We start from the raw sequence: 144179 nt of genomic DNA on the forward strand, positions 1-144179 counted from the left end.
CTAATGCGTACTTCCAGATAATTTATGGAATTAACTGCTTCCAGTTGCTGACCTGCTATTTTGTAGCTAAATGATAAGGGAACTATCTTTCTATTATTCACAGCACATTACACTTGTTTACATTGAGATTCCATTGCCATTCCCTGCACCATGCGTCAATTCGCTGCAGATCCTCCTGCATTTCAATACAATTTTCCATTGTTACAACCTCTCGATACACCACAGCATCATCTGCAAAAAGCCTCAGTGAACTTCAGATGTCATCCACAAGGTCATTTATGTATATTGTGAATAGCAACGGTCCTATGACACTCCCCTGCGGCACACCTGAAATCACTCTTTCTTCGAAAGACTTCTCTCCATTGAGAATGACATGCTGCGTTCTGTTGTCTAGGAACTCTTCAATCCAATCACACAATTGGTATGATAGTACATATGCTCTTACTTTGTTCATTAAACGACTGTGGGGAACTGTATCGAACGCCTTGCGGAAGTCAAGAAACGCGCCATCTACCTGTGAACACGTATCTATGGCCCTCTGAGTCTCGTGGACGAATAGCGCGAGCTGGGTTTCACACGACCGTCTTTTTCGAAACCCATGCTGATTCCTACAGAGTAGATTTCTAGTCTCCAGAAAAGTCATTATATTCGAACATAATACGTGTTCCAAAATTCTACAACTGATCGACGTTAGAGATATAGGTCTATAGTTCTGCACATCTGTTCGACGTCCCTTCTTGAAAACGGGGATGACCTGTGCCCCTTTCCAATCCTTTGGAACGCTACGCTCTTCTAGAGACCTACGGTACACCGCTGCAAGAAGGGGGGCAAGTTCCTTCGCGTACTCTGTGTAAAATCGAACTGGTATCCCATCAGGTCCAGCGACCTTTCCTCTTTTGAGCGATTTTAATTGTTTCTCTACTCCTCTGTCGTCTATTTCGATATCTACCATTTTGTCATCTGTGCGACAATCTAGAGAAGGAACTACAGTGCAGTCTTCCTCAGTGAAACAGCTTTGGAAAAAGACATTTAGTATTTCGGCCTTTAGTCTGTCATACTCTGTTTCAGTACCATTTTGGTCACAGAGTGTCTGGACATTTTGTTTTGATCCACCTACCGCTTTGACATAAGACCAAAATTTTGTTAGGATTTTCTGCCAAGTCAGTACTTAGAACTTTACTTTCGAATTCATTGAACGCCTCTCGCATAGCCCTCCTCACACTACATTTCGCTTCGCGTAATTTTTGTTTGTCTACAAGGCTTTGGCTATGTTTATGTTTACTGTGAAGTTCCCTTTGCTTCCGCAGCAGTTTCCTAACTCGGTTGTTGTACCACGGTGGCTCTTTTCCATCTCTTACGATCTTGTTTGGCACATACTCATCTAACGCATATTGTACGATGGTTTTGAACTTTGCCCACTGATCCTCAACACTGTCTGTACTTGAGACAAAACTTTTGCGTTGAGCCGTCAGGTATTCTGCAATCTACTTTTTGTCACTTTTTCTAAACAGAAAAATCTTCCTACCTTTTTTAATATTTCTATTTACGACTGAAATCATCGATGCAGTAACCGCTTTATGATCGTTGATTCCCTGTTCTGCCTTAACTGTTTCAAATAGTTCGGGTCTGTTTGTCACCAGAAGGTCTAATATGTTATCGCCACGAGTCGGGTCTCTGTTTAACGGCTCAAGGTAGTTTTCAGATAAAGCGCTTAAAAAAATTTCGCTGGATTCTTTGTCCCTGCCATCCGTTATGAACGTTTGAGTCTTCCAGTCTATATCCGGCAAATTAAAATATCCACCCAGAACTATAACATGGTGGGGAAATCTACTCGAAATATTTTCCAAATTATCCTTCAGGTGCTCAGCCACAACAGCTGCTGAGGCAGGGGCCTATAGAGACATCCAATTACCATGTTTCAGCCTGCTTTAACCGTGACCTTCACCCAAATTATTTCACATTTCGGATCTCCGTCAATTTCCTTCGATACTATTGCACTTCTTATCGCTATAAACACGGCTCCCCCTTCACTGTCCAGCCTGTCTCTGCGGTATACATTCCAATCTGATTTCAGGATTTCATTACTGTTTACGTCTGGTTTCAGCCAACTTTCTGTCCCTAGTACTATATGGGCGTTGTGACCGTTTATTAGTCGTTTTCAATGTTTCTCTCTGTAAAACAACATAGCGCTGTAATGGTGGATCCTGTCATCGTCATACAGTTTGCTTACTATAATGACTGTTCATAGCAGCTTACCCAAGTTCCTATTTACTTATCCATTATTAGACCCACTCCTGCATTACTCCTGTTTCATTTTGTTTTTATAACACTGACCAGAGGCCCTGTTCTTTCTGCCACCACACTTCACTAATTCTCACTGTATCTAACTTCAAAATGTCCATTTCCGTTTTTAAATTCCCTAACCTACCTATTCCACTGAAATATCTAATATTCCACACTCCAACTCATAGAATGCTAGTTAAGTTTCTTCTGTTGACAACATCCTCCTGAGTGGTTCCCGCCTGGAGATCCACACGTGGATCTATTTTTCTTCGGACGTATTTTACCTGTATGTGAGTCGACGTAAACTTACTCCTGTCGGTTGCACTGGGCTGAGCGCAGCTGTTCCACGCGCCTGCCTCAGCCGATAACACGACACGTGACTCGATACTGTACACGTTTCTGTGTCAACGCCCCATTGTTGTCACAACTCTATAGATAGCCACTGTTTTCAGTTGAAAGCTGGCAACAACGCTGTTAGCTGCCAGGGAACTTATTATGCCGTTCGACGATAAGAGGTTTCCGTCGCCATTAAGCCATACAATGGCATGCCCTGGGGAAAGATAACAACCGTGGTTTCCCTTACTTTCAAGATTCTTAAGCCAAGTGTTAGCAGTAATTAACATGCGCTCTGCGCAAGGTTTTACCAAGTGGTTTCACGTTCCATTTCTTTCATCAACTGCGACGTTGTCTAATGTAATCAGGCCAAATCAGCCAATCTGCAACTACTGAAAAGGCCGCTGCTCCTCTCCAGAAACCATAGGTAAGTCTGACTTCTCCCCAGATATGCCTTCGTTGTGGTTGCATCACGGAACGGCTGTCTGTATTGATTAAGGCCATCACATCTCGGCAAGTCCCGTGGTTCATAGGGGGGGGGGGGGGCAGGATATTACTAAGTGTCTATCCGTTTGGAAATGTTTCTTAGAATTTAGTGATCATATAAAAACTTACCTACAAGACACGAGTATGCGGAATTGTGTTTCGCAGATGGATGATTTCCACTTGATTGTAGAAGCGAGAGTTTTGTGAAGCTACATAAATGAACAGAACAGTGAGATTTAAGATAATCAACTACAGGCCGATCCACTCACTACAATTTCTCTGCGCTGATATCTGTGCAAATATCACCGCATAATTACATATCTCGAGTGACCCCACGACGCTGTTGCCGTCTATTGCCGACCCGCTGTTGCGTTACTCTTGGGGGGGGGGGGGGGGGGCGAAAAGAAAAACAATTGCGATTATTTTTTTTTAAATGTCGAAAAAGTTAATACTTTGGTGGGCCACTTGGCAACAGAATCAGGGATTGATTACACTATTATAATAACATACGTTGAGCATTAAACACCTGAATAAGACCAGCATATTGATATATTTGAGATCGTTCGGAAGAAACATTATCATTTCTATGCATTTTTATAGTCGCGATGTAGTCATACCCGGAACAAAACTAAGGGACAAGAAGATTTACAGGCTTTAACAGAAATGCAACACTGCACAATTAAAAAAGAGTTGACTCAGAAATAATAGAAAAACGATAATGTTCCTTCTGCCTCATGCTGCGTTCGGCCCATCAGCGTGATCGTAATTTCTGGTGATGAACTAACACAAAATAATTTTCGTTCAAGTAAATAAGGAGATGGAAATCATAAAGGTCAATTTACTAAAATAAGCACACTTATCTTTAACACACGTTTTTCAAAGCTACGTACCTTTTCATTATTAAATTACAATAGATGACCATTCAGGTTAAATACTTTATACCTAACAGTCAAAATGTCCTCTTGATGCTGTCTGTTCGTAATCAATTACAAGATTGGAAAAATAACAATTAGCATATTCACTCAATATTTTTCACATAAATTATAAAATACCGTTGCGGAACGCAGCAAGTCCGCGTCTGCCTTTCATGGAATACAAACGGTAAAAGGTGAGGTGCCCAATGCCTCATTTGTCTTGAAACAACAGAATTCTTTTTTACATCATTCATCGATACATGTACATAGAGATTTACAGACACCGCGCAAGAACGGCAAAGATAAAGAATAATAAGTTCTGTCGCTCGCTGCTATGCGATGGTTCATTTCTTTTACTTTACAGCTGTTCGATAACTTTATGCCATCAGGCGTTTACTATTGAGCGTATATTAATGTTTGTGAGGCGAAAATTACTAATATTACACCGCCATGTGTCAGTCACACGAGAGAACTTTCAGCGTCAAGCGGCAACGCTCTCGCAAATTCTTTTATACTAGCAAACAATTTAGCACACCGATTCAAGGCATTGGTGCAGTATCCAGGTAAGTGACGTTTACATAATTTAGAGTAAAACTCACCAGAAATTGGAAAACTTTATTAACCAGCCCTGTCTTTTTCCAACCATTATGAGGCCAGCAACACACTGTAACAACTTATTACGTAACCAAACAAAGATTGATTATGATGTTTATTGAATTAAAGTAGATTCATCTCGCTCTTGCTACAAACAGCTTTGTATTTTGAATGTGATGAAAAAAAAGAAAGAGAATACCCTAATAAGATTCATACGTATGGAATGTTAGTAAGAAGTTCGTTGTGCTTCTCCTTCAAATGAACTATATGTAGCAGTTCTCCACAGACCACCTCATTATAAAATTCCACGTCTGAGGTTGGCATATACTTGCTGGAAAGCTTCATGATATCTTTATATTTCTCAGACTTAACTGGCAGAGTCACCCTTATAAAGTTTTTCCTCAGGAAAAATCTGTGTGATTTAAACTTTCTCAGTGACGAAATAAAGATAGTCAAGCTCTGACAGTGGTTCACTACAGCAAACGACATGCTTACGTGCAGTGGCGTACTCAAAGAATACGTGATTTGAAAACAGTGAATTTCTCATTACAAACACTGTTGATGTTAGACCGAAAGAATTTTTTTTCTGGAATAAGAAATTGATAAATAGATATTCCGTAACATCAACCACCTTCTTAGATGTATTTTACAGGTTCAGAGTATGACTACAATGATAAACCAAGCCCTGGACATGTCTGGTTCTCTCCCGAATACTCAACGTCCACAACTCCATAACCTATATTATTCTGAACTGGTCCCAAGGATAGGTCTCATTCTTGCACCACACGACAGAGCTATTTTCGAACGGTGCAATGGTAATAAAACCTCATTTTCGGCCAAAAGTGGACGTACCGGTATCTGGTTATTGCAAAAACGGCTACTGTTCATACTGAAGGAAGTTTCTTCAGCGGTGAGTGTTCACAACTGCAAACGCATTTTCAGAGGCTCAAAGAACCGCCTAAATGATGAGGCAGTTGTCGCACACAACTTTATTTCGAAAGTTATATAGCGATCCTGAAGACTGGAGATGGGTTGGGTTGGGTTGATTTTGGGGGGAGGAGACCAAACTGCGGGATCATCGGTCTCATAGGATTAGGAAAGGATGGAGGAAGGAGGTCGGCCGTGCCTTTTTAAAGGAACCATCCCGGCATTTGCTTGAGGCGATTTAGGGAAATCACGGAAAACCTAAATTAGGATGGCTGGACGCGGGATTGAACCGTCGTCCTCCCGAATACGAGGGAGACTGGAGAATTAATTTTAGAATCGAAATATAAGCACACAATTATTTACTTGAGTTCGTAAACTATTCGCTCGATAGGACGAAAAAAATGTATGAGGAAAACTAACTCACCTCAAGAGAGGATGACAGTGGTGTCACGATTTCTAGGGGCAGGAAGAAATTGTAAAGATTTGGAGTTTTCGATTGAATTATCCAAGCAAGCACTGAGAAAAATTACACCGAACACATGCAAAGCTATATACGCTGTTCTGACGAAGTATTTCGTGAGGGCAAGTAAATCAAATTGAATAGTTAACGGTAAACAGTCTGCATCGAATTTATTTTTTTATTACCGATTATCTGTCTGCCGGTGGATCAACTAATCTCGTTTCCTCTAGCAAAGAATCAGAAGCAACTGCCTTCTTATTCCGATCTCGGTATTTCATATTATTTAATTTTTCGTACAAACATTTGTGAGACCTATACATTTCAATTAATCATGCAGTGAGCTCTATAGGACACTGATGCACATCGTCCGTTTTAGAATTCGGTGTGCACGTAAAGGCCAGAAACACTAAACTGAGCAAACAGATGATTCGGTCATCTTTCGTGAATCATTTTTGGAACGATCTCTTGTTCACAGGCAGATTTGTCTGCGTGGATGCGATCTGCATTCACAGAAGAGAGGAACTTTGCTCAGACTTAAGACTCTAGTTTCAAGGTTTGTGTCCGTCTAATATTCGCTTAGCTTTGTGGTATACAACTCTATGACGAGTGCGCGCAGACATGCTGTGCCTAGACAAATCGTAGCGTGTGAAAAAGCCTTCGCCTTCGAGTGTACGTTCATGCGCAAAAGTTTTAGGATGAAGCTGTCCACAGCTGACAAGGTCATCCTTCTCACTGTTCCGATGTTGGCAGCACTGAAGGCGGTAGGTTGGTGGGGGAAGACGTTTAAGTTTTAACTACTTTGAAGCGTTGGTGCAGTACCACTATCGAAGTAGCAACTGCATCTGCCGGGCGGATGGATAAATACATAAGACGCGTTGCTGTGGTCACTGGTGCTAGTGCGGGAATAGGAGCAGCCATAACACAGACGCTGCTTCGTCATGGCCTGACTGTTGTAGGACTCGCTAGGAGGGTGGACAGGGTCAAGGTAAGCCACTTGCGTTTAGAGTAGGCAGTTAACTCTCTTCCTGTTTTTCTGCGTTTTTTCGGCTGCTAGACCTCTCTCTCTCTCTCTGTGTGAGTGTCTGCGTGTGTGTGTGTAACTACGACACAATATTTGTTTGCGGTACTTCTATTATTAATTCGGGATAACGTCAAAATTTTTACGTTCATTAAGTAATAGCACAGGAAAATTCGATGGCACTGTTTCCGTACTTAGCAAATTCATAACGAGAACATGCTTCAATCGGATGTTTTGTGGGTCTTCTCAGAATCTTTCATCATTCGTCCACGCAATGCCACCATGACGGAGATCCTAAGGGATGTGGATCAAGAACAATGAAACGCTACCCATACAAATATCTGTTTGATTCTTTTTTCAAAAAGAAAGCTTGAGAATTGTACGAGCAGCTTGATGCTTGATGGAATTTAGATTATGCGTGCTTGTGCAAGCGTTAAATCGTGTGCATGATTGAGCGTGTGCACCAACAGTAGGGAAGTTTGTGCAAGCATGTGTCCGTACTTGGACTTAATTTATCAGTGGTCCTGTTAAGTTACATTCTGTAGAAAGGTTGTACTGTACCTTTGGACAAATCGAAGAATGCAACATCACATGGATGGAAAGAGAAGGAAAAACAATTTCTGTAGGGTCTCTCTTGCGAATAGTTAATAAGGGAATATAATATTTTGATTTCTTTATCCACTCTTTACTACATGTATCACTAACCTCTTTTGTTTTCGTAACGCAAGCAAACCGGCTGCCACAGCGAGTGCATCGGTGTGTGAGCTCGACAATTTCTGGTAAACCGTTTCTCTCGTACAGGCACTTGTGAGTGAGGTGGAGGGACGAGGAATTTGTGTATGCGTGCGGAATGCATGCGTTAAGCTACCGTAAAGTGTTTCGGCCACAGCCACCATCAGAGTCTGTAAGATTAGGAATATAACAAATGAGAAGTAGTATTTCTACAAGTATTGCGGTAATGCTTAGGTAGGATAAAACGAAATTATTTAAATTCTCGATATTCTACCGGTATATGTAAGTCAGTTCTCATAATTAAGAACTTAAAATAACGACGAGATGGACAGTTATGTTCACTAGTTATAATGACTGCGGACTCCCATAATGATTTTGTCATTTATAGACAAAATAATTCTCTGTGACAGATCCAGCCACTGCAGACGACTTCTACGAAGTACACTACCAACACATTATGATAATCATTTATGGAATACCGAAAAAATAGATTTTGTCAGATTGCAAACACTTTGCTACAACAGTGATCACCACCTCACTCCACGCAATTTTTCTCCCATCAACTGTGCCAGGTGGCAAAGTCTTAAGACACAGGATTCTCATTCGAGAGAGCTGTTCAAATCACTGTTCGGCCATTCAGATTTAGGTTTTCCGCTGTTTTTCAAAAATCGGTTAAGATGAATTCTGGGACGGTTCCTTTCAAAGGGCAAGACCCTTTCCTTCCCCTAGAGTTTGTGTTCCGTCTCTCATGATCTCGTCGTCAATAGGATGTTACACCCTTATCTCCTTTCCTTCACTGTAAGTATACTGGGTGAAAGAAAGCCCTGTTAGCTGTGTTGTCAGCTGTCTCTATGTTGGAAAAGTTGAAACCTAGCTAACATGGATATTATTCTTAACCTATACTTACAGCCCTGTCTCCAGATATTTCGATAAATGTATGATGTGCTCAGTGGGGTATCAAATACCTCTTTAGAGAGGGGGGGATCAAGCAAACCCATTTACTGATTTCGTCTTTCAGCAAAACCGTTAAGAATACGTGCATACCGATAGTAAGGGAATGTGTGTTAGGTACCCAGAGCTATGTTGTTTTACAGAGAGAAACATTGAAAACGATTTCGTTGCTTTAATTTTTAAAAAGACATCACTTATCTTTGAAGACACTGGTCTTACTTTGTTTTGAGGCCATTTACGAAAAGGACTTCATATTTACTGTAGACTGCAAAAGCAACTGGCTAGAGAGAAACCCTTTGTTACTAGTACTGTTTTACAAACACTATGCTTCACATGTTAGTGAAAAAAATAAAAACGTAATTTGTTTGAAAAAGAAGAAGGCATTTATTTTGTTTTTATTTAGACTAAAAAATTTTAAATACAAATTCCAAATGTAGTTTTCCTTTCGACAGTCTGAGCTGCAAGTTCTTTCATAACATCCATAAGATTAATTTTTGCAGCTCTGTCTTGATGAACATGGAGGAGGAGTAGATGGGTGAGTCTCGACTGAGTCATTGTTGATCTGATGCAAGGCGCTGAATGACCTCTCAGAGTATGTTGACGATATTGGAACACTGAAAATCAGAATGATGAGGCGAATAACTTCCTGAAAGAGTGCTTTAACCCTACCAGGTTCAGCAATAAGTTTTCTTCCAATAGAGGATACATTACGTGGTTGTATATCAGTCGTAATGGTTCACAGCATTTCGAGCTGTTCATAAGCCTGTCCAGGTTAAAGTCTGTTGTATGTACTCCAAGCAATTCTTCCAAACGTCATGTAGATGGAGTATATGTTTGGGAGGACATAATAAGTATCTCTTCAAGATGGGATAGTCGCTTTAGATCCTCTTGGCTGAACCTTCGATGAGTCTCATTCAGAAGGAGATCAAGAATTTCAAACAAATCTTTCCTAAATTTTCATTCTTAAGACAATTCTTTGGGAACAGACGGTGTTTCTGTGCGTTGCAATTTCTCTGGTATTTTTCTTGGCTGTGAGATATTTGGGTCTTTCATATTTAGTTTTTTAGAATAATTTTTGGATTTCGCTAACATCATATCAAATGCTTCTGTAGTCCTAAGATTTGCAAGAGCAACTTTCAGAACCTCTACAGAATGTTTCACTCCAGCTGCATTAAAATTTGGATTATGAAGGGATCTGGCCAGTTCCTCACACAGTCCAAACACTTCAGTTGCTAGTGTCATATAAAAAAATAGTTTCAAACTTTTCGAGTCGCTTCGCAGAGCCCCGCAGGACTGACCTTTCGTCTCTAACTGAGCTCGGTACATTCAACATTTCGGTCACCGTTTTCTGGACCCGCTCATAGTTTTCCCTGAAACGTATCAAATATTTTACTCTTACAGCCCATCGGTTAGGACACATTGGAATCATTTTGGGTTTGGATTCGCCTCATAGTAGCACATCATCTGCATACACGTTTCTCCTTTTTGCGGATTCTAGAATTATATTTGACACGTCATTCACAGTTACCGGTATATCGCACAATGGATCAGTTTCTTGAAACTTCCTGTAGTGCCAGATACAAACAATGATTGCGCAGTGGATGTAACAACTCTTTGGCTGGTCTTGAAGAAGGATTTCCTTAACACCTTTTTTCCGCCCAGACATTTTAGCTGCACCACCGAAATAGTGGGTGGCTAGAAACTCAATTTCTTGTGTCAGTCTTCGAAGCATGTCTGTAATGGTAGTTGCCAGCGTTTGCGCCTTTGAGTCCGACGGATTATATAAACTCCGAAAAAGTTCTTTTATTCGAGCGTCTCAGGGTCAACACAATGCACACAGAGTGAACTGCTCCTGGCCAGCCAAGTGCGCTGTTGAATCTGCCATAATTCCGTGAAATGGGGAATTTTTTATTTGCTGCACAGTTTCTCGTTGGATCCTGTGAGCCATTTCCAGTACTTCGTTTCGTATCGTTGGCGCCGACCAAGTGTCACGATATTTCTGCCGTATCTTTAGTTCTGGCACATCATTCTTCCTCTCACCGAGAAGTGTCATGAGGTTCCCCGAAACCGTTTCATGACCTCTCAGTGCGTTTCCTGTTCGAGCCAGGTACCTAGTGAACTGATAATTACTAGTAATGCGGTTCTAGCTTTCTCCTGATCGGTCAGCAGATGTCACGTGTCTTGGGCAACCACAGGTGCGCTATTTTCACGTTGCTGAATAATTGCAAGAAACTCTCGACGAAAGAGACTCTTCTCGTGTATCTTGAACTTTTCTGTAGTTTTTTACCAGTTACAGAAACCTTTTTTTTTTTAAAGAAAATCCGTCTCTTTTTGTTGTCTTCTATTGTTAATTAAGTGGATGAACTGAATGAAGTTATAGCAGAAAACACTGCCACTCTTTTCTTCGTAATGTAGCCACGCATAAGCCACAAACCATTCCGATTTACAAGATCTTCCATTACTTCGTGAAAAAGTATGCTTCTCTGCTTCTCCGGTGGGTGAAATTTTGCTTTAAAAACAGGTGTACTTGAAGTAGAGCCCATTATATTTTCATGTGAGACTGGGGTGTTGCATGCTTTAACAGTCCTATGCCACAACTTTTATGTCCATCGCCTCTAACTAAAATCGGTAAGGTTGAAAACGTGAAACGTGACGTATCTCCCACATATCACATTAACATAAAAATAGCTTTCAACAAGCAAAGTGCTGGATGTTAATGGTGAGCACAAAGTATAATAGCACTAGCATAGGAAGAGACACTCATAGCTACCATAAAATATTTAGCAGTATCAGTGCTTGTGCCTCCTTGTAAGTATTTTAGACTAGTATTTCTACCATGAAATGAGAGAAATGAGGTGGACTGGCATGGGAGAATATGCTTCGGATGGCCATATGGTGTATTATTCTGGGCACGATAACAACAGAAGTAATGGAGTAGCCTTCATAGTTAGTGACAAAGTGAAAAAAGCTGTAATGGGATGCAAATATAAAAATGATAGAATGATGTCCATCAGACTTCAAGGTCAGCCCTTCAACATCACAGTGATTCAAGTTTATGCACCAACAACCGATGCTGAAAAGGAAATTATTGAGCAGTTCTATGGAGATTTACAAGAATTACTACTGTCAACACCAAAAAAGGATATCGTCTTCATGGTTGGAGATTGGAATACAAAAGTGGGAAATGAAGTTGTAGAAGGTATAACAGGGAAATATGGTCTTGGTACAACAAATGAAGCTGGACAGAGACTCCTAGAATTCTGCCAAAAAAATTCATTGATAATTACTAATACACTGTTTCAACTACCAAAACGACGCCTATATACCTGAACTTCGCCAGATGGCCAACACCGTAACCAAATTGATTACATACTTTGTAATCAGAGGTGGAAGAGCGCGGTTCAGTCAGCTACAACAAGACCTGGGGCTGACTGCGGATCAGATCATGAGCTCCTGATTGCAAAATTTCGGCTGAAACTTCAGAATGTAGCAAAAAGTATCCCAACTTGCAGATACGACCTTAACTCTATACCCTCCGACTATGCTGTAGAGGTACAAAATAGATTTAATGTATTACAGCTGGAGGACAAAAGCTCGCAAGAGATGTGGACAGAAGTAGCTAATACTGTCAAGGAGGCCGCAGAGAAACACATTCCCAAGAAAAGGAACAGTAAGAAGGCTAGATGGCTATCAGTTGAGGCACTGCAAGTTGCAAAAGAACGAAGGAAAGCAAAAATCAAGGGAGATAGATCAGCGATGTTTGAATTAAATAAAGATTTTCAGAAATTAGCTAGAAGAGATAAAAATATATTCTTTAATGAACAGTGCAAGGAAGTTGAAGATAGTAATGGAATGGGGAAGACAAGAGATCTCTATAAGAAAATTAGAGAAATTAAAGGAAAATTCCAGGCAAAAATTGGAATGATAAAAGATAGAAATGGGAAAGATCTGAGTGAAGCTGAGGATGTTAAGAAAACATGGGCAGGATATGTAGAAGACCCATACAAGAAAGATCTGGATCATGACAGGGCTCTCACTGCTGATGTTAATGTTAATTTAGAACTAGAGCCAGATATTTTGGAGAGCGAAATCCAATGGGCCCTTGAAAATATGGCTGATAACAAAACTAGTGGACATGATGAAATACCAGCAGAATTGTTTAAAATCACTGGAAAGGATGCAGTGAAAGTGCTGCACTCAATATGTCAAAAATATGGATCACGCAGCAGTGGCCAGAAGACTGGAAAAGATCAGTATTCATCCCCATTCCAAAGAAGAAAAGTTCTAAAGAATGCTCAGATTACCGAACAATCGCACTTATTTCACATGCTAGCAAAGTTATGTTGAAAATCTTACAAAATAGACTTCGCCAATATCTAGATCGAGAGCTACCAGAAGAACAAGCTGGATTTAGGAAAGAAAGAGGAACTAGAGATCAAATTGCTAACATTCGGTGGATTATGGAAAAAGCGAGAGAATTCCAGAAAGATGTGTACCTCTGCTTTATTGACTACGCCAAAGCCCTTGACTGCGTCGATCACAACAAATTATGGAACGTACTGAAAAACATAGGTGTACCAGATCACCTCATTCATCTGATACGGAGTTTATACCTTGACCAAGAAGCCACGGTGAGAACTATGTATGGAACAAAGAAATGGATAAAGATTCAAAAAGGGGTCCGGGAAGGCTGCATACTGTCACCGTACTTATTCAATCTGTATGCAGAACATGTTATGAGGAATGCGAGGCTAGATGAAGGAGAAACAGGAATTAAAATAGCTGGAATAAATGTAAACAACCTCAGGTACGCGGATGATACGATCCTGTTGGCAGAAAGTGAAGAAGAATTGAGAACACTCTTACTGAAGGTGAAAGACGAAAGTGAAAAGGTCAGTCTTATGCTGAATGTGAAGAAAACGAAAATTATGGCAACTACACCTACCAATTCGTGGCATATAGCAGGAGAAACCATGGAGGTAGTGACCACATTCAGTTATCTCGGTTCCCAGATCTCTGCTGACGGCGACTGCAGCCATGAAATCCGGAGACGCCTGTTGCTCGGTAGACAGGCGATGTCAAACCTTGACAAGGTTGTAAGGTCCAGAGACATAACACTAGCGACAAAGATCCGTATTGTGAGGGCTATGGTCTTTCCAGTTGCGATGTATGGATGTGAGACCTGGACCATTAGAAAGGCTGAACGGCGAAGAATTGACTCCTTCGAATTGTGGTGTTGGAGGAAACTTCTTAGAGTTCCATGGACTGCAAAGAGAACCAACAGATCAATATTGGAGCAAATTAAACCAGATTTCTCCCTGGAAGGTCTAATATTAAAACAAAAGCTGACCTACTTTGCACACACAATGCGAAGGCATGCCTCGCTGGAAAAAACATTAATGCTGGGGAAGATTGAAAGAACTAGAAGAAGAGGACGTCAGAGGATGAGATGGATCGATAGCATCACAGAAGCAATGTGTTCCAACCTGTAAGGTCTTCGGAAGAAAGTGCAAGACAGGAAAAAGTGGCGTGATTTGGTTCATGGGGTCACGAAGAGTCGGAACCGACTAAACGAATAGAGAGAGAGAGAGATTTCTACCATCAGACTGAGACTGGCCACTGTCATGGGCAACGCTAATACGAACTATCTGAGATTTTTTAGTGCTGCTACCACCTCCAAAAAAATCCTTGATATATTTTTGTGACATTGTGCAGTATCACACCTAAAATTGCAAAATAGTAATAATCGTATGTAAATATCAGTCATGACCCATTGATCGATGTACACATAAAAAGGGAATGAGAAGTTGGATACTGAAATTTAAAAATGACGCTGTAACTCACTAACTGTATGTGTCGTAAGTAAAAGGAATGACTGTAAACATTATTGAGTGGTACTCAAGCGTCAACTTTAGGTTACATCTCGGGATGTAATTAACATTTTACAATGCAACAAACGGCACTGATTACGTACTTGTTTATATGTTCAGATGTGCTAACAAAAGTAACGGGGTTCCATTTAAAAAAACCTAGGTTTGTGTTAAAAACATACTTCCGTGCATTTTTGTATGGTTTGTATTAAACAATTACACTAGCCCCTCTCCTCACGTTCGGTCTGTGGAATCGGTTCGTCAGTATTTCATGTGGTTTACGAAATATATCCAGCGGTAACGTTAGGTGACTCACCCTGTATAGTAATGTTTCGGAACATACGTCTGACTTTTCTGATCCAGCAACAGTAGTGGACTTTCTGTTGCTATGGAGTAAAAGGATGATCTGAGAACACTGTCTTGATGCCTAATTCCAGGCCATACTGCAATGGGTTATGGAGAGATTTTCTTGCAACATTGCATCTAGCTCAAACGCATTCATCCAAATACTAGTTTTATTGCCATGTACAAGAATTACTCAGTCTTAGTTCTCGATACGATGTTATATGTACGTAGTTTGCGCCTTTCTGCACGAGTTTGACTTATATTGTTACATACTGATTATCGACATCTTTGTTGATTGAACCTCTTCTTGCCTTGTTGTAGTGGTAGCGAATGCTTATTAACCGACCGTTGTTAATTATTTCGCCTTTTCCTGGTTGAATCGTTGGGGTTGACCGGTTTGCCATTGACACGGATAGCCAAGCGAATTGTGAGTATTCCATTGTAGAGCCAAGCACTGTTTTCTTGCTTTTGCACTGAGATTTGATGCCCCCGTTAACTTAAAAGCATTTCCACTGTATCGAAAATAACTGACATCATCTTGCAAATACTTTCGGGTGCGCCGTAGCTCCCCCTTCCCATAAAAGTCTCGCTGAGAACTGAGGGAATATAATTACATTTACCATTCGGGCATTGTTGGCCGGTGTTGCCATTTTCGTTAGGACAGCACGTGGGTTGTGCTGCGTGACCGCTAGACTAAACTGATCAAAAAAAAAAAAAAAGTTTTGCTCCACCTGCGAACGTATGTGGACTTAGATTCTAGGGGAACCGAACAGTAAGTAATGAGGGTGGTGCCAATACTTGTTTTGAACAGCAGGGCCTATATAATAATATACGCAGGTCCAGGGGATAACTGTTAACAACGTAAAGGGACAGTAAAACCAATTTTTCACAGTCAAGATTTCTGCCTTAGGTCTGGCGCTCCCTCAGAGTCGGCCCACTGCCCACTCCGTAGTTCGCCTTTACGACATAGCCGGCACTGAGGCCCCGTTCAACCTCAACTACTGTTCGAAAGTGCTATGCAGAATTTACGCACACAGAGGCTGGCCCCCATTAGGAGTCATAGACTGAAAAATGGGACGAAGGGAGAGGGCAGAATGTAGTTAAGTGTTAGATGCTTCAATCAAAACCAAAAATCGCTGCCAACAAAAATACTGATCCCATATCTCCTAACGGCAGCATGGTTTATTCGCTGGCTCTGCCTGTTGATCAAATAAAACTCCAAGTGAATTTGCGGATGAGGGGGGTGGGGGGGGGCAGAAACCGTATCTCGCCCTCCCCCCTCCCCAGAGTTTGAATTGGGCGGCGGCGACCATCTCCGGTTGATACGCTGTTGTATGTGCCATTTTACTAGGTTTTTTGAATAACTAGGGCTTTGAAATTTTCTACGTGTCTGCTGCCAACCTGTCACAATTTGTGCAATATCCCAAAACCTAGAGAGGAGCACACAGTTTGCAAGTAGGTTATTTTTGCTTGTAGTGTTGTGGCTGTGAGTTACAGGTGATTTATACATGTTTATTGCTAACAACAAATGCCACATGGAATAAATGGCGTGCAATAGAGCAAGGTAAAGGTCTTCAAGGAATCATATCTAAAGCGATTGATTGTCAACTTTTATATAATATGATTATGTAAAATTCGTTTATGACATCTGCATTTCCAAACACGAATTTTGTATAGGTCAGCAGGCTACTCGATGAATGTATGCGAAGTCTGCTATCAACACTCCTCTCAGCAGTTTGATTTGACTGACTTAATTTGATAATATAAACACGAGCAGAATAAACAAGTATGTTTCATGAGGATAGGGCTGTGTGTGTGTGTGTGTGTGTGTGTGTGTGTGTGTGTGTGTGTGTGTGTTCCCAATCAGGAATATCTGGCGTTCATTTATTATGTCAGCACTAAGCTACCAAATAGCAGCTCATTTGAGAATCTGACTTCAGTAATCATTCTCACTTATCCTATTTTATAAATTTCAGAAATTCTAATAATCTATTATGTACTGGTAGAAATGCGCAAGCCTTCAGCATTTAATTCAATAAACTTTTTTTTTACCTGAGCAGTTAGGTTAGGTTAGATTGCAGGTCTCTCACAGGCCCTGGGCTTGAACCATGGTCTCACCAGGGGATTCGCGTGGAAAAACTGAAATTGAGCGCCTCGGCCTCATCAGTAGCTTTTATTTGCAAAAATTAATCTAGTTTCTGAAGTCCGTGTACATAACAGGACATGTTGTTGTCAGGGCACCCATTGCTGTGGCGTGCCAATTGATCCAACAAGTGACGTGGCAGGTACATGGCAGTGATTTGGCATGCATCTGACTTGATGTGAGTAAAAATGATCTGGCAGGTGTAATGCGGCATCAAGTCTTCTTCAGACGATGAAGGTGTTGCGGTTTTGGTCAACTTAATGTCAGTCAACAAAGCTGAGGGTTGGATGATTCAGTCAGTAGAGCATTACCCATGAGAAGTAATGTTCCAGGCTCCACTTCCGGTCTGGCACACAGTTTTAATGTCAAGATTGCACACTTCTCTGAAGTGTGACTGATTGTCTGGATTCGAACCTCAAGGCTTTCACTAATCCATTTCTCTGCAATATTATTTTTCCATGAGCATTACTCTGGTAAGCATGTGGGAGAGCTTCTGTGAAGTTAGGAAAGAAGAGAAGTATTGGTAGGAGTAAAGCTGCCAAGACGGGCTGAGGTTTGTTCACAGATTACTGTACGCACCTTAATGTTCCCCTTTGGTATGTTGTTGTTGTTGTGGTCTTCAGTCCTGAGACTGGTTTGATGCAGCTCTCCATGCTACTCTATCCTGTGCAAGCTTTTTCATCTCCCAGTACCTACTGCAACCTACATCCTTCTGAATCTGCTTAGTGTATTCATCTCTTGGTCTCCCTCTACGATTTTTACCCTCCACGCTGCCCTCCAATACTAAATTGGTGATCCCTTGATGCCTCAGAACATGTCCTACCAACCGATCCCTTCATCTGGTCAAGTTGTGCTACAAACTTCTCTTCTCCCCAATCCTATTCAATACTTCCTCATTAGTTATGTGATCTACCCATCTAATCTTCAGCATTCTTCTGTAGCACCACATTTCGAAAGCTTCTATTCTCTTCTTGTCCAAACTATTTATCGTCCATGTTTCACTTCCATACATGGCTACACTCCATACAAATACTTTCAGAAATGACTTCCTCACACTTAAAACTATACTCGATGTTAACAAATTTCTCTTCTTCAGAAACGCTTTCCTTGCCATTGCCAGTCTACATTTTATATCCTTTCTACTTCGACCATCATCAGTTATTTTGCTCCCCAAATAGCAAAACTCCTTTACTACTTTGAGTGTCTCATTTCCTAATCTAATTCCCTCAGCATCACTCGACTTAATTAGACTACATTCCATTATCCTTGTTTTGCTTTTGTTGATGTTCATCTTATATCCTCCTTTCAAGACACTGTCCATTCCATTCAACTGCTCTTCCAAGTCCTTTGCTGTCTCTGACAGAATTACAATGTCATCGGCGAACCTCAAAGTTTTTATTTCTTCTCCATGAATTTTTATACCTACTCCGAATTTTTCTTTTGTTTCCTTTACTGCGTGCTCAATATACAGATTGAACAACATCGGGGAGAGGCTACAACCCTGTCTTACTCCCTTCCCAACCACTGCTTCCCTTTCATGTCCCTCGACTCTTATAACTGCCATCTGGTTTCTGTACAAATTGTAAATAGCCTTTCGCTCCCTGTATTTTACCCCTGCCACCTTTAGAATTTGAAAGAGAGTATTCCAGTCAACATTGTCAAAAGCTTTCTCTAAGTCTACAAATGCTAGAAACGTAGGTTTGCCTTTCCTTAATATTTCTTCAAAGATAAGTCGTAAGGTCAGTATTGCCTCACGTGTTCCAGTGTTTCTACGGAATCCAAACTGATCTTCCCCGAGGTTGGCTTCTACTAGTTTTTCCATTCGTCTGTAAAGAATTCGTGTTAGTATTTTGCAGCTGTGACTTATTAAACTGATAGTTCGGTAATTTTCACATCTGTCAACACCAGTGCGCGCAAAATGCCGTGGCCTCTGCTTTCGTTAGTATCTAAAAAGAATTCCGCCGAAAATGCAGCGATTTATTTTCGCCTGTCTTATTAACCATTTGTAACTTTCAGAGAAGTGTCGTGAGTGGCGAATTTTGAGTAAGACTTACACATTTGTCTGGTTGCAATGTCAAAATTTGCTTGTTCTGCCAAAACACAACGGTGTTTACACTGTCTCTCTTCACTAACATGTTGTGCAGACATATTTGCGAGAAAATTCTGAAACAGTGCGTTATTAAGTTTATTACGTGAGGAACTGAGAAAAAGTAAATTCAGTAGCTTATGAAAAAGTACACCCTCAATACAGAAAACCTATAATGTCTTCGCATATGTTGTTCCAAAACCCACAGCATTTCTCGTTTCACTGGCTATCGATGGCCCTTAGCCGGCCGCTGTGGGAGAGCGGTTTTAGGCGCTTCAGTCCGGAACTGCGCTGCTGCTACGGTCGCAGGTTCGAATCCTGCCTCGGGCATGGATGTGTGTGATGTCCTTAGTTTAGTTAGGTTTAAGTAGTTCTAAGTCTAGGGGACTGATGACCTCAGATGTTAAGTCCCACAGTGCTTCGAGACATTTGAACCTTTTTTTGATGGCCATTAAAAATGACATTCTTTCACCGAAAAAGTCAGTAGCTACTGGAATAATGAAGCTTTACATAATGACGATATGGTAAAATACCCTCCTATTTGCGTGCTATCATTTGCCAAAATATCTTTTCGGTATCTGAAACTGTTTATGAAATATGAGGAATGTTACGGATATTTCGCTCTGGCCTTATCGCTGGCGCGGCGCGATCGCAAGTGAGTGTGCTACATCAGATCAGTTTTCTCGAGTTTGTTGACAGATAGATACCTCTACCCATGTCTAAAGAAAAATTCAGTGCGTTACCTCTATTTCATACACAACAGTATATCATGTAATATGCACCAAACTCAAAATCATAGCGACCTCTATTTTTCATTGCACACTTTTCCGAATTTAGCGTAGTGTCTTACTTCCACGCAAATGTCACACTAATATTGACCATTAACGAAATGATAGTCGCACCATTATGAACCTGACATATACAGCTATAAGTAAAGCAAAAATGAAATTCTTTTACTGAATAGTTACTGTGAAATCGTTTGAGAAAGACTGCAAGGTGCGCGCTGCACGTCTCGATTCTTCCATCACTGACCGGCCGAAAGCTGGAAAGCACTGGCCTCCCCTTCGTAACAAACGAATGAACTCGCCCTGCGAACTGGACGAAAACTGGTCACTGCGCATCGGTCCCGGTATCCTGCATGCGCTATTCCCTAGGTGAGGCTGAGGCTGACATGGTCAGTAGAGCATTATACTGAATATGCAATTGTGTCCCTGTGGAGAGCTTGTGCCCTGCACAATAGACCATCGAGTGAGGTGGCACAGTGGTTAGCACACAGGACTCGCATTCGTGAGAACGATGGTTCAAACCCGTGTCCAGCCATCCTGACTGAGGTTTTCCGTGATTTCCCGAAATCATTTCAGGCAAATACCGACGTGGTTCCTTTGAAAATACACGGCAGATTTCAGTCCCCATCCTTCCCAAATCCGAGCTTGTGCTCCATCTCTGATGACCTCAATGTCGATGGGACATTGCATTAATCTCTTTCTCCACCTCCTCCTCCTTCTCCACCACCAAAATAGACTGTTAGGTGATAGTGTTATAGCCATGTAATTTTTAGATGTATTTGGCAAAGATTTCGATACTGCAATTTTGTTTGAGCAGTAATGTTGTCATCCATCACCAATCTTAATTTTTAAATGAAGATTATGGTGTAACACCAAACTGTAGCTGAACCTTAGGTTTAGATGTGGTTGCAACATCATGACATGGTTACTTGAGGGCGTGAAGCCAACAAAGTAATGTGTCATGACAGTTTTTAATTTCATTGTACATTTCGTAACTGCTGTTTTCCTACTACCATCTCCACATAACTGGTCTTGATGAGTCATTCAGTACCGACCAGCTGCTGCGGCTTTGTCTGCCAGTGGTGTGATACAGATGCGGTATGGACGGGCCTTTGGTCAGCACACCAATCTCTCTGATGTTGTCAGTTTTTAGACCTCAGAGCTGCTAGTCTCAAATAGCTCCTCAGTTTTCGTGGTAAGATGGAGATCACACTGTTCCAGCCCTCACACCACTGCTTTGCTTGGTCATGTTGTGAGATGTACATGGTAGGAAGTAACATTTTGTCAGATTTCACATGGAACATACACTCTAGAAATTCAAGCATTAAACCTCTCTGTGGTACACATTGCCTCACTTGCAGTGTCTGCCACTGGACTGTGTTGAGCATCTCAGAAACATGATGGTACTTGGATCTTCTTTCTGAATCTCATATTAATCCTACTTCATAAGAATTCCAGACCCATGAACAATGCTCAAGAACTGGACAAACGAGTCTTGTAAGCAACTTCTTTCATGGATGAATTAAATGGCCTTAAGGGTCTTAAAGTGAATATTACCATGGCACCTGCTTTTCCTGCTATTCGTTTTATGTGGCCATTCTGACTTAGGTCACTCTGGGGGGGGGGGGGGGGGGGTTGTTTTGGGGTAGGAGACCAGACAGTGAGGTCATCGGTCTCACCGGATTAGGAAAGGAAGTCGGCCGTGGCCTTTCGAAGGAACCATCCCGGCATTTGCCTGGAGCGATTTAGGGAAATCATGGATGGCCGGACACGGGATTGAACCGTCGTCCTCCCGAATGTGAGTCCAGTGTGCTAGCCACTGTGCCACCTCGCGCGGTAGGTCACTCTGGATGATTACTCATAGGTACTGTATGTTTATGATGATTGCCAATAGTGTCATAGAAAAATAATGGATCTCTTCACCTATTTATGTGCAGTATGTTACATTTATGTCAAAGGGCCATCTACCAGTATCCTGCACGAATTGTTGATACTCTACAGGTCTTTGTACACCTCACTATTATCTTCTGGCGTTGCAACCTTCCTGCAGATAACAGAATCCATGAGTAGTCTCATGAGGCCTTCAATGTTATCCACTGCCTCATTAATATGAATTTAAATCTGTTGAACCTGATCCATTGAGACTGATGAATTGAGTTCTTTGTGCCAGGAAGTCCCAAATCCAGTCAAAAAAATCTGTTCCAGTAACCTCTTATTTTGTTCACTAAACAGCATTACAGAAATGTGTAACTATGCTATAAACAGGATCAGATGCATTCACTTTGTGAAAGGTTTGGAATTTAGCACAGAACATTTGTGCAAATTCTGGTGGTTAGGAACTGAAATCAATCTCTCCTTTTGTTGCCAGCCAAATACTAGCGATCAAAATTTCTTCCTACTAGTATTCAAATCACATACATAAGAATGTAGCTTTCCATATGGAGAGCTGCATCAAACCAGTCTCTGGACTGAAGACCACAACAACATAAAAATGTAGTGCCACTGCACAGAGATGCATTTGTGATTTCAGCTTTGGAAGTAGGCCCAAACACCAGTAAAATAACAATAATAATAATAATAATAATAATACAGTTTATTTTAGTGTTCTCAAATCCCATGGAGTGCTGTTGGCATTATCAGAAGCAGCCATGAAGGTCTTGTCAGCTCCGCATACTTTAACAGTTGTCTTAACTTTTAAAATTTATGGGGTAGTTTTTCCTTAAGTGACAGTTTAATTTGATGGGGAGAAATAAACAATGAGGTAAGTAACTTAAGTGTTTGGTTGATGTATACAGCATGTCATAGTCTCCATCGCTATAATAATCACTCTTATGCTCCGCAGTGATAATTAAGTTCTCAAATAACATATCTGCGGCAAGGTACTAATTACTGGAGAACAGAAATTAACACAAAACCCATGTTTGAAGCTATTTTTGTGCAGTAATGCCCTACAACCTGTAAGGCAATATTGACTATTCCGTCAATAATTAAAGCAAAAGTAGTGAAGTATACAATGAACAAGGTAAAGAATAAATACACACATAAAAAGTGTTTTTGGATCACCTTGGTTCCGAGAGTTTCGGAACCTGTACAGAAAATTGGAACATAAACATCATTTACACCCTTTTTATTGCTCATGAAAAGCGAAAATTGCATGTTGCTCCATCATACAGCGAGACCTTCAGAGGTGGTGGTCCAGATTGCTGTACACAATGGTACCTTTAATACCCAGCAGCACATCCTCTTGCATTGATACATGTCTGTATTTGTCGTGGCATACTACCCACAAGTTCATCAAGGCCCTGTTGGTCCAGAGTGTTCCACTCCTCAACGGCGATTCAGCATAGATCCCTCAGAGTGGTTGGTGGGTTAAGTCATCCATAAACAGCCCTTTCCAATCTATACCAGGCATCATAGTACGATTACCAGAAGATATACCAGGCATGTTCGATAGGGTTCATGTTTGGAGAACATGCAGGCCACTCTAGTGAAGCAATGTCATTATTCTGAAGTATATCATTCACAAGATGTGCTAGATGGGGGCGTGAATTGTCTTCCATGAACATGAATGTCTCACCAATATGCTGCTGTTATGGTTGCACTATCGGTCTGAAGATGGCATTCATGTATCATACAGCCATTACGGCGCATTCCATGAACACCAGCGGTGTACGTTGGCGCCACATAATGCCACTCCAAAACAACGGGGAACTTCCACCTTGCTGCACTCACTGGACAGAGTGTCTAAGGCGTTCAGCCTGACCGGGTTGCTTCCAAACACGTCTCTTATGATTGCTTGGTTGAAGCTGTATGTGACACTCATCAGTGAAGAGAACATGATGCCAATCCTGAGCGGTCCATTCGGATTGTTGTTGGGCCCATCTGTATTGCGCTGCATGGTGTTGTGGTTTCAAAGATGGACCTCACCGTGGATGTCGGGAGTGAAGTTGCTCATCATGCAACCTATTGCGCACAGTTTAAGTCGTAACACGACGTCCTGTGGCTGCACGCAAAGCATTATTCAACATGGTGGCATTGCTGTCAGGGTTCCTCCGAGCCATAATCCATAGCTAGTGGTCATCCACTACAGTAGTAGCCCTTGGGCGGCCTGAACGAGGCATGTCATTGACAGTTCCTGTTTCTCTGTAACTCCTCCATGTCCGACTAACATCGTTTTGGTTCACTCCTAAACGCCTGGACACTCCCCATGCTGAGAGCCCTTCCTCGCACAAAGTAACAATGTGGACATGATTGAGCCTCGGTATTGATCGTTAGGCATGGTTGAACTACAGACAACACGAGCAGTGTACCTCCTTCCTGGTGGAATGACTGGAACTGATCGGCTGTCGGACCCTCCGTCTAATAGGCACTGCTCATGCATGGTTGTTTACATCTTTGGGTGGGTTTAGTGACATCTCTGAACAGTCGAAGGGACTGTGTCTGTGATACAATATGCACAGCCAATGTCTGTCTTCAGAAGTTCTAGGAACTGGTTTGAGGCAAAAATTTTTTTGATATGTGTAGATTGCTACCCACTGTAAAGATGGCATGTTGAGTTGCAGACAGGTACAATGAAAGAACACTTTGCCAAAAGACTTGTGTGCATATGATGGAAATATCTTTAAAACAAAACTCAAATTATTCCTGCCAAAGAAATGTTTGTACTTTCTGTCTGAATTATAAGCTGAAAACACATGATCTTATAGTTTGTATTAGAAGTTAGAAATATTTTAATTGTGTACCTACTTCTGTGACATTACATTCCCTTAGTGTACTTGTATTATAGTCTTGCTAATTTATATCAACTATTTGTCTTGTCTGTATTTTAAGAACATCTTCATAATTATGTAAACAACACCGATGTTTGCAATAGTCATCGTTCTTGTTGACTCTATGGAAAAAAATAAAATAAATAAATAAATAAATTAGGATTTGGCTAAAACCTTAATCAGCAAAGGAAACACATACACATCCATAACTCAACATGTCATCTTTACAGTCAGTAGCAATCTATCTTTTCCTTACATTGTTGATATTCCAGCATGAAGTCTCCATTGTTTGCAGTATACAAGCAGATAGTGAAGTATAAAATCTGACAATTTTGACATGTGGCACTATTAAGGAGACAACTGTTGCATGAAGGGTCCCTGGGCTTAGTGACAGGTACTGTTATGGAAGCTGCACAATATTTCAGTGAGGCAGGTGTTATTTACCTTTATGGATGGTGTTGGGAGTCTGGCAGTCACTGCAACTCCTAACTGTCTGACCTGGAGATTACAAGCACCTGTCCATTGAAACATTGCGCAATTTCTGAGGCAGCTTCTGATACTACACATGAGGACCTTCTAAAAAGTTTACCATGTTGGCTAAGCCCAAATAGTAGGAGGCAACTACTTCCAACACTACATAACCCCTACAGTGTCTATGTCATCATGAGGTCAGCAAAACATGAATTTTCACGCTAAAAGTATTAGGCCTATGAGAAAGTGAGCTTTTGGGCCTTATCTTTTGGGCCTTAATGTCTTTCAAAATGTTAATGAATATCAGAACACAGTAGAAAAATAGATTTTCTGCAGGAACATAAATATAAACCTCTACGGCATGCCCGAGTGTGCAAGCCCTACTGTGTTAAAAATTTATAAGAAAAGTATGCAGATGATTAAATCATTCCATATTAACAGATGTCTACATGTGAGGAAAAAATGCAGATTCTGACAAAGGCACATTAAGAGTCTTGTTTGCTCTCCAGCTGTATGACTAGATTAGATTCCAGGACTGCCTTTTTGAAACATTTGCAAAAATGTATCAATGGACCTAATATTTCAAGGCCACAATGTACTTCATATGTGGGAATGGGCTGAATCCCAGGGCTGACAAATCTGTTGAAGACTGTAGATGTTAAAATTAAGACTTTACATGCTATTCCCAGGGTGAGTTCAAGCCTAAGGAACACACGCTGCCACTTGGGGCAGAGGTGCCACAACTACATGATTTCTGTATGGGACATATCACAATTAGCAGTGGCCACTAGGGGCATCAAGGGAACCCAAGTGCAAGAACTGTACACTGTGCATATCACAATTAGTAGCAAAAACTGACATGGGTCAAAGTTTAAGAGGGAAAAGTGGGGCACCAAATATGCTGCTCAGGTGGAAAAAGGTTCTTGAACCGGATGGTGAAAGAACACTGGGGAGCCAAAGCATTACGACCACTGTCCAGTTCAAGACTGAATGACACCTGTGTGAGCATGTCACACAGTAAGGAAAGTATAGAAATGGAGCAGAGAAAAATGGTGAGTCAGGTTAGTGGCTGATATGGGCCACAAATCGGAATATACACTGACATGATACTGGCAAAGGACAGATGGTTATTGCCTGGCACTTGGGAACAAGTGTGTCAGAAATGGCAAGATGAAAACCTTGCCCACCCTGTAAAGCAGATTAGGTGGCCATCTGTGGTAGATCTGGTGACAGATTACATCAATTGTACAGGTGTTAGTGTTAGAACACACCATTCAGTGCACATTGTCCCACACAGGGCTCAGCAACAGAAACTTGTTTGTTCCCACACTGATCCAACATCATCATTAATCATAGTTGCAGAGGCATGCTGTCTGATATTGTGCCATTGATCAATGGGAATGTGTTGCCTGGTCAGATGACTCATGTTGATGGTAATTTCTGTCATCCAAGCATACTGTTGCTGAGAATGGGCACTGTGCCATAGATGTGGGCTGCTGTGGGGGTGGTATCATGCTTTGGGAGAGCGTTAACCTTGACTTCCATGGGATCTGGGATAGTAAGCAAAGGCATCAAAACAGCTGTGGACTTGTGAACATTATTGTGGATCACGTGTATCCCTTCATGCTTGATCTCATCCCTGATGGTGATAATCTCTTCCAGCAGGATAATTGTTAGTGTCAGAAGGCAAGAATCTTGTGTAAATTGGTTTAGGAAGCATAACAGTGAACTCATGTTGATGTCTTGGCAACCACATTTACTTGACCTGAAGCCAATGGAATGCATCTCAGATGCCTACAAACCACATCCACATAATTTACAGGGAGTTCATTACCTCTGTATTGACATCTGATGCCACTTACCTCCAGAAGCCTTCCAAGGACTTGCTGAATCAACATAATTCAGAATCCATGCTGTATTGCCTTTCAAACATGTTATTAAACAATTGGTCATGAGGTATTGGCTCATCAGTGTTACTGGTTGTAGTGTCTTGACATAGGATTTTTGCAATCCTAACATGTCATGTACTTCATAATTTCAGGCAGTCTGTACAGAGGTATTTGTCAGTTCCATTTTACCAATTGTTTAATCACTGATGAGAATAATTAATGTTGTATCCCAGCAAGCTCTAGACGTAATCTTGAGCCTTCATTTCTTTTTTGTACAGGGCCACTGGGTTCCAGCTAGAGCTTATAACGTACATTCATTTTTTTGTGATGTGGGGAAGCACATACCATTCATTGTTCGCTGAATGAGCAGCATTCTTTTTGAAATAGTCAGAGCATATCTGAGAAATTAGTTTCTAAAATTACTTTTACTTGGTATTCAAAAAATGCACTCTCCTCCCTCCCCCCTCACATATTGATTCAGAATGACTGATTCTTCATGTAAAATGTATGCAAATGGTCTTGTGATAGGGCAGTGGCAATGGTATAAGGTAGTTTTGTGTGCAGTGTTTGCCCATAAAATATCTGTGGCATATCCTCAATATATTCATTTTAAGTTGCAGTTTATAGCTTATTTATGTGCATCAAAAGAGAAATATTAACTCAGATAAGTTCAAGTATTCAGTTTCTTAGTTGCTGAAACTGAAGACAATTTAACTAAAGTTGCTTCATTGTCTACAAACAGTCCCAGACATATTTCATGATAAATAAGAAAGGCCTAATAAACAGAACTATACAATAACTTAATGTTATTGTTCAAGGTATGACAAGTAAGAATTAATACACACACAATCCCTATTCAAAGTTAAAGAAATTATCTTTTCACTAAATTTCTATTCCCAGTGTGAGTGGATACAGCTGTATTTTGGACCATTGTGATGCAATTTGGTAAATTTCCACAATGTTTATACATCTCCAAAAATTTGGATGATCTTCTAAATATATACAGATTTTATTGACATTGAGTATCAAAAGATGCAGTTCTTTCTGTTCTACAATAAAATATCTGACAGTATACTTGCATTGTAAATGTGAAGCTTGTAGACTTTATGACTGGCCAAGCATCTGATTTTTATTTTTTATTTATTTATTGCTTTTAGGCACTGGAATTGAAGGATGCTCCAGGCAAGCTGCATGCTGTACAATGCGATGTGAGGAATGAAGAGCAAATTGTCAATGCATTCAAATGGATAAATGAAAATGTTGGAGGTGTTGATGTTCTGATTAATAATGCTGGTGTAGCAGGTCATTCAGACATTACTGGTAATACTGTTCATCAGTGCATAAACTTACATCTACATCTAACAATATTTGATCTACAGGTTTTAAGCATTTTTAAATTTTAATTTTGTTGATGTGGGGAGAATGTGTATAAAGATATTGATCTTGGCTGTAATAACCATGAATGTCTTAAATGTTAGCTAGCTTTATATTAAGATAGTAATTATGAAACACATAGTTCAGTATACTTTTACTAGCCATATCTTAGGTAAGCTATCTTCACTTCTGGTTTGTGACATCTGTTTTAATGTATTGGAGGTAACGCAGATATTTGTGAAAGAAACTGTTGCCTTGCTTGGTAATGACAAATGCAACCTTTCGCTCTTTAGTTGTTCTTTGAAGGCATAGACTTTTTTTACTGTCTGGCACTAATTGTGTTACATACACAAGTGAACCAGTAAGGACTATTTCATCCATTAATTCATTTATCCATCATGTTCCATAGATCTTATAAGCAAGAATATTCAAGGTTGTGGTCCAAGTTAAGTTATACATTAAAATAAGACAAACACTTGGTAGAAGCTAACCTGTATATTATATTAATAATAAACTCTCACTATACTGCTTAAAGCTATTCACACTTACGCCTGTCAGGAGCTCACCAATCTTTAGTGAGTTGCTATTCACACTTACGCCTGTCAGGAGCTCACCAATCTTTAGTGAGTTTGTGCTTGGCTAAGATGGGCTCCCAGCCTTTGCAGTGTCTCTTCCCTGTCCATGCTGCATGTCTATTCTCCTGCTATTGTTTTTGCACTCCATGTCTTGGGTTTCTTTGGGAATGCATTCTGAAAATTGGATAGTATGGCATTGGAACAGTCCCTTGTCTGCATTTTTCTCCTTATTCATTCTTCATCTCCTCCCCTTCCTCTGCTTTGGCATTTGAGGTCTCTTTATTTTTCTTCTTCCTCCCTGTGCCCTCCTGAAGGTTGGCTCATGTGTTTCATTTGTAGCAGGTGACTGGGTAACGTATAATTTCCAGCCCCTGGCCAACAGCTAGGGTTCGCACATATCTACTGGTACAGGCCAGGCTCAGGAAGGAGTGGTTGCATGTTACCTTCCCAATTGCTGATTGGCCACTCTGTCCGGAGTTCGGGAGGTGTGGATAATCACCCAAGGTGGGTGAAGGGGATTTTTTTCAGAATGAGCCAATCACCATTTCAGTCTATGTCTACTAAATGTAAACAGAATTAGGCTAAGGGTTCAAAGACTCTCTCAGCTGCATATCTGTTTCTTGTAGTATCAAGTACTAAAGGAGGTCAGTCCTTTGGTATGGTTAATCTGTTTATTATTCAGAAAGTTGTTGATGCAATTACAGGCCCTGTGAAATCCTGCTTTCAGTTACAAAATGGGACTTTGCTTCTGGAGACCAATTGTGATTTTGAAGCCTAACAACTGCTTACAGCTTTGCTCCTCCACAGCTATTCTGTTTATGTCAAGGTTCATCATACACTGAATTCTTCATATGGTGTTATTTACACTCAGCTGCTTGACAGTCTGACTGAGGGAGAAATCGAAAATTATCTCTCTGATCAGGGTGTCACTGCGGCCTGTTTAGTAGTGAAAAAGGTTGATCCAAACATAGTGCCTGCACACACTCTTTTTCTCATATTTGATAAAGTATTTCTTCCATTGAAGTTTAAAGGAGGCTAGAAGTCATCACAGTTTGACTATACATTGAAAACCCAATGCACTACTACCAATGTCAACGTTGTAACCACACTCACATGTCATGTCAAAACATGGCCAAATGTGTTACTTGTGGCAGAGATGCTCACAAGGGAAACTGCCTGCCTCCCCCTCCCTACTGTATCAATTGTAATGGTGACCATACTGCCTCATCCTATGAGTATCCCATGCATCTTGATGAGTGGACCATCCAGGAGATCTGGGTGAAGGGAAAAGTACCCTACCCCCTGTCACTCACAAGTTGTTTCATAGTCAAATGCCCTGTTTTTTACCATCTGACACTTACAGTTCCATTCTTGCTAAGCCTCGCTCCATGAAGGATATGGTCAGGCAGACTTGTGACCTCTGATTCAGTACTGCAGTTGTGAATTTGTCCAGTATCATGGTAGCATCCCTGTCTCCTCCTACAACTGCACAACAAGCTACCAAATCTTTGCCCCCCCCCCCCCCCCCCCAACCATGACATCACCTTCTACACAACCAGCAGGCTGAAAGGAATGAAAGGAATACCCCCATGAAGACTTTTTACATCCCTCCAGCCAATAAATGTTAAATCTTCTTTTGCCAACCTTAAAGTCTCTAAGAAATTGAACAAAGGCAAATGGTCTTCTCCTTCCTGACACAGAGGTCCTCCTCAACAGTGTCACCACATAATACCCTCATCTAGCTGAACTCTATTTCACTTGTGTGCACTGCCTGCCATTTTTCTGCCCTGGAATCCACAGGCCAACCCAGGGAGAATAATGATATCTCTGTAGATTTAGTCAAACAGGATCCTCCAGCCTTTGCAACCTGTAGCAGTGAGACTTTGAAGGCTGGCACTTAGCAGCCTCTGAGGTGACTGTCCTTAAATTGTTTTTTCCTCCCCATTCCAAATTATAACTCTTCTCCAATGGAATGTTCATGGAATTAGAGCCAACAAGGAGGAATTACGACTGCTCTTGGAATTGCAGTGTTTTCTTTGTTTTCTGCCTTCAAGAAATAAAAATTGTGTCCTCGTGACCGCATTGACCTCTCACGGATTTCCTTCCAGCCTGCTTTGACTTCCCTGCCCCCCCCCCCCCCCCTCATAGAGGACAGCATTCCATATCATGGGAAAGTCATGGGAAAGTCAGGTCTTGTTCATCTGGGATGATGTCCATAGCCAAATCATCTCATTGAATCCACAGCTGAAAGCTGTTGAGTCCACATTTTTCTTCCTTGTTTCACTTTTTCTCTTTGTAGCAGCCACCTCCCTCTGTCATTTGTTGTCACTACGAGTTACTTATTCTGGCTTATTGGTCAGATTCCACACCCCTTTCTGCTACTTGGAGACTTTAACACCCACCATCCCATTTGGGTCTCCTCCAGAACCTGTTAGAGAGGTTCCGTCAATCAATTCAACCTCATCTGTCTTAACACTGGGGCACCCATGTTCCTTTCAGACCTTACCCACACCTACTTCCATTCCCTCTCATTCTGCCCTGTTTAGCTTGCTCATCATCTTAAGTTGTCTGTTCTCTCTGACACATACTCGAGCAACCGTTTCCCATGTGCTATCAGTTTGCTAGCTCCTAACCTACCTGCATGTAAACTCAATTGGCAGATTTCTAAGACTAACTGGAGGCTTTCTCTTCCTTGGTGACCTTTGACAAACAATGTTTCCCCAGTTGTAATGACCAGGTAGAGTACCTTACCACTGCAGAATGTTCCATACCTCACACTTTTTATTTATCAGGGGACTGGGACATGGAGCAATAAGAACTGGACTGAGGCACACTACAACAAGATTCATGCACAGAGATGTACTCTCCCCATTTTTAACCACGATCCTGTCGTGATGAACTGTGTTCATTATAAACAGTTGCATGTGCAGGTTGTCACATTCTTCGGATAGCAAAAAAGCTTGGTGGATTTCAATTACTAGTTCTTTGAACAGGTTCACTCCCTCTTCCATCTTTTGGGGCAACCTCCGTCACCTTCTGGGATGAGGGTCCGTGGAATGATATCTGGCCTGACTATAACAGATGATGTCACTGTGGAGATTATTGCTATCTCCAACACCTTGGGCAACTATTTTGTGGAGATTTTGAGCTCCACCCACTATCACCCCACCTTCCTCCCTCGAAAATGAGTAGAGGAGGCTCAAGTGACATCCTTCTCTCAGAATCATGTGCCACCTTTACTTTGGGGGAGCTTGGCCATGCTCTCACTTCATCTCAGTCTTCCACCCCGGGCCAGACAATGCTCACATTAAGATGTTGCAGCACCTTTCTCTTCATATGTACAATTCTTCTTCATATGTACAATTGCATTTGGGGAGCTGGCACATTTCTCAGATGTTGGCATGAAGTCACTGTCATACCTATACCTAAGTCCTCCCTTCATGCTACTGCTTGGTTTCTCTCACGAGCTGTGTTTGTAAGATGATGGAACATATGATCCATGGCCAGCTGGTATGGTGGCTAGAGCCTTGCACTCTACTAGCCACTGCACAGTATGGATTTCAAGCACAACGTTTGGCAGTTGACCATCTCATCAGTTTGTCAACTCATATTATGAATGATTTTCTTCAGAAATACTGCACTATGGCTGTGATTGTTGATTAGGAGAAAGCCCATGACACTGCTGGAGGACTGGTACCCTCTGTACTATACACATATGGAGATTCTGAGGCTACCTGTCACATTTCATTCAGGAATTTTAAAAGACAAGAGTTTTCAAGGTACGTGTGGGTTCAGCGTTGTTGGACATGTTTATACAGTAGAACAGACATGCTTAAAGGCTCCATCCTGAGTGTCGTACCATTTGCTTAAGACATTAACCATATTACAGACTGTTTCCTGCCAGTCATCTCCAGCTCCCTTTTTATTGACAACTTTGTGACCTATTGCAGTACCCCATGGACTTGTTTCCTTGAACAGCATTTTCAGTGATGTCTCAATCAACTTTACTTGTGGAGAATCAACAATACCTTTCTCTTTTGCACTGACAAAACTGTTTGTATGAATTTCTGGAGGAGCAATAGGATTCTTCCATCATCTTTACATCTTGGGATTGTTGCTCTTCTGTTCACTGAAACTACAAAATTCCTGGGGCTCACAATTAATAGGAAACTATCTTGGTCATCCTACGTGTCTTACTAGGCCACATGCTGTACCTGGTCCCTCAGTGTCCTATGTGTCGTAAGCGATACTTCACGGAGAATGGATGGGACCATCCTCCTCCATTTGTACTGATACTTCGTCTGTTTGAAATTAGACTACCAGTGTTTTGTTTATTCCTGTGCATGTCTGTCCATCTTGTGCCACCGTAACACAATCCACCATTGTGGAATAAATTTGGTGACTGGCACCTTCTACAGTAGCAGAGTTGAGAATCTCTGTGCAGATGATGTTGAACTACCACTATCCCCAGTGGATATGCATGCCATTTGTCTGCCATGACCGAACACCCATCTTATGCCATCTTTTTCAATGACTCCCTTTACTGCCAGTATGGGGTGCACTCTTCTTTTCTGTTTCCTCCCAGAGTTTGCTTTCAGCTACTGCTCCTGCAGCTAAACTTCACGCTACCTACCACATTCCCAATGGGTTCCACCTTGGCTTCATGTGAAGGCCTGTCTTCATTTTGAACTTCACTCGCTTTCAAAGGTCACTACTCCAAATCTGTAAATTTCTTGACCTTCACAAACATCTTAATGATAACACCTTTGTGTTGCATATTGGGCACAGTCGTTTTAGTCATGACCATTTGTTCTGTGGTGATCCCTCACTACTTTGTGCTCATTGTCATCAACCTCTGGTAGGTTGCCATGTCCTGAGCCAATACCCTTTTTGTAATGGTTGTGTTCCATTGTGTGTTTGCCATCTGAGCTGTCGGCCATTTTAGCGAATGACACATGGGCTTTCAACTGCATTTTACTTTTTATACATTGTAACAATACAGGAAAGGACATTGGTTCAGGAACTCTGCTGTCTCTGGCATATTTCATGGACCTTTCTCAAAGGGAAGTTCTTGTTTTTAACTCTCTTTTATTCCATTGATTGGGCCAAACATATAGTCGCTTTTAACTTACCTTACCTCTTGATGTTCTAAGGTTGTTTTCACACCCTAAAACAAAACAAAAACACTAACGCCATTTAAATTTCATCAAGTAAATTAGTACAATAGCTGACAGTTTGAAAAAAAGATGCTGCTTCCTCAGTTTTACTAAATAGTTGCTTTTTATCTGCTGTTAGTAGCTTAGTACTTACTTTATTAGATTTACCGGGGCTTTTCAAAAAAGTACTATTTTTGACATTTCTGTAAATACTGAGTCCCCTATATAGTACCTTATTACTTGTCAAATGGCTTTATAACAAACTTTGCTACTTGTCCTGTGGCTAGTGGAACCTTTTGGTCCATGAATCTAGTTAGTCAGATAATTTTAGAAAGAGTAGCTAATGAGGTACTTCTTTTTAATTTTGTAAGGGATTCTCAGTTCCTTACTTTGTTAGACAGAAACTTATTAAACAGTTGACCACCAGGGTAGATAACTCCATTCTGAACCCTGGACTAAGAGACACTCTACAGGAAAATTGTTTGTGTTTTGTATTGTGACTGTGTCTATCATAGTTCAGTTGAAACACATTTTTATCCGGAGCCAAAGCCATTAAGGACTACATGTATTGGGAAGTGAATGTAGCAATTCAAAGATTCTTAAAAAGGCATGTGCAAGATCTATGGTTGTCTACTTTGCACTTAGGTGCACTGCCCCAGAAGATAATTACATGAAACAAGGAGTGAAAATACAAAAACTAAGCCAACAAAAAAATGGTTCAAATGGCTCTGAGCACTATGGGACTTAACATCTGTGGTCATCAGTCCCCTAGAACTTAGAACTACTTAAACCTAATTAACCTAAGGACATCACACACATCCATGCCCGAGGCAGGATTTGAACCTACGACCGTAGCAATCGCGCAGTTCCGGACTGAGTGCCTCGAACCGCTAGACCACCGCGGCCGGCACTAAGCCAACACTCCAGTCTTTAGGTCAACACAGTGAGGGGCGTTTTTAAGGGAATAAACATGCAAAACTGAGCTTCTTGATTAGTTTGTCTATGTAATGACTCAATTTTCTGTTCTTATTCAACAGGCCTCCAAGGAATTTGACACATTGTGTGTCATTTGGCATACGATCATTAATGTCTGCTTCTTTTGCTAAAAGGTCATTACTTTATATGAACTGTCACCAGGGTTGAGTTTGGAACCTTCATTAGTATGCTTGTGTTGTTATAAAATATTACAGTTTTTGAACTGCCCTTTAAATCACTGGAATGTCATATATTTAGGTTAGAATTAGTGAGCCCAGCACCAAGTCCTGAGGCACTCCTCATGTTATGTTCCTCCCTTCTGAGAGGTTATTTTCTTGCCCAAAATAGTCTGTTAATGAAATCCTCTGCTTTCTGTTACGGAGGTATGATACCATCCATGCCATTGGGATACTATTAATGCCATAAGACTTCAGTTTTCTGAGTAGAATTTTGTGATCCACACAAAGGCTTTGGCAAGGTCACAGAATAACCAACAGGATAATTTTTCCTGTTTTCTGCGAGTACTTTTGAGAGATCTTGAATTGCTTTCTGTGTAGGGAGTCCTTTAAGAAAAGCAAACTGAGAGCCAGTTAACACATTCTGCTCAGTTAAATAAGTTGGTATCCTATCATATCCCACTTTGTTAAACCCTTCTGTAAAGACTGGAAGGAATCTGTAGTGAGTGGTGATTTGCCAGTCTTGTTGATGAGTATCACTATGGAATATTGAAGTGTTTCAAGAAATGTGCATGAAGTCACTGACTGAATACAAAGATAGCCTGAGGGTAATCCTATGAAATAGGCACAAGATATTAATATCCTGCTAGAAATGCTGCCATAGTCAGCAAAATTACTACCTTTTAGTGACCTAATGACTTCTGTAATCTCATTATAAATTGTAATTTGCAACTAGTGCATGTCAGTGACGCAAGCAGTGCCTGCACATGTAAATCTAAATCATATGCATTTGGTTCCTTATTTCAGGGTGCAGTTTTCTTAGCCACTATGAGGAATGAATAATTGAATTGGGTTTCCAGTGATTTAAATGTTTATTTCTGCCAGAGCTATTTTCTGGCAGCTCAATTTCATTTGGATGACTAAGTTTCTTTTTTTCCCTTGTTTATTAATGATCCAAATACTTTGTGCTTTATTCTTGAAGCTGAGGGTACTTTATTTTTTGGGTGTAGTACATGAGTTTTGCTTTTTTTTTAATGAATGGAAGATATGACAATAGTGGTGGCAACAGAGATACAAATCTTGACTTGCTTGTTCTCTGAATTAAGTGGAGCTTCCTCTTCCTAGCACAAGATACTTCAATCCCAGGAGTTACCCAATTCTCGTTGCTTGTGTTCAACTTTGTCCTAATTCATTTTAGTAGAAAGCAAGACTCAGTGCTATGGAATATAAGAAAGAGTTAAGTTTTCCATCAAAACTGTTTCCTTTGTAAATTTCACCAAACATTCTTCCTTTAATTTCTTTGTAAAGTGTGACAGTCATTATTTATGATTCTGCAATACAGTGCTTTCCTATAGTCTGTACCTAACTGTTCAGTAATTGTCAACATTTGACCATCATGGCCAGATAAACCATTGGCTGTTGGTGTTACAGTGAAATCATTAAGAGTTGTTAGGTCTAAAAGCAAACTGTCAATTTCCTTCAAGCCTTGTATGGAATTTTACTGTGGAAACTAATCCAAAGCTGGGCATCAACAACTCTAAGTGCTCTCACCCTGTACTATCTGACAGAAAACCAGCATTAAATTATCCACAATGATTCTCCAGTTGAATCTTACTAAAACAGTTTCTAGTTACTTTATGAAGATTCAAATACTTCAGCTAGTGGTATATAAACATTCAGTACTAAAAGCTTGTGTGTTTGCTGGTTCACTATTTTGACAGAGCATTCAGAAAGCTGGTAAACACATGTTCATTAACCAGAAGGGCCAGGCACTTAACTCTGCCGTTTGCATATATACGAGAGTTGCTCAGAAAGTAATGCACTGCATTTTTTTCTTCAACAATTCTTTACTGAACATAATGAGAATTGGACAAGAATAGGGTTTCATCTACACACCCTATTTTTCCATGTAATCTCCATCCTCTTCTACAGTCTTCCTCCACCGCGAAACAAGAGCATGTATGTCCTGTTGGTACCAGTCGTTACCCTGGTGGCGAGCCAGTGCTTCACTGTGTGAACTTCCTTTGCTGACTGACAGATGCAGCACCAGCTGCTGAGTTGTTATGCATCTGGTTGGTTGGTTGGTTTTGGGGAAGGAGACCAGACAGCGTGGTCATCGGTCTCATCGGATTAGGAAAGGATGGGGAAGGAAGTCGGCCGTGTCCTTTCAGAGGAACCATCCCGGCATGTGCCTGGAGCGATTTAGGGAAATCACGGAAAACCTAAATCAGGATGGCCGGACGTGGGATTGAACCATCGTCCTCCCGAATGCGAGTCCAGTGTCTAACCACTGTGCCACCTCGCTCGGTGTAATGCATCTGTCCTCATGAATGACAACATCCGCTCGCTGCAACATATCAGGTGTGTGGATGGTCTCCCCGACCACTGCAAATTGTGGAACACTGCCAAATTGCCTTCTGATGACCTCACCCTCTGTGCCCAGCAACTGACTGTACTTCTGTTGACAGCAGATGCTCCATAAAATTTTCACAAGTGTTGGAATATTCCCCTCAGTTTCCTTCTCTGCAGTGAGAAATTCAATGACAGCACATTGCTTGTAACATACATCACCTACAGACGCCATTTTGATACTGTCCGGCAGCTACGCTATCTGTTGGAAGTGACAGAAACTTGGTGCACTCACTCAGGAGACTTCAAATAATACATAAATAACCTTTGGCCTTCTTAAAACTATACTTCCTACACTCGCCTGCATTTTATGCACTCTGCTATCAGCTTGCTATGCAGCATTTGTGAGGGGAAAAAAAATCTTGAGTTATGCCCATTCCACTACAATACAGTATGGCTACATGTGGAGCTAAGAAAGGAATTTTTTTGGTTACTTATAACTGTAACTTTGCCATTTTCATATTATCGCACTAACAAAAGTAGATAAATAAGGGTGTTGTCAGAGGAGAGCCGAACTTGTCTATATTTAATGCTAAATGTTTACATATTTAATCCATGATGAGAGCAGAGTTTCTGTGAATTTCCATTCCTGTTTTCTTTTCTGAATGGCTTTAGACCATACAGTTTCATCTCCCTTGAAACTGAGTTGTGGGTGGCAAGGGAGTAGTGTACAACTTGGTACCATGCATCTACACAACCAATAGAACTTTGCAAGTAATTGTAAAGTATACAATGTGACATTGTGGAATGGAGGTAAAGTAAATGTCAGGTTCTGGTTATGTTGCTAATGGCTGACAATGATGTTACCAGTAGTTTAATTTAAATCTTACAGTAATTTTGTGGTATGGTTCTTGAAACAGTTTTTGTAATGAAATTGTACTCCCAAGCATTTAACAAGGTAAAAATTTCTTCATGATTTATTTATGTAGTGAGTGGCAGCATCGTAAAAATTCTGATCTGAATACATAGAATACATAGTGTTTGAGCTCTAAAGGCAATTAATTAGCTGAAATCCATTTACTGTCAGTGTCAGCTTTCGTTGACAGGCTGAGGTTCATTGAAGAAATCTCAAGGAAACTTAATTCTACCCTGAAAGAAATGGCTTGCAAACAAATTTTGGGCTGATGTTTGAGTGTTGCATATACAGGCAGGACTCAGGCAATATAGGGTTAGATGGATGGATAATTATTTGCCCACAAATGTGGCTGTTGCCAAAGTGACATTTTTACATCCAATAATTGCATTATATACTTAGTATTATACAATAACTTACTATAAAGCTGAATTTACCCTTATCCTATTAACCATAATCTTTTGTGTCTAGTCACTGTTAGACCTCACCCACGTATGCTTGGTTAATACCTCCATGTATACCTCTTTCAGTTTTTTAATCATTTCAGTGACAAGACTTATCCAGTTCATGTACAAGGCTGCCCTCCATTTCACTACATATGATTTCAAACATATGTTTGCTAGTGATCCCATATCCCTGAAACATACTCCTACTGGGGTCTTACAAGAGACAGACTGACTTTCTGCTTTGTACCCTTGCTTGCAGCCTTCATAACTCTCATTTAACATGTGCTGATATTTACCTACATGCCTTGTTTACTGCCTCACCTATATATAGTCCCCAGTATAGTTTTGCAGCACTCAGTATACCCCCCTAGGTATCGACATTGTCGTACTATGATGTTGTCGGCTCCTAGCTTGTACTTGTGTTTTACAGCACTTCTGCTATTTGAGAATGTGGCCAGTAGTCTCTCTCTGCATGTGCTAACATTCCATTTCTCTAGATCCAGTTTCTAATGATGTCTAAGTCCTTCTCATTCTTCTAAGTTGCTTACTTCCTTGTACACTGTCATCATCTTAATCCCAATTTCACCCACTCCCAGTGTCATTGACATAAATCAGAAACAGCAATGGCTCTAATTTACTGCCTTGTGGTACTCCTCTATTACTGTTATCTTCTGTTTCTGTGTTGTACATGTGCTGTCATCCAAACACTACTATTTCATGAAGACCCAGCCCTTACAGTTTTGTTAGCCGTACCATATGCTTCTGAGGGGTGGCTATTGGCAAATAACTGGTATGCTTTCAGAAAAATGAGGTACAACCAAATCTGGTAAAATATTCCTATATAATCTCAAAAATTTCCATCAAAAGGCAGCTTGGACTCTACTAGTTCAACAGTAAATATAAGCTTATTGTAGCCAAATAGCCATACAAATTCAAAGTACAATGATAATAATAAACAAAATTAGAAATCTTATATATTGTGATTTGCACTGTCACTTATTGACTGTGTCCTTTTGGTACAGAGTCCTATATGGTAATGTTTGCATATTTGATGACACGGTTTACACTCACATATTGTGTTTGGTTCACGATATGATGTGTTGTTGCAAATAATGTGGTGGAAACCATGGACTGCCATTTTGGTGATCACGTGTCTCATTTTTAAGTTTTCCTTTGTCCATGTTCAATCATGGTGCCCATGCTATAAAATGTCTTCCCTTTTTTCCTTCAATGTTTTGAGTAGATTTTCCAAAGCACTGCTATTGGTTAGCATCAGGTTTGTCTATAGATCTTCAGTAAGGAAGGGCTCCCACACCAGCAGGTATAAAAGTATGGATTGTGTTGTTTTGGACACTCCTATTGCTTTCTTTATATGAGCACATTCACTGTTTGTAGTGTCGTTAGGTTTTTCACTGTAAAATGTGCTCCAATAATTTCTATGCCATATGTCATTATTGGGAAGATTTTGACTCTGGATAATACCACTGCTGTCTCTAGGCTAAGGAATCTGATGTATTGTATTTCATGGATTGCCATTATTGCTTGCACTGCTTTCTCTGTTAAATGTTTTGTGAAACATTTAGCAGTTGTTCGTATGGTGGCCCCTAGGTACTTGAAGTCTGGTACAAGCTTCAGTTTCCTCTTCCATATGAAGATCTCAGCTGATGCAGGTACTCTTCCTCCATTTCTTAGTACAATCATTTCTGTTTCCACATTTATTTTGAAGCCATGTTCAACACACCAATCTTCCATATCGTGTATCACTTCTTATAACTTTGCAATGTCCTTTGTGGCTATTACAATATCGTCTGCATATGCATGTGAGATTACACCCTCCCTATGGGGGTATTCTTACAATTTCTTTTGCTGCAAGGCTAAATAATGGAGGACTCAGTGGGTCTCTCTGTAGTACTCTGTTTAATTGGAGTATCGGCTCTGACAGGGAGAGTTTATCGTGACCCTTATTTCATCCCATCACATTATTGCGTTTATGATTCATGTCTATATATTGTTTTCTCCTAGTATTTCCTCTAGTTTTTTTGGTCATTAATTTTCTGTTTTTAAATTCAAAGGCTCTTGTGATGTCTATAAATACCACATAAAACATTTCTGTCTTCAAGGGCTTCCCACACACTCTTTAGCAGGAGTTATATTGTAGTAAGAGTTGATCTTCCCTTCTTGAGTCCTATTTGGCATTTGGGGAGGTGTTCATAGATTGTTTTCTTTATTCTCTCTGTTATTATTTTTGTGAACACTTTGAAAGGTAAGTTTTGTAGGTCTATGCCTCTGTACTTGCTAAGGTCCTTGGGGCCTCCTTTCCCTTTATGTAGCACTCTTACAACTGACTATCTCCACTATTCTGGAATGGAGACTGTTTCTATGTTTTAATTGTAGAATTTTTTCCACATTAGTGTTAGTATTTGGGCAGTGTCTTTAAATATTCGCTATAAAGTCTGTCAGGGCCTGCAGCTGTTTTGTTCTTGGTGCTGTTAATGGCATCTTTGATCTCTTCTGTGGCCAATGGGACCCATTCCATGGCTGTCGGTGGCATTGTGTCCTCTTTGCCCTCTGGTCTCCCTCTTAGTCCTTTCTTGATCATTATGTTGTTGAAGTGCATCTCCCATATTTTCATATCGATGCAATGTGTTTCAGTTCGTTTTCTGGGCGTAGCGCAATATATGGGTCTTTTGAGGCTCCTCCACTAGTTTCTTTCCTTCTTTTGACCAGAATGTTCTCTTCTCTTCTTTCAGATTTTTCTTATAAATATTTTGTTTTTTGGCTGAGGAGTATAGGGCTCTCTGCACAGTGTTTAATTTGAGGTAGACTTTCTAGTATGTCTTTTCTTAGACTGTAACACTCCATGTTGAACCATTTTTTTGCTCTTTTTTATGTACCTGGTATTGGCAGCTTGTCTTAGTTCTCCTATCACTTCTGTTGCTTCCTCTAGCTGCAAATTATCTGTTGGCATTTTGATTTGTTTTATATCGTCTGATTTTGCTTTCACTTTCCCGACCTCTATTGTTCTCAAAAGTGCTTCTTCCTCTGTTTCTTGTGCTGTTTGCCATGCTCCTTAGATGTTTATTTCCAGAGGGATATGTTTCTGAAGTGGTGTGTGGTCTGCAGTCCAGAGAGGTGATATATTACCCCTAGTTGGTCCCTTTATGAAGTCTATTGTGCTTTTGACATTGTGGAAAGTATATGTAGGTATGTTGGGATTGTTTAATAGGATAAAGTCTTCTTCCTGCAACTTTTCCACTATTAGTTTTGCTTTGTTGTTTTGTATATTCATTCTGCAGTTTAACTCTCCAGCAATATTTAGTGGTTTATTATGTTTACTCTGAGTTATCAGCTGGCCTATTTCATCTATTATATTAATGGATGATATTATTGTAATGTGTTTCGTTTCTGTCAGGAGTGTATGTTCCTTTTTGATAGTTGCAGTTATTGGCATTAATTCCATTTTTATGAGGACACTTACTCATCCACTGGGTCTGCCTCTGTTGCCTTGTTTTGTATGGATATGAGTGCAGTAAAATTCTGGGTGTTGCCAGGTTTTGATTAAAAATGTTTGTTAGGACAGCTATGCCATATCCATACAGAAAGTCTCTTGGAGCTGTGTTCAGTGCTATTTTTAGACCTTCTATATTCCACAGCAGGCTCTTCAAGGTTCCTATTGCTCCTATCTCTTTACGTTTTTTTTTTTTTTTTTGGGTGGTGTTCTTGTGTCTTATAGAAGAGACACCCTTCCGTTTTCTCAGGGAGGGGGGGATGGGGAAAACAAGTGTCTGACAGTGATTCCTGCTGGTCATACTTCAGCTATATTCGCCAACCCTAAGTTGTGAAAGGGGATGCTTACTGTAAAGGACTGTGTTATTGTTGTTTGCCAGTTCTTCACATTTCACATTCTCTTTGATCCCTTTCTTATTAAGGAATTGCTTTATTGAGTCTGGTGTTGTCTCATGTTTGAGCTGTCCTACATAGAGCCAGGCTGTCTTATCTGCAGCTTGTAGATTTGCATCTCTTGATCCAGCACTATTCAGTGTCTCATGTTGCTCAGTTGGTCATCTCTTTCTTCTATGGCTAACTTCAGTCCAGTGTTCTTCATTTACATTTGTTCCCATTTCTTAGTATTGTCATGTCTCATGTTGTAGGTGTTTCATCTTCTTTCATGTGAAACACATTTTCTGTTTCCCTCTTCGTGGTGTTGGGTAGTAAATCTGCTCAGCAGAAAAGTGGAAATTTCAAATACTCTGCATGCCACATGGAATTTTATGCAAGCAGCACACAGAGACTTAGACAAATCTGAGAGGTATTAATTCATACATCACTGCATCCAGTTATAAAAGTTCACTCGTAAGTCACTTCCGTAAACAGCTACAAAACATAAGTGTTGCCCTCTCAACAATGGTATTTAACAAAAGCTGCCATCTGAGGCATGTGTTCATAACTTTTGTGATGATAGCTTTGTGCATACTAGCTTGGGCTAAACATGTAGTCACCTTGACATTGACTGACTGAACCAACTGCTGGCATCAGCTGATTGTGCTTCACAAATGATTTGAATATTGTTCATATGTGAAGACACCCAAGAAAGTGCTCAACTTTTTTGCAGCAGTTCTTTTGCTTGAGACAAAGAAAAGCCTTTTGTGTCATACAAAACTTTAAGTAACCCTCACGGTGGGGAATCTTTATTCTAAAATTTTTCTTTAGTAGAAGAAATTTATTTTGAGTACTATGAAGTTGATTTGAATTCTATACCTTCGTAGACATAAAAGGTAAAGATTTTCAAAAGGAACTGTTGTAGACCTCTGAAAGTGCCAATTCAAAATTCTAGCTACCATAAATGATTATAATTATGAACATGAAAATTGACAAAGCACTGTATGATGTAATAAATACAATGCTATTATTTCCAACCTATTAGATAATCCAAAAGAGCTAATAATCTGCACTGTTTTACTGGTTTTGTATCACTTTAATGACAGGGAAAATATTGAATATCATTAAATAAATTTGTCAGCATGCTGTTTCCTTGTTAAATACTCATGTATTAAAATTTTAGGTTTGTAGTTCTTGTATTTTGGTGGACATCAGAATTCTGGAAAAACTATTTCGTTGTAGGCAAACTAAAAATCTTATAGGTTTCAAACTCAAGATCCTTTACTTTTCTATATATCTGATCATTTACACTACTTTTTGATATATGTTGAGAAATGGTAATTTTAATGACAAGGCATTGTGCAGTATCTAACTGCCACTCCTGCTACATTCACATGCAGACTTCAGCAACTGGGAGAAGGAAGATGTATCTGTTCTTTTTCAGCATACACAATAAATCATCATATTGCTGGCACATTGAAAGTACACTTGTTTCCTCACAATTCACCCTATCAAAAGCTCAAGAGAAATGTGTTGCTGTGCAGTCAAGTTCTCATCTTCTGTCAATCGCTTCAGATGTATCCAGTTGAAAAACCATTTAGATGTGACTTGCAAGGAAACCCTGCTCTGAACCCAAGCTGGCCCCTACACTACCATCCTACTTCATGTAAAAATGTCTTTCATATATATAATAGAGGGAAACATTCCATTTGGGGAAAATATATAAAAAACAAAGATGCTGTGACTTACCAACCGAGAAAGCGTTGGTAGATACACACAATAAAAACACACACACACACACAGATTTCAAGCTTTCGCAACCCAAGGTTGCTTCATCAGGAAAGAGGGAAGGAGAGGGAAAGACAAAAGGATATGGGTTTTAAGGGAGAGGGTAAGGAGTCATTCCAATTCCGGGACTGGAAAGACTTACCTTAGGGGGAAAACCACCTGCCCTACACTCCTACCCTTGTAACCACCCCCGGTGTAAAACCTGTCCCATGAACCCTCCCACCACCACCTACTCCAGTCCTGTAACCCGGAAGTTGTACACGATCAAAGGCAGAGCCACATGTGAAAGCACTCACGTGATTTACCAACTGACATGACTACACTGTGAAGCCTTCTATGTGGGAATGACCAGCAACAAACTGTCTATTCGCATGAACAGACACAGGAAGACAGTGTTTGTTGGTAATGAGGATCACCCTGTGGCTAAACATGCCTTGGTGCACGGCCAGCACATCTTGGCACAGTGTTACACTGTCCGGGTTATCTGGATACTTCCCACTGACACCGACCTATCAGAACTCCAGAGATGGGAACTTGCCCTTCAATATATCCTCTCTTCCCATTACCCACCAAGCCTCAACCTCCGCTAATTTCAAGTTGCCGCCCCTTGTACATCACCAGTCATTCAACAACATAACAACATCTTTGCCTCTGTACTTCTGCCTCAACTGACATCTCTGCCCAACCTCTTTGAATTTACACATGTCTGTCTGTGTGTGTGTGTGGGGGGGGGGGGGGGGTGCTCACTCTCGTGTATACCTGTCCCTTTTCCCCCTAAGGTAAGTCTTTCTGCTTCCAGGACTCTCCCTTAAAACCCACATCCTTTCGTCTTTCCCTCTCCTTCACTCTTTCCTGATGAAGCAACCTTGGGTGGTGAAAGCTTGAAATCTATGTGTGTGTTTGTGTGTTTTTTATTGTCTGTCTTCCAGCGCTTTCTCGGTTGGTAAGTCACAGCATTTTGTTTTTTTATATGTTTTTCATATATGTATGAATGATCCCTTCAGATATTTTACTTAAAATACATGTAAAACTAAATGGTCAGCAGTTTTTGCTATTGCCTCTTAATCCTTCTCCCTTGCGCACAGATATTACTGCTGCTGCTGTCCATTCATGTGGGGGCATACAATTACTTATACAGAAGTTTAAAAGGAATCCTTATTAAATCTCAAGGCTCCCACCATGATTTTTAGAATTTTTACTTATTCTGTCTACCCTTTCAAATTTCATCACTCATATTGTTTTCACAGCAATATAAATGTCTCTGATGTTAAAGATGAACCTTTTGACAACTTCCCTCTTTTGTGACCTTCACATCCCTGCCCCCTGCCCTCCACCCCAACCGTAACCATTATTCTACTGTACTGTATGTTTGCTTTCTTTGCATCCCTTGATATTACTGTCATCTGCTTGAATGTTTGGAACTGTCCTTCGTGTTCCTTTATGGTATTGTGTATACCCAAACATACTCCTCCATTTCTCGTGATAACCCTTCCTCTTTACAATCAGTTATTCCAGGAAGAATCTTTTTCTTTTTGCTTCTCTCTTAACATTATTTAACTCAATCATTTGGGTTTCAACCCATTGTATTAGAGGTTCCAAACCCACCGATACACAGTAATCCACATTTGTGACCTATCCTCTTGGTCCTTTCATGCCTAACCAGTACGCTCTTAATGTGATAATTCACTGGAACTACAGTGGATATTACTATCTCCTACCAGGACTGCAATAACTGATGTCATCATGTTATGTGATCTTTGTACCTTTCCAAGAAATATATTTTACTGATAATTACTCTCCAAGCATGTGTGGTTATTATGCATACTGTTGGAATTCTACTGGCCCTGAGAGAGTATCAGTGGGGCTCTGTATGTTGGATGGCTCTGTATATTGGGTCACACAGGTTTCATCAGTGAGTGGATTTCCCTCACTACCATTTGAGAAACAATAGCAGTGTGAGTGCAAATGTCCCCCAGCCACCTTAGTCTGAGTCCTCTCCCCCCCCCCCCCCCCCCCCCTCCAATGTGTCCTGTGTAGGGATATCAATGCACACCACCGACCTATTGGGGATGGGGGGGGGGGGAGGGGGACAGTACATCACCAGGAAGGGGGCATACTGATTAAAGTACTGCTTACTATCTCGGTCTGTCTCACTTTCCTGTGGTGGTGTCACTTCATCACCTCATAACAATCCAGTTGCCATATTAGGCTCTCCAAAGTGCCAACTAGCACTGGTATACCTCTGCTGTCATCTCTGTTGTTAAATTGCATCTGTGAAATCGCTGGAGATGTCTCTATGACACAATCATCTGCAGTGCTTGAACTGCTATTGTTCTCCCTGTGGGGCTTCTACACTGTTGGGTGCACCATGGAGGACCAAAGACATTCAACAGCTATTCAGATCTGTTGAAGGGTGTTACAACATCCCAAGTGAAATCCTTCAAAGACTGCACTCAACACTTTGAAGCTGCTCTGTGCAAAGGCTCGTTACTTAATAAAACATAAAACACAGAAGAGAGGGTGCTATGAGTCTACATTCTCTCCTTGGGAACATGTGCCTCTTTTGCCCAGGTGTGGGCCAAGCCCTGCAGTCTACTGGGAAAATCTCTTTTGCAGTGATTTTTCTACAGATGCATTGACTTTTGGTGAACATCTCATGACTCACTATCTGACAATGTGTGTGTCGTCTCTTCACATGGCTACCTTCTGAATGAACAAAAGAATAGCTGAAGACATCCCTCTATCTTTAATCTCTATTAACCCTGAATTGTATTGGTCTCTTGATACTTTGTCTGCATTATAAATTTGGTCTTTCATTGTGAAAGGTAATTTGAATTTCATGTTGACATGATTAAAAATGAATTTCCAAATTTCTGAATACTGAAGCTCTTAATAAAATCTCTTCTCCCACTTATATAACCTCACCAGCGGAATATATACATATTACAGGCTTCAGAAACACAAAAAATTACTACCACAGTGGAATGTTTGTTCCTCAGCCCATAATCTCTTAGTAACCTGTGACACTCTTTAATAACCTGCAAAAAATTCATGAGTCAGGACCTTGTTTCATTACAAGAGCACATAAATACTAAAAGATAAGTTTATATTTTAGTGAAACAAAAATTTAAAGTTATCTCTAAAGTAAGGTAAGTCATCTTTTACAATACTGTTTATTTTCAGAGGCACCAACAGAGGAATGGAGGAAAATTCTAGAAATTAATGTTCTTGGACTTAGCATCTGCACAAGAGAGGCTGTACAAGGCATGTTACAGAGAGGAGTTAATGATGGTTTTATTATCCATATTAGCAGGTAAATAGGTGTCCTTTTATGGCCCCAAACATATTTATAAATGAAATTTCATGATGCAATAGCAATACATGCGCACAAGATAATATATTATGGCCATAAATCTACCCTGTAAAAACTTTAGTCATTAATGTCAGATCTACATGATTCCTTACTATTATATTTGTGTTTATTGTACTCCATAAGCTTAGTTCCTGAGTAAATTTGGCCTTAAAAACAATGGTGTGATGAGAACTTACAAAAATTGCAGGACAAATGGCTGGTATACAATGACATATTAATGGCAGAGGGTGATAAAGAAGCTGTATCACTTGTGACAGGATGAGGATTTTTTTTTTTAATTGGGCGTGTGGGATTATAGTGGCTTAAGTTACTGTAATCATTGTTCTTGCTTCAGAACTGTAAACAAAATGTAATAATGAAGCCACTGTTATGTCATTCAGTTAGACATAGTGATGTATGCAGGATACAGTAGGAGAGCAAGCAATAAATTTGATCTTGCACCAGAAATTCATGTCCCCTATGTTTGTAAAACTTCAGTTGAAGCAAAGTACATACATTGACAATTTTTATTTTGGCTGGAGCCACAGTCCTGGTAAGTTTATTGAATAATGCTGCCACCATTTGACTGTAATAATTTTTATTTTATTTTTATACAATCCAGATTTTAGCCTTAGGCCATTTTCAAGTACAAAATCTGGAATAAACAATAGAAGCATAAATCACAAAAGCAAGAAATAGGCAAACATGAAAAATAGTGTACAAATACCATGATTCTTTGCCTTATTTATATGTCAAAAGACTTCAGATGGGTATGAGATAAAAGCCCTTGTCAAGAAAGTATATCTGGACATATAGGCCAAGCCTGCCATTAGTAAAAGTGAGAACATGTCTAAAATCCCTAAATATGTGACAGTCTTTTGTTTCTGGACCCTGTAGCACAGCTATTATGTGAACTGATGACCAATAAACAGGTATGTGCTGCAATATTGTATCTGAACAACAAGTGACATGGACACAATTGATATGATCTTCCAAATATCATCTGAGGCACATCGCACTCTGCACAAGCAATGTGTGGTGTGTTAGGAAACAAGGTAGATGAACTACTTCTTTTGCGTGATAATTCCATTATTTTTGCATACATTGATAAATACATGTTTGCAGTACATGACATGGAATTCCGCTGTCACAGTTCACGTGTAAACATCATGAAGTGTTGTGTAGGAATTGGGGGGGGGGGGGGGGGGGGGAGGAGGGAGGGGGGAGGGAAGCAATATAATCAGTGCTACTAAGAATAACTGCCTTCCAGTATTTGTATTAGCATTGGTCATATTGGCCCTTCCCCTTCTCCCCCCCCCCCCCCCCCCCTTCCTCTTTCGTGTCATTCAATTACACTTATTATTTTCCTCAACCACTTCACAGTGGCTTATTTCCCAACATGTTCAAGAGTTGCAGATGTAGATGTGGTGAACGTAATTCTCATGATTACTTAAATGTGTTATCAAAAATATAATTACACTCACCAGTAGTTGTACAGACATCAGATGACCCCATATATTTCTAGTGGTTACTCAAAGCTGCTTGGAAAATGTAAATGTGTTTCCAAATATTTGGTGAATGTTTCATTACCCCCTCCAGTCCCCCTCCCACCCCTCCCCACATCATCTGCTTCCTGAAACTAACCACCTCCTTTTCTCACTATACAGCTTCTGCCATCCCCTTCCGTTTTTTACTGCTTCGTTTTGTTTCTGTAAATTTCTATTAATCCTCATCCTCCCCACCCCTGCAAATTCACACTTTTTAAAAATATTCTTTAAACTTTAAAAAAATTTAAAATTATTGTACACAATTAAGCTCTGTTTTTGTAGACATCATGTAACAGCCATCGGAATTAATCCGTAATTGTTCCATTACACAGCATATTTCATATGTTACCAGTTTAAAGTATATCCTTTTGTTTCAGCCAATGAACTGTTTATATATTGTTTTTAGAATAGCAACTACTGTTTTACACTAATCTTTCTTTATTTTTGTTTTTATATGTGAATAAATATAAGCATCACAAATGCAGATGTAGTAGTTTTATACAAAATGTTAAATTACTTTCTGTTATTCTTAATAGCATTGGTTATCTTTGTGCCCGCCCCCACCCCAAAATATTCTTTTATGTCTGAAGCTTGCATCAGTGGCTTTTACCTAATATCTTTTACATCTTATGTGTTTTATTGCCTGATATCAAACAATGGAAAATCCAGGATAGAATGTAACAATACCAGAGAAGGAAAGTTGCTACTCACCTTATAGTGGAGATGCTGAGTCATGATAGGCACAACAAAAAGATTCACACAATTAAAGCGTTTGGCCATTAAGGCCTTAGTGTGTGCATGTGTTTGTGTGTCTTCTGCTGACACACACTAACATAAACACAACTTGCACACACATATGCAGTCTCAGAGCACTGAAACCACACTGCAAACAGCAGCACCAGTGCATGATGGGAGTGGCAACAGGGTGGAGGTAAGGAGGAGGCTGGGGCCGGGAAGGGGAAGGATAGTATGGTGGGAGTGGCCGATAGTGAAGTGTTGCAGCTTAGACAGAGGGCAGTAGAGAAAGTGTGGAGGGGGAGGGGGTAATGGAAAAGAGAGAAATAAAAAGAAAGAAATTAAGACTGGGTGTGGCGGTGAAATGACAGCTGTGTAGTGCTGGAATGGGAACAGGGAGGGGGTTGGATGGGTGAGGACAGTGACTAACGAAGGTTGAGACCAGGATGATTATGGGAACGTAGGATGTATTGGAGGGAAAATTCCCATCTGCACAATTCAGAAAAGCTGGTGTTGGTGGGAATGATCCATATGGTACAGGCTGTGAAGCAGTCATTGAGATGAGGGATATCATGTTTGGCAGTGTGTTCAGCAACAGGGTGGCCCACTTGTTTTTTGGCCACAGTTTGTCAGTGGCCATTCATGTGGACAGACAGCTTGTTGGTTGTCATGCCTACATAGAATGCAGCACAGTGGTTGCAGCTTAGCTTGTAAATCACATGAACGGTTTGACAGGTAGCCCTGCCTTTGATGGGATAGATGATGTTAGTGACCGGACTGGAGTAGGGGGTGGTAGGAGGATGTATGGGACAGGTCTTGCATCTAGGTTTATTACAGTAGTATGAGCCATGAGGTAAGGGATTGGGAGCAGGGGTTGTGTAAGGATGGATGAGTATATTGTGTAGGTTTGGTTGACAGCAGAATACCACGGTAGGAGGGGTGGGAAGGATAGTGGGCAGGGCATTTCTCATTTCAGGGCATGGCGAGGGGTATTTGAAACCCTGGTGGAGAATGTAATTCAGTTGCTCCAGTCCTGGATGGTACTGAATTATAGGGGAATGCTCCTCTGTGGCTGGAATGTGGGAAATTGGGAGGTGGTGGGAGACTGGAAAGATAAGGCATGGGAGATTTGTTTTTGTACAAGGATGGGAGGATAATTAGGTCGGGTATATTTTGAGAGGGACTGCTCATCACTGTGGATGCGACGACCATGAGTGGCTAGGCTGTATGGAAGGGACTTCTTGGTATGGATTGGGTGGCAGCTGTCGAAATGGAGGTATTGCTGGTGGTTAGTAGGTTTGATATAGATGGAGGTACTGATGTAGCCATCTCTGAGGTGAAGGTCAACACCTAGGAAGGTGGCTTGTTGGGTTGAGTAGGCCGAGGTGAAGCAAATGGGGGAGAAGTTGTTGAGTTTTTGGAGGAATGTGAATAAGGTGTCCTCACCTTCAATTCAGATAGCAAAGAAGTCCTCAATGAATCTGAACCAGGTGAGGGTTTTAGGATTCTGGGTTTTTAGGAAGGCTTCCTCTAGATGGCCCATGAATAGGTCAGCACAGGATGGTGCCATGCAGGTGCCCATAGCCTTACCGCAGGTTTGTTTGTAGGTAATGCCTTCAAAGGAGAAGTAATTGTGGGTGGGGATATAGTTGGTCATGGAGACTAGAAAGAAGGTTGTTGGTCTGGAATCCATAGGGTGCCTGGAAAGGTAGTGTTCGATAGTAGTAAGGTCATGGGCATTAGGAATGTTAGTGTACAGGGAGGTGGAATTAATAGTGATGAGCAGGGCACCATGTGGTAAAGGGACAGAAACTGTGGAGAGTTGGTCGAGGAAATGGTTGGTATCTTTTATATAGGAGGGTAAGTTCCAGGAAATAGGTTGAAGTTGTTGGTCTAAGAGAGCAGAGATTCTCTGTGTGTGAATCTTTTTGTTGTGCATATCACAACTCAGCATCTCTGTTATATGGTGAGTAGCAACTTTCCTTCTCTGATATTGTTGTTACCTGATATGTTAAATAGTTGCAGATGTAGACATGGGTGCATATACTTCTAATGGTTACTTAAATGTATATGTCTTCAAAGTGTGACTATGTTCTCCAGTCCTTTTACAAACTCTTGATTATCCCATGTATTTATAGCAGTTATGTAAAAGTGTCTGGAATACATGTAAATGTGTTTCAAATATTTATAAATATTTGATAATTGATTACCCCTGCACCCTCCCTCTCCCCAATTACCAAACTACTCAAACTATCCACTTCTTTCCCACCTACACCTTTCTCATTCAAATCCTCCCCTCCACCATCCACCAATCACAAGTCTTTAAGTAATTCACTTCCTCTCCTAAACACCTATTCAAAAATGTATCACAGTGTACCATTCATTGAAACACAACATTATTAATTACATAACACAACATTGACGTTGACACTCACAGCGCTTAGTGCAGGTACTCGGGGTAATGGAACACATCCAGGTGCCGACATTGAGAGGACAAATGTAAACATAAGTAGAATGCACACCCGTCATTCCATCAACCATCGTCAATTGAATAGTTGTGCGAGTAGAATGTACACCAACGAAGAGAAGGTAGAAATACTACTCATCTATAGGGAATGTAAGTTAGCAGAACAGTAATTTCAATTCCGTTTCCTTATGTACGGGTACATTTAGAAGAGTAGTTTAGTCCTTTTAAATACTGTTGTGTAGAGTAGGCATACAGTAAAGGCTGTCCGTCCTACAAACTGCATCGACATAATGTTTCTTTTATTGTTGTTGTTGTTGTTGAAGGTTAGCAAAATGCTACACAGGCAGTGGAACTGTACAGAGAGCAATATCCTGACAAGAACCCACCTTCCCAATGGATGTTTTCTCATCTTGTTGCGATGATTCAGGAAATGGAAAATTTCAACCCACGACAATGTAATCGTCATAGCACTCGCACAGACGAAGCTGCCGAAGTTACTGTTCTCTCTTCTGTTGCTATGAATCCACGTGTGAGCACATGACAGCTTAAACACAAGATTTGCATTTCTAAAACCAGTGCACATCGTATTCTTACATGTCATTGGTTCCATCCTTACCATGTACACCTACGTCAAGAGTTGCAAGGGAATGATTTCCAGAATCGTGTACAGTTCTGTCAGTGAGCACAGCAGCAAATCCTCGCCAATCCAAACTTCTTCTCCAATGTTCAATTTAATGATGAATGTTCCTTATCAAAAAAAGGACAGGTAAATACAAGGAACATGCATTATTGCTCCAGCGACAACCCACAATGGCTTAGACAGGTGGAACATCAGCATCAATGGAGAGTTAACATGTGGTGTGGGATGCTTGGTACTAAAATTATTGGCCCTTATTTCATCAATGGTAGTCTATATGGCAAAGTGTATGCCAACTTCCTTGGATGAATTCTTCCTCCTTTTCTGGATGAAGTGCCACCACGAATGAGAATGCTTATATGGTATCAACACGATGGATGTCCAGCACATAATACCTTGCATGCATGATGTGTACTGAACTAAAGGTATCCTGCCAGATGGATTGATCAAGGAGGAACAGTTACTTGGCCTGCTAGGTCTCCTGATTTAAATCCTCTGGACTTTTTTCTTTGGGGACGCATTAAAGACGTTGTCTATTGCGATATTCCAACAACTCCAGAGGACATGCAGGATCATATTGTGCTTGCTTGTAATTCTCTTCAGCAGGCAACAATGGAAACAGTAAATAATTCTTTCATTCAACAAGTGCACCAGTGTATTGGTGTCCAGGGTCACCACTTTCAGCATCTTTGAATGTTCTTCTCCTGGGCAATGGAACAGGAGAGTAAAAGTCAATTTTGGTAATGTTTTTACTTGGTTTTCATTTGTTTTCTGACAACTCCAGCAAGTGGAAGAGTTTGTAATACTGGGCTCAAAGTCAATGTTGTGTTATGTAATTAATAATGTTGTGTTTCAGTGAATGGTACACTTTGATACATTTTTGAATAGGTCTTTAGGAGAGGAAATGAATTACCGAATAAAAAATGCAGGGTGCTATTTAAAAAAGTCATACCGCTGTTCATATCTTTGTAAAATACAAAGCTACAGCGAAGGCAATCGTGCTGATTGATGTCCCCGTGATGGCTAAAGAAGAACTGATTGAAACATTTTGTAATTTGCAACTGGACAAATAGTTATTTAGGGTGGTCAAGCTAAATGAGACACCCTGTATATATATGCTCTGAAATTATAGATACAACCTCCACAAAAATTATCTAGTATTATTCTGTCCTACAGCTAGTCTCATATGTCACCATTAAAAAAAAATTGACCTACTGATTTAACCACTGAACTTCTAGGTATTGTTTTTGGAATAACTGGAGAGATATTGTTTTACACTTCAGAAAATACTTTGTTGTACATTTTTCTTCCGGAATTGTAACATTTTCTTAATGGGCATGTGAACTGTGGTGGATGTGTTAAGCACATTCTCAAGCAGTTTTAAATGCATGTTATAGAAAGGGTTACACATATTTTATTAATACTTCATTAAGTTCCATAACATGGTCTTTACAGAAGTTTTATTTGTATTTGTCAGAAAGTATGGATCTGAGTCCAGTAACCTTATGAATTTTGCCAACCCACCCTCTTTTGGGCACCCACTTCTTCAAACTACCCCTCCTCTCAATTTCCCCCCCTTGCCACCCACACCACACTGCCCCTATTGACTTTGAATAATGTCTCATATTCTGTTGGCTCCTCAGCTGCATCCATGTTCCTTCCCACTCCCCACCATTTTATCACCCTTGCATTGTGGTTTCCTTGGCTAATTGTGCTGGTGTGAGGGAATTTGGGGAGCATTTGCATACTGCTGTTGCAGTTTGTAACAATACATATTACTACTCACCTACATAGCCTGCCCTATTTTACATAAAGAACTTATTACAAAGAGTCGTGCTTCGGTAGCTCAGCTGGTAGAGCACTTGCCCATGAAAGGCAAAGGTCCCGAGTTCGAGTCTTGGTCGGGCACACAGTTTTAATCTGCCAGGAAGTTTCAAAAAATTCTATGTTGTTAAAAATACAAGGGCAGTTCAATAAGTAATGCAACACATTTTTTTCTGAAACAGGGGTTGTTTTATTCAGCATTGAAATACACCAGGTTATTCCCCAATCTTTTAGCTACACAACACTATTTTTCAACGTAATCTCCATTCAATGCTACGGCCTTATGCAACCTTGAAATGAGGGCCTGTATGCCTGCACGGTACCATTGGACTGGTCGATGTCGGAGCCAATGTCGTACTGCATCAATAACTTCTTCATCATACGCGTAGTGCCTCCCACGGATTGCATCCTTCATTGGGCCAAACATATGGAAATCCGACGGTGCGAGATCGGGGCTGTAGGGTGCATGAGGAAGAACAGTCCACTGAAGTTTTGTGAGCTCCTCTCGGGTGCGAAGACTTGTGTGAGGTCTTGCGTTGTCATGAAGAAGGAGAAGTTCGTTCAGATTTTTGTGCCTACGAACCCACTGAAGTTGTTTCTTCAATTTCTGAAGAGTAGCACAATACACTTCAGAGTTGATCGTTTGACCATGGGGAAGGATATTGAACAGAATAACCCCTTCAGTGTCCCAGAAGACTGTAACCATGACTTTACCGGCTGAGGGTATGGCTTTAAACTTTTTCTCGGTAGGGGAGTGGGTGTGGCGCCACTCCATTGATTGCCGTTTTGTTTCAGGTTCGAAGTGATGAACCCATGTTTCATCGCCTGTAACAATCTTTGACAAGAAATTGTCACCCTCAGCCACATGACGAGCAAGCAATTCCGCACAGATGGTTCTCCTTTGCTCTTTATGGTGTTCGGTTAGACAACGAGGGACCCAGCGGGAACAAACCTTTGGATATCCCAACTGGTGAATAATTGTGACAGCACTACCAACAGAGATGTCAAGTTGAGCACTGAGTTGTTTGATGGTGATCCGTCGATCATCTCGAACGAGTGTGTTCGCACGCTCTGCCATTGCAGGAGTCACAGCTGTGCACGGCCAGCCCACACGCGGGAGATCAGACAGTCTTGCTTGACCTTGCGGCGATGATGACACATGCTTTGCCCAATGACTCACCGTGCTTTTGTTCACTGCCAGATCACCGTAGACATTCTGCAAGCGCCTATGAATATCTGAGATGCCCTGGTTTTCCGCCAAAAGAAACTCGATCACTGCCCGTTGTTTACAACGCACATCCGTTACAGATGCCATTTTAACAGCTCCGTACAGCGCTGCCACCTGTCGGAAGTCAATGAAACTATACGAGACGAAGCGGGAATGTTTGAAAATATTCCACAAGAAATTTCCGGTTTTTTCAACCAAAATTGGCCGAGAAAAAAAATGTGTTGCATTACTTATTGAACTGCCCTCGTATATTATAATAAGACACTTCACAATGTTTACATGTGAATTTTAATAGTGGATCTTGTGGCATTTATTATGTTCTCTAGTGCTGGTGTGTTTCACCATACTTGACACAAGGTGTAGTGCCACCTTCACTTTAGCTAGTTGAATGTTAGGTATGTTAGTAATGGTTACCTGTAATAATAGTTATGAGCTGGACCTGCTAGTCAGTTCCAACTTGACTTCTTGCTGTGCTCAGTAACTTTTTTCTGAAGTGCGAGTGCAACAACAATTGCAGTTCACAAGCATATAACAAAAGCTTCTAGTCTGGACTTTCTCCCAAATTCACCCAGTCTCTTTCGTGTCTTTACTATTATTGACATTATTGGAAAGGTCTGCTTGTGTATTCTGTGGTGGCCCTTCCACAGCTCCTTCAGCTCATGGCAGCATGGAATAGTGCACTCCTTCAGCAAAAGCAAATGCTTGCCCACTGCTCTGACTGGACGCCCAGGTTTCACCTTATCTCACTTGACTCTCTACAAAGAGGCACATCTTGTCAGTGTACCATTTTTCCAACATCAATCAAAGCTATTATAGTATTTTCTTTCTATGTTTTGTTCATGTGGCTATCCTTCATAGTTTGAAAAACATAATGGTGTGCCGTGGCCTTTCCCATGGAAACGTTATGGGTCATCACACACTCACCAATTGCAAATAGAGGATATTGCATTAACAATCCTTATACTTCTTTACATCAGTCAATCATACATTTGTCTTAGATACTATACTACTACGAATTCACTATTGAACTTTTCTCTAATCCTTAATAATACTCTGCATTTGTTTTAAGTATCTCCTTAACATTCTCAAATTTATTTAAGTTGAAAATTCATCATACCCACTTTTTTCTTTTTAATTACAATCTGTTGGTCAAAGGGAACTCTGGATTCCAAAACCAATAAGATTCAAAATGGTATTTATACTTCTCATATAAGAATACTATGTTTCGATAAATGTCGCATTGTACCTCGAATAAGGCAGATTTAGAAATGTTCCAGAACTGAAACCTTACTTTTTAGGACCAAACCTCAGAACACAGTACAGTCGACACAGTGAATCTCAAAAAAAGGTGTCATAACTCCCTTACTACTGTTACATCATACTTTCTTCAGTCTGAGGGAAAACTCATTTCAAATCAAACATTTGCCCACCACTAAGCATTCTCCACTGTACAGTACTTTCAGGGATTGTTACTCTTTCCCCCTTGTATACAAACTTGATGGGACATACACCCTTCAGCTCCTTTTCCCATCACACTGAAAAATATGGTTTGGGCATCTATCTGTTCTTTTCCACCCTAAGGTATTGCTTTTCAACATTTTTGTCACATCTCCAGGTGCCTTCCTACCAGACCTTTTGAATTCCAGCTCTCTTCACTGTACACTTTGTTTGTGTCTTCCTTTTGACTATCAATGTCTCCTAAACTTCACTATGGCACATTCTCTTACCATCTCCCCACTTGAAACTGTTCAAATTCTTGAAAATTCCCTTCTTCTGCTATCATTCACTATAACGGTCGACATATGCAGCATTTGTCATGCTCCCTGGTGCTGCTATGCTTCACTGTACTTGACACCAGATGTAATGCTGCTTACTCTTAGCTGGTTGAATGTACAATATGTTAACACTGGATTAATGGTTTCCAATAATAGTGGTGGTGGTGGTGATTTGCTGGCCAGCTAATCACATTCAGCTTGACTTCTTGTCAAGTTCTATAGCTCCTTTTCCAAAGTGCTTCAATGATTACAGTTCACAATCACGTAACAATAACTTTCTGCCAAAATCAACTGGTATCTTTCATGTTTTTACTGTTATTGACATTCTTGAAGAGGTCTGCTTGTATATTTTATGGTGGCCCCTCCAGAGCAACTTCAGCTAGATGTAGCATAAAATAGTGCACTCCAGAAGCAACTGTACATGCCCGCTCACTGTTCAGGCTGCACATCCAGGTAGTGCCTTATCTCGACTCTGTACAAGAAGACACGTCTGATCATTGTACTATTTTTATAATGCCTTCATGCAGCAGTCCTTCATGCTTTTAAGAGTGTAACGATGTGCCATGGCCTTTCCCATGGAAATGTTATGGGACACCATAACCTCCGTGTCACAAAATGTAAATTATGTTATGTACCAATGTAAGCAAAATGAACAGTTCAGCTACCTTGTCCCCTAACACACCACAGATTGCATTATGCGGACTGTGATATGTCCCAGGTGATCTTTGGAAGAATTTTTTGTGGGTCCATGTCAGGTGTTGCAATATTATGAAAAGGAAAGTTGACACTCACCTTATAATGGAGCTGCTGAGTCACAACAAAAGACAGTCCTAAATAAAGCTTTCGGCCCTTAAGGCCTTCATCAAAAATCGACCACACACACACACACACACACACACACACACACACACACACACACACACAGCTACTTTTGATGGAGGCCTTATGGGCTGAAAGCTTTATTTGGAACAGTCTTTTTGTTGTGCCTATCTGCACCTCAGAATCTCCATTATATGGAGAGCAGCAACTTTCCTTTTCATAATATTGTTACATTTCACCCTGGATTTTCCATGTCAGCTGTTATTCAGACACAATAGTGTGGCGACTGCTTGTTTATTGGTTAGCAGTTTCATATAAGACCTGTGCTGTACAGTCTAGAAATGAAAGTCTGTAATATATTTAGGTCCTTTACAGATGTTCTCACTGGTCTCGATGACTAGATATGCTTTTTCTACAAGGACTTGTATTTCATACCAGTCTGATGTCTTTTGACATGTAAATAAGTTCATGTTTGTGCTGTTTCTTGCTTTAGTGATTTATGCTTCTATTGTTTATTCCAGCTTTTGTATTAGAAAATGGCCTAAGGCTGAAATCTAGAGCGTATAACAATAAAATAAAAATTACTGCAGTCATATGGTAGCAGCATTATTTAAAAACAATTATCAGAAAGAATATGGTTAAATATACAATCCTGTGACTTCCTAGTCTGCAAGAATGAGCAAAAATTGCTGTTCACTGGATTTTGTTAAAAAATTGCTTCAATTTGATACCAAGTAAAGTCTACGCAGACTGTGAAAATTTTATTGAAATTTGGACCCTTCATTAAATTGATTAAATTGAATGTGAAATAATTAATACATGACTGCCATGATTTTTAAATACATTACTAGTTTCTTAAGTTGCTGTGATTCCTGTTTCTTTTTTTCAGTATTTCTGGCATTTATCCCCCAAGAGCCTCAAATTTTAGCATGTATGGTGCAAGCAAACATGCAGTTCAGGTACTGACAGAGGGCTTATTAAAGGATTTAGCTGAAAGAAACTCTGGAATCAGAGTTACGGTACAGTATTCAGTTCCAAACTTTCTTTTATAGTTAAATGGTCAACCATTATAGAAAAACATTGAGTATTAAATTTTGGACACTGAAAAATCACACACAGAATAAAACATAAAATTTAAATGTTAAAATTTTGCCTTGCATAGTACACAAAACATAACTGCAACAAAGTTCTGTGCTCATCATTTTCACAGCAGCTGTATATAAATTACCGTAGTTCAAAAGAAAAATGCCATTTGCATGCTACACATTTAGTTATAAAAATGTTAGTGAATTGTTTTAAATTTATACCGGTAACCTATTTGTGCAAGTTGCCAAGTATATTAAAAGTTGTGATAAGGCGAAAAATTTAGAAACTGAAAAATTGTGTAGAGCAACATATAGAAGCACGTGCCTCTGAGCTTAAACTAAATAATGATAATTTTATAATTGTAACTGTGTCTAGATCCCAATTGTGAAATTTTCAACTATTTCTCAATTACTTGGATTCCTCGCTGTTGTGCTCTCTGTCAGGCAGAGGGTAGCAAATTATTATTTGTGGTCTTTTCAGTGTAGATTTCCTGAAAGCTTCTGTTGGCGTCAATGATCTTGAAGTATTGCTCTATTCATTCAATATGATATTTCCCCCCAGGGGGTCCACAACTCTTTTGTGAATACATGCGTAGCGAGCACAGGATGCCGAGCTAATGTGGCCCTCCTTCCTTTCCGTGCTGCATAGCTTCCTTTTCCACATCCTTCCCCATCCCCCATCTTCGCCCCCCCTCCCTCCGCCTCTTTCCTTCCCTTTCTCCCCCTCTGGGAGTATGTTTTGTGACTACGTCCGGAGACGGACGCTTGAAAATGTAACACATTCTTCGCTTTCTCTGCTGGCAAGTCTTTGTCCTTCCTTTGTCCTTCTCTTTTCCTTTCCTCTTCTCTTTACCCTTTTCTCCGCTGCGGTGTTTGAGACCTCTGAAGGCCGACCCATGCACTCCCATGCATAGCCGGTGACGGGGTAACGCGTAATTCCCCGCCCCGGGTAGACAGGTAGGACACGTACGTACCCCCTGGTAATGGCCAGGCCAAGGGAGGGGTGATTACCTGAGCTGATACCTTCCAAAAGTGCTGATTGGTTTCTCGGGAGGTGTGACCTGAGGTGTGAACAATCACCTAAGGTGAGAGTGCCCTCAGAGAGGGCCCCCACAAGGAAGGAGTGCACCATCGGAGACGCTGGTAATCATGGGGGATACTTCCGCAATGGTTTCCTCATCATCTACTATGTCTGCTCACAAGCATAAGTTCAATGAGTCTCAGCCACAGACAGTTCTTCCATCGTTTCCACAGTTCCTTGTTGTTTCTCAGTCTGACAAAGGTCACGACTTCTCCATGGTGAACCCTTTCATTATTCAGAAAGGTGTCGCCACAATTGCAGGTCCTGTAAAGTCTTGTTCCAGAATATGAAATGGCACCTTGTTGTTAGAAACAGTCAGTGCCTTCCAGGCACAAAAATTCGTGCGTACTTCACTGCTACACACCTTCCCTGTCTGGGTGGAAGCGCACCGCAATTTAAGTTCATCACGTGGGGTAATTTATACACGTTCCCTCAACAGATTGTCTGACTAGGAAATTGAAAACTACTTGTTTGACCAGGGTGTCACGGCTGTTCGAATCATGAAAAGGGTTGACATGAACGTCGTTCCAGCCCACACTGTCTTCTTGACATTTGACAGAGCTCAACTCCCATTGAACATAAAAGCAGCTAGTAGATAATTTCTGTTCACCCTTATGTCGCAAATCCTACGGGTTGCTATTGGTGTCAGCGGTTCAATCATACCAGCCAGTCCTGTTCCAATCCGGCCAAATGCGTTACATGTGGCAAGGATGCCCATGAGGGTGCTTGTCCACCTCCATCCCCTCGTTGCATTAACTGTATGGGTGACCACGCTGCTTCCTCTAGAGATTGCCCCATTTTTAAAGATGAACGGCTCATTCAGGAAATCAGAGTGAAGGAAAAGGTCTCGACCTTTGCTCGAAAGTTATACGTCAGTCGAAAGCCCACTGTGCCTCACATAGGTAAATACAGCACTGTCCTTGCCTCTCCTCGGCCAACAAAGGAGGCAGCCACTCAGACTTGTGATCTCACCTTTAGTGCCACAGTCATCAGATCGGCCAGTGCAAAGATCGCCCGTTCAACCTACCCACTCTCACCTGCTCACTCTATGGCTCACCCTTCATCGGGTTCTGCTAAATCTTGAGCCCCAAAATCTGACACCCGGACTTCCAAAAAAGAGCCTACTCGTGAAGATTTTTTACGTACCCCAACTTCACAACCATCGGTTCCTCCTTCACCTCAACATTCTGTTTCCAAAAAGGCTAATAAGAAATCCAGTTCCTCTCCTTTTCTGCCACGGCGTGTCTCATGTACAGCACCGCCAGGTGGTAACCGCCCTCAGCCATCTTCTGTGTTGCTGAGGCGCACTGCTGGCAGCCGATCAACTGGCTGATTGCTGGTGGCAGGAGCTGCTCCCGAACAACCTATGGATCAGGATCTTCTGCCTTCGACTGAATGCCATTCCACAATGTCGGTCGCAAGCTCTGGGTAGTCATTGAGTTGAGGGCAACCTTGTTGAGATCCTCTCATTTTCTGTCCACCCTATGTCCATTATCCATTGGAATATCTGTGGCATTCAAGCCAATCAGGATGAATTGTCGATCCTCTTATGATCCTACGTGCCGGTCATCTTCTGTCTTCAGGAAACAAAGCTGCATCCCCATGATCGCTTTGTTTTCCCCCCCATTTTCAGTCAGTCCGATTTGATCTCCCCTCTGTTGAAGGCACTCCAGCACATGGAGGACTCGTGATTCTTCTCCATGATACTCTCCATTATCACCCGATCCCCTTAAACACTTCCTTCAAAGCTGTCGCTGTCCGTCTTTCCCTTTCTGGATACGCCTTCTCTCTTTGCACTGTCTACATTCCATCGTCCACACCAATGGCACGAGCTGATCTCCTTCATCTTCTTGGTCAGCTTCGGCCCCCCCTATTTGCCGGTTGGGGACATCAATGCCCACCACCAACTTTGAGGATCTGCGCATCCTTGTCCGAGCAGCTCACTATTGATAGACGACTTCCACCAAGCGGATCTTGTTTGCCTCAACACTGGGGATCCTACGTTTTTGTCTGCCTCCACAACAAATTTCTCTCTTTTGGACCTTTCGGTCAGTACTTTTCCGCTAGCTTGGCACTTTGAATGGTTTGCTCTTGCTGATATATACTCGAGTGTCCTTTGAATGGAGCCACAACTGCCATATATGTGCCCAAGATGCTGGAAGTTTGCCTAAGTCGATTGGACACTTTTTTCGTCTCTAGCGACATTCGATGACCGTCACTTTCCTAGTGTTGACGATGAGGTCACTCATATTACAGAAGTTATTCTTACAGCTGCAGAATGTTCAATACCTTGCACCTCCGAATTGCCCCGGTGCCCCCCAGTTACTTGGTGGAACGAGGCATGCTGCGATGCAATACGTGAGCAGCAATGTGCTCTTCGCGTTTTACGACACCATCATACTTTGGCCAACTGTATCCGCTATAAGCAGTTCCATGCGTGATGCCGTCATGTCATCCGCGATAGCAAGAAGGCAAGCTGGGACTTCTTTACTAGCTCATTTAACACCTTCACTCCCTCCTCAGAAGTTTGGAGTTGGATTCGGCGGTTATGTGGAGCGCCTAGTTTCTCCCCGATCTCTGTGCTCACCATCGCGCATGATACATTAGTGGACCCCATCGTGATTTCTAACTCATTGGGTCAACACTTTGCTGAGATTTCGAGCTCTCAAATTACCCGCCAACGTTTCTCCCGAAGAAACGTGCAGCGGAAGTGCAACCTCTTGCCATCTCCTCTCAAAATCGCGAAAGCTACAATACTGTTTTCTCCATGTGGGAACTCCAACATGCACTCTCTTCTTCTCGCTCTTCTGCCCCAGGACCGGATGGTATACATATACAAATGTTACTGCATTTATCATACCATAGTCTGCGTTACCTCCTTCGCCTTTATAATCGAATTTGGACCAACAGTACTTTTCCCACTCGATGGTGGGAAGCTGTCATTGTTCCTGTTCCAAAACCTGGAAAGGACAAACATCTCCCCTCTAGCTATTACCCCGTTTCTCTCACCAGTAGTGTATGTAAGGTTTTGGAGCATATGGTGAACTGCCGTTTAGCCTGGTGGCTGGAGTCCCGCAGTCTTTTAACACCTGCCCAGTGCGGTTTCCGAAAGCATCTTTCTGCAGTTGACCATCTTGTTACTCTCTCCACTTATGTCATGAACAATTTTCTCCCTAAACGCTAAACAGTAGCGATATTTTTCGATCTGGAGAGAGCATACGGTACCTGTTGGAGGACAGTCATCTTCTGCACACTGTTCTTTTGGGGGTTTCGAGGTCGGCTGCCCCTTTTTTTTCGTGAATTTATGGAGGAGTGCACATTTAAAGTGTGGGTGAACAACACTACTCTCTCCCGTACCTTCTCCCAAGAAAACGGGGTACCCCAGGGCTCCATGCTAAGTGTTGTACTGTTTACCATTGCCATAAATCCCATTATGGATTGTCTCCTTCCTGATGTCTTGGGCTCCCTCTTTGTGGACGATTTTGCGATCTACTACAGCTCTCAATGGACCAGCCTTCTTGAACGATGTCTTCAAGGATGTCTCTATCGCCTCCACTCTTGGAGCATCGAAACCGGCTTCCGCTTTTCTCCCGGTAAGACCATTTGTGTTAATTTTTGGCGTCGTACGGAGTTTTTTCCACCTTCCGTACATCTAAGCCCTGTCAACCTTCTGTTCACAGACGTTGCTAAATTCTTGGGTCTTATGTTTGACAGAAAGCTGTGCTGGTCCTACCACATTTCTTATCTTCTGGCTCGCTGTCTGCGATCCCTCAACATCCTCCATGTCCTGAATGGCACCTCCTGAGATGTGGACTGAGTAGTCCTTCTCCATCTCTATCATGCCTTAGTGCACTCGAAATTGGACTATGGAAGCATAGTTTACTCCTCTGTTCGGCCGTCTATTCTTTGGCGTCTCGACTCTATCCACCACTGTGGATTATGTTTAGTGTCTGGAGCTTTTTACACCAGCCCTCTGGAAAGCCTTTATGCTGAGACTGCTGAACCTCCGCTGTCCAATTGGTGATCTGTCCTGAGTCATTATGCTAGCCATCTGTCTTCCATGCCTGCAAATCCGGCCCATGACATTTTTTTCGACGCCTCCTTGGATTTAGGGTATGATGGTCGCCCTTCCTCCCTACTACCACCAGGAGTCCACTTCTGTCAACTGCTCTATTCTCTTTCCTTCCACTTTCCTAAAACTTTCTTGACAACTTGGGGTACAGCACCACCTTGGCTCCAGCCCTGGACCTGCCTGCTCCATAACCTTTCTCAGTTTCCCAAGGATGGTACCCCTTCTCTTGTTTATCGTTGGGCATTTGCTGCTCTCTGCGCACAAATGAAGGCCACCACATTTATTTACACTGATGGCTCAACAACATCATTTGGTGTTGGGAGTGCCTATATTGTTGGCGACACCCCAAATCGATTTCGGCTTCCTGACCAGTGTTCCGTTTATACTGCGGAGCTTTACGCTGTTCTCCAGGCTGTCCAATACATCCGTCGCCATCAGTGGATACAGTATGTTATCTGCTCAGACTCTCTCAGCTCTCTCCTCAGTCTTCAAGCTCTCTACCCTGTCCACCCTCTGGTCCACCGGATTCAGGACTGCCTCCACTTGCTCCACTTGGGGGGTGTCTCTGTGGTGTTCCTCTGGATCCCAGGAATGTTGGTATCTGTGGAAATGAGGTGGCCGATATAGCAGCCAAGGCTGCAGTCTCCCTTCTTCGGCCAGCTATTCGCATGATTCCCATCACCGATCTACAGAGCGTTTTATGTCATCATGTTGCTCTTCTATGGCATGCACATTGGTCGACACTTCCCAATAATAAATTGCGGGACGTGAAAGCTCTTCCCTGCTTGGACCTCTTCCTCCCGAACTCGTCGTCGGGAGGAGGTAATTTTAACTAGACTCCGGATAGGGCACTGTCTTTTTAGCCATGGACATCTTTTAAGCAGCGATCCTCCCCCACTCTGTTCCCACTGTTCTCAACTGTGGACGGTGAGACACCTTTTGCTTGAGTGCCCCTATTTTACTATATTACGCGCCCGTCTACAGCTGTCACCTGATATATCTTCCATTTTAGCAGATGACACACGATCAGCTGATCACGTTCTTGAGTTCATTAGTGCCAGTGAGATGATTTCAGTAATCTGAAGCTCTTTTTGGGGGCAAACAACCGTCCTTCTATAGTGTTTTTTTGGGTTTTCTTTCTGTTTTTGGTTTCCCCACTTTTTGAGTTGTGCTCCCATTGCTGCTGGTTTCCAGTTTCGTTTTTTTAGCTTTTCCTAAGTCACAGACTGGGCGCTAATGACCATAGCAGTTTTGTGCCCTAAAACCATAACAAACAAAAATTGATATTTGTTAATGATTTTCCTACTCAGACAGTACAGGAGAGCAGCATACTGATAGATAATTGACCTTGGTCTGAGAAAATATTTAGTCAAATAAACATTCATCCACTTATGAAAGGTCATTCTGATCATGATGCACAGCAAGTTACAGTACATGACATAGCTCCATACAGTAATGCAAAACAGTTCTACCGAATGGTATGTTCAGTTAACGATTTAATGATTGCATATTTTAGGAAAAGCTTGCAGCAGTTATTTATTTATTTATTTTGATCAAACATTAACTTATCACAAAAAAAGTTATTTTTGTTCCAGTCCTGTGGATAAGTCAGAGCCTTACTAACTAGAGTTACATATTATTGTCTGGCTTTATTATCTACACAACTTTTTCTAAATTTAGTTTGGAGAACAATGTTCTATATAGGGACTATGCATAAAAACAATTTACTGTTGTAGTATGTAGATTAAGGAGAGATGAGATGAGATGTGTACCAGGAACCTGATGCTAATTTAAAATATGACTTATTTCATCATACGTTTGTGAGTATTCCAGTAACTGGTAAAGGGAAAAGGGCATAACAGCAAGAAAGAGTAATGACCCAGAAATAGTCAAATATTATGAAAACTACTGTACTGTATTAAAGAATGTTACTAAAAATTTAGAAGCACGAATATTATGTCTGAGATTAGAAGCTCTGATTATAAAATTAAACCAACTTGAAATATTTTTTAAACAGGGCAACCAAGAACACACGAAGATTTTATGACAATCAGCTGAATGAAAAGTTTATTAACAAAAAGTCAGAGCTTGAAAATATTTTAAATAATCATTTTTTAAATGTTGTGGAGAAAATAGGATCAAGATGTAAAAGGCAAAGCTATGTATTGAAGAGGGAATATCTATGCAATTTGATAAAATTGAAGTTCTTCATCTCCTTCTGAAGTTGAGAAAATAATAAACTCACTCAAATGTAAAGGCTCATGTGGAACTGATGGAATCTCCAACTAAGTACTAAAAGCTTGTTTCCAAGAGATAAGTAGGATTCTCAGACACATATGTAACACCTCACTGGAACAGGGCATTTTTCCCAATAGAATGAAGTGTGCCATTGATAAACCATTGCATAAAAAGGAGTATAGGTCTGATGCCAACAACTGCTGCCCAGTCTCACTTCTGACAGCTTTCTCCAAAATTCTTGGGCGCTGATAACCTTATTGTTGTGCGCCCTAAAACTCTAATCATCATCATCATCATCCAAAATTCTTGAAAATGTAATGTATTCAAAAGTAGCTTCACATATTTGCTAAAAGAAAGTACTAACAAAATGCTGGTTGGTTTTCAGAATGGCTTTTCCTGCTGTTTTAGTAGAGTGTAGAAATGTAAGTGGACTTGGAACAAAAGATCTACATATCAGTCTGGTAATCACAATGACTGTATGTGGCACATAGTGATGTTGTCACTTGGCACGGCAAAGTGGAATTATGGAATGAAGTCAGGCCTCTATTGGTCTGAGTGGTGAGCTGGGCCCATAAGACAGCTTCATAAAACAATCTGTACATAGTTGTCAACCTTTTGCTTTCAGAGGCCCCATCATAGGCAGGCCATGGTTTTCAACAGGGTCTATCCTATTCATTAGTGAAAAGCAACTCTAATGTATTGCAATCCCGTAGATTAGTCTGGGTAATCAAATGAACATTAAGTGTTCATTTGATGACCTAACCTTCTATCAGAGGCAAATTTAGCAAACAGTGTGTGTGTGTGTGTGTGTGTGTGTGTGTGTGTGTGTGTGTGTGTGTGTGTGTGAATGTGTGTGTATGTGTGTGTGTGTCTGACCCCCACCCAATCACACCCCCCACATTTTCTTACCCCTCATCCTCACATAATCCTCAAATAACTTGTCAGAGATTAGCTGGGATTATATTTATTTCAGTGATATTAAAGATCTTTATTAAAATGTAATGCTTGTAGAGTAATGTTTATCTGCTCAGTGTTTCAAAGTCAGTCCATGAGTGTGACTGAATGGGTGATGTGGATGCTAGTTTTCCTGTCATCTGTTAAGCAATTTTCAATAACAGTTTTACTGAATACTTCTCATTCGTTGCAGTCAATATGCCCTGGGTTAGTAAAAACTGAGATCATGGATAACATGAAGCATGTAGATAAAGAAAAGGTCTACTCACAGCTACCACATCTGCAACCAGAACATGTTGCTAATGCTGTTGTGTTTGTTTTATCACAGCCGCCAATTGTCGAGGTGGGTTCTCTCATGTACATACATATTTATTTATTATTTCTCACCTTTTCTTTTTTTTTAATTTAAAAATCTATAGAGAAATGCATAGTTCACAGTAATCTTACTAAAATTCCTTACTTCCCAGGTTCCTCTACTTGTAATAAAGCCTGTTGGACAGAGGAGTATTACTGAAGTGAAGTAAACAGTTGATCAAAGCCTCTTCAGAGACAGTGAAATGACAAATATCATCTTATTTGATGTTTTATTTCTATACTAATCACCTGTGCTAATACAATGCTTAATTTTGTTGAAGTTCTGGAATATTATCATTACACTCCATTCACATGAAAAAACTGAACTCTACGGTCATCAGATTTGATACTGAAAGGCAGTGGTTGTCTACTAGATGCTGTTTACAAATTTGCTCTAAAAATAAAAACAAAAATGATAAATATTACACATTGAATTACATATTTTTGCGTGTGTAAACCAGTGACGTGTTTTCAGGGGTAATATACGCTACAGCATGTAGAAAGTAATGAAAGGATATTACTTTGGACTATTGGAAGGCTGGTAATACACACTAAAAGATGACATTGCTGAACCTAAGTGCTGCATGAAATGAATGCAATTGTCCTTGCAGAAGTTTCACCATGGCACTAATTTATAGGAGACTTAAAATAACAATCAATCTTCAAGGAACAATTCAATACATGCTCTGCAAATGAGATATGGTGACAGTGATTAGCTGAGACTCGTACATGCATGGATCAACAGTGCAATTAAAAATGGGGTGTTGTTATGGAAGTTTCTATCAATCTAAGTAATAGTTGTTTGGAACAAACACAATAGGTAAAGTGGATTGCACATTGAAGGTTTAAAAATGGTAATTATGTAGTGGAGGTAACTTCACAAATTAAAATGTATAATATGGAATTTTACAAAATATTTGGCTGCTAAATAAATCCACAAGTGATAAGTAAATTTACACCTTAATCCACACTTAGTAAAAAAAAGTATTGTGGGGTAACAATGGACTTTTTAATGGCCTAAATTGGTGCATTATAACTAAAATGACAAACATATATACATTTTATTCCTTCCTTTTAATTTAGATTTTATAGAGATAAACAGTGAGAGTCATGTTTATTTCATGAACAGTTACACACATCAAAACACTGTTTTCAGCAAATGTTAGAACGCTGAGGGAAATGTGTGTTTTTGTTTGGTTTGTGTTTTTAGCACTGTTATCAACTGAGATATTAAAGTAAGTACATTTTTTTTTAAAAATGGAACCATACATTTTTATAACAGCATTTGATAGCTGTTGAAGACAAATACATTTACACAGCATTTGTTGATGTTGAAACCTGCCAGAAAAAAGAACAACCACCAGGAAATGTCCTAAAATTGGAGAGCATGGTAATTGGAATTGGCGTTAGTGATGCAAACACCATCAAGCGGAACTCTCATGCTATGCTGTGTCAGAATGTCAAAACATTTGCCTACTTACTTGTCTGGACTGGAGGCCACTCATTTCTGCTTCAACATTCATCGTGTGCTGACATGTACACCAATGAAGAAAAGTTTGGTATGCTACTTTTATTTGATGAATGTTAAAGGAATGCCATGCAAACAGTACAGCAGTATGGTACTATCTATTTGGATCTCCAGTGTCCAACTTGTCAGGCAATGACACACATTAAGATGCTAGTGTGGACAGGCTGCTTGAACATCAAAAGAGGACAAGAACAAAGACTGCAACTGCCAAAGAGCACAAAGAAGCTGTTCTAGCTATGGCACTGATGAATCCACATAGTGGTATAATTGACCAACAAATGTGGAATTAGACATACTAGTGTCATTTTCATCCTTCAGTGACAGAATTTCCTTCCCTATCATCTGCCACTACATCAGGCACTCAACGACTGTGATTTTGAATATTGTACAGAATTTTGTTGGTTTGCACTTCAGCAGCTGAGAGATGAACCTACATTTTTGAAACATGTGTTCTTTACCGATGAAGCAATGTTTAGTATCACCACTAATGTAAAATTGCATAATGTGCACTACTGGGCAGCCAAAAATCCACATTGGCCTCATCAGCTGCATCAGAAATGGCCTTGGAGCATAAAGGTATGGTGTGACATAATAGAAAATTACATTGTGCGACCTTATGTCATCTCAGGAGTTCGAAATGGACATTTGTACACACATTTTTGATAAACATTCTGCTGGTTCTTATAGAAGAGATACCACTGGATATTAGACAGTGTATGTGGTTAAAACATGATAGTTTTCCAGCTTATTCGCTGTATGTTGCAACACAAATACTGAATGAGAAATTTCCTGGATGTTGAACAGGACAATATTTTGTTGTTAAAATACCTGTGAGGCCCCACAATTTGACTGCTCTCGATTTCTCTCATGGGGAAGCACTGAAAGATGCAGTCTATGATGAAGCCCTAATTACTCCAGATGATACGTCATTCAATCACTATTGCATGCTCTACCATACTATCCACTGTAATTACATCTGTTCATAATTGTTTTGAACGGTGATTGCAAATGTGCCTTTCAGTCCATGGTCAACAGTTTGAACACATGCCTAAAGGACAAAATGATTTTTTTGGAAGAAGAAATTTATTGTTACCAAATCATTGTTAGTAAATTGTTCATTTTACTTACATATGTACAAAACTGCAGTGTCAAATAATTCGACAGTGTATATTGCACATAGCTGGTAACACTGTCATTATGTGCTTACATTCAGCATGAAATCATGTTTTGTTAAACAGTTATTTATTTTGCAGAATACAGGTGGTCACCAAATTATTTTTAATAACATATTTACTTCAATGAATGTATACCATATGATATAATATAGAGCAGTGTAGGTATAGACAATTATTTGACAGCATTTATTTTACTGTTAAGAAGCACACAGCAACATACAGGAAAATAAAGTCATATCTTCCTTCTAACAGTTAGATATTTAATACAGTAGTTGCTTTTTGCAGCATATAAGACATCTTTATTTTTGAAGAATGAACAGTTGATTTCTCTGTTTCAGATCGTGTAAATCTGGGAGGATACTCAAATGTGAAACAGTTTTCCTAAGCCCTTTGTGATATGCTAGAGTCTAGCCTATCTCATATTTCCACATATAGTATTCATTAGTGAACCTGCATCTACGTCATAAGTAGGTTCAAGGGGAAATAAAGCTTTTGTTCTCATAATGTAGACCTACTTTAGAGTATCCAAGTATGCAGCTTGGTCAAAGATGCCTACTTGGCAGTGTTCACACTGCAAATGTCATTTCTGGCCATCATGCTTTCACATTCTAGAACATTTCTGAAATTTTTTCACGACAGGCTTCAACATCAACATTAACAAATGCTGTATCACTGTAATTGTCTTCTCAAGAGATATTGAACACAGTTATAAAAGTATATGGTTCTATTAAGAAAACCGTACTTACCTCAATATCTCAGTTGATACCATTGCTGAAAACATTAACCAAACAAAAACGTATGTGCCCCTTGATGTTCTAACATTTGTCGAAAAGTGTGTGTGTGTGTGTGTGTGTGTGTGTGTGAGTGAGTGAGAGAGAGAGAGAGAGAGAGAGAGAGAGAGAGAGAGAGAGAGATAAAAGGAAAGTTTCGTGGGAACAGTATCGGCCTACCAAACTGACCTGCTTTGTAGGGCAGCCTACATGTCAGGTGTCAGAAGCGGTTTTTGACTTCTTGGTTTGATGGGTGCCCCGCATTATGGGCCCCTGAGGGAATAGTGTCGGCCTGCTGTACTGAACAGTATTGCAGGCACTATATGTGCCAATGAGCATGGATAAGGACAGGTTGAGATGGATAGAGGAGGGATGGACACAGGGGGAGGAGGAAATGGACAGACAGGGTGGAGGAGGAAGGAGAGATGGATGAGGTAGGTGGAAGATGAAGAGGAGTGGCGAACAGTTGGAAGACAAAGAGGGGTTGGAGACTTAGGGGGAGAAGCATATGCTCACAGGTGGAGTATGAAAGAAATGGGCAAAGATATGGGGAGCAGGAGACGAAGGGAGAGAGAGGATGGGGAGGAGGAGATATAAGTGGGTGGATGGGGTGGATGCTGAGAGGAAGGAGGAGGTGTGCTCAGTGTGAGCTGAGTGCATACACCGGTGAATCCACAGGAAAAAGCTCATTCGTCTAATATATTATATATCTCAGGATGTAACAGTCACTGTTACTGCTAATTTTGAGTTGCTGAACAATTGTGAGGCTTGCAAACCAGACAGAACAAACAAAAAGTAAGTAAATATTAAATAAATCTGAAACTCCCTTGATACCTATTGTTTAGGCCTCCCCCTTCTGCAACCTCTAACATTTCTTAAGTTGATGCCTTCCATTCAATTTTTCTTCAGTAGACACTAAAATAGGAAATTTTTTTTTCTTCAAAGCCTATAATCAGTGTATAATATGTTTGTAATGTTTATAAACAAAAGAACTAATAATGATAATGAATTGGTTAATATTACACATTGCTCAGTTTTATCCCACCTTCAATGTAGCTTTCATCTGTACATGGATATGCTTTTTAGGGAAGCTGAAGTGTTAATATATCAAATGAATGAAAATGTCGTAACACATGATGGTATAAAGTTAAACATCATAATGTCATTATTGCCTGAATCATAGCTTATTTTTGCAGTATAAAATTCCATTTGAGTGTAATGCAAAACCATTCTTAGCACATTCCTTAGCACTTAGTGCCAGGGAAATAACCAAACTATGACAACAGTCGGCCACTGAAGCAATTTTGTGCTCACCAAAATAGCCAATTGTTGCACAAGACTTACTTCCACTCTTAATTAACTTTCAGAATTTTATAAGATGCTATCTGCATTCAGAAACACCTAAAACTGAAAATATGTATCTACTGAAAATGTACATTTAAAATTACCTGTGCACAGAGCTTTAATCCTGTTCTCTGCAGTAATTCTTTCAAAAACCATGTTTCTTCAGAATCTGATAATTTCTCTTTGGATATTTTCTTCACTCCTTTGTATTTCAGTAATGAGATAAACATAGCTCCTGACTTTTGTTCCCATAGAATGACTTTTGGTAATTTCTTCACCTGTGTTGCAGTGATTCTTAGGATATTCACAGCTCCTAACCATACCCCCCCCCCCCCTTTCTTTCACTTTTTCTCATTCTATTTCTTTACGAAGCTGTGGTCATCATAGATTTTGCTTAACCTACTGGTTGAAGAATATGGGAATGTTAGAAGCATATAATCAATCCTGGGTTTTAAAATGTTGCCTGTTGTTACTTATCATTGTATCATATATGTAAGGACAGGAAAATTCCATTCACTCACTATGACAAGTTATTTGCAAAGTGCTAAAACAGTGGTTTTTTGACTTTGCATGTCTCCCATGTTCTTCTGTAAGAATGAAATGAAACTCAGGACAGCAGTGAACTGAATTTATTTTATGCTCTTAACCATGTGACAATCATTGGTTTTAATGATACATCATTGAATGTATTACATTTGTTTGGTACCTGAATTAGAGATTGCTAACAATATTATATGAGAGAAAACAAGCTTAGCTACAGTATTTCTGCAACCTAATCTATTGTTTGAAAATAACTCAATATTTTACCTTAATTTTATCCATTGTTTTTCAGTGTTTCGTCCGCGACTGTTTTACTTTCGTAAAATGAAGAACAAACTGCCTTCAGTCACAAGTTGCGTTTATTTACTGCACTATGCATTTCGAGCCTTGGAGGCTCATCTTCAGGTACCTTTTAGTGATTTACATTAGGTTTTTTAGTTGTTTGCAGTTAAAATATTTTATTTAGAATCAAACATGGTTAGTCAAATGCTGCAAATAGACTACACAGACTCTCAGATTATGATCAAATGAGAAGAGTGAAGTCAACAAGTGATGAAACTTAAGCAGAATAGAAAACACCATTAAATATTTTCCATGACATGTGGCATCAGAGAAAGGCAATGTCAGCCAAGCATATTTCTTAGTGAGAATATTTTGATGGCAATGGTAGTGTTATGATGTATTGGTGTTTCTCTGACCGATTCATTCATGTTTTTAGCCACACTATTATAAATGATTGGTGAATTTACTTTTCCAACATAATAAGAATACTGAAGAAGAATGAAAGAAATAAAAGTGAGAATAAAGTGTGAAAACAAGCTACCAGAAGAGAATGACAAAACTGGAAAAACAGTTCTGTAAAAAGACTCAATAATTGGAAAAAGTTTTGTTTTATGAAGCACAAAGTGTGCTTATGTCTTCTTGGAATCATCTTTTAAGTTAAAAATTTAGTCACTTACCTTTATTGTAATATGTGGTCCATCTGTCTCTACTGGTGTTATTTTCTTTTTCTTTGACATCCTGTTCTTGTTTAATTACTGAAAATAGGTTCATGTTAATAGCAATAAATGGTATCTGGGAACTTGAGTAATGTTGTGTCTAGACAAGACAGCCTAGACACAATGAGAGGAAGCTGAAAGGCATGCGCTAAGCTAAAGCAGGATGGTGTGAGGTCTGAAACAGGATACGTAATGAATGCTATAAAGAAAAGTACGTAGCTTCTGGAATACTTAACTTTAATCCATCCTTTTGGTACATCTGGAGATTGTGGCGATACAAGTGAGACTCTTTAGATACATGCAATGTTACTAATGGCGCCTTGCTAGGTCATAGCCATTGACTCAGCTGAAGGCTATTCTAACTATCTGCTCTACAAATGAGCGAGGCTGAGTCAGTGTGCATCGCTAGCTACGTCGTCCGTACAACTGGGGCGAGTGCTAGTCAGTCTCTCGAGACCTGCCTTGTGGTGGCGCTCGGTCTGCGATCCCTGACAGTGGCGACATGGGTCCGACATGTACTGATGGACCGCGGCTGATTTAAAGCTACCACCTAGCAAGAGTGGTGTCTGGCGGTGACACCACATTCCTCCCCCGCAATTCGGCGAACGGTCGTGTTATAAGGCTTTCGACCGCTGTGGGGAGGACCCCATGTTGATGTATGCGATGAAGTGGGGAGCCTAACAACAGGCGAGGCTGTGCCACCCGCACCCAACCATTCGGTCCGAGGGGAGCTAGGAAACGCCTGAAAACCTAGTCCAGGGTGCACGTCAACATGCAGTGTATGCGCCCGTAAAGAGACAGGAGGGGCTGAAGGGTCGACCTCCATTGCGTCGGGGTACCCGACGCGCTAAGACGCCATGTGGTCCAGAGCGGGCAAGAGTTCCATGGCGGAGGACGGCTGGTCACGGGAAACGATCGGCGGCGCGTGACCCAGGGAGGCGCGTGGCGGCTGCAGCGAAGCGTCCACTGCGGGCGGCGCCGGCGGGAGGACAGGTGGCGGCGGCAGAGGCGGCGGCGGCGCGTCGCCATGGGGCAAAATGGAAGGCATCGTCGGTAACACCTGGGGATGAGGCGAGCCAGTAGATGGGTCCCCAGGGCACTGACCGGACGGCACCGTCGCTGAAAGCAGACGGGGAGCGGCAGAACCCGTGCGACAACAGAGGCGCAGCTGATTGAGATGCCGATGCACCTCACCAGAGGCCCCCAAAACCAAATACATAGCGCGGCCGAGGCAGCGAAGAATGCGCCCTGCGAGCCAATGCCGTGAACCTCGATAGTTGCGATAGAATACAACGTCACCTTGAGCAAAAGCAGAAGTCTGCCGCTGCACAGGAACCTGATGCGGCGGATGCAGCAAAGACATCAAGGTTCGATGAGGACGACCGTGGAGCAACTCAGCCAGCGAGCGACCATCTCGGGGCTGAGAGTGATACGATGACAAAAAGAGCAACAACGTGTCCTCCCGAGAATGCGACTCTTTCAACTTCAACATCTGTGACTTGAAAGTCCGGACCAATTGTTCAGCGGCACCGTTCGACTGAGGCGAAAACGGCGCGGATGTCAGATGTTGAATACCATTGGCCTTGCAGAAAGACTGAAATTCTGCAGACATGAATTGTGGGCCATTGTCGGAAACAATAGTCTGCGGAAGACCTTCAATGCAAAAAATAGCAGACAACGCTTGGATGGTGGCAGTTGACGTCGTGGAAGACATCCGGACAACAAAAGGAAAATTACTGAACGCATCTACCAGAACCAACCATCGAGCATTCCAGAATGGACCAGCAAAATCAATGTGCAAGCGTTGCCAAGGGGAAGTGGCTTTTGGCCATTCAAAGACTTTCCGCGGCTGTGTGGATTGTTGTTCGGCACACGCCATGCAAGAAGAACACATATTCGTAATCGCAGCATCGATTCCGAACCAAGTACAGTGCTGACGAGCAAGTTGTTTCGTTCGTACTATACCCAAATGTCCTTGGTGAAGAAGCCGCAAAACAGAGGACTGTAATGAACATGGGACCACGACTCTGGACTGATCAGAACACAACAACAAAACACCACGTCGAACAAAAAGTCTCTCCTTGTGAGCAAAAAATCAGCGAACCAACGGATCATCGATCCGAGACTTTGACAAAGGCCATTGCGTAGCAACAAAACGCAAAACGGTAGCAAGGACTGGGTCAGCAGCTGTGGCTGTAGCTACACGACGAAAATCAATTGGAAATGATTCGACCACTTCATCGGTTTCCGAATCAATGAACATGCAAGCAAGTTCGGAAGAATCGAATGCTCTATCCTCAGCAACAGGCAAACGGGACAACGCATCGGTGTTTCCGTGCTTAGCAGTGGACCAATACAAGATATCGCAGCGGTACTGCGAGAGGAAAATAGACCAGCGAATGAATTTCTGCGCTGTACGCGGAGGTACAGGCTTGTTCGATGAAAATGCGACGTCAAAGGTTTGTGGTCTGTGATGATGGTAAAGTGACGACCATACAAGAAATCATGGAACTTAGTAACACCAAACACGAGAGCCAAAGCTTCTTTCTCTATCTGTGAATAATTTCTTTGCGCAGACGAGAGCAATTTGGACGCAAAGGCAATAGGGCGATCATGCGACCCAACTTTGTGCGCAAGCACAGCACTGATCCCGAAATCCGATGCATCTACCATCAACAAAAGGGGTTTCTGGGGATCAAATGGCGTAAGGCAAGTATTTGAGAGCAATGCCGATTTCAACTGGCGAAAGGCGCATTCACATTCCGTCGTCCAGATGAACGGAACACCCTTACGGCGTAAGCTATGAAGCGGAGCTGAAATGGAAGAGGCATTGCACAGAAAGCGATGATAATAGTTAATTTTACCCAACACACTCTGTAGCTGCTTCAAATTCTGCGGCGAAGGCAAGTCTTGTATGGAATGGAGGTGCTCTGGACTCGGATGTATGCCTTGGGCATTGATTACATGTCCCAGGTATGGTAAGTCACGAGCAAAAAACACACATTTGTCCTTCCGCAAGCAAAGACCATTTTGTCGCAATACTTGAAATAATGTTCATAGGTGTGCTGAATGCTCGTCTGCCGTCTTTCCAGAGATCACAATATCGTCCAGATAGTTCGCAGCAGTAGGGACCGATGCACAAACAGTTTGTAAATATTGCTGAAACAATGCAGGGGCGGATGCACACCCGAATGGCAGTCTTTTGAATCGGTACAAACCAAGATGTGTGTTAACCACCAAGACACGCTGGGATTCGGCGTCCACTGGGATTTGCAAGTACGCATCTGCTAGGTCCAACTTCGAAAAGTATTTACCTGGGCACAGTTTATCAAAAAGATCTTCCGGGCGGGGTAAGGGATAAGTTGCAATCACGAGTTGTGGATTCACTGTTGCCTTGAAGTCCACACAAAGTCTCAGTTTTCCGGAAGGTTTTGGCGAAATTACTAAGGGTGAGGCCCAGAGAGAAGCTTGCACACGTTCAATTACACCTTGTGATTCTAAATTGTGTAATGTTCTTGTGACCTCATCACACAATGCGTGAGGAACATTGCGCGCTCTGAAAAATTTCGGTTGCGCGTTGACTTTCAGTTCCAAATGTGCTTCATAGTTCTGAGCGCAACCTAAGCCCGGTGCAAAAATGTCGGCAAATTCTTCACACAGACGAGAAACACTGTCTGAAGGAACAGTCTGATTCACTGATAGGACCTGATTTACTATAGACATGTTAAACAATTGAAATAAATCTAAACCAAACAAGTTCACTGCAGAAGAAGTACGAAGAACGTAAAATGACACAAGTTTTGTTTGTCCCTTGTATGTTGCAAGAAGAGTGCACTGTCCTAACACAGGGATATTCTGACCTGAAAACTAATTAACTGAACATTTGCGGCACGCAACGGAGGTTTGCCCAGTTGTTTGTACGTGTCGTGATTGAGCAATGAAACTGCAGCTCCGGTATCGAGCTGGAATGGTATGACCTTGCCATTAAAGTCCAAATCTACAAAAAGTTTATTGTCCTGCTGACGACAAGGGCGACTGTCACGTGCAATTTGAACTGAGACAGGTACAGCATCACTTGCTGATTGACGTGATTTCCGGCGACGTCAACGCACACTTTGTGCGGGACGAACACAGTCACTGTTAGAGACAGTGGCACTGGACGAAATGGAATTAACTACATGAATGTCCATGGGTGAAGGTCCACGAGCCTGAGTGTCCTTGGTTCGATTCCAGCGTGAAGCAAAGGGCCTGGAATGGTTGTGAGTGTCTGACCTGAGCTTTTTCTGGCAAACACTTTGAACATGTCCTTTCTTATTACAGTAAAAACAAATAGCTTGGCGTGACGGGCAATTTTCACGCGAATGTCTAGTAGCACCCGCGGGCATGATTTCACTGCATTTGTGTGCTGGCACGGCACACCTGGGTTAGAGCGTGGCGGCAGCTGCGCGGACGTGTGCGAGGGCAGTTTACCGGGCCGTGCAGCGCGCCCGGCGGGCCGGTTAATGTTACACACGGCTGGCGAAGTTGCAAATGATTCCTGAACAAAGTCAAGTGTGTCTTGTCTATCTAATATGTCTATCACTTGCTGAAGGGAGGGATTAACTAGTTTCAAAATCTGTTCCCGTATGCGAACATCAGAAACGTTCTGTGCTATTGCATCACGTACCATAGTATCTGAATAAGGGAGTCCACATTCACACTCAAAAGCACAATCCCTTGTAAGGCCTTGCAATGTTGCAACCCACTCCCTATTAGTTTGACCAGCCGTATGTTTTGTACAAAAGAAAGTATACCTTTTTGCAACAACATTAACTGTTTCCTTGAAATAGGCGTCTAAAGCAGACAAAATTTCTTCGTAGGACAGAGTTGCTACGTTGCGTCGCGGAAATAATTTCACTATCACACGGTACGTTTGCACCCCTACACACACCAATAAATGAGGCTGCCGCTCGTTACCTTGAATTCTGTAGGCGGCGAGATGAAATCCAAACTGGCGTGACCACTCCGTCCATGTTTCCACGTCTGCTTGAAAATTACGGAATGGTGGTGCAACTGCATGTTGTGGCTGCAGTAGCGGTGAAGCGGCAGTGGCTGCATCGTTTTGCAGTGCACGTTGACCCTGGACGAGCTGTCCAAGGGCATCCAATAACGCCTGCGTCTGCTGATTCTGCAAGCGATAAAATTCGGACAGTACATCTGGCGAAGCCATGACACAAGTAAATGGAAGCAAGTAGAAAGAACAAGACCCTTTTTGGACTCGTCGCCAAAAATGTTGTGTCTAGACAAGACAGCCTAGACACAATGAGAGGAAGCCGAAAGGCACGCGCTAAGCTAAAGCAGGATGGCGTGAGGTCCGAAACAGGATACGTAATGAATGCTATAAAGAAAAGTACGTAGCTTCTGGAATACTTAACTTTAATCCATCCTTTTGGTACATCTGGAGATTGTGGTGATACAAGTGAGACTCTTTAGATACATGCAATGTTACTAATGGTGCCTTGCTAGGTCGTAGCCATTGACTCAGCTGAAGGCTATTCTAACTATCTGCTCTGCAAATGAGCGAGGCTTCGTCAGTGTGCATCGCTAGCTACGTTGTCCGTACAACTGGGGCGAGTGCTAGTCAGTCTCTCGAGACCTGCCTTGTGGTGGTGCTCGGTCTGCGATCCCTGACAGTGGTGACACGGGTCCGACATGTACTAATGGACCGCGGCCGATTTAAAGCTACCACCTAGCAAGAGTGGTGTCTGGCGGTGAAACCACAAGTAACACTTCAATTCTTTCTGATATCCTCAAAATATTTTATCTTTTTCCTCTGCTCTTCCAAATTAAAAGTGACTGAACCCTCTGTGTGACACACTGCATTGATACCTGAAGTGCTGATGTCTTAATCCTCTCATGTGTCCACATCATACCATATGTTACTTTCTTCATAAAATGTTGTTTCTGTTATTATTACTGCTCACAAGTCATTTTGTGCCTGAGTTTGTAAGGTGTAATGCCGTCTGTCCTACATAAAGATAGTTTATGTAATTCTATAATTAGATGATGATATACGTCTGATACTTTGATTTTAATTGGCAGGTCTATACAAAGTGCATCTCCCACTTATCCCTTTCTAAAGTTAGAAGTATTCTGAAACTCACACATTAAGCTGTCTGCACAGTAACTGACGGTAGCTGACACACAATTATTTAATTATTTCTTTTGCTGACTGTTTCCAGCTAACTCATATAGTTAGTTTTAGATAGAATGTAATGGCTACTAAGCTCAGAATTATTGCTGAAAATGAACAAATGTAAAAAAAGAGGAAAAAAGAAAACTAAATGCAGTGTGGAAAGTTGTCACTCCAGGAACTATTTTGTGGTCTGAACATGACCATATGTAGTGGCTGAAACAGTTGCTTTGTCATGGTAACAGTGCTACAGGTACCTGGTGCATTAAAAATCGCCAGGCATTATGATGAGGTACTCTGCTCTTTAATTTAACCATGCTAAATTTCATAGAACTATAACTAATTCCACTGCCATATTATAGGACAGGGAGCTAGTGACTAGAGGGAAATTATGGATAGCACGCCCATCCCTCCCACTCCACCTTTTGTGCATGATTTTCCCAACTCAGTCATTAGAAATCTGAGTCCTCTGCACTGAAGGATGACAGAATTGGCAAACAATGCTGTCCAGCACTTCCATGAACAAAGCATTACAGGGTGCTCACTTGAAAACAATATGAAGATAAATCAGCAGGTAGCATAATGCAATAAAGATTGTATTCCCAGAAACAGTTTGATATGGCTGCAAAATGTACATAAAGAAAATTCTCCATTTTTTAGACTCTCCATATTAAAGTATTGTCATGTGTATAACATATATTATAGCAAAATACACTATGCTAATCTGTCAGATTATAATGCTATTTAATTTCCGATTATGTGAACATATAAACATTTCTTAACTTTCCTTGTCCAGTTTTAATGATGGTCGAAAGCAGGAAACAAAGGATCATTTGCTCTCCACAGGTACTATCGGAAGACATACCAGTACAAAAAGACCAAGTTTGTCTAATTCCTCCTTAAAAGATATGATATATATCTCTTCAACATTCACCATAATCATTAATCTTCTTACTATCACAAAAATCATCAAAATCTCCTTTTCCTACTATTCAACAGTGATTGTACTCCCAATTACATTCAAATACTTTTCAGTTAAGACAGTGTTCACATCTTGCTTACCTGGTTCCTTAATCAGCTTTTCAGTTACTAAATCATCATACAAATCAGTTAACTGCTCATCTTCTAACAAGAGCCAAGTTTTGACCCAACATAAAATTCTACTAAGTTAACTACTTCTTCACTAACATATGTGTATTCATTCATCTTACCTGCATCCTTCAGTTTGACTGATAGATATCATTCTTCCCCAACAGGCAGGCTAGTACACATCTATAAAATAATTACCTCACATGAATATTTGTGCTCTGCATTGTTGCTATCGTTGATCCATTTATTATACAATTCATTGGTCACTACTTTGTCTACCAAGAATGGAAGCAAGCTAGTTTTTTAGTTCCTGAACAGTTGCCTTGTTGTGTCCATACCAGCTTCTATTTCAGTTGTCAAAGTCTCTATTCCAATTACTGTAGTCTCCCCTTGGATGAAAATTACTGCACATACTACTACTACTATGATGATATAATGATTATGTTGGTGTTTTGTTCTTCTGTGAGTGAAAATTGCTACTGTTGTAATCATTATACCCCCCCCCCCCCCACCCCCTTTTTGACACTTAGTATTTCCCCAGTTTTGATCACTTTCCCTTTGTACATAACTGTGATTGTTGTTGTGGTGTCCTCGCATCTTGACATAATTCTATCTAGTTTGTCTGCACATTTTAAAAATTTATCTACAGTTTCATTTGGCCCATACACTAAGCCCAATTGTATTTGAGCTGGTAACCTCCTTTTAGAAGCATCTGTATCTTGTCAAACAGTTTGTTTAAGAGTGTAACTTTTTAATTTCATTGTTGCAAAATTGTTTCATGCTGCTGTGTCCTTGTAATGTGGTACTTCAAAAATTCACTTTTTATTCTGGCCTGCTCAGTTTCTGGGCAAAACTCATTTAAGATTTTTTTCAGATGTGTCCACAGAAAAATTTTTATTAGCCCATGACAATGCTTAATCTTTTCAATTTTTTTAACAAATTTTATTTTCATGCCATCACTCGTATTAGCTACAAAATTGTGTTCACATGTTGTAAAAAGTCAACTGGATACAAACAACCCTCACCTGAAAAGTTTTTTTGCTGGGAAGTTGCACCACATAGTGCTAATGTTATTAGCAAGGTTCTAATTACTGCATCATTATTAAGGTCATCAAATTTCTTAGTAAATAAAAAATAGTACTTTCTTAGTTTGACACATTACTTCTACTGACCATTTCATTTGCATCTACTTTGTAATTGACAACTTTTACCTACTCTTAAAAATTGCTTTCTAATCTGCCAGTTCTGTATTAACATTTGTTCCAGTATCAGAAATCTTTAAATTTTAATTCTTGTCAACAGTTTGAATTTCTGTCTGAATATTTTTGAAAGGAATTTTGTTCTGTTTTTTATCATTGCTGATTTCATATTTGAGCTGGTTTGATTTCACTATGATTAGTTTCTACCTTTCATATTCTTGATTCTACTGCAAAGACTTTAATTATTAATAAATTTACAATCGTATACACTACACCATGAAATATGTTTTTACTTCTTCTTCCAAATTTTTTAGATGTCATGTCATAGCTTTTTAATTCACTTCATTTTTAGTCTGGATTCATCAATTGACTGTTTGATAACATTATTTGATTGTTGTCGTAATTGACTCAGTGCAAAAATATTTCTTTAAATTTCTGAATATCCCAGTTCTGCTGGCTCAAATTATTCATTTTTCTTTTTCTTTCAATTGAATATTGTGAAGTCGAAAATACCATAAAAATGTAAGGCAAAAGCTAAATTCTATAGGAGCACTCTCCACTCAGAAAAGTGGAGGAGGAACACACTATGCTTAAGCAAATTAATAGATGATGCCTTCCTTACATGTCATTTTATGATGACATGTAGACATCAAAAATTTTTCTGCTGTTGTATTTGTGTTTCAATATCAAAATTTTTCCTTTTTCATTGTCACACAATTAGTATTTTTATTTTCTTCTTTGATGTATATTATATACTTGTATGCTTATCATAGGCTATTCCATGCATTGTTTCCGTGAAAAGAAATAAAGAATAGTTATAACAATAGGACATACACAATCAGTTTTTACAGATAATGATGGTTCTATTAAAAAAAGGTCTTTCTGGGGTATGACCAGTGTAATTCACTCCATAAAAAGAGGAGAGTTAAACCTGAGAAAAATTTGCTTATGTGTCATTCTTCCTCAACTTAATTATTCATATATCAGTTGAGTCACAGTGACCATAACAGGGGTCAAGTATGAAAATCAGAACTGACTCAAGTAGTGATGATGATTTACAGTTTCTACTATGAATGGTCTATTGTGATTGCTTTTGTTACCTGGTGTGCTGGTAACTGGCGACCAAATTGTTGTTGGTGAGTGGATACGTTTGATGATTTTGGTCCATGTTTGTATTAAACATGGTGCAACAAATATTCTTGCATTACATAGAATAGTTTAGATCAGACTTTGTGTAGAAAATGTTTCCAAAGGTTAGACTTTTCTGAGGTGTGCAAATCAGCGTGGTTCACAAGTAAATTGACCTATCAGCAAACTGATATCTATCAAACTTTATTTACACTGAAAAATAGAAAATTTGTTATCACTAGTGAGAAGGTTTTCCAGCAGTGCTTTTAAAATGAAACATATCAAAGACATACATTACAATTATTATTTGCAACTGCTTAACTATACATGCACAGGTGCTCATACGCTACAGTGCTGCAAGCTGGAAGGCTAATGGAGAAGAGGTTACAAAAGATAGGAGGCAAATCATGCCTCTGATATTTATAAAAGAATGTTGAAATTCACATCAGCGATTGCTGTATTGCTGTTGGAATGTAATAGCAATATCTGAGCCTGACATCGAAATATTTGACTTAGTCACCTGCCTCCAACATTATTCAAAAATTCTGGGAAAACCAGGAAAACATTAGATAACCATAGTAATATTTAGTTTTTATATGTCCATCCTTTTGGCAGGAGGTCTCTGGGAGGAAAGCTGTTTATGATTGTGAAAAAATAAAACACCTGCAGCCATCCATAAGGCTATAGGTGTTTTATTTTGTCACAATAATAAAATTACGTTTTTCAGTATGAACAGTGGTACATGTTAGCACAATCTTCATTGCCATCCTAGACCAGCAACCTGCCTACAGGAAACCTATTATATCTGTGAGGAGGTTTAAAGTCTCGTCAGCCCTTACTGTCATCTGTAATATAAAAGGAATTCATTATATTATACCAATATATGAGGGTTGTAACTTAAATAGTGGCAACTATTTACACACAACCAATACAAAAGAGTTACATGTTTGCATTTCTTACTGTCTTTCAAAGTAGTCACCAATATTGTGTAGATCCCATTGCCAGCGATCTGGAAGGCGTAGAAAACTGTTAGCAGAGCCTCTTCTGCTGATGGTGTGAATGGAGCAGTCTACTTCCTGTCGAATCTCTGGAACAGTTCTGAAACGAATGCCACAAAGTGGTTCCTTCAACTTCGGAATCAAATCAAAGTCACAAGGATATAAGTACGGGGAGTATGGTGGATAGTACAGTACTTCCCAGTCCCATCGACCGAACAGAGCAGCCACAGCTTGTGCTGTATGTGCCTGCGCATTTTGGTGCAAAATGGTGGGTGGGTTGCGCAGAAAATGTCGCCGCTTCTTTCGCAAAGCTGGTGGCAGGTGATGCTCCAAAAATGAACAGTAATACTGTGCGTTGGCGGTCTGCCGTGGAGGAACGTAATGCATTAGGATAACCCCATTACAGTCATATGCGAGAATCACCATAACTTTAGACCGCTCCATTCGCACTATCAACAGAACAAGGTCTGGTAACGGTATACTACGCATTCCACATCGCTGGCAACAGGTACGACACAATGCTGGTGACTACTTTGAAGGACAGTAACAGGTGCAAACATGTAACTCTTTCACATTGGTTGTGAATAAATAGTTGCCACTATTTAAGTTCCAACCCTCGTATGAGGAGTATATTAGTATTTAACGTCCTGTCAACAACGAGGTCATTAGAGATGGAGCATTAGGGAAGGAAGGGCAAGGAAATTGGCCCTTTCACAGGAACCATCCAAGCATTTGCCTGAAGCAATTTAGGGAAATAATCACAGAAAACCTAAATCAGGATAGCCGCATGCGGACTCCCGAATGTGAGTGTACACACACACACACACACACACACACACACACACACACACACACTATTTAAATACAAACTTGCAATGTCATATTCCAGCAAGTGTGTCTGCAGCCCTCATCACCATATCTAGGTCGATCACAGGAATGCTTCGTGGTTGACAGAGTAATAATGAAAGAATTAAAGCTGTTCACAGAGTCCTATATTCATGGACACTTGCAAAAACTGAAGGGTACTGTGAAGTCCAAACACACCTGAGGAAAGTTGATGGACGACATCATTCTGTTGCAGGATAATGGCCGCCCACATGCTGCCAAGGCTGTTTCAACTATGCTGCAGAAGTTTTACAGGGAAGTCTTTCCTTATACGTTGTCCGTACAATCCCAATGCCTCTCCCCATGTGATTTCCATATTTTTGCAGTCATGAAGAAATATGGGTACACTCGTGGTTCCGTACATGGGAGATCTTGCCCACTCGTCGCTTATAGGGTGCCTAAAGGATGCTGCGTTCCCGGAATGCTATACAACAATTCAAACAAATAACATTAGTAGTTTTATTTCTAGAAAGCAAATTGACAAAACTTAACTTTAATTACAGCAAATGTCGCTAGCGAGATGCGACATGAAAACAGTAAAGTTCTTGCTATACACAAAGTCCAAGTAAGCACTTGATACGGATCACGACAATCTGATAGCGTAGCACAAATATCCGTTGAAGACTGGGCTGATCTGAGGCTAGCAGGAATGGTGCTTGTATTCACTTCTTCCAGGTGTCGCTCTTGGTGCGACGCGGTCCAGTTCCGCGCACAATTGGCTGACGTTTCCTCAGCGCCTACTCTGGTTTTGCGTTCCGCATCTTCGTTCTGGCGCTTGTGGTTATACCAGAACAGTACAAAACAGCAAATGTGTTGTTATGAAGGCTCTGGGCTCACTGTGGGATAAATGTATTAACAGTTATGGTGACTGTTTTTGAAATAGTTTGCCTACTATTCTCCATCTGTCTCATTTTCATTTGACTTCTCCTTATACATTGAAGAACCAAAGAAACTGGTACACCTGTCTAATATCACATAGGGCCACCGTGAACACACAGAAGTGCCGCAGCATGATGTGATTTGGACTCAAATAATGTTTGAAGTAGTGCTGGGGGATACTGACGCCACGAATCCTGCAGGGCTGTCCATAAATCCTAAGAGTACGAAAGGTGGAGATCTCTTCTGAACAGCACGTTGCAAAGGCTCAATAATATAATATGATATGCTACCTAGGTGGCCAGTGGAAGTGTTTAAACTCAGAAGAGTGTTCTGGAGCCAGTCTGTAGCAATTCTGGACGCGTGAGCTTTCGCATTGTCCTCCTGGAATTGCCTAAGGCCATCGGAATTCACCATGGACATGAATGGATGCAGGTGATGAGACAGGATGCTTACATACGTGTCACCTGTCACAGTCGTATCTAGACGTGTCAGGGCTCCAGTATCACTCTATCTGCAAACGTCCCTTACCATTACAGAGCTTCCACCAGCTCGAACAGCTGGCATACATGGTCCATGGTTTCATGAGGATGTCTCCATACCCATACACGTCCATCCGCTCGATAAAATTTGAAACGAGACTCATTTGGCCAGGCAACATGTTTCTAGTCATCAACAGTCCAATGTTGGTGTTGACGGGCCCAGGCGAGGGGTAAAGCTTTGTGTCATGCCATCATGAAGTGTATATGAGTAGGCCTTCGGCTCTGAAAGCCCATGTCGATGATGTTTTGTTGAATGGTTCACATGCTGACAGTTGCTGATGGCCCAGCACTGAAATCTGCAGTGATTTGCAGAAGGGTTGGGCTTCTGTCACTGTGAACGAATCTCTTTAGTCATCGTTTGCCCGTTCTTGCAAGATCTTTTTTCGGCCGCAGCGAAGTCGGAGATTTGATGTTTTACCGGATCCCTGATAATCACGATACACTCGTGAAATGGTCATACGGGAAAATCACCACTTCGTTGCTACCCCGTACATGCTGTGTCCCATCGCCCGTGCGCCGACTATAAAAACCATGTTCAAACTCTGTTCAGTCTTCATAACCTGCCATTGTAGCAGCAGTAACCGTTCTAACAACTGTGCCAGACACTCGTTGTCTTACATAGCCGTTCTGACCGCAGCGCCATGTTCTGCCTGTTTACATATCTCTGCATTTGAATACGTATGCCTATACCAGTTTCTCTGGCGCTTCAGTGTAGTTGCCCTACATGTATGCCTGCAGTAAGCTCACAGATGAAGTCTGTGCATGTGATCCGATGACCCACGAGGGTTCAAAATAATGAATTGTTACAGTGTGGGCAACAATATTGGAGGAGCCTCTTCAATCTGTACAGAAGTCATAGTCCTAGCTACTGAGCGGTTCTAGGCACTACAGTCTGGAACCGGGCGACCGCTACGGTCGCAGGTTCGAATCCTGCCTCGGGCATGGATGTGTGTGATGTCATTAGGTTAGTTAGGTTTAAGTAGTTCTAAGTCCTAGGGGACTGATGACCTCAGAAGTTAAGTCCTATAGTGCTCAGAGCCATTTGAACCATTTGAACCTAGCTACTGCTTTGCCATGGACGATGGGCGCTAAGAAGACAAAAATGGAAGTATTTACGATGATATCCTTCCATTTGCTGTTATTGATGTAATTTTACACTGTATGTACACATGTCTCGAAATTAAGCTTGTATTAATTTTTTTGTTAATGTGAGGTTATTGGTAAAAATATTTATACCTGAACTTGCTATTTTAGAAACACATCCAGTTTCTGATATTCATCTGCCTTTCAGAGACGTAGTGACAACAATATCAGAGCTATTTGCATTAGCATAGTAAACTGATGGATCACCCCTTAAATAAAGAGGCAGTGGCAAGTTATTCAGCACTCTCCGTGGTGCCATGCGGTACTACTAGCCGCTGTTTTATAGAAGTCATTCTGCAGTTATTTTGGAAGTTCGAGTTCTTATAAGGTTTTGTAAGTTACACTGTTGCTGAGTTTCTTTTTGGAATCATGTCTGCCGTGTGGAGTATAAATGTAACGCCCCTATCTAGAAAAAAGATTGAAGTGTGGTATAAATGTTCTTACATAACTGTGTCTGCCCCCCCCCCCCCCCCCCCCCCCCCTCCGTCCTCTGTGAACCATGGAGCTTGCCATTGGTGGGGAGGCTTGCGTGCCTCAGTGATACAGATAGCCGTACCGTAGGTGCAACTACAACGGATGGGTATCTGTTGAGAGGCCAGACAAACGTATTGTTCCTGAAGAAGGGCAGCAACCTTTTCAGTAGTTGCAGGGGTAACAGTATGGGTGATTGACTGATCTGCCTTGTAACACTAACCAAAATGGTCTTGCTGTTCTGGTACTGCGTGTGGTTGAAAGCAAGGGGAAACTACAGCCATAATCTTTCCTGAGGGCATGCAGCTTTACTGTATGGTTAAATGATGATGGCATCCTTTTGGGTAAAGCATTCTGGAGGTAAAATAGTCCCCCATTCGGATCTCCAGAGGAGATCTCAGGAGGACATCGTTATCAGGATAAAGAAAAATGGCGTTCTACGGATCGGAGCTTTGAATGTCAGATCCCTTAATCGGGCAGGTAGATCAGAAAATTTAAAAAGAGGAAAGGTTTGGTTAAAGTTACATATAGTTGGTATTAGTGATGTTCGGTGGCAGGAGGAACAATACTTCTGGTCAGGTGAATACAGGGATATAAATCAAAATCAAATAGGGGTAATGCAGGAGTAGGTTGAATAATGAATAAAAAAAAATAAGTGCGGATAAGATACTACGAACAGCATAGTGAATGCATTATTGTAGCCAAGATAGTCACGAAGCCCACACCTACCACAGTAATAAAAATTATCTATGGCAACTAGCACTGCATATGAAGGGATTGAAGAAATGTATGATGCGATAAAAGAAATTATTCAGATAGTTAAGGGAGACGAAAATTTAATAGTTATGGGGTACTGGAAATTTATAGTAGGGAACGGAAGAGAAGGAAAAGTAGTAGGTGGACTGGGGGTAAGGAATGAAAGAGGAAGCCACCTGGTAGAACTTCACGCAGAGCGTAAATTAATCATAGCTAACACTTGGTTTAAGAATCATGAAAGAAGGCTCTGTACATGGAAGAGGTCTGGAGACACTGGAAGATTTCATATAGATCTTAAGACAGAGATTTAGGAACCAGGTTTTAAATTGTAAGACATTTCCAGGGGCTGATGCGAACTCCGACCGCAATTTATTGGATATGAGCTGTAGATTAAAACTGAAGGAACTGTAAAAAGGTAGGAATTTAAAGAGATGGGATCTGGATAAACTGAAAGGACCAGAGGTTGTAGAGAGTTTCAGGGAGAGACCATTAGGGAACGATTGACAAATCCAGGGGAAAGAAATACAGTAGAAGAAGAATGGGTAGCTTTGAGAGATGAAATAGTGAAGCCAGCAGAGGATCAAGTAGGTAAAAAGACGAAGGCTAGTAGAAGTCCTTGGGTAACAGAAGAACATTGAATTTAATTGATGTAAGGAGAAAATATAAAAATGCAGTAAATAAAGCAGGCGAAAAGGAATACAAACGTCTCAAAAATGAAATCGACAGCAAGTGCAAAACGGCTAACCAATACTGCCTACAGGAAAAATGAAAGAGACCTTTGGAGAAAAGAGAACCACTCGTATGAATATCAAGAGCTCAGATGGAAAACCAGCCCTAAGCAAAGAAGGGAAAGCAGAAAGGTGGAAGGTGTATACAGGCCTAGAGGGTCTATACAAGGGAGATGTGCTTGAGGGCAATATTATGGAAATAGAAAATGATGTAGATGAAGATGAAACAGCACTGAAGGACCTAAGTCAAAAAAAGGCCCCGGGAGTAGACAACACTCCATTAGAACTGCTGATAGCCTTGGGAGAGCCAGTCATGACAAAACTTTACCATCTGGTGAGCAAGATGTATGAGACAGGCGAAATAAACCTCAGACTTCAAGATGAATGTAATAATTCCAATACCAAAGAAAGCAGGTGTCGACAGGTGTGAAAATGATCGAACTAACAGTTTAATAAGTCACGGTTGCAAAATGCTAACACGAATTATTTACAAACTAGTGGAAAAACTGGTAGAAGCTGACCTTCGGGAAGATGAGTTTGGGTTCCGTAGAAATGTTGGCACACGCCAGGCAATACCAGGCAAACCCATGTTTCTAGCATTTGTAGGCTATAGTTACGGAAAGTTTTTGACAATGTTGACTTGAATACTCTCTTTCAAATTCTGAAGATAATAGGGGTAAAATTTGTACAGAAACCAGATGGCAGTTATAAGAGTCGAGGGGTATGAAAGGAAAGCAGTGGCTGAGAAGGGAGTGAGACAGGGTTGTAGCCTATCTCCGATGTTATTCAGTCTGTATAGTGAGCAAGCAGTAAAGGAAACAAAAGAAAAATTCGGAGTAAGAATTAAAATCCATGGAGAACAAATAAATCTTTGAGGTTTGCCGATGACATTGTAATTCTGTCAGAGACAGCAAAGGACCTGGAAGAGCAGTTGAACGGAATGGACGATGTCTTCAAAGGAGGATATAAGATGGACATCAACGAAAGCTAAACGAAAATAATGGAATGTAGTCGAATTAAATCGGGTGATGCTGAGGGAATCAGACTAGGAAATGAGACATAAAGTAGTAGATGAATTTTGCTATTTGAGGAGCAAAATAATTGATGATGGTCGAAGTAGAGAGGGTATAAAATGTAGGCTTCCAATGGCAAGGAAAGCGTTTCCGAAGAAGAGAAATTTGTTAACATCGAGTATAGATTTAAGCATCAGGAAGTCTTTTCTGAAAGTATTTGTGTGGAGTGTAGCCATGTATGGAAGTAAAACATGGACGATAAATAGTGTAGACAGAAGAGAATAGAATAGAAGCTTTCGAAATGTGGTGCTACAGAAGAGTGCTGAAGATTAGGTGGGTAGATCACGTAACTAATGAGGAGGTGCTGAATAGAAGTGGGGGGAAGAGGAATTTGTGGCACTACCTGACTAAAAGAAGGGATCGATTGGTAGGACACGTTCTGAGGCATCAAGCGATCACCAATTTAGTATTGGAAGGAGGCGTGGAGGGTAAAAATCGTAGAGGAAGACCAAGAATTGAATACACTAAGCAGATTCAGAAGGATGTAGGTTCAGTAATTACTCAGAGATGAAGAGGCTTGCACAGAATGGGATAGCATGGAGAGCTGCACCAAACCATTCTCTGGACTGAAGACCACAACAACAACAACTGTGGGTGTAACTATGCTGCGTTTTGTGTACAGTGATGTATTTGTTTCATACAAGTTATTCTAAGCACATGATATTCCGAGAAGTTTGTGACCAGGAAGCTGATAAAGTCCTACATCATACTTTGTTATAGTCCTGAAACGTCAAGAGCACAAGATGGTTATCTTTTCTTGGTGACTGAAAACTTATTTGCTTATTTGAAAGTATGGTCGATTACATCTGTTTGTAATGATTCAGTTTTTGACAGTTGCAATAGGCATTACTCCAGTAACTGTTTTCGTTGCTTTCTGGAAACTAAGTGGAGTATCTACATCTACATCCATAATCCGCAAGTCACTTGCCGGTGCGTGGCGGAGGGTACCATGAGTACCTCTATCGGTTCTCCCTTCTATGCTTTCACATTAGAAAGTGTAGGCTACAGGCGGAATGTCTGTAAATCTCTGTGCACTAGTAGTTATTTGAGTGACATCATAGTTTCGAATCATAATAAGAACCCTTTATTTACTCTGAGACTATCCATATGCTTTTCAAAAGTTTGGATCTACAACAGGTAGTTACATATTTTAAATTATAACTTCGGATAATTGCTTAAAAAGGTATAATGTGATAATGTGCAAACTGTGAATTGATCTGATTCTGTATCTTAAAATCGAAGTGTGAAAAGATAGTCATGGGGCTTAAGTGAGACATTGGACGCTCACCCCTCCCAACCCCCACAGAAATCTTGGTTGTGATGAGACTGATGTGTGGCAAAGCCTAATGTTTACGTTCGCCCCTTATTTAACTGCACTTTCCCATGTTTAACGCACTTTCAGTCATAAGAACTTCAACTGCTGGCTGAGTTCAGAAAACGTATATTAGCTAATGGGCAAGTCTCCAAGGGTTTTGATGCAATTACGTACGTATATCAAACTATGAAAAATAATAGGGAGTGTCTACTACGTAACAATGCAAAATTTGGCTCTATAAGTAGGCCCTAAACTATGTGTGAGCAGAGCAGTCTAATTCAGGAGAAAGACACGGGATGTATTGGCTATTATTTTAATAAACTTACTATCAACCAAAAGCTTCATTGCGTATTTGATTGCCTGCGTGGCCTACATCATAATATACCAGATGTGTGGAGTAGTGTTTCTCTGTTCAGTGCAACACAGTTTTTATTTGGAATGTGAAATGATTGACACATACAGTCGAAATTAACGTAATCTTTCTGCAGAACGTTCGTCTCTGAAGTGATTGTTATTCATCAAAAGTTTTCTGTTGAAAATTGGTACTAAATCACACAAAGATGGATCCTAAACTAAATATTACAGACCGTATGTTGTACTTGTAAATGCTCTGCTAGTGATCATCTGTGGTTACAGTATTTAAAGGAAAACTACTGACATTGTCAAGAGACGGTATTTATAAAGCATTAGCGCTCTGTACTCAAGGGTAATATTGTTAGTAAAGGCTAACAGTTGTAATTTCGTAATTTCCTTACACACTGTCTGATACCACGTCCCTTTCTTTCGACTGCCGAAAACATGTCGGAGGCTCATCCAGTTTGCTTCACTGTGGTTGCAATGTTGCCTCTCCGTTTCTATCTCTTTCATTAACATAGTGAACTCGTGACCCTTAAATGCCATGTCCTTCGCCTTCTGGATAACGCGACTGTCCACTTACGTCTAGTCTATTCTTCTTCTTCTTGCGTTACGGCCTCTGTAGGACCACAGGTAGCCCTTTCGTGGACTGCATTTTCCTCCTCTTCTCCCAGAACCTCTTCATTCTTTCTCTTCTTCTCTACCGCTCTTCTTCCGAGATCTTCAGTGTCCTTTTCTCCCGTCGGCTCCACTGGTGACACTCTAATCTTTTCTTGTATTCTTCTCTGGCGTTGATATCTGGTTTATTGGTCGATGTATATTTGTTCCTCCAATTTTCCTTTCCTTCGACCTTGATTCCCAATTCCAACCAGTCCTTCCGAAGTTCAACAACCCACTTGGTTCCTGTCTTTCCCCTTGTCCTCCCTGTTATTTCCCACACTCTCTTCGTCATTCTGTCCATACTCATCCTAACTACATGTCCAGCAAACCTTACCCTTTTGAGTCTGATTTCCCCAGATATTGTTCTCATGTTCCGGTGCAGCTCTTCCCTAGGTCTTCGCAGCCACCTCTCTCCAGCTCTTTTGGGATCTAGTATTTTTCTCAGTATTTTTCTCTCTTCTCTCTTCTTTCTCTAGTTGTTCTGCCCCATTTCTTCCTAGTGTCATCGTCTCAGCAGCATATAATACTGCTTTCCTCACTGTTGCCTTGTAGTGGCTTATCTTTGCCTCTGTGGCTATATTATTTTTATTGTATATCTCTCTCGTCATACAGAAGTATGACATCATCTTCTTTATCCTCTCTGTTATTCCTTCCTTGCTCCTGTTTCTTCTCCCAGGTATTTAAATTTGTCCACCATTTGCACAGTGCCTTCCGGTGTTTCCCAGTCTGCAATGGTATTTAATGTCTTTGTCTTGTTATAGGCGATCCTCAGTCCCACCTTTCTGGCTACCTTATTTAAGCTGTCGAGTTGTGTCTTTGCGTCTTCTTCCGTCTCACTTACTATTCCAATGTCGTCTGCAAAGGCTAGGCAGTCCAATTGATCCCTGTTGTCCTTTTTGCCCCCCCACATGGGTCTTTGGTATTTTCCTTTGCTCGTTTATTGCTCTCCACTGCCTGATCACTTCGTCCAGCGTTATACTGAACAACAATGGTGACAATCCATCTCCCTGTTTAACACTAGTCTTGATCTCAAATTCTTCTGACAGTGCTCCTCTGAATCTCACCCTTGCTTTTGTGTCTGTCAGAATCTCTTTTATGAGTTCTTTTGTAGTTCCATCCAGTTTTCTGTTCTTCAGGATCTTAACAAGAGTCTGTCGATGGAGTCATATGCTTTTGTGAAGTCCGCGAAGGTTATTACCGTCTTTTTGTTTTTTAAGGCCCTATATTCTATCAGTTGCTTCAGGACAAATATCTGTTCTATACAACTTCTTCCCTTCCTGAATCCCGCTTGGTTGTCGCCAATTGTACTTTCTACCTGTTTTTCTACTCTCTTGGGCAATAGTTTTGACAGCAGCTGGTATCCGACCTCTAGTAATGATATTCCTCTGTAGTTGTTTGCATCTCTAGCATCTCTAGCCTATTGTATTTAGTGTCGTAAACTTGTTTCAACTGTTATGAATTTGTAATGAGACACTCTAAATCAGTCGGTCTATAGCGCCACATCGGGACGTACACGATACTTCCGAACTACTGAATAAAATAGCAGTCTCAATGATTTTCAGAAAGAGAGAAACCTTAATTCCCAGGTACTGAAATTTCTTCCTAACTTCGTACGAGGTTTCGGAAATGTAGAGCGGTTGAATTCATGTGTCTGAGGTCTGGGATGCTAGCTGTGGAAATTACTTTTGAAAAAGAGAAGTTGACGTCTCTAGCGATGTCACTAATATAACAATGTCAACATACTGTACGTAGTTTAGTAACGATTTTCTAAAAATTCGTCTGATTTAAAACACAATTGGGATATCTGCAAAAGCGACGGAGACATAAGAGGCGTTGAGCTTACCTGAACTGTCCCGAATACACTTAAGTTTACTGCTAATGTGAAACCAATGTACTGGTGTCAAAATACACAATTACTGTTTGCTCTTTCGTGTTTCAAGAAATTGGAGACAAATTTTTCACTTACGCTGGTAACACTAAAAACAGTTGAGCGTAGCTTACTGGAATATGCGACGAATATAATAAAATGATATCTACGAATGCCGTTCAATAAGTACTGTAACACATTTTTTCCCGATCACAGGATATTGTTCCGCACTCTTTTGGCTACAAAACCATATTTTTCGACTTAATCTCCGTTCAACGCGCCGGCTTTACGCCACCTTAATTGGAGGACCTGTATGTCCTCATGGTACCACTCTACTCGTCGACGTTGTAGCCAACGTCTTGCTTCATCAGTAACCTCCCCACCATCCACGTACTGCTTTCCAAGGAGTGATCCTTCATTGGTCCAAACAGATGGAAGTCGGAAGGTGCGAGATCCGAGTCGTACGGTGGATGAGAGAGAACAGTCCAATGATGTTTCGTGAGCTCCTCTCGGGATCGCAGACCTGTGTGAGGCCTTGCATTGTCATGGAGAAGTAGTAGTTCGTTTGCATTTTTGTGGCAACGAATATGCTAAAGTCATTTCTTCAGTTTCCTGAGTGTAGCACAATACATTTACACGCTGATCGTTGCTCCATGAGGGAGACAGCTAACGGAATAACCACTTAGAGTTCCAGAAGAACGTCGCCATGACTTTACCGGTTGAGGCAGCGACTGGAAACTTTTTCTTCGGAGGAGAGATGGTGTGGTACCTCTCCATGGATTGCCATTTTGTTTCTGGATCGAAGTTATGAACCTTTGTTTCATCGCCAGTGTCGAGTTCGAAAAAAAAAAAAAATTGTCATCACCAGCCTCGTATCACGCAATCAATTCTGGAGAAATGGTTCTTCGTTGTTTTTTATAGTCTTGTGTAGGGCAGCGAGGAATCCAGCAGACACACACCTTTAAGCCCTCAACTGGTGGACGAGTGTGTGAGCTCTATCTACAAAGACGTTCAGTTGTGCAACGAGGTGTTTTATTGTGATTCGTCAATCACCTTGAATGAGAGCGTCCGCACGTTCCAACGTTGCAGAAGTCACAGCTTTTTGCGGCCGGCTGGTACGCGTGAGATCGGGCAGGTTAGCGCAACCTTGTTGTGATCATGACAGACGCATCGCCCAACGACTCACCGTGCTTTTGTTCACTGCCAGGTCTCCGTAGATATTCTACAAGCGCCTATGAATATCTACGATGCTCCGGCTTTCCGCCAAAATAAACTCAATGACAGCTCTCTGCTTGGAACGCACCGTTACAAACGCCGTTTTGGAGGCTACATATAGCACCGACAGTATCGGAACTTCATGAAACTATAGGGGCTGAAGCTGGAATATTCTACTATGTCTCACAACAAATTCCGTAGTTTTTCAGCCAAAACTGGTTGAGAAAAGAATGTGTTGCATAACTTATTGATCGTCCCTTGTATTAGAATAAATTAGTTGTAGCCTGTTTTGTTGTTTTTGAGTGTAGCTGTCCCCACGTTACGTGCTTCCAAATGAACTGGTAGAACTTGATTGATAGTATATGGAGATTGGTTATTTTTTCTAGGAAATTTGATTAATCTCTATGTAATGTACACCATGTAATCAAAAGTAGCCGGCCGTAGTGGCCGAGCGGTTCAGTCTGGAACCACGCAACCGCGGTCGCATGTTCAAATCCTGCCTCGGGCATGAATGTGTGTGATGTCCTTAGGTTAGTTAGGTTTAAGTAGTTTTAAGTTCTAGGGGACTGATGACCTCAGATGTTAAGTCCCATAGTACTCAGAGCCATTTGAACCATCAAAAGTATCTGGACACCTGGCTGAAAATGACGTACAAGTTCGTGGCGCCCTCCATCGGTAATGCTGGAGTTCAATATGGTGTTGGTCCACCCCTAGCCTAGATGACAGCTTCCACACTGGCAAGCATACGTTCAATCAGGTGGTAGAAAGTTGCTTGGAGAATGGCAGCGCATTCTTCACGGAGTGCTGCACTGAGGAGAGGTATCGATGTCGGTAGGTGAGGCCTGGCACGAAGTCGGCGTTCCAAAACATCCCAAAAGTGTTATATAGGATTCAGGTCAGGACTCTGTGCAGGTCAGTCCATTACAGGGATGTTGCTGTCGCCACAGGCCGTGCTCGATCGTGTTGAAAGATGCAATCGCCATCCTCGAATTGCTCTTGCACAGTGGGAAGCAAGAACGTGCTTAAAACATCAATGTAGGCCTGTGCTGTGATAGTGCCACGCAAAACAACAATGGGTGCAAGCCCCCTTCATGAAAAACACGACCACACCATAACACCACCGCCTCGGAATTTTACTGTTGGCACTACACACGCTGGCAGATGATGTTCACCAGGCAGTCGCCATAACCACACCCTGCCGTCGGATCGCCACATTGTGTACCGTGATTCGTCACTCCACACAACGTTTTACCACTGTTCAATCGTCCAATGTTTACGCTCCTTACACCAAACGAGGCGTCGTTTGGCATTTACCGGCGTGATGTGTGGCTTATGAGCAGCGGCTCACCTCCCGTCTAACTGTCATAGTACTTGCAGTGGATCCTGGTGCAGTTTGGAATTCCTGTGTGATGGTCTGGATAGATGTCTGCCTATACACATTACGAGCCTCTTCAATTGTCGGCGGTCTCTGTCAGCCAACAGACGAGGTCGGCCTGTATGCTTTTGTGCTGTACGTGTCCCTTCACGTTTCCACTTCACTATCACATCGGGAACAGTGGACCTAGGGATATTTAGAAGTGTGGAGATCTCGCCTACAGACGTATGACACAAGTGACACTCAATCATCCGCCCACGTTCAAAGTCCGTGTTTTCCGCGAAGCGCCCCATTCTGCTCTCTCACGATGTGTAAAGACTACTGAGGTCGCTGATATGGAGTACCTGGCAGTAGGTGGCAGCACAACGCACGTAATATGAAAAAGGTATGTTTTTGGGGGTGTCCTGATATTTTTGATCACATAGTGTATCTTACTATTGACCACGGTATGGCTTTTATTTTATCTGGCGAAACATTAACAGCTTCGCGACGTCGGCTGTTGTAAATAATTTTATGAAGGCGAGCTGAAAAGTAATCTCTCCCAATTTTTATTCTGTTCTCGAAATCGGTTGAGGTATTACATGTCACTCACGAATTCGAAGAGTTCGTCCACACATGGAGTTCCCTCTTCTTCAGTACGACAATGCCAGACCACACATGAGCACTGCGACATCTGCAAGAATCCAGTACCTTGCGTTAACTGTCGTCGATCATCCTCGATATCAATGATAGTCAACCTAGTCCTGTCGCCCCCTAGCGGGCTTTCCAGCTTACATGGTGAGTGGTGGGTAGTAGAGATTTCGAAAATATTTTGAATAGGCTTCATAAAAAACTATGACATCAGGTATTTGACGAGTAACTCATATTATATGCTTTAACTTGCTGTTACTCTGTTTTTTTAAATTTTATAAAGTAGAGTTCCTTCACTACTTTGTAAATAACCATTACTAATGAACCGATGGGGGGTTTGGAAAATTTTACTACTGGCAGATATATGAATGTGGGTGGCAGGTAAAACAAGGTTGATTATCCCTGTTCCACACAGACCAGACTTGATTCCATCCGATTTTCGTCTGCATTCAAAACTTAAAGAATACCTTCGAAGAGATCACACTGATAGTGATGAAGCGGTGGGAGCAGTTAGGTTGTGGCTCCGTTATCAGATTCAAACATTCTATAGTGACGATATTAACAAACTTTCCTTTCGTTGGGAGAGATGTATTCGTCACCTGGTTGCCTATGGTGAGTACTAAATGTGTAGACATGTAGAATAAAGACATAGAATGTTAATAAAGTTTATTGTATTTAAAATGCTTTAAGAGCTTTCAAATAAAAGGTTCAGATGCATTACTTTTCAGTGCGCCATCGTATGGTACCTGAAAATGATCATGAGATCAGAAAAATTAGTCAATAACATTAATTTAACAACAGCTCTTGACGATTTTGAAATATAATATAACTTTTTTCGTACAAAGTGATATTATTTGCTGCCATCGACTTTAAAGTAACTGAAACATCTCCTTAGAAAAATTTATGAATGACTGTGCTGGTAAACCCCTTACGTTATTTGATTTTCAAACAGCTGAGCAAAACTGAACGTACTCAGACATTTCTCTCTTTACTTATTCTGATCAACACTAAACTGACACACAATATTTTTAGCGCAACGCAATCTGACTTTCAATAATCCCTACAAAAGAATGGCCGTGACTAACAATAACCTATACCTTTCATGAATCACTTACCTCACAAAAATCTTCTTTACTCGAACTACTGCAATACAGCGAGCGCCAATACTGCCAGCTAAATAAAAGATTCTAACTACTGAAGGCACTAACTACTGATAGGCATAGTTAGCAAATAAAAGATTTTGACGAAGAGCAAACAATGTATTTACCTTAATAGTGTTCAAAAGTCATAATATATATATATATCAGTTCATGACATCCAGTCTTACAAATTTACGTCCAGATCATCCACTCTCAAAACTCCACCATCTCTCTCCCCACATACACCACTGCTGGCGGCTCACCTCCAACTGCGCAGGGCTACGCGCTGTTCACATCCAACTGCCCAACACTACAATGGCAAATATTCCAACAATGCAAACCAGCCACAGATTGCACACAGCACAGTCAGTGATTTTCATACAGAACGCTACGTGACGTTACCAACATAAAAACCTAAACAGCCTACTTACATAACGAGCGACAAATAAGGTTCAAAGTAAAACTGCGTTGCTTCATATGGGATTATCTCTTGCAAAATTGACCTACACTAAATTTAACATCCTTAATTGTCGAGTAGATCAAGCTGACAGAAAAAAATCTTAACTTATTTGAAGGCCACAACGATATCGTACGTACGTCGTTTTCCAGCTGGGCCACATACAGTTCTTTCAATTTTGTTCAGAACGTGCATGTCGCTTACGCATGTAGTGATGACAATAACAGTCGTAATAGCAAACAGCATACTTGTTTCAGTACATGCATGTTTCATCATCATCATCATCATCATCATGAACAACAACATCATCGCCAGGCGTTTGATATAAATTACTGCCTCTTAGACTTCTTAGCACCGAACGATTTCCAGCTATACTCGTCCATATTGCTCCTGCATGTCTTCTAATGACGTCTACCCGACTTCTAATAGGCGGTCGCCTCGATCTTCTCTTGCCTCTTTGTGTCCAGCCAACTTCCTAAGGCTATATACTTTCCGTTCGCTTTCTTGAAAGTTCCGTCTAACTCCATTTCGTTTTAATCACATTTACAATTAGGTCCCAATTCCAGTCTTTTTTCCGATTCATTTATTTGTCTTCCTGTAGCAGACCTGCAAGCAGACCCCAACCATAGACTACGTAAATATCAGTTGAAAGGCTCTCGCTACCGCCGGCTAGCATTCACTTTCATCCTCGCGACTCATTGAATTTCAGGAATTTCGTATCCACTAAGCTATGTTGGCCATCGGTTTTTTTAGCGACTGTGTGGCTGAGTTTATCACAGACGGCTTTAAATGCACGTTCGTCGAAATATCTTCTGTTTGATTCCAAGAACATCAGAGGAACCAGCAAATTCCAAGGAAGCTGGTTCTCATTATACTGTTGAAAATCAAACCTGTGATTGTACGTCTTCTCCACTGTCGTCTATTGTTTTCCCTAAATGTATTACAACATTTTGCAGCTGAAGGATTGTATATTTTAGTTCACAAAATCGTAATTATACAATTACAGAAAGAGCGCCACCTTGACTCTCATCACACTGAATTCACTTAAACCTCTTTTACAATTTTACACGGACGGCTGTTTCAATCGACTACGCGTGGGAAGTTATTCTAGTGCAGTATCCCTGACGTTCTATACCGTTACCGAGTCTCGCCTGTCACAAATGGTCATTTTCCTCTAGCGTACATGTCATCGCGTAAACATCGTGCTGTGACACCTGTCTGCTGGGTAGTTTGGCACCTGAGTAATGAAAGTGAGGTTATGACAAAATATGGTAACAAGAGGGAGAAACGAGTAATGATAATGAAGTTTATTAATTATAAAAGCGAAATCCATAGCGGATATTCTTGACGAAGAGAAGAGAAAAGGACACATCTAAATTTTTTCGCTCGAGGAAATACGCTCAAAAAACACACGCACACTCAACGAAGGAATTTGCCGTATGAGACGAATCGGTAAATACGACGTACATGTACAGGCAAACAAATCATTACAGTTTCAGAAAAATTCGACGATTTATTCAAGAGAGAGAGCTTCACAAATCGAGGAAATCAATAAGGTGATGGTCCACCTGTGGTTCTTATGCAAGCAGTTATTCGGCTTGGGATTGGTTCATAGAATTGTTGGATGTACTCCTGAGAGATATCGTCCCAAATGCTGTCCAATAGATACGTTATGTTGTCAAAATCCCGAGATGGTTGGATGACCCTGCCGACAAGGCTCCTAACGTTCTCGGTTGGGGAGAGATCCGGTGACCTTTCTGGCCGCGGTAGGGTTTCACAAGCACGAAGATCAGCACTAGAAGCACTCGCTGTATGCGGGCGGGCATTATGTTGCTGAAATGTAAGTCCAGGGTGGCTTGCCATGAAGGCCAACAAAAGAGTGCTCTAAGACTCGGCAGATATCAACCAAAGAGGTCTTGCTATGAAAAGAAATGGCTCCCCAGACCATCATCCTAGTTGTTGAGCTGTATGACGGGCGACAATCAGGTTGGCATCCCACCACTGTCTGGGACGTGTCCAGACACGTCTTCGACCCTAAATCTCATTGACTGTAGCAGGATTGTCTCCAGTGATGACTTTCGCTTCGAATGGAGGCCCGTTGACCAGCGAAGACGTGTTTGGAGGTTCCCCAGGCAGGGCTGGAACACCAATCTGAATGTCGTTCGCCATACAGTCCGACAGCTGGGAGTGTTGGTGCTTAGTGCCAAATAACAACGATAATTATTTTTATCTTTAAATAGCGATACCAGCCTACGACGTTTTCACTACTGGATTAATTTTCATTAAATTTTTCATTTGCTTTCCTATTTATGCGTACTGGAGACGTTTTTTTGCCCTTGTGCTCAAGATTCTAGAAATTCACACACACACTCTTTCTCTCTTCTGAGCGATCACAGACACTGTAGACCACGCTCTGCATCAACGATCTGCTTCCACCGCCTTCCATCTCTCGCAGCCTCTCTCCACCCTGCGGAAATTCCTAATGCTGCGATGTCCTTCTCTATGTCCTCTTTCCACCTCGTACGAGGTCGGCCCAATGGTCTTGTTGCCTGGAGAGTTCCTTCAAATGCTTTCTTGGTGATTCTGTTGTTTTCCATTCTGGCCACATGTCCAGTCCATTGCAGTCTCCTACTTTTTAATTTCTGGATGATAGTGGGTTGCTGCATTAACTGATAAATTTCATTGTTCTTTCGAATTATCCATATGCCATTCTCCAACACAGGTCCTCAGATTATTCTCATTACTTTTATTTCGAAAACATTCAGTTTTTCTATTTCATTTTTTGTAAGCGTCCAGCTATCTGAACCGTACAGTACTATGAGGTGGATAATAGTGTTGTATATCTTCATCTTTGTGGTGATTGACAAAGCTTTACTTTTGAGTGGGTTGCTTAGTGAGTACAGACATCTTGACCCTGAGGCTATTCTTTCATTTATATTCATTGTTATGATATTTTTACTGTTGAAACGTGATCCAAGGTTTTTAAACTGGAGAATTTTTCTGAATTTAGAATGTTGGTCAATTTTAAAGTAAGGGTTTGGGTTTGTGACTCTACCTATTTCCATATATTCGGTTTTCTCTTGATTAATCAAAAGCCCAATTTTGCTGGCACTGTGCCTGAGAGATCTGTACATGTCTTTCAGTTCTTCTTTAGTTTCACTCAGCAACACTACATCATCTGCATGAGCCAGGAGTTTTACTTCACTGTGTTCGAATCGGAGACCCTTGTATAGATGTAAATTACTCTCTCGAACCACTTTCTCTATTGCAAGGTTGAAGAAGACACATGAAAGAGCGTCTCCCTGTCGTAAGCCTGTTTTAATTGGAAAGGTGGGGGATATGGATCCTTTGAATTTCACTGTAGGTGAGCCATTCAGTTGTATCATCCTAATGATTTTACTGTGTATACTAAATTCTCGTAATGTGTTGTAGAGGCTACTTCTGTGGATGCTATCGTAGGCTCGCTGGAAGTCAATGAAGAGACAATGGATGTTTTTTGGTGAAGTCCCAATATTCCTCAAAGATCTGTCGTATGGTAAACAAATTATCAGTTGTGGCACGGTTTGTTTGAAACACAGCCTGGTAATCTTGAGTAATGTTTTCTGCGTAAGGTTTAAATTTTTCCAGAATGATCATTGACAGGATTTTGTATGTTATGTTCAGCAAACTGATTCGCATGTAATTTCCACATTCCATTCTGTTTCCTTTCTTGTGTTCGGGACAAATTATTGCAGTTTTCTTATCTTCAGGCAGTGTTTCAGGTTTCCAGATCATTGTGATAAGGTTATAAATTTCTTTGTGTAGTTTGCTTCCGCCCTCTTTTAACATCTCTGCTGAAATCTGGTCCTCGCCTGCTGCCTTGTTGTTTTTGAGCTTTTGAATGGAGTGGATAGCTTCCTGTTCTGTGATTCTACATTCGTCATTAATAATGCTGTCACTCCCAGACATTGCGTAAGTGAACGTTATGTGCGGATAAGTGCAATTTAACATTTCTAAGAAATACTCTTCCGTCTCTCTAGGATACCTTCCAGCTGCGTTAGCATATTTTGATTTTTATCTTTTATGAATAGGCTTTCACTTTGATAACCTCTCTTACGTTCTTTGTATACTGAAAGAACTTCTTTGAGTTTCCATTCCTGCTTTCCGCTTCTATAGATCATAGGACTCCAGTTAGATAAGAAATTCACACTCGGCACACTCGATTGATCACTGATGCACTAGGACATTCATCGCAGCTGACAACTGTGTGCCAGACCGGGGTGCGGTTCGTAGTATTGCCAGAGATTTTGCCCTGGTGGGGAAGGACTGGAACGAAGTGCACGTCACCTCGTGAAGCCAATTGGAGGGCTACTTGAACGAACAGCGGCGGCACCAGGTCTGTTAACCTGACATCGGCTGGGAGTGCGGTGTGCTGATCCCTCGCGCCTCCATACTGCATTTCGATGATGCCGTTGACTGAGCATGACACTGTAATTGGTCTGGCCTGATTGGCCTGTTGTTGGCTGTAACGGCAGCGATATTAAGCATTGTACAATAGGTACAGCTCTCCTGGCATACAGGGGTGGGGCGGGAGGGGGGGGGGACGAATATGAATGGATTAATACAGACCCTCTATGAAACTTCCTGGCAGATTAAAAGCGTGTGCTGGACCGAGACTCGAACTCGGGACCTTCGCTTTTCGCTTCCAAGTGCTCTGCCACTGTGCTATGTAAGCTTGACTCACGACCCTTCCTCACAGCTTTACTTCCAGCGATACATCGTCTCTCATCTTCCAAACTACACAGAAGTTTTCCTGCGAAATTTGCGGGAATAGCCCTGCTGGAGGAAAGGGTATTGCGGAGACATGGCTTAGCCACAGCCTGAGGGATGTTTCCAGAATGAAATTTCACTCTGCGGCTGAGTGTGCCCTGATATGAAACTTAGAACCAGGGATCTTTGAAGTTTGGAAGGTAGGAGACGAGGTAATGGCGGAAGTAGAGCTGTGAGGAGGGGTCGTCACTCATGCTTGGATAGCCTAGTGGTAGAGAACTCGTCCCCGAAAGACTAAGTTACCGACTTCGAGTCTCGGTCCGGCACACAGTTTTGGTTACAGAAGCACTCACCATAGGAGCAGCAACAATTTGTCCACGTTAGAACTCACTTAGCTCCGGCATAAAGCATTCACAACTGCACAGAACACCCTTCTAACAGAGACTGGCATTTGCAACGTGCTGAGGACATTGCACAGGTGCCGTTTCTGGTCGAATACAACATCGCAATCTGCAGTCTTCTCTAGCGTCGGCATTTATCATCAAGCATGCATTTCTGCGGTATTTACATGTTTTTGTCCAACCCCTGCAAATCTCCGGTATGTGTCGTCAGGACATGGACAGCATTACTAACTTACACTATACCACGCGTCTTGACAATATTCGATATTGTAATTCAGGAATGCAGTTAAATTACACTGCAGACCTTCATTAATTTTTCGAATTCGTACATGCGTCACTTCATGGATGGGTCTGCTTACAGAAAGTTGCCACGAACTCAGTGAGGAATGCAAGCACCGCAGGTGGAACAAATGAACAAGTGATTCACGATGCTATCTCGCTGTTTGCTTGCTCGGGATCCTAGATAAGGAGAGGCACCTTCACATAACGCCCTTTCGGAGAAACATTGCGTAAAACTTCCTGCCCTGCCGGAGATTTTGTGCTCAAACAACAGTCATTCTCCCGTCTACACCCCGTCACTGTCACCCGCTGTTTGTGACACGTCGACAGTCATATTTTATTTGCAGCCTTTGGTCAAAACAGACGCTTTACGTATATATTGTCGTGTTCGTGGAGTAACGCTGAGAGTCGAGTCCAAGCTAACGAGTGACAAGAAGAGACGTTCCACTGATCAACATGGCTTCATATCAGGTAGGTCATTGATTCAGACGACTTTTCGCTACCTACCTACTTTACTTTTCTTTACCCACACTATGCCGACACGCTTTAACGGGGCCTGTCAGAAGATGACGTATTTTAAGCGACCTAGTGCAACGCCCAACTTACGTGCTCAACTTGTAGTTGTTGTTGTTGTCCGAAGAGTGGTTTGATGCAGCTCTCCATGCTACTCTATCTTGCGGAAGCCTCTTCATCTCCGAATAACTACTGCAGCTCACATCGTCCTTCTGAATCGGCTTACTGTATTCATCTCTTGGTCTCCCTCGATAATTCCCCCCTCCCGTCCCCACCCCTAACAATATCTTCCAATACTAAACTGGTGATCCCTAGACGTCCCAGAATGTGTCCTATCAACCGATCCCTTCCTCTAGTCAGGTTGTGCCACAAATTTCTTTTCTCCCCAATTCTGTTCAGAACCTCATCTTTAGTTACGTGATATACCCGTCTAATCTGCAGCCTTCTTCTGTAGCACCAAATTTCAAAAGTTTCTGTTCTCTTCTTTTCTAAACTGTTTTTCGCCCATGTTTCACGTCGTTACGTGGTTACACTCCGTATAAATACTTTCAGAAAAGCCTAAAATGTAGACTGTCAATGGCATGAAAAAAGATTTATGTCCTCTCTACGTAGGCCAGCAATAGATATTTCACTATCCAAATAGCAAAACTCACCTATTACTCGAAGTGTCTCGTTTCCTAATGTTATTCCCTCAGCATTACATGACCTATGTTGACTATATTCCACTCTCTTTGTTTTGCTTTTATTGATGTTCATCTTATATCCTCCATTAAAACACCGTCCGTTTCAGTCAAATACTATTCCAAGTCCTTTGCTGTCCCTGAAAGAATTACAATGTCGTCGGCCAACCTCTTGCCTGAACTTTTAATTCCTATACCAAATTTTTCTATGGCTTTTTTTACCTTTTGCTGAATATGCAGATTGTATCATATCGGCAGTAGGCTACAAAACTCTCACTCCCTTCTCAACCACTGTTTACGTTACATGCCCCTTGATCCTTATAACTGCCACCTGGTTTCTGTACAAGCTGTAAATAGCCTTTCGCTCCCTGTATTTTACTCCTGCTGCCTTCAGACTTTCAAAGAGAATATTCCAGTCAACAGTGTGAATGGCCACAAATGCTATAAACGTTGGTTTGACTTTGCTTAATCTATCTTCTAAGATTCGTCATAGGGTCAGTACTGCCCCGCGTGTTCCAAAATTTCTCCGGATTCTAAACTGAACCTTCCCCAGGTCTGCTTCTACCAGCTTTTCCATTCTTCTGTAAAGAATTCATGTTCGTATTTTGCACCCATGTCTTACTAAACTGATAGTTCTGTAATATTCACACTTATCAGCACCTGGTTCCTTTGGAATTGGAATTATTACATTCTTATTGAAGTGAGGGTTATTTGCCCTTCTCATACAATTTGTACACCAGATAGAGTTTTATCGTGGCTGGATCTCCCAAGGCAAGGTAAGGATCTGATAGAATGTCGTCTGCTACCGGGACCATGTTTCGACGAAGGTCTCTTAGTGCTTTGTCAAATTCTTCTTTCAGTATCATATGTCCCATCTCATCTTCATCAATGTGCTCTTACATTTTACAGCTGCTTCTCCTTTCTCCAAAGACATCTTTCATTTTCCTGTAAGCGGTATCTATCTTTCCCCTAATCATATGTGCTTCTAAATCCTTACATTGGTCCTCTAACCTTCCTGCAAAGCCATTTTATACTTCCTGTTAATCTTATTTTTATTCGTTTGCATTCCCTATCGTCTGCTTCGTTTTCAGCATTTTTATATTTCTCCTTTCTTCCCCCCGTGTTATCAAGGATTTCTGTCAGGTCTTGTCTTTTTACCTAACTGACTTTCTGCTGCTTTCATCTTTCAAAACTCACTGTTAGCATCTACTGTATTCCTTTCAAACTTAGTGAAGCATTGTAAGTGTCGTACCAGTCGATCCCTTCTTCCAGTCAGGTTGAGCCACAATTGTTGCAATGCATGCTACAATTTTAATTCTGTAGAGAAGTAACATCTAACTAATGCATAGACAGGGCAAGGTTATCAGAGATTTAAGCATCAACTTATTGCAACACCAGTCGCATTCCGCGTTGGTGATGACGCGGAAGTGTTGGCGAATGTGTTCATTAGTTTAAATTCTCCCAATTATCACTGAGCCCTACGGTACGAATCAATCTTCATGATACAAATAATTTTCTCCCACAGTTTTCTAACAAGGAAAAACACAAACACACAGAGCTACGACAATTGTAATTACCATCTCTGTCGTTACGGCGCAGGTTAAAGCGGCAACGATAGTTATGAACAGGATACAAAAAAACGAAATAAAAATCATTTCCACGTATTCATATTGTCACGTCCATACCAAAACCATACGTAGTACGAAAACCTGATGCGTAATAAAAGCATGGAGTACGGTAAAGTCTATTTCCTTGCCAGTATTAAAAAAATAATTTCGCAGCGTCTGTGTAACATTGTGGGTCACTTGAGTTACTATTAGAGACATAATTATTACTAGAAGCTATAAGTTACACAGTTTTTATAATAAGCAAGCTTCCATTAACGAGACAGAAAAAGCAGACCTGGAATAATGACAGACGAATAATTTAATCGCCAACAAAATTTAGTTGAAGATAAGATTTGTGTTCTACATCTACATCCATGCTCCGCAAGCCACCAGATGGTGTGTGGCGGGGGGTACCTTGAGTACCTCTATCGGTTCTCCCTTCTATTCCAGTTTCGTATTGTTCGTGGAAAGAGATTGTCGGTATGCCTCTGTGTGGGCTGTAATCTCTCTGATTTTATCCTCATGGTCTCTTCGCGAGATATACGTAGGAGGGAGCAATATACTGCTTGACTCATCGGTGAATGTATGTTCTCAAAACTTCAACAAAAGCCCGTACCGAGCTACTGAGTGTCTCCCTTGCGGAGTCCTCCACTGGAGTTTATCTATTATCTCCGTAACGCTTTCGCGATTACTTTATGATCCTGTAACGAAGTGCGCTGCTCTCCGTTGGATCTTCTCAATCTCTTCTATCAACCCTATCTGGTACGGATCCCACACCGGTGAGCAATATTCAAGCAGTGGGCGAACAAGTGTACTGTAACTACTTCCTTTGTTTTCGGACTGCATTTTCTTAGGATTCTTCCAATGAATCTCAGTCTGGCATCTGCTTTACCGACGATTAATTTTATATGGTCATTCGATTTTAAATCACTCCTAATGCCTACTCGCAGATAATTTATGGAATTAACTGCTTCCAGTTGCTGACCTGCTGTATTGTAGCTAAATGATAAAGGATCTTTCTTTCTATGTATTCGCAGCACATTACACTTGTCTACATTGAGATTCTGAAAGTGTTTCCCCTTTAGTGAAATGGGTGCTGGCTGTTGAAGTTCTAAAGCGGTGTCCACACGATACTTTTTTCTGTTCAACTGCGTGCATGCGTTGCACATTTCCAACAGCGCAGGCACGTATGCGCATGCATAAATTGTTCGAACTGAAGGACGTGCGCCATAGCGCATTGGTCCCTCCGTACATGATGGAAATTTTTGCTCAGTTTACACAGACAGCCCATGAGGGCTCAGTTGTGTAATGTGCCGTGCTTATGTTTTCAGGCGATTTATGTGAACTGATGTCTATTGATTCCGAAAAATCACTCTGAAATTTATAGATGAGAATTACAGACAAAGATGAGTCATATGGAACTCTGCATCTAATGATTTGCAGACAAAGATTATTTGAACAAAAATTTTGAGAAGCTTTGTCCTGAGTACCAAATGGGAGTGATTAAAGATAACAAGTTTCTTCTCTTGTTACTGTAAGGATTTTGATAAATCTTTGAGCTGGAAAATAAAAGAAGCAGTCTATAAATTTATGAAAACTGTATTTGGAAAAAATGGAAACTGTGGACGAACATTCAGGCATAAGCGCCTGAAGAGTACAAAGATTGAGGAGACTGACATCTGAACAATTGTGAAAGGTAGCACAGGTGGAGTTCTTCGACAGACTACTAGAAACTGAAGTGACGGACATAGAGATACAAATACAAATTTGTAAAACACGAGCTCCATTGTAGCGGATTCTGAGGTCTCTGACATTCCAGAATTTGTTGACGCCGACGTAGTTAGTCTATAATCATTCTTAAGTTACGTCGTGTAAATAATTCTTTAAAAAATGAAATGAAAATTAGGTAAAGAAAGGCAACTATGCTCATCTGAGATCTGTTGTGTACTGTGCTGGGGTATGTTTTCGTGATATTTATGTGCAATGATGTGTGTTGACAAAAAAACAAAAAAACACTGACCAGTTGTTACGGAAGGCAACACAATCATAATCATTATGACAAAACCTCAGGTATTTCGTAATCTCAGGACTAATCACTGAAATGATTTGTTTCGAAACGCAAAATAATTAGCTCAGTCTGGATATAAGTCGCAGATTTCCAGATGAAGCGTTATTGCCAGTCTTACCACTGCAGAAACTCCATTACATATAAAAACTTATTGACTAGGGCAACAAGCTCTAAGTTGCTCAATTGAAGGAAGAATGGGTTTAACGTCCCGTCGACATCGAGTTCATTAGATACGAACGACAAGCTGTGTCAACTATGGGGAAGGAAATCGCATGTGCCCTTTCAGAGGAACCATGCTGACATTTGCATTTGCCTGGACCGATCAAAAACGCGGAGAACATAAATTAGGATAACCGGACGCGGGTTCGGACAGACTCCCTATTGCGAGTCTAGTGTGCTAACAACTAAAACAGAAAATCAAAGACTTGTTGTGACGTTCTACTGAAATTTTCGAACAAAACGGCGCCGTCAGTTTGTATATCTCGCAGCATACGCCGAGGTGACACAAGTCATGGAATACCACCTAATATAGTGTCGACTCTTCTATTGCCCGGCGTAGTGTAGCAACTCGAGGTGGCGTCGAGAAAACAAGTCGTTGGAAGTCCACTGCAGACACGTTGAGCTGTGCTGCCTCTACTGCCGTCCACAATTGCGAAAGTGTTGCCGGTGCAGGATATTGTGCACTAACTGACCTCTCGATTATGAAACTTCCTGGCAGATTAAAACTGTGTGCCGGATCGAGACTCGAATTCGACTATGTCCCATACATTTTTGATGGGATTCATGTCGTGCGATCTGGGTGGTTAAATCATTGGCTCGAATTGTCCAGAAAGTTCTTCAAACCAGTCGCAAACAGTGATAGTCCGGCACAATGGTTGATCGTAATTCATAAAAATTCCATCGTTGTTTGGGAATATGAAGGCCATGAAAGGCAGCAAATGGTCTCGTAGTAGCCGAACATAACTATATCCATCCAATGATCGATTCAGTTGGACCAGAGTACCCAGTTCACTCCATGTAATCACAGCCCACACCATTATGGAGCCACCACCAGCTTGCACAGTGCCTTGTGATAACTTGGGTTCAAGGCTTTGCGTGGTCTGCACCATACTAGAAGCCTAGCATCGGCTCCTACCAATTGAAATCGTGGTTCATCTGACCGGGTAGCGGTTTTGCAATCGTCCAAGGTACAACCGATATGGTCACGAGGCCAGGAGAGGCGCAGCAGGCGATGTAGTGCTGTTAGCAGAGGCACTCGCGTCGATCGTCTTCCGCCATCTGTATATTTACATATCGCTATCCCATGACTTTTGTCATCTCAGTGTAATAACTCTGCACTGTAGATACTGTTTTAACAATTGTCGCCAGTCATCACAATGAAAGCGGCATAAAATGCCGAACAAAGATGTGGATGCACAGCAAACTCCTTGAACATTGACGTAATCTACATCCATATCTACATTTATACTCCGCAAGCCACCCAACGGTGTGTGGCGGAGGGCACTTTACGTGCCACTGTCATTACCTCCCTTTCCTGTTCCAGTCGCGTATGGTTCGCGGGAAGCACGACTGACGGAAAGCTTCCGTGCGCGCTCGAATCTCTCTAATTTTGCATTCGTGGTCTCCTCGGGAGGTATAAGTAGGGGGAAGCAATATATTCGATACCTCATCCAGAAACGCACCCTCTCGAAACCTATAGCAAGCTACACCGCGATGCAGAGCGCCTCTCTTGCAGAGTCTGCCACTTGAGTTTGCTAAACATCTCCGTAACGCTATCAAGCTTACCAAATAACCCTGTGACGAAACGCGCCGCTCTTCTTTGGATCGGACGCGAGATTGCGCATGCGTACAGCACGTTCCTTCCACCAATTTTTGCCCAAAGCGCTTTTGTTCACATGCATTTGCGCTTCCATATTACGAAAAAGACACCGTATCGACAAAAACAGTGTGACCGGCCATTCTTCAACTCCTTTGTGATGTGAAGATCGTGCTTAGGTTCGTCCGCCATATCGAACGAAATTAGGCTACTTATTCGTTCCCCATACATCCATATAAATCAAAGCAGTAGTTTGTACCAGTGGCAGGGTCATTATTTCGACATCAGGACACCTCTTTGGTTGAGTGACCGCAGGTGCGGCCTACTACACAGGTTAATTATTAAGTGCACGAAAAATTAAAAAAAATATGTACAGATAAATGACCAAGAACAACTTAACAAACAATGCAGTACATGAAAGACCATATTTACAAATCAGGAAACTTCCTGCAGAGCTGAAAAAAAAGTTTTTGGCGAAATGGAGAGTGCTTGGTTGACTACACTTTCAGTTCGCGTTTTTTATTATTCTGACGCGTAGTGGAAGCCTTATCAATGGCATGGATATTCCGAAGTATACTCACACAGAATCACGGTTTTGTTTCTCAGGGGCTGATGGTACAGATATTGTTGAAATGCAGTCATACATGTTTCATGTCTACTCTACGAAGTAAGTTTATTTTTATTTTCAGTAGGTAGCAACTTTGGGTTTGTACAACGCCTAGGTTCAATACACTGTCAACAATTCTGTGCTTAGTAATGCCTGACATTATCAGGAACGGAAGAAGCAGTCTTTGTGTCACTTGTTAAAATTAAATAAAAGATACAAAAATCTTTCCCCCTAGATTTCATCTACGTAAGAAATCAAAGTACGATGACTAGCTAGTTTCTGTTGTAAGTAACAACCATCTTTAGATCATGCTCATATTAAATGCAGATTGAACACAAACTGGGTGTACCAGTAATAATCATCATGCAGTAACATGCATTTGTGTAGAAAGCAAAATGAATAAGAAACTTGGTGTTAATAGCAACAACAAAACAGGCTGGCTGAACACCATACTCGGATGAGACTCAAGTTGAACAAATTAGCTGGAAACCAGCAGAAATCGCATAATCATTAACTTGCAATTGTATGACAGGCAAGATCAGCAGAAAAGCTTTTATGCAACGAAACAAAATTGAAAATGGTTCTGCAACCTGATTGAGAAAACCGTTTCAATCATGATACATAAAATGGTCATGGTCACATCATGTAACTCGTCGATAACGAGACCTGCTGGACTAAATTGACTGCCTCCACTAAAAGTCAAAACAATACTGAACAAAACTGATCGAAACTGACTTGACTACCTCTACTGACTACCATGGTCAGTTTTATTTTGACTATGAGTAGGGGTAGTCAATTCATTCCGGCTGAACCCGTTGCCGACGAGTTACGTGACAATACGATGGCCATTTTATATCTCATGATTGACTTCGATTTCATCAGCAAGGGTGTAGAACTATTTTAAATTTTGTACCGTTGCATGAAAGTTTTTTGTCTCAACTTGCCCGTCATACAACTGGAAGATACTGATCGATGCGATTTGTACTGGCACAACCAGTGTGTTCAACCTGTCTCGTCCAAGTATCACGTAAAGCCAGACTCGATGTTGTTGTAGCTATTAACACCAAATTTCTAATTCGTGTTGCTTTCTACACAAATGAATGTTACTGCATAAAGATTTTTACTGGTTCATGCCAATCTAAATTTCATATAGGCATGATCTGAAGATGGTTGTTACTTACAACAGAAATTAGCTAGTCATCATATTTTAATTTTATTATGTGAATACGATGTAAGCATTAAAAGAGTTTTGTAATAATTTTTTGAAATATTATGAAACTCTACGTAAAAAATTTATTTCGTCAAGACTCTTTTTATCATATGACGTTCGTACATTCATTGAAATGTTAAATGACTCTGAGATGTTCGAAGTGCCTAACTAAATTTGCTTGTCTGTAAGAAGCTTTTGATGGATTAATCACCTCTGAAGGTGGCAATTATTCGCATAAACCGGCTATATATATATATATATATATATATATATATATATATATATATATATATATATATATATATATATATATATATATATATAAAAGTGACATAGTCAATTATTATATAAATATTACAAATTCACGTGCTTCCATGTAGAAATATTAAATTTTTATTACTTTAACAAACTCTTTTCTTGTTTGGTCTCTGTGGTGGTAGATGGCTATCGGCACCTGACGATATACTGTGTAAATATGTGTGGAAATATATGTCGGTTCAATCATTAGGATTGTAATTGTATGAAAATATTCGAAAATATTCGTTGTTTATCCCAGAACATATGCGTTAATAATACTGTGACTGTGGATTTTCGTGTGCACTCAGGTCTGTTCTGTATATTATGGGCAAGATGGTGCAGCATTAAACAATAAATTAAATATTGAAATGAATTATATTCCAAAAACAGGTCTGGTTTTGTAACTTCTCGGATTGAATAGCTGTTTCAAAATTAATGAAATACTCATTTGACCCACTTCCCCTGATGAAAGGCAAATGCCAGATAGATTCCTTAACGGAAGTAGCTCAAAAATCCTCGTCCGACCGATTCTTGAATATTTATCAGTAGTCTGTGATCTTTACCATTGGGATTAATAGAAGAAATAGAGAAGATTTAAAGAAGAGCAGCGCGTTTCGTCACTAATTAATTTAGTATGTGAGAGTACCACGAAGCTGTTTATACATTTAAAGTCGCAGACGCTGTAAGAGAGGCGTTGTGCGCCACGGAAAAGTTTACTTCTAAATTCCGAGAGGGTACGTTCCTAGAGACGAGGAAAATATTACTCAGTCCGACTTACATGTACTAAAGTGTAGTTGAAGAAAATCAGGCATGGAGAATTCTCAAATGGAACAGTCCGGCAAGAGAATAAATGATAGTGGTACCCCAAGTACCATCCTTAAAGAGGTTTGCGTGATCTAGCTGGAGATATCCCAACGGTCTTGCCGCAGTGGTAACACCGATTTACGCCAGATCACCGAAGTTAAGCGCTGTCGGGCTGTGCTAGCACTTGGTTGGGTGACCATCTGGTCTGCTGAGCACTGTTGGTAAGTGGGGTGCACTCATCCCTTGTGAGGTAAACTGAGGAGCTACTTGAGTGACAAGTGGCGGCTCCAGCCTCGTAAACTGACTTACGGCCGTAAGAGCGGTGTGCTGACCACGTGTTCCTCCATATCCGCATCCAGTGACGCTTGTGGGCTAAGGATGACACGGCGGCCAGTCGAAACAGCTGCACCTTCATAGCCATTTCGAACGGAGTTTAGTTGAGTTTAGATGGAGATATAACTGTAGACGCTCAGTGCAGTTTTCTTTGCTCATAATCGCCCTTTTGACAAGGAGGATAGGCACTGTAATTTTTTTCTCTATTGGTTAACTCCCAAGTTAATAATTCCTGGAGAAAGCTCATCTGTAGAGTGTTTGATTTATAAAAGGCAGAGAAATATCGGGAATGATGTAAATTGTGGTAAAAGAAAGAGAAAAATGTAAACATCGAAAAAGAAAGAAAACGTACAAGTGTTTACAAATTTTTGCTCGCTTTAAACAAAGTGTTGTACATCGATCGGAAGCTAATTCAGAAGCCAGCGGCGAGTACAAGAAACAGGCTGTCCTCTTTAGGGCCTTATCAAGCGAGAACCTCTGAGCCTCACAGTGGCAGTCGGCGACCATGAACAACAGTGAGAGATAGGCTCAGAAGCGTGCTGTATAAGCAGCATCATTTCGCGGCGCAGTCTCCACGGAAATATCAGTGTAGCTTCTCGCACAGTAACGAGAACAGTGATTCACGGCAGCACTCTGAGGTCCTCTACCCTTTGTGGAACGGGAATCGTTTCTGACGCAAAAATGGTAGGCATTATTCTTCTCTTGATTCCTTAGCCTGTACGTTGTGCTTCGGTGTGAGTTGGAAACTACAGCAAGCAAGTATTTTAGTCTCAGGTCGCACAAATGGTAACATTAATGTTTTAGACTTGTTATGAAGTCATCATCAGGGGATCTACATCTACATCCATACCCCGCAAGCCACCTGACGGTGTGTGGCGGAGGGCACCTTGAGTACCTCTATCGGGTCTCCCTTCTATTCCAGTCTCGTATTTTTCGTGGAAAGAAAGATTGTCAGTATGCCTCTGTGTGGGCTCTAATCTCTCTGATTTTATTCTCATGGTCTCTTCGTGAGATATACGTAGGAGGGAGCAATATACTGCTTGACTCCTCGGTGAAAGTATGTTCTCAAAACTTCAACAAAGCTACTGAGCGTCTCTCTTGCAGAGTCTTCCACTGGATTTTATCTATCATCTCCGTAACGCTTTCGCGATTACTAAATGATCCTGTAACGAAGCGCGCTGCTCTTCGTTGGATCTTCTCTATCTCTTCAATCAACCCTATCTGGTACGGATCCCACACCGGTGAGCAGTATTCAAGCAGTGGGAGAACAATTGTACTGTAACCTACTTCCTTTGTTTTCGGACTGCATTTTCTTAGGATTTTTTGAATGAATCTCAGTCTGGCATCTGATTTACCGACGATTAATTTTATGTGGTCTTTCCATTTCAAATCACTCCTAATGCCTACTCGCAGACAATTTATGGAATTAACTGCTTCCAGTTGCTGACCTGCTATATTGTAGCTAAATGATAAAGGATCTTTCTTTCTATGTATTCGCAGCACATTACACTTGTCTACATTGAGATTCAATTGCCATTCCCTGCACCATGCGTCAATTCGTTGCAGATCCTCCTGCATTTCGGTACAATTTTCCATTGTTACAACCTCTCGATATCTGAAAAAAAAGAAGAAGGATGAAACGCTAGGGAACTAAGTTATAAATTTGTTTTCCATATACAACTATCCGTAGCAAATCGTCAACAGAAGAGGGCTGGAGCGGCGTTTACAGTGCAAACACATCTGTGCTCAATTGACGAGATAAAATTTGACGACTTACTGTGTAATATATTCATATATGTTTAGCTGTGTATGGAAGTTTGATTCTCAATTTGGGACCAGGGTACAGAACTATCATCCTTTTTCTTTCTTCTCAAACAGACCATATGAAGATTGGTAAGAAATTGAAACCGGTAATGGTACCATTTGTGTCAATGTGAAACTTGTTGTGGCTCTCTCAATAACTGGCCAGAAAGACTGGGTATATTCAACATCGAGTTCTCAAGGGCGCATTTCACGCTGAATAACACCTCTACGAATATGGCTAGGGTGAACCGTCCATAAAAAGATGACTAAAACAAAAATCCTCTGCTATGTGCAACGTATGAGTATTTCTTCTTGGGGCCCTAAATTCGCATTTGAATACCCAAAAGATACGTAATTTTCACAATAGCAAAAGTTCCTTAGCTCAAGGCGAATAACAATTTCGAAGCAGTAAATCACTACACCCAAAGAATAATTTTCTCTTCCTCCAACCCATCTCAAGCTTTAAGTGAATGGGCAACTTGCACTGTACAATGAGGTATAGAAAGTCATGATATACCTCATAATATCGTGTCGAACCTACTTATGCCTGCATCGCGCAGCAACTGGACGTGGTGTGGACTCAAAAAGTCGTTAGAAGTTGCAGAAACAATGAGCCATGCTGCTTCAGTAGTCGTCCATAACTGCGAAAGTGTTGCCGGTGTAGGATTTTGTGCACGAACTGATCTCTGAATTATGTCCCACGAATGTTCGATGGGATTAATGTCGTGCGATCAGGATGCCAAATCATTCGCTTGAATTGTCCAGAATGCTCTTCAACAACTGTAGCCTTGTGACGTAGCACATTGTCATCCACAAAAATTCCATCTCCAATTAGCCGAATATAACCATTTTCAGTCAATGATCGGTTCAGTTGGAGCAGAGGATCCAGTCAATCCCGTGTAAACACAGCCCACACTATTACGGAGCCACCACTAGCTAACACAGTACCTTGTTAACAACTTGCATCCATGCTCCGTTGGGTCTGCGCCACACTCGAACCCTACCATCAGCTCTTAACAACTGCAATCGGGACTCACCTGACCAGCCCACGGTTTTGCAGCTGCCTAGGGTCCAATCGACACGGTAACGAGCCCAGGAGAGGTTCTGCAAGCAATGTCGTGCTGTTAGCAAAGGCGCTGGCTCGGTCGTGTGCTGTCATAGTCCATCAGCGCCAAGTTTCGCCGCACTGCCATAACGGATACGTTTGTCGTACGTACCCCATCCGTTTCTGCGGTTACTTCACACAGTGTTGCTTGTCTGTAAGTACTTAACAACACTGGGTCATTAAGTGATGGCCATCGGCCACTGCGTTGTTCTTAGTGAAAGGTAATGCCTGAAATGTGGTATTCTCGGTACGCACTTGTCACTGTGGATCGCAGAATATTGAACTGCCTAACGATTTACGAAATGTAATGACCCATGCGTCTAGCTCAGACTATCTTTCCGGGTTAAAAGTCTGTTATTTTCCGTCTTGCGGCCACCTGAGTACTTATGACAGCTACACCAATGCATTGCCATTTTCTACCTTATGTACGCGACACTATCGCCATATGTATACATACATATCGCTATCCCACGACTTTAGTCACCTCCGTGTATTGTAATAAATTCAAAATAAGTTCATCACATAGTCACTCAATTCTCATACCACGTAAAATATATTCTGAAAGTATATGTATACAATGACTCTGCCATATAATCCCTAACTATCTTTCATATAATACAGGCAATATTCAGTTGAATGTAAAATATTCTGGTCTAGCGTAACTAAAAGTATTACTACAATCATGCAGGTATCTATTCGAATCTGAGGCTGGCGTTAACAAATTGTTAGGTCGTCGAAAGCTTCTCTAAGTTCTGTGCTTCCCAGGTTGATATTGCGTTGCCGTCACGGCTCACATCTCCAGTCTGGCAGGTTTAAATACTGTGTGCGGCTCGTTGCTCAACATGAAACGCATTTCCAAAACAATTACTGAAACGATCAACCCCACCCAACATTTGTAGCCTTATTCCAAATATGTTTGCTGCGTCGCCGTAGCATCACCACTTTAAAGGTGAAAATAAAAAAGGAAATGTATGGCCGATACCCACCCACCCACCCACCCACCCACACACACACACACACACACACACACACACACACACACACACGCACCTTAACTCATGCTCACTGTTGACGTCAGTATTATCTAGAGGTGTGGCTCAGTGATAAGTTCTTACGAGGATGTTGATTTAAAACCCTGACCAGCTATAAACATGTAAATTTTCAGGATTTTCCTACACTGCTTATGACGAATGCCAATATGTTTCCTTTGACGTTGTGATCTATCACTGCAGACAGCCGCAGATCAGGTTATCTAAATATTCTCAACAGTGTTTCCCGAAAAGAATGTCACATTCTCCCCAGGGATTCCCATTTGAATTCACGATGCATTTCTGTAGCAGAAGCATTTTCATCGGAACTACTGGAAACAAATTTAGAAGCACACGTCTGAACTGCTTTGATGTCTACTTTTAATCTGACATGTTGGGGATCCCAAACACTAGGGCACCGCTCAAAAACGAATTTTACAAATATTCTGTAGGCGGTCTTCTTTATAGAACAGCTACCGTCTCCCAGAATTCTTCCATAAACCAAACTCAGCCATTCGCTCTCCATTATAACCTACTAGTCACAATTAGTAACACATTTTTCGAGCTAATAGCGTACCTGCTTTTTTGACTTCACTATTAATTTGTACTAGTTTCTTTTTAGATCCTTGGCTATACATTATTTTTTCACATTGTAATTAATTTTGACGGCTACAGATGGTTATGCTATATTACGTTCTCTCGTATGATGCTGTAGTTTGTCTGCATTAGAGGCATTTTATTCGTATTAACAGAGGGATATTAGTTGATACAGTACGTTGGTTTTAAATATTATTCCAGACTGTTCTTTAATATTCGTTGCAGTATTAAAAAATGATGTAAATTGCGTTACTGGGATAAATCTGGGCCAATTACAATGATAGGAATAGGATCTCTACTTGAAGGACTTTGGAAGAAGAAACGAAACGCATACATGCAGCAATCCCCTCCCATCGACATCTACAACTACATCCATATCTTTAAATCACTGTGAAGTGCATATCAGATGGTACTTCCCATCATAGTCACATATGGAGCACGGGAACAAAGATTGCTTGTACGCCTGTGTTGAATCTTTAAGTAGTCTAATCTTGTTTGCGTGATACCTACGGGAGCGATCTGTAGGGGGTTGTAGCGTATTCCTAGATTCAACGTTTGAGGTTGGCTCTTGGAACTTGCGTGGGACATATTATGTCTATCTTCAAGAGTCAGCCAGTTAAGTTCTTTCAACATCTCTGTGACACTCTACTGCGGCCCAAACAAGAGAGTGACCACTTTTGCTGCCCTTCTCTGTGTACGAACAGTATTCTAGGATAGTTAGTATGAGTCTTTCGTAACCAATTTGCTTTTAGAATGACTGCACTTTCCTAGAATTCTACCGATGATTGAAGTCTGCCGCCTTCTTCACCTACAAGTGAGCTTAGGCGATCATTCCATTTCATATTCCTACAAATCTGTATGAGTTGACTGATTCCAGCTGTGACTCAGTGATATTGTAGTCATAGGATACTACATTTTTTCGTACTGTGAAGTACACTATTTCACATTTCTGAACATTCAAAGGAATGTGCCAGTCTTTGTACCACTTTGAAATCTTATCAAGATCCGACTGTATATTTTGCAGACTGTTTTCAGACAGTATTTCGTTGTAGATAACTATGTCACCTGTAGAAAGTCTGATGCTGCTATTAAAATTGTTGGTAAGGGCATTAATATACTACACGACGAGTAAGGGTCCCAGCACAGATTTAAGGGGCACACCTGCAGTTACTTAGGTTAGATTAGGTTAGGTTAGGTTAGGTTACATTTGTCGATGACTCTCCATCCAAGATAACATGTTGCCTCCTTCCTACCAAGAAATACTCAATCCAGTTACAAATTTCCTTTTATAGTACGTAGGATTGTACTTTCGACTGACGCAAGAAAGTTTCTCATGTTAGTCGACCTTAAGGGGAGATGTCCTATGTCGGATGCTACCAATATGAAATTACCAAACTTTGTGATGCATTATTTGGGAAAGTTTTTAAGACACCAACTTCCGATATTCAATAATTAATGAATCTATTTTTGTAGATCTACTGAACTAGAACTATTGAAACAATTAAGTATGAGGCAGTGAAATTTTCTCAAACAGTTAATTTATATGGCAGATATTTTGTAAATAAAGGGACATAAAAAATGAAACAGGAAATCTGTGTGTTAAGCCCTATTCTTGGGTCATTCATAGTAAATAAAGTAGTTCCGAGAAACTGAATTTTAAGATTTTCACTTGCAAACATTCGTGCTGACTTACTGTTCTGACTCTTTCATGCACTAGGAGTCAGGGTCCACATTCAATGTCCTCTTCAGGGTTACATTCGCTCAATGCTTGCCCTCTTCTTCTTTAATTCCCTGCTTTTTTATGATTTGATTGGCAGCGAACTCGGCTTGGTTTATATGAAGCACATCCAGTCCTCACATTTTTCTAGCTTTATTCTGCTCTAATCTCACCCCTAACCCTTCCAGAACCTTCAGTCCTTAATGGTTCCCACTATAAATGTTATTGCATTGTGGGACACTGCTGACTTTAGAGTCATGAGGGCAAAAAACAGGTTTTAGGTACATGGCATCACACAACATTATTGAAGGTAATGTCACATTATGGGTTTCCCGAGCAAACATTTATACAGTAGTTCTGGATGTTCCACATCTTTGAATATAGGTTTGATTGCCTCCATTACAATCAGAGGAAGATAATGTTTATGTGTAAATGCATCCAGATTACCAGAAAACTCAGCTTGCCTATATTTATGCACCAGGCACTATGGGGCGTAGCCACTACAGAAACATATTTGTGTTTATTTACACTTCCTTCATTTCAAGCGCAAATTCAGATTTCAGATATCGGTTACCAGCTTTTTGCGTTTCTTTTTACGCTTAGTCATTTTATATACATATAAAAGAACAGCACACACACACACACACACACACACACACACACACACACACACACACATATATATATATATATATATATATATATATATATATATATATATATATATAAAGTGCATTAAAGAAATCGCTGGTTAGCACATTGTTATCTAATAAACTAGTTCCAGAATCAAAGGACTGATTTGATTATTTGTAATGCCAACTACTGAGAGATAACACTGGCGTCAAAACAAGGCAGCTCACAGCCTTCTAGACTGTGTAGTATCCAAGATGTGACTGGTCAACTGTGACAGTGTAGATGAGTTGGTGAAAAGTGTCAGTCACATGTCAAATTAAAAAAAAAAGAATTTGAAGGTCTTATTGTTTTAAATATATGATACACCAACATTTTCAGGACAGTCTAAGGTACATTACAGAACAGAAAACAGAACTATATCTCCTTAAGAGGGACGTTCATGAATCAGACCGAAAATATCAATTTTGAGTTTATTTTTATTTAGTAGCAGAACTCATGACTATAAATACCCGAAGTTTCAGAGATTATATTACATACGAAGTGCCTGAAATATAATTAAATGTGTGACGCAACCTTCGTGCCAACACCATTTTTCGAAGTCACGCTTCGATACTAACTAGGTGAACAACGATTCCGTGGATTACTTTCAAGAAAACTTGCAGAGGATGCATCCAAAAGGCAACGACATATACTCTTTGGTTTTATAGATCATCTTTGACTTTTGTTAGTGATATGAAAGACAAATAGTTAGAAGATGGAAAGGGAATTGGTGGACACAACAGACTCACAAAGACGATGACAGACACTCTTCAAGTGTACAATGGCAAGGCTATCAAACGGAATGTATGTAATGTAACTGGTATGAAAAATAGTTTGGGATAGATATTACCACATGGTGTCAACAGATGAACATACAATTCATCATCTGTGCCACACAATTGTTGTTGTTGTTGTTGTGGTCTTCAGTCCAGAGACTGGTTTGATGCAGCTCTCCATGCAAGCTTCTTCATCTCGAATTACCTACTGCAACCGACATCCTTCTGAATCTGCTTAGTGTATTCATCTCTTGGTCTCCCTCCTATTTTTACCCTCCATGCTGCCCTTCAAAACTACATTGGTGATCCATTGACGCCCCAGAACACGTCCTACCAACCGATCCCTTCTCCTAGTCAAGTTGTGCCACAAATTCCTCTTCTCCCCAGTTCTGTTCAGTAGCTCCTCATTAGTTACGTGATCTGCCCATCTAATCTTCAGCGTTCTTCTGTAACACCACATTTTGAACGCTTCTATTCTCTTCTCGTCTAAAAACTATTTATTGTCCATGTTTCACTTTCATACATGGCTACACTTCAAACAAATACTTTCAGAAAAGACTTCCTCACACTTAAATCTATACTTGATATTAACAAACTTCTCTTCTTCAGAAACGCTTTCCTTGCCATTGCCAGTCTACATTTTATGTCCTCTCTACTTCGACGATCATCAGTTACTTTGCACCCCAAATAGCAAAACTCATTTACTACTTTAAGTGTCTCATTTCCTAATCTAATTCCCTCAGCATCGCTTGATTTAATTCGACTACATTCCATTATTCTCGTTTTCCATTTGTTGTTCATCTTATATCTCCATTTCAAGACACTGTCTATTCCGTTCAACTACTCTTCCAAGTCCTCTGCTGTCTCTGACAGAATTACAATGTCATCGGAAAACCTTAACGTTTTTATTTCTTCTCCCTGGACTTTAATTCCTAATTCGAATTTTTCTTTTGTTTCCTTAACTGCTTGCTCAATATACAGATGAATAACATCGGGGATAGGTTACAACCCTGTCTCACTCCCTTCCCAACCACTGCTTCTCTTTTATGCCCCTCGATTTTTATAAATGCCATCTGGTTTCTGTACAAATTGTAAAAAGCCTTTCGCTCCCTGTGTTTGAACCCTGGCACCTTCAGAAATTGAAAGAGAGTATTCCAGTCAACATTGTGAAAAGCTTTCTCTAAGTCTACAAATGCCAGAATAGTAGGTTTGCCTTTTCTTAATCTGTTTTTTAAGATAAGTCGTAGGGTCAGTATTGCCTCACGTGTTCCAGCGTTTCTACGGAATCCAAACTGATCTTCTCCAAGGTCGGCTTCTAGCAGCTTTTCCATTCATCTGTAAAGAATTCGTGTTAGTATTTTGCAGCCGTAATTTATTGAAGTGATAGTTTGGTAATTTTCACACCCGTCAACACCTGATTTCTTTGGAATTGGAATTATTACATTCTTCTTGAAGTATGAGGGTATTCCGCCTCTCTCATACATCTTGCTCACCGGATGGTAGAGTTTTGTCATGGCTCCCTCTCCCAAGGCCATAAGCAGTTCTAATGGAATGTTGTCTACTCCCAGGGCCTTGTTTTGACTGAGGTCTTTCAGTGCTCTGTCAAACTCTTCACGCAGTATCGTATCTCCCATTTCATCTTCACCTATGTCCTCTTCCATCTCCACAATATTGCCCTCCAATACATCGCCCTTGTATAGACCCTCTATATACTCCTTCCACATTACTACTTTTCCTTCTTTGCTTCGTACTGGTTTTCCACCAGAGCCCTTGATATTCAAACAAGTGGTTCTCTTTTCTCCAAAGGTCTCTTTAATTTTCCTGTAGGCTTGTCTATCTTACCGCTAGTGATATATGCCTCTGCCTCCTTACATTTGTCCTCTAGCCATCCCTGCTTAGCTATTTTGCACTTCCTGTCGATCTTATTTTTGAGACGTTTATATTCCTTTTTGGCTGCTTCATTTACAGCATTTTTACATTTTCTCCTTTCATCAATTAAATTCAATATCTCTTCTGTTACCCAAGGATTTCTACTAGCCCCTGTCTTTTTTCCTACTTGATCCTCTGCTGCCATCACTATTTCATCTCTCAAAGCTACCCATTCTTCTTCTACTGTATTTCTTTCCCCCATTCTTGCCAATCGTTCCTTAATGCTCTCTCTGAAACACTCTACAATCTCTGGTTCTTTCAGTTTATACGGGTCTCATCTTCTGCTATTTTACAGTTTTTTCAGTTTTAATCTACAGTTCATAACCAATAGATTGTGGTCCGAGTCCACATTTGCTCGTGGATGTGTCTTACAATTTAAAACCTAGTTCCTAAATCTCTTTCTTACCATAGTATAATCTGTCTGAAACCTTCCAGTATCTCCAGGCCTCTTCTACGAATACAACCTTCTTTGATGATTCTTAAACCAAGTGTTAGCTGTGATTAAGTTACACTCTGTGCAAAATTCTACCAGGCGGCTTTCTCTTTCATTCCTTACCCCATTCCATATTCACCTTCTACTTTTCCTTCTCTTCCTTTACCTACTATCGAATTTCAGTCCCCCATGACTAATTAATTTTCGTCTCCCTTCACTATCTGAATAATTTCTTTTATCTCATCAGACATTTCTTCAATCTCTTCGTCATCTGCGGAGCTAGTTGGCATATATACTTGTGCAAATGTGGTAGGCGTGGGCTTCGTGTCTGTCTTGGTTACAATGATGCGTTCACTATGCTGTTCGAAGTAGCTTACCCCCGCTGTGCCGCACTAGCTCGTGTAAATATCTATAGTCTCAAAGAGATAACAACCCCTACATTCACAAGGAGAGGCTTCCAAATTGTATCCTGGATATTGCCAAGCCCACTTACATGTTTCTGGCCGATCCTGAACTTCTAGAAATGCGTGTTCATGGCAAAATCCAGAATCCAAATGAGTCACTAAATTCATTCATATCGGAACAATGCCCTAAAACCACATTTTTGTACGTTGCAGTTACCAGAACTGCAACTTATGATGCAGTTCTGGTATTTAATGACGGGAACGTAGGGAGGATGAAGGTCTTAGAGAGACTGGGCTTTAAGATAGGAAATTTCATTCAAGACATCTTGAGAAAAATAGATTTGTAGCGCCTCTCTGCAGCTGAAAAGTCATTTGAAGACGTAATAAAGGAAAGAAGGCCGAAAACAAGAAACTGGGAGAGAAGCCTTGAAGGGAGAGAGGACCTTGAGTACAAACATGTGGCCATCTGAAGATATGTCATAAGAAGAAACATTAGAATTAACTTCAAATTGCATTTCCTGGAAATTATGTTTTTTTAAAGTGTGTGTACCTTTTCTCAGAATCTATGCAGGCGAGAATTATGAGATTATGTACTGTTATTTCTATGAACGCAATAAATGTTGCCTGAAGAGTAAATTTTGAAGTTTGGCGTGTAAAGTGAAATAAGTGGGAAAGCGCTTGGAATTTTGCATGGATTTTGTATTACACTTAATTATAATTACAAATTATTGAAATTCTCCTAGTCGATAAATTCAGAAAACTTCATGAGAGAAGCTTACTACATGCAAAGAGATTAAGCACAGAAAATAGTTCCTGAAAATAAAATTTTAAATTCTATAAAGACGTGTAATACACAGATATTAAAATTGCTACACCAAGAAGAAATGCAAATGATAAACGGGTATTCATTGGACAAATATATTATACTAGAACTGACATGTGATTACATTTTCACGCTACTTGGGTGCGTAGATCCTGAGAAATCAGTACCCAGAACAACCCCCTCTGGCGTTAATAACGGCCATGATACGCCTGGCCATTAAGTCAAACAGAGCTTGGATGGCGTGGACAGGTACGGCTGCCCATGCAGCTTCAACACGATACCGCAGTTCATCAAGAGTAGTGACTGGCGTATTGTCACGAGCCAGTTGCTCGGCCACCATTGACCAGACGTTATCAATTGGTGAGAGATCTGGAGAATGTGCTGGCCAGGGCAGCAGTCGAACATTTTCTTTTTCCAGAAAGGCCCGTACAGGACCTGGAACATACGGTCGTGCATTATCCTGCTGAAACGTAGGGTTTCACAGGGATCGAATGAAGGGTAGAGCCACGGGTCGTAAAATGAAGGGTAGCCACGGGTCGTAACACATCTGAAATGTAACGTCCACTGTTCAAAGTGCCGTCAATGCAAACAAGAGGTGACCGAGACGTGTAACCATTGGTACCCCGTACCATCACGCCGGGTGATAGGCCAGTATGGCGATGACGAATAAACGCTTCCAATGTGCGTTCACCGCGATGTCGCCGGACACGGATGCGACCATCATGATGCTGTAAACAGAAAGTGGAGTCATCCGAAAAAATGACGTTTTGCCATTCGTGCACCCAGGTTCGTCGTTGAGTACACCATCGCAGGCGCTTCTGTCTGTGATGCAGCGTCAAGGGTAGCCGCAGCTATGGTCTCCGAGCTGATAGTCCATGCTGCTGCAAACATCGTCGAACTGTTCGTGCAGATGGTTGTTGTCTTGCAAACGTCCCCATCTGTTGACTCAGGGATCGAGACGTGGCTGCACGATACGTTAAAGCCATGCGGATAAGGTGCCTGTCATCTCGACTGCTAGTGATACGAGGCCGTTGGGATCCAGCAAGGCGTTCCGTATTACCCTCCTGAACCCACCGATTCCATATTCTGCTAACAGTCATTGGATCTCGACCAACTCGAGCAGCAATGTCGCGATACGATTAACCGCAATCGCGATAGGGTACAATCCGACCTTTATCAAAGTCTGAAACGTGTTGGTACTCATTTCTCCTCCTTACACGAGGCATCACAACAACGTCTTACCAGGCAACGCCGGTCAACTGCTGTTTGTGTATGAGAAATCGGTTGGAAACTTTCCTCGTGTCAGCACGTTGTGTGAAAGCTCTGAAAAGCTAATCATTTGCATACCACAGCATCTTCTTCCTGTCGGTTAAATTTAGCGTCTGTAGCACGTCATCTTCGTGGTGCAGAAATTTTAATTGCCAGTAGTGTGTATACTGTGTAATGCGAGGAACTTGGTGCATCTTTTAAATGTGTTTTCGTGCACGTCCCCCTTAACGCAATGCTGTTCTCCATGTCAACAGATGGCGTTGCTGGCGGTGGTGGCCCTGTCGCTGCTGGCGCAGACCGCTGTTGCTGCCCCCTCTGCTGCAGCTGCGGCTGCTGCCTCTCCAGCGGCCAGCCCTTGGGGCTCGTGGTGGCAGCGCTGGCAGACGGACGAGTGCCCGGGGCCCGGCGCCTTCCCGGACACCTCGGACGCCTGCTCGCCCGTCTTCCGCATCTGCGTCTACATGGGACCCGTGCGCGGACTGCAGCCCATCCCCAAGTCCTGCCCCGCCGGATTCGTCTTCAACGTCGTCACCGGCTGCACCTTCAAGCAGGAGTGCTTCCAGAAGCTTTACCCCCAGGCGGCTGCCGGCTGGACTGCTTAGCTCGGAAATCTCCAGACCCACTAAAGCCCGTGGAGAACTCTGCGTACTACGAAAACGCAAGGATAGAAACCTCAGTCAGACTTTGCACATAGCGTCTGTAACAACAGAACAAGTACTATAGTACTCTAGCAACCTAATGCCACACTAGAGTTTTTCCGTATTAGTCACGTTCTGCTCCTCATTCTCATATATTCTTATCTTACAGAAATTTACACTTTGCTGCACATATCCGTAGAATCGGTAGCTTCTCTCCTAATGGAGCCACCTTTCTTCATATATCTGTGTAACTTGCTCCGATGAAAATGATGGCAATAAAGTTAAATCAAACCTTATAAATGTTGTATTGGAACTCTTAATGTACGTATTATATTATACGAGTGGCGTTCAATAAGTAACGCAACAGGTATTTTTCTGGAAGTAGTTTGGTTTTATTCAGGATCCCAATACACCTTATTATTCCCAAATCTTTTGGGCATCAAAACCCTGTCATTCAACACAATCTCCGTTCAATTCGAAGGCCTATATGCCAACAAGGCGTCACTCGACTGGTCGACGTCGGGGCCAACGTCTTGCTACATCAATAACCTCCCCACCGTCCACGTACTGCGTCCCTCACAGACAGTTCTTCGTTCCTGTTTGTTGTCTTTCGTTAGGTGGCGATGAACCCACCGGGCATACAGCTTTGAGTACCTTAACTAGTGGCCGAGTGTATCGGCACCACCAACAGAGACGTCCAATTGAGCAGCGAGGTGTTTGACTGTGATCTGTCGATCATCTAGAATGAGAGTGTCCACACGTTCCAGCATTGCAGGAGTCGCAGCTGTGTGGGCCGTCCGGTACACGGAAGGTCAGGCAGGTCTGCGTGACCTTGTTACGATGATAACAGACGCCCTACGATTCACCGTGCTTTTGTTCACTGCCAGGTCTCTGTAGAAATTCTGCAAGCGCCTGTGAATATGTTACATACTCTGGCTTTCCGCCAAAAGAATCTCAGCTCTCTGCTTGGAAATCACCTCTGTTGCAGACACTGTTTTGAAGGTTACGTACAGAGCAGCTACCTATTGAAACTTCATGTAACCACAGGGGCTGAAGTGAGAATACTCCAATATGACCCACAACAAATTCTGCATTTTTTCAACCGAAACTGGCCGACAAAAAATGTGTTGCATCACTTTTTGAACGCCCGTCGTAAACGTTTATCTTCCAAGACATTTCAGCTTTAATGGAAGAAAGGTAACAAGTGTGGAGTGGATCCCTATGCCCTCATGCACCCTTTAATACTTAGAATTTGTTTTGAAACGAACACGGCTTACATTTCAAACTATTTTGTCCGTGCGTTGGAGCTTCCGTGACGTCGCGCGAAGATACACGAGCATCAGGGGCCAGAATCCGCTGGACGTGCAGCGTGCCAAATTACACGATGTAGTTCCCCGCGGATTTAACAGTAAACGTCTACGTCGGTCTCGGATTACTTCTTTGTACTGCTAAACAAATAAATAGAGGTCGCCAGCTTCGCTTTGACCTATGAGACGTGATGAAATTTCACCAGTCAAATGTGAAATATTTAAAAAATCTGTAGCAAACCTCTGCTTTCATAAAGTGCCCTCCGCTGGACTGGAATATGTTCACTGCTGACACCTCATACCGCGACCACCCCCAACTGGTCCCTAAAAGTCTGCCGTCGACCATCTCTACATAACAAGAAATAACTCCAATTCAACTGGAAGAAGTGTGTATGATGAGAGTTGGAGGTAAATTTCACAACCTTTGTGGTTCTATGCCTGAACACATAGCTCATATGCACTTACATGGTTATCAGAATTTATGTTAGGGGCAGATGACATCACTGACTTTTGTCCAGCGGCAGTGGTGAAGTGAAGTGCGAAGCGCCGTTGGTTGTCATGGCCGGTTGTAAGTGATTCTTGAAATGCTTCCTTGTGTGCCTGGTCACTTGAAATGACATAGTACGTATCAGAATTTATGTATTTGCTGCGAGCGCCAATTGTAACACTCACGAAAGCTGTTTTGACATCACTATTCATACCACAAATTATTTTTACATGAAGGACGAAATTCCAATCGACAGTCTCTTTCTTGGCATCCACGTTAAGGTAATCAATCTTAGCTTTTCAGGGATGTAGCAAATTATTCTCCACTTCTTTTAAAATCGTTTAAAAAAAGTAAAGAGTAAATCTTATTAAAATAGTGTACTGACCTCTCTTCGGTTTCTGCATGTATCTGTCTCATCTTTTGTGACAATGTCTACAGAAGGCCATAAATTCTCGTATTAACAGAGCTGAAATTATTTGTGATTTTGCTGTCCCAATACTACATGTCCGAAAGAACAGACACCACACATTCATGTAATTGCTACACCTAGTTGCGCAATGGATCCACTTTCTTCAGTGCGGATGCACAAATACGTCCTATCTCCTATGGCAATCTCAGAGTAGCGAACATGGAGTCAATGGACAGGGGCTGCGGATACATGACGCTCGGTGGGAATGTGGATCGACTGCGAGGCGTGCCGAGATAATCCACGCAGTTGCGATAACCCTGTGTCCCGCAGTAGTTAAAGCACCTGCGTAGTAAGCAGGAGATCCCGGGCTCGAATCCCGGTTCGGTCACATTTTCACTCGTCGCCTCTGATTCCGCTTAATGTCCCGCTGCAGCTGACGGCAGCGATACCCTTCAATAATCAGAGCCATTTACTACTCCAGTTTACAGCACTTCTGTAAGGTACTGCCTCCTGGCAAGACATTAAGAATATTTTCTGCACCTGACTAGAAATCTCCAGGTGTTATGGTGAAATACTCGCTCTTAAAATCGGAGTGATCGGTTCCGATCACTGCCATTTAGAAGTAACAGTGCAAGCATATTTCATCGTCTTCGGTCGAAGAAAAAACTCTTTCCCAGCAAATGAAAACTGAGCGAAGCGACTACAAAGCGAAACATGGCTAGCACACATGGTTGCCAGAAATTACACTGTCCAATCACATTAATGTGATCACCAGTAAAAATCTCGGAAGAACCACCTTTGGGAGCGCGGATCACTGCGATACGCGCTGGAAGAGGGTCTGTGTGGTTCTGGAAAATACCGACAGGGATGTGGAGCCGTGCCGTGCCGTGGTCAGCTGCTACAAGTTTCTCAGTTGGAGATCCATGGTGCGAGAAGCCCGATCGAGGTGGTCCCACAGATTCTCGATTGGGTGTAAATCCGCGGACTTTGATGGCCAGGAAAGTACGGTAAACTCTCCTATGTTCTTCGAACGAAGCAGGTACACCACAAGCTGCATGAAACCCTACATTGTCCTGCTGGTAGATGACATCGTGTCGAGGAAAAACAAACTGCCTGCAGGGATGGACATGAACCCCAAATAAAGATGCATACTTGTGTTGAACAATTGTGCCTTCCACAATGACGAGATCACCCACGCACACATTCCCAGACCATAACGTTCCCTTCTCTGGCCTTGACTCTTCCGAGGGTTGTTGCAGAGTCTTTGCTTCCAGCTGTTTCACATCTTTGTAGCATGAAACGTGATTCATCTGAAAAGGCCACCTGGCGCCAGTCATTGGACATCTAGTTCCGGTACTGGAGTGTAAATTCCAGCCTTCGTGGGTGATGAACAGCACCGGCATGGGCTCGTGAACCAGGCGCCTGCTGTGCAGGCCCATGCTGGGGAGCGTTAGCTGAACAGTCGTTGAGGAGACACTGTTGATAGCCCCTTGGTCGATCTGGGCGGTGAGCTGCTCAACACTGGACATCTATTGCCCGCATAGATCTCCACAGTCATCATTCGTCCCTGTCATCCGTGGTTCACGGTGCACCATAGTTGACTCGGCGGGGTTGGATAGCGCCATTTTCCCAATGAATTGTTTATTTTCACCAAGGCGGCACAGTAGCGGTTTACAAACTTAGCCGTTTCAGAAATGGTTCCACTCTTGACCCGAAAGTAAATGATCATGCGCTTTTGGACGTCAAATCAATCGCCCCATTTCACCATTACGACAAGGACTGCACTGTTTTCCGTATCTCCCGGACACGCTTTATGTACTCTTCACTGCTAGTGCTGCCACTTGCATTTGTGGGTGGTTATTGCTCGCTGAAGTAGAACATAGGCGACGGTCACATTAATGTGACTCGATCTTATGATATGTCAAACACTGAATATTTTCTCCTGCACTATTTGTCTTGCCGGGGCCAGAATTCGCTAATGAATGACAATCATTTTTATACCAGCTGGTAATTATTATTAACTAGCTAATTACCCAGGATTGTCAGGTTTTCTTAGTCTTTTGTAAACGGAAAAAGGAATAAGATGTAACTGTAGCACAAAAACAAAGTTATTTGATTTCTATGTTTCTGAAAGTATCAGTCAGTACAGAACAACAATTACAAATTTGCTATAACGTCATTCAACTCAAAACGTGATTAAAAACATCTTTAGCTTCTACACTCATCAAAAAATGTTTTGCATCACCCCGGTTTCGAGAGTTCCGGAACCTGCACAGAAAACTGGAATACCGATCAACATAAACATCATTTCCGCCCTTTTTATTGCTCGTGAAAACCACACACTGCTTGTTGTAACACCATACAGCGACACCTTCAGAAGTGATGGTCCAGATTTTTGTACACACTGGTACCTCTAATAGCCAGCAGCACATCCTCTTTAATTGATTCATGCCTGTATTCGTCGTGGAATACTATCCACAAGTTCATCAAGGCATTGTTGGTCCAGATAGTCCCACTCCTCAACGGCGATTCGGCGTAGATCCCTCAGAGTAATTGGTGGGTAATGTCGTCCATAAACAGCCCTTTTCAATCTATCCGAGGCATGTCTGGAGAACATGCTAGCCATTCTAGTCGAACCATGTCGTTATACTGAAGGAATTCATTCACAAGATGTGCACGATGGGGGCGCGAATTGTCATCCATGAAGACGAATGCCTCGCTAATATGCTGCAGATATGGTTGCACTATGGTGGGAGGATGGCATCGTACAGCCGTTACGGCGCCTTCCATGACCATCAGCGGCGTACGTCGACCCCACATAATGGCACCCCAAAACAGCAGGGAAACTTCACCTTTCTGCACTCGCTGGGCAGTGTGTCTAAGGAGTTCAGCCTGACCGGGTTGCCTCCAAACACGTCTCTGACGATTATCTGGTTGAAGGCATATGCGACACTCATCGGTGAAGAGAACGTTATGCCAATCCTGAGCGGTCAATTCGGCATGTTGTTGGGCCCATCTGAATCGTGCTGCATGGTGTCGTGGTTGCAAAGATGGACCTCGCCATCTACGTCGGGAGTGAAGCTGCGCATCATGCAGTCGTAACACGACGTCCTGTGGCTGCATGATAAGCGTTATTCAACATGGTGGCGTTGCTGTCAGGGTTCCTCCGAGCCGTAATCCTTAGGTAGCGGTAATCCATTGCGGTAGTAGCCCTTGGGCGACCTGAGCGAGGCATGTCATCGACAGTTCCTGTCTCTCTGTATCTGCTCCATGTCCGAACAACAACGCTTTGGTTCACTCCGAGACGCCTGGACACTTCCCTTGTTGAGAGCCCTTCCTCGGACAAAGTAACAATGAGGACGCGATCGAACTGCGGTATTGACCGTCTAGGCACGGTTGAACTATACACAACACGAGCCGTGTACCTCCTTTCTTGTGGAATTTCTGGAACTGATCGGCTTCGGACCCCCTTCATCTGCGCTGCTCATGCATAGTTGTTTACATCTTTGGGCGAGTTTAGTGACATCTCTGAACAGTCTGTGATACAATATCCGCAGTCAACATCTGTCTTCAGGAGTTCTGGGAACTGGGGTGATGCAAAACTTTATTTGATGTTTGTACAATGTGAGCTCCAGCAAGGCAGGTTAACTGGAATTCATGGAAGGCCCGGGCCCCACATTATGACACCATTCATTATTTGCCAAGTGATTCACATTTATTAAACAGTCTTTTTTAAAAGTAGAAACTATCGTAATACATAATTAAATAATATTTTAGAAATCAATGGTTCTTAAAATAATGAGTGGAACACCTTAAATTCAAAGGAGCACAACTAAACCAATTTAACAACGATATCAAAATTTGTAAACCAATATGATACCTTAAATGCCCCGGGCTAACAAAATGGTTTTAAATTACAGATTGAAAATTTAACACGGTCCATTAAGGGGTATGATAAATTTAAAGAAAAATTTTTGAAAGTCAAATGTAACAACGACTAGCACAAATTCAGAAGCAGGTGAAATGTTTACACAAATTCAAATGTCCAAGCTAACAGAATGGTTTGAAATTACAAACCAAAATTTAACCCGCTCCTTTAAGAGACCTAACAGATTTAAGCACGTGAACCAGTGAAGAAATAAACTTACGCAATAGTCACCGTGTCATAGAGCAGCTTCACGCAAGGTAACGGCAGCGGGGAATCCGAAATGCCGGCCAGTAATATCGTGACGCTGGTGCGCTTACCCTTCTGAGGCAGGACCAATTGCATGCATAGACTGCAGAAACAATAGTTGACCCATCAGCCAACAGCAGGGCGCTCGTAAAATAAGCATCATGTGACGAGGAGATGCCTAGAAACAGGAGCAGATCAATTAGTACAATAACATACTTTTAGCAAATAGCTTCCTGAAAAAGCAGTCTAGAATGAGATACAACAACAGCCGGAAAACGGCGAGTAACAGACTAAACTAAGAGTTTTAAGAACAGTACAAATTGAATAGTGGCGAGAATCAAGAATAAGTGTATAATATAACCAGCTACAAATGTAGTTTAACTAAATTTTTAAATAACAATTTTGATCTTCCTTCCGGGTTGAAATCCTCATTCTGATACAACGGTCAGATACCAGTATAAGACGAAGACCCAATGAGGCTCCAAGAACCAGGTAAGGAATATCGCCTTACAGCACCCAAGGCTACCAACACAGAAAATTTCACAGCTCTCTGGCAGCGTACCCGGTCTGATCTGGCCATATCAGAATTAAAAGAGCACATAATCATAAATGTTCATGACAGTGCCAGTAGCGCCTGCGACCACCGTCACATTCCCACCGCTTGACTTATGGTGACAATAACTGAAGTGGACTGACAAGGCAGCCAGTCCACAGTGACGGGTAGCCGATAGAAAGGCACGAGTACACACTCACGCCGACGGGCGTCAATTCTGGAACAGGATAACTATTGAATGGTAGCAAGAAAAGTACGTAGCTGCTTTATACTTAACTTTATTATTTGATGACTACAGCATTCTTCTTGAGACATTTATACTATAACTCTCAAAGTAGGTAAGGCTAATGGCGCCTTGCTAGGTCGTAGCCATGGACTTAGCAGAAGGCTATTCTAACTGGCTCTCGGCAAATGAGAGGAAGGCTTCGTCCGTATGGTCGCTAGCAATCTCCTCGTACAACTGGGGCGAGTGCTATATCGTCTCTCGAGACCTGCCTTGTGGTGGCGCTAGGTCTGCGATCACACAGTGGCGACACGCGGGTCCGACATGTACTAAATGGACCGCGGCCGATTTAAGCTACCACCTAGCAAGTGTGGTGTCTGGCGGTGACACCACAATAATAATATTAGGCATCATTTGACAAGGAGATACACGATTAACGCAGAAAATATCTCCACTACGGAGGTATCTTAATACCAGACAGTAAAAAACGTCACACCCGAGTATCACAACTAAGCTGCTACTCAGGAAAGCAACACATGGCGCTCAGCGAACACAGAGGTGGGCAGTCTCGAACAGTTTCTATAGGCGTTACAGACCACAGTAAGGGCGGGTCCGTTTCTCCGCAAAGCACAAATTTGCAACTCAGGGAAGTATCAGACAGGGCAAGGCAGTAACAACAGAGCCCGCTAACGCCGCTAACTAGATCACGAAAAATAGCCCGACAACGGAAAGAGGTGCCCTTCCAGAGCACCGGAATCAGCTAATCATAATTAAAGTAATTCCCTCAGAGCCAATCAGTCAAGACACTGACCACCGGAGCGAGACAACACACGTTTCCTGCAACCGACTTCCGTTCTCCACGTACTCGGTGGGTGTCCGTTCCGCACCCACCTCGCAAACGTTTCAAACCGGAACAAGTGAAGCAAGGACGCCACCAGGCGACCAGACCAGAGATTCGATGTGCAAACCACAGTCGGTACGAACCGACACGGCTAACAATGAATATTTCTTCCTGCACCCGAGGGTGCCGTGTTTTGGAACTTTCTGGCAGCCGACAGTTGAAGCTGTATCCCTGCCTTTTGTAGACAGTAGCCTTACCAACTTACCTATCCACGGAATACTCATGAGCTGTCCTCGTAGCTTCCAATCTGACAGTACTGCTCTTCTACTTTCGAAAAGTCGCAGAAGCTCTCCTTCATACTTTTAGATACTAGCACTCCTGGAAGTGAAGATATTGCGGAGAAATTGATTGGTCTGTATTAGCGATGTGAAGACATTCAAAACCTGCAGAGTGCCTATGTGCAAACCTTACGACAAACCAACAAATTCCTGTGATCTGGCAGGCAACCTGTGTCGACGACAAAATTCCAGTTCTGGGCATCTGAAGGATCACTCCTTACATGTGTTTACTTTCTAGTGTAGATTAGACAGGGAGGCGCACAGCGCTCTGAAGGAAATGCATCGATTAAGGCAAGAGAAGAGAGGGAATATGTGGAATAATCGAGGGTAGATTGACGCGACAAATACAAATGACACTTAGTTTCTCATTAGGTTGCTGCCGTGTGTCCCTTATGCAGAAGTCTCAACGTCTCACCTAACGAACAAGTTTTCGAACAAAGAGCTCACGGTCTGCTTTGAGGGAAGGCTACTCATACATAACAGAAACCCAAAATTTCTAGGCGTCACGCTTGACAGAACATTCAGTTACAAACAACGTCTATTAAGAACATCTGCCAAAAAAATAACGTTCTCCATAAACTTTGACACACATCATGAAGATCTTCTGCATCAACACTTCATATTTTAGCTCTGGGATTGGTTTACCATCTTACCGAATTTGTCTCCCCACCTTGGATGAATAGTTCTCACACAAGAATGTCGAAAAACAGCACAACGATACAATAAAACCTGTACTTACTGTTTGGCTGCCCATACTTAACCTCATGCTACCTACATGTCCGCAGCGGGAAAGTGTATTTGTTTGGGATTACAAAAAACTATACAACATCCTCACCTCCCCGTTCACACAGAAATCCCGACTGCAAGGATGTTAGTTAGCAACGTCTTTAACACTAAATACTGCTGAAGACACGCTTTGCGATTAATGCTACGACAGAACAACCTAAGATACAGTGAATATCGGCCAAGCCACCTGGATTTGGATTTCCTTGTAAGATCTGGTCGGTTATCAACAGAGTAAGATCCAACACTGGCAAGTGTACCGATTCTCTGCACAAGTGGAAGAAAATAACCTCTGCAAGTTACGTTCGTGGTACTGAGCGCGGTCTGTTCACCATGTGGTTCCAGAACGTCCAATAAAAGGTTTCCCTGGAGATCCTATAGAGTTCCTGGTCATAACAGAGGGATAAGTAGACTGTATTCGTGGCTTAAATATTAGTTTGTTATTTCAGATAATTGTAAATATTAATTATTTGTGATGGAGGCATGTGCTAGATAAATAAATAAAATTCGTCCATAACATCCAAATAACTGTATCTCGCAAGCTGAGTAAATATTAGATTATTTTTTATTGTTTCTTGTGCTTAAAAGTCATAGTTGAACGTAAAGTAAATATTTTATTGAAGAAAGTAAAACGATATACTCTTCTCGAAATTTTCAGTCATCTTCGCAATTCGCAATAACTCTTCTCAACCATTTTGCCCGCAGGCTGTAGTGACGCCGCCGTAGACTTACATCGCACAAGGAGCCGCCGTTTGAGGATAAAGCACGTACTTGCCCTGAATTCTGAGTTGTTGTGGGTGAAATCGTGGCGAAGTACGTACAACTTTTGTATGCATCTTACTATCCCTCTCAAGATAAGGCTCGTTGGCTGCAAAAAAAAATTGTTACGTAAGGTATCTAACTACCTGAGGTGATGGTTCTGGTGCAGTCGTCCCAAAATAAGATTTGATATACGTAATCAGTTTCAAGCACTTTCCCCCGAAATTCTACACTGCACAGACAATCCTTTCTAGAATCAAAACTGTTCTTAATACTAACCTTACGCTACATTAATCAATGAAAATCAACATCCAAATCGCACAAGGCGTAGTATAAACTAAATCTGGGCGCTCAGTACACTGTACAGAAATGTTACTAAAACTGAATTCATGCATCTGAAACACTGTGTTCGTGCGCCGAAAGTCTCTGTAGCACGCAGAATTGCGCGCTATACACTCGGAACCGTTGCGAAGTCGCCGACGTTTACCGTATTCATTTAACACTGAAAATTATTTCACGAAATATCAGAATCGTTGTAATTAATAATGATGTGACCTGGTAGTCAAGGGAAGGCAGGGTTCGGTTACGATTGTGGACGGGGCCGTAATCAGTTACTATTGGTTGCCTTTTACCGTTACAGATATTTATTTTTAAAATAGTAATTCCAGACTCAACAATAAATAAAAAATACCACACGTTATTAATGAATGAATAAACAACTGTGTAAATAATAGTGTTTTCAGTGCGTTGCAATTTAGCAAATCATCATAAAATACAGATACAGATAATGTTTCTTTTTTTTTTTTTAAAAAAAAAGCCACTGTGATCACGGTTGAAGGCCTTACACGCCAAGAATGGCAATGAATTAAGAATCTTTAAGAACTCAATGCAATTACAACTTACAGGTATTGAAATATTAAAAGTAAGTGGCCACAAGCACAGCAGAAAGTATCAGACGCCAGGAATGGCAGTAAATAAGGTTTTAAGGCTTACTGTTATAATACAAATATCGAATTATTTTTTTCAAAGCAAATGAGCACAATCACGGCTGAAGGCCTTACTCGCCAGGAAAGGCAATTATATATAAAAAAAATTAGAAACCTGCTGTAATACAGCAAATACAAGCAAAGGTTAATTACGAAAACTGACCACCAAACGGGTGAAATAAGATGATGGTCACCTTTTAACACAACCCTTACACTGCTAGATTTATTCCAGAAGGCGACCGGAACTATTAACTAGACATACATAACCTTTAATTTAGGCATTACAAGGTATGGTAATAAATAATACAGAAATAAAACACAAGGACCAGTGACAGACGATGCTCCAGGAATCGACCTCTGAGACGGTCAGGCAACAAACACTTTCATGAGCGATGAGATAGGCAGCCAAGAGTTGCATTCACTTGACAAGATGGTAACTCAGACTAGTGGCAGTCAAATGAATGACTAATGATAATCTTGCTGAAGCTACCTGACGTCCAATAAACCAAATGCAGCGATGGAACAATACGCCAAAGCCGGAACCGGCGGTCTGCACTACGTCCCCAGAATATTGTGTTTAGAGCGCCCGGAACGAGAAAGGAACCACTACCAGATTTACGTCGGATTCCGCAAACTCGAAAATCTGAGCAAACAAGTCACAGTACAGAGCACCAGACAAACCAACAATAACTAAAACCCCACTCGATTTGCGTGCGAGGCAAAACCGAAATGTGACCAACCAGAATCAGCAACCATACGTCATTGCGGAAACAATCGCAAAGCGAGCCAGAACCAAGTACCAAATGAGTGACATCAAATTCATTAGGCTCACAAATGCACACTGAACTCACTGTGACAACTCCGACGATGGTTGGCAGAATGAAACAAATCTCTTCACTACTTTATTCACAGTTGAGTAACCATACCGTCTAATCACTGAGCCAAGTGCTTTTAACACAGTAGGGTCTTCAAGTACTAAGCGGTACGCAGATCCACGAAACAGCACATGACGGCTCGATGATAATCTGTCACAACATCACATACGTACTACGGGGCCCACACTTGAGACTGACTCTGCTCTACTTGGATTGAAATACAATCATCTTAAAGCTTGCTAGACGAGGTCGTGCACTCTCATGATCACAGCCCTTCCATCCGGCAGTCCATGCGTGCCACCAGCGGTCCCGGCGTGTTGCCGCACTGCACGGACCTGGCTCCTCCTGAGTCCCCGACCGAACTGACACACACACACGGCACGGCAAAACAAGCGCCGCTTTGCCACTAGCGAACAGGCAACGCTTCCGAAACGAGTGGCGCCAGTCAAGACGACAAGAAGACAAACAACCGCAACCATGCCAGTTAAAGGATGCGATCTGGCCTCCAACAGAGGGCGGAAACCTACAAACAGCACCAACGCGAACCGCAGCATGGCTCAAATTATACTAAAGAAAAGTATGAGGGCTGACGTCTAGGTTTCTACAAAAACAATGTAAGAAAATATTCGTTTGTTACAAATATTTTTATTGTTTCTGAAAACATTTGCCTTTAAAATTTATACTTCTACAAGCATTTCAACCAATTCTTAAAACGTTCCGACTTCGATGCTGGCACCTCAACACGATGTTGAAATGTAGTCCCGTGTGAAACGATGCGGTGTGGTACCATAAGGATACTTTATTTACACAACTGATACACGATTGCAAGACACGTCTGCGTTACAAGAAGGCAGACCTTACTGTCTTTCCGCACAGCAGTCAAAGATTATGCTCTGTAAAGAGAGATTACTTGTTACTGGCGTTACTTTGCATGTGGTTCCCACACAAAGAACCAGCTTTTTTATGAGACGAAATGCCTTATCCGCGCTTTTTCTGTTTGAAATACAGAAATAAAAACAAATCCTTAGGAGATAAAGCGGGTAAATGCGAGCAATGAGGCACTGGCTGGATTTTTGTTCTTCAATTAATCAACAGTTGTTTGATGTAGTGTCTGACAGCCAGCACTAATATTATTAAGTAATGACACGACGTTTCGGATGTTTATGACAAATAAATGGTTGTGCGCCATTTAGCATGATCTGTTCTTCGATCCTCAGACCGCGGCATGTGTAATCAAAGAAACAAGTGATCATTTTCGTGAACGTGCGAACGAACCATTTTTGGCTCCTTCTGTTTATCTGGGAACATCCAAATAGTGTGCTTCGTAGTTCAAATGGTTCAAATGGCTCTGAGCACTATGGGACTCAACATCTTAGGTCATAAGTCCCCTAGAACTTAGAACTAATTAAACCTAACTAACCTAAGGACATCACACACACCCATGCCCGAGGCAGGATTCGAACCTGCGACCGTAGCAGTCCCGCGGTTCCGGACTGCAGCGCCAGAACCGCTAGACCACCACGACCGGCGCTTCGTAGTTTCTAGTTTTTACGAACATATACAGATTTCGTCTCATGTTATGATGTTGTATATGGATTTTGCAATTCAAGTTTTTGAGTACTTCCTTGCACTAACTGACGCGAGCCTGTTTGTGAGTTTTGGTCGAATTGTATGGAATCTGTCGAGAGCAGGCTTTTTCCACAGCCAACCATTCATGCAATGTCGAATGTGTTATTGTCCTGGATATGTGTGAAGAATACCTCTATCTCGCGATAAGTTACGTGCCGACCTTCTTCTTATCGGGTTGTGGACAGCTTAAGTGAAATTCATCGCTGACGGAAGCACAACCACGATGAAATCACGCAGACCAATTGTAAACAATATTTCTCATGGTGACAGATGACTGGAGCTCTCACTTTCACACACTATCAAATAGTAAAATATTCATGCAGTATCATGTCATTAAACATGCACAATGAGGCAGCGGAACATTGAGAATATTCCGTATTATTCAAATTGCAGGTATTTTTCGGAGAATTGTACTGGATGTAAAGGGAAAAAATAATGTCTGTATATTATTAAGTGGCTGCACGTGGAAGCGGATTTTAATATTAAGTATTCTTTCACGTACCTGTGCATCGATATTTTAAGGTAATTTTTGGGTAAGGTTGTTCGTTTCTGGATGTTATGTTTCGTGTACTTTTCTAAAAGTGATTTAAATGCAGGGTTTACCAGTGTCTCAAACAGTACATTTGCTGCTGCAAAAGCACCAATTACATCCACAAACAATGGATTTGGACTCGCTTACTTGAAATTATACGAATAAATCAATGTACACTTTGTTATTTTGTGTCGGAAATAACTTCGTCTTTGCAGTATGATAAGCAGAAGTTACATACTGATTTGCTTGAGATTTTTTTGAGCATTTCCTCTGCAAACATGTTGTAGCCTATGTCAACATTAGTGTCGGAAATAACTTCGTCTTTGCAGTATGACAAGCAGAAGTTACATACTGATCCGCTTGAGATGTTTTTGAGCATTTCCTCTGCACACATGTTGTAGCCTATTTCAACATTACCTTTTTGGCACAGATTTTCTATGCTT

General features: G+C 41.4%; 2 protein-coding genes across 3 annotated transcripts; both read left to right on the top strand.

Moving 5' to 3' along the window:
* Positions 1–6821: 6821 nt before the first annotated feature.
* On the top strand, positions 6822–69289 carry LOC126455523 (farnesol dehydrogenase-like). Its single transcript, XM_050091273.1, has 6 exons — positions 6822–6982; positions 28214–28376; positions 47871–48000; positions 59961–60090; positions 68695–68844; positions 68969–69289. Exons 1-6 carry the CDS (start codon positions 6851–6853, stop codon positions 69023–69025), a joined length of 762 nt encoding a protein of 253 aa, XP_049947230.1. The 5' UTR covers positions 6822–6850; the 3' UTR covers positions 69026–69289.
* A 37825-nt stretch (positions 69290–107114) lies between these two features.
* LOC126455524 (uncharacterized) lies at positions 107115–130140 on the top strand. 2 transcript variants are annotated; one of them, XM_050091274.1, is made up of 2 exons: positions 107115–107182; positions 129457–130140. In XM_050091274.1, the coding sequence occupies exons 1-2, from the start codon at positions 107168–107170 to the stop codon at positions 129802–129804; spliced, it is 363 nt and encodes a 120-aa protein (XP_049947231.1). In that variant the 5' UTR covers positions 107115–107167; the 3' UTR covers positions 129805–130140. The 2 variants fall into 2 exon arrangements, with proteins under 2 accessions (XP_049947231.1, XP_049947232.1); XM_050091275.1 differs by lacking the exon at positions 107115–107182 and adding an exon at positions 117177–117330.
* The last annotated feature ends 14039 nt before the right edge of the window (positions 130141–144179 follow it).

Source organism: Schistocerca serialis, chromosome 2 (assembly GCF_023864345.2).
Source record: "Schistocerca serialis cubense isolate TAMUIC-IGC-003099 chromosome 2, iqSchSeri2.2, whole genome shotgun sequence".
In the NCBI taxonomy this organism is placed as follows: Eukaryota; Metazoa; Arthropoda; class Insecta; order Orthoptera; family Acrididae; genus Schistocerca; species Schistocerca serialis.

Excerpts from the sequence above, each read along its gene's own strand:
- LOC126455523 (XM_050091273.1), top strand. The coding sequence starts at position 6,851 with ATGGATAAATACATAAGACGCGTTGCTGTGGTCACTGGTGCTAGTGCG. Across the intron at positions 6,983-28,213 it reads GGAGGGTGGACAGGGTCAAG|GCACTGGAATTGAAGGATGC; the intron begins GTAAGCCACTTG and ends TATTGCTTTTAG. Across the intron at positions 28,377-47,870 it reads AGGTCATTCAGACATTACTG|AGGCACCAACAGAGGAATGG; the intron begins GTAATACTGTTC and ends GTTTATTTTCAG.